This window comes from Osmerus mordax, chromosome 3 (genome assembly GCF_038355195.1).
Source record: "Osmerus mordax isolate fOsmMor3 chromosome 3, fOsmMor3.pri, whole genome shotgun sequence".
NCBI lineage: Eukaryota > Metazoa > Chordata > Actinopteri > Osmeriformes > Osmeridae > Osmerus > Osmerus mordax.
The window spans coordinates 17,821,709-17,963,364 of NC_090052.1; the positions used below are offsets into that span (position 1 = coordinate 17,821,709).

The following is a 141,656-nucleotide window of genomic DNA, read 5'->3' on the forward strand; positions in this document are numbered from 1 at the left end:
GGTGAAGTGCCTTGCCCAAGGACACAACGTCAGTTTGCATGACCGGGAATCGAACTGGCAACCTTCGGATTACTAGCCCGATTCCCTCACCGCTCAGCCACCTGACTCTGAGTTATGTGGCTAATAACCTAAACAAGAAACTGTAGCTTAAAAAGTGGCTTATCTTCTGTGGAAGGCAAAGAAACACTTTCTCTTTTTGTTGACACATGAAACAGCTTAGCAACCAAAAGCCAGTATCTTTGATATAAATATTTTCGTACAAAATATAACGTGATTTGAATATGCAGTTGAAATGATGGTTTTGTGTTTGTCACGTAGGTCTGGCACAGTGGTTGAAGGTTTAGTGAAATAAGTTGTTATGGAACTCAGGGTGTCTTTCAGACTGAATAGGTACATTTCAAAAGGTCGATTCCAGATATTCGCACATCAGAAGTTCTGATCTTAACATGATCTTGTCAAGGCATTTATGACGCACCACAGAGACCAAGACAAATTTCCCTGAGCGGGACAATAAAGTTCATCGTATCGTATGATCTATTTCGTGCTGTAACTTTCAAACTTTTGTCTGTTTGTCTGACTGATTTTCTTGCCATCTGTCCGATGATTGTCAGTCTATCTGACTTTGGTTCGTCTGTCTGTTTCTCCATGTTTTGTCTGTCGAACTGCTTATCTGTCCATCAGTCTGACCTCTGTTTGTTTCTCTCCACAGGTCTGTTCACCCTGTCTGGGGTGAGTGTGTATATCAGCTACTGCCAGCAGGCTCTGGCAGAACTCCAGCAGGTGTTGGGTCCTGAGGAGCTGTCTTTAGTGGATGTGTCCTTTGGCTGGTCTCTTGCCATGGCCTGGCTCTCCTACAGCCTAGAGGTGACCACTGGCCTGCTGCTCATACTAGCTGCCAGGATAGCCCAGCTGCAGGGACATCATGATTCTGGCATCGCCATCGCCATGGTATAGCTAGAGAGAAAGAGAGAGAGAGCTTAAGAGAGAGGGAGAGAGATAGAAAAGGAGGGAGAGAAAGAAAGAAAGACAATAAGAGAGAAAGAAACTCCCAAAGCTGGAGATTGTGGCTAAACTTTGAACCAGATCATGTCTACCGGACCAGTCAACGACCAAAGCAGATCAGTCTAGGACAGTCAAGGGAGTTAACAGACCAGACCACATCATTCCGTGCCAGACCAGACCTGCAGACCACACCAGACCAGCAAACCAGACCAGACCATATCAACCTCGACTCATCCCACTTCAATGCAGTAGGCTAAGTAAAATGAACTATGAATACTAATCATCTCTCTCTTTAGCTGCTGTGACACTCTAACCTAGCAGATTCATGTTCTTCAGTTTATGTCATAAATATGTAGGTGTATGTAGCTTCCACAAAAGGTGGAAGACAGAACCAACACTGGGATTTGTTATGGCTAGAGAAACCAAGTTAATTAAGCATTGATTACCAAACGGTAATTTATTTATGCTGTGGCTATTAGTAGTGAGCAGTGATTAAAAGATTTATGGATGGCTAATTATGGCCATGACTTCTGCCCTATAGCCTGGCTGTGTTTTTTAGACTCTAATTTGTGGCTAGCTTACAGTATGTAATTTGTTGATTGTGTTGATGGCTTTTGCCGCACTTTATAATGCATTGTAAGTGTCTCGTAGGCGCAAAGGCTTTCAATGTGAAGTAGCCACATGTTTTCAATGTAAAAGGTTAACAGTCAAATCACTGTTGAGTGGCATACGGTACGAGTGTTTGTAATTGAATTTGTGAAAAAGCATGTGATTATAATTGGGATTGTATCGGATTGAAAAAAACATACCGGTGCAGAGACTGTTTTGAGTATTTTATTGCGAAATACCGTGATTCATATCTGTATTCTTTGTTGTCACCTCTCTTACACCTGTCAGTGTTCCAGTAATATTAAAGCACCCAGAAGAGAGCTGAATAGATTCTGTGCTTGTGTCCGCTGCAGGGCCTGCTCCATTGACCAGTATGTGACAGCACAGTTGCAGCACAGCTGCCACCAAACACTGGGCTCATGTAGGTGACAACTGTACGCCTTTCTTCACTCCTGTTGCGTTTCAGTCGTGTGCATGAATTTAGAGTTGATGGCAGACTACCTACCTTTGACATCAAACAGTATGTTTATAGTGTGCGGCACAGCATTGCCCCAGTAATCCTTTGTTGTGTCGATGTGTTTGTTTGAGTGGTGAATCCACTCCGTGTGAGATCAGAGCAAGGCAAAAGTGGTAGCTAGAGTGCCTGGGTGATTTTTCAAATTCAAAGCCCAAATTGATAGTGCACACGGATTGACTCAAAACGGCTCCATGCGATGAGAGGTGCATTTACAGTACGTTCATAAGTTGTTCAAATGAAGGGATGTGGTTTTGATCTGGAGATTGATCATCCTTTTTCGGACCTCTGTTAGACTACCTCTACCTTGACGCTGAACATCTAAATGTTAGAATTTTGATAAAGCAAAAGTTTGATCTATATGTATCCTTGTGATTATAACCTTTACTGGTTCGCCTGTAAAATGACTGGAAAAAGCTTTGGTTGTTCATTTGAGCAAATTAGTTTCTCAATTCCCTCACTGACTCCTTCATGGAGATGTAAGGTAAACATGCCACATAAGCTACTGGCACTGATTATGAGCATGTGAACTACAAACATACTTGAAATATGCAGCATTGGCTATGTCTCCAATTACAGTAAATTCAGTTTTATATTAAAAATACAAAACGGATGATAGACTGTAGGGCACAAGGTGTGTCACACAGGCTACATGTGAACAGATTGTCCATTTACATGTTTCTATATGCCCTCCAGCTATCTATGACCGCACCCTGAGACAAAGTACAGAACGTCTACACACCAGTTTCCGTAATTATATGGATAACTAAACCCACATAAACTCCTGGCCCGTTTTCTATAGATAGACTTGATACTAATACAGTAAGTATACTGTATATACTGTAGATATAAACTCCTTAAAATGCAGAACATTATGACATCTCCTGGAGGACAGTGCATTCTACTCATGGAGCTGTGCACCTTTTAACATTAGTTTTTCTTTGTGGCATCATAACCAGACAGTAAGGTGAGTTATGTGGGTGAGCCATATGCTCTGTCCAGTCAGCTTGCCGTTTGGCCTGCTTCCCCCTGTCCATGGAAGCAGGTGTCAGACTGGATGATAAGCTGGCAATGGATGACCAGGGCATAGCAGTGGGCACCGGCAATTCTGAAGGTATACTGCAGATTAGGGCTGCCAAAATCACATAAAACTTTTATAGAGAGTAATATTTCAGCCCTCTCTAACTGCATATTAAGACCTGGGCTTGTGGCAAGACATTGCTCTCCTTCGGCTGTGCCCTTGCAGGCATTTTGGCAGCCTGTTGTAATTTAGATTTACATCTTCCTCTCGAAGAGGGTTTCTTTGTAAAACTTTGGGCAGTGCAATGAAAATCCAAATTAGAAACGTTCATTTGATATGAAAGTGACATTTTGTAAATGTCTTTATCCAATAATATGATCCAATTTGGTACAATATAATTCCAGACTTGTTTGAGAGCTTTCACCACCTGAAAAACAAATCAATCACTGCTGCCTCAACCAATTTGGCCTACATACAGTAAAAACAATTGAGCTCACAAACGATACAATAAAAACTGGGTTCCAGTTTTAATTAGGATTGTCATAGCAAGCAGAAATAACCTCTGTGTAAGGATGATGAACTCGGATAATCAAACGTCATCAAAACGGCTGAACGGTTAACCAGACCCCCAGGTGTGCCTGCAGGCGGCTCATCCTTCACAGATACCACACGCCCCCGTATAGTCTGTCACCTTGTACACCTTAGAATGCTCTCACTGCCTGGTTCTTGGGTGTGGAATTTGGACTCCAGTCAATACAGTAGGCCTTCTTACTGTAACAAGTCACATCACAAAATGATCGCATACTGCTTAAGAATGTTTTAGCAATGTTTTGTCATGATTCTATGTACAATGCTACTTCTTAATTTGATCAGTTTCATTTCATGGGATTTTTGTTTGCAATCCAGAAAAGAGTACAGTTTTTCACAATTGTTAAAACACATTTCTCAAAACTGTAAACACAAAACCAAAACTTCAAACTAAATTTCCAAAACCTCTGACTCTTCTGGCAAAATCAAACAATGCATAAACACAGCAAATCAATATATAAAAACTATGGAGCAATCATTAGACACAACACAAAAACATGGGGAACACAGCATCCAAGGCATGTAGTTACATGTAAAGACAAATTTGTTTATGTATACACAGTAAATGCAAAGAAAATATTACAGTAACCATCACAACTTAGTACTGTCGACAAAGAACAAAGAAAAAACGGGGTTACGTAAAACCCTCTGGTGTGCTGGATCCAGCCTTGAAAACACTCCACACCTACAGTATGTCACCACTGGCCAATTCCATTGCCTGTAAGAGATTTACCCTGGTGTATGGGTTTTGGTCATAGACCTTCCACCGCCACACAGAGAAAAACTCTTCAATTAGGTTGAGAAAAGGGCTGTATGGTGGAAGGAAAACATTCACAGTAAAAAATGCTGGTTGATGTTGAACTATTCTCATATGGGGACACCACGGTGAAAGCTGACACTGTCCCAAACCACCATTAGAAACCATTAGAGTCATTGTGTTTTACAGATGACAACTGCGTTGTAGTTGTGTTTACTGTTTGCCGCCTGTGTTTACCATTTTGCAGCACAAGTGCATCACAATGAAAAATGTTTTTAGGGGAATGAGAATGTGGTTAGAGTTGTGCCAAAAATGTCTTACTTGACAAATAGGTCCAGGCCACTGAACATTTGATTAAAAGAATGGCGTTTAATGATTGTGAAAAACTGAACATTTATTCTCACCAGTGTTTTTGAATCGATTTTCAGCACACTGCACAATGTCTGACACACATATGCCTTTACTCCTATGCAGACCATGCATTGCTTTTCTTTCGGTCTCCTGGGTCTTTCTGTGTGGAATGTCTTTGTTTTCCCCCTTTCTCACGTAGTTTTCCTCAGCAAAGCACCCAATATGTGGGAGTCAGGTGGCTGAGCGGTTAGGGAATTGGGCTAGTAATCCGAAGGTTGTCAGTTCGATTCCCGGTCATGCAAACTGAAGTTGTGTCCTTGGGCAAGGCACTTCACCCTACTTGCCTCGGGGGTATGTCCCTGTACTTACTGTAAATCGCTCTGGATAAGAGCGTCTGCTAAATGACTAAATGTAAATGTAAATATAAAACCATCCAGAACGGATCGCTATCCGGCCCTGTTCCTGGCCAGAACATAATGAGTACTTAGCCTTGGCCCTCGGGCACCATTGATGTGGCTGCACACTGCTCCTGGCTGCCCTGGGAGGATGGACCACAGGATGGGATTAACACAAACATCTCCGGTGGATGCTCCGGCATGCATGTATGCCTTCCGTTAATCCCTGCGTGTGTGTGTGTGTGTGTGTGTCACGACTTGGAAGATTAATAAAGGTTTCTTCTTCTTTCCCACAACACTCATCTGATCGAATGCAATCCAGTCCGATGAATCATGAACTTGATGAGGACAAAGTGTGTTTCTAACGTCAACGCAAAATACATAGAGGTTATCATGGCCCAGCAAAAGCCCAGCAAATGCTAAGATATATCATGTCAAATAAATGGCTTCAGTGAGTTCTCACCTGTCTGATCTTCTGATAGCAGAGGTGTATCGCTGTCTATTCCCTGTGTATTCTCTGTTCTCTTGCTCTCCACTCCTGCCCAGACCCAGCCTCCTTATTTAAGCGAGTCCGTTTTATTTTCAGTGTGCCAGGACACTTCAGCAGACCATGTGGGTTCATTCGAATTCAGGGGCTCCAAGGTTCGTGAAAGTCACGTCTCAAGATGTGCAAATCTCATACCGTGAGGGGCTCATTTCACGGTGGGATTAGAAGATGTTCTTTTTATCCTTGAAGAGTTAATGACTGAGGACAGTGGTGGAGTGAGTCCCAGGCATGTGATGGTTGTTTTTTTTAAATCCATTTAAATCTCTTTTGTTTTTCTTCTTTCCTTGATTCAAGCCTTGAATTATCTATAGTACCGTAATAAAGAGCAATGGACACATGTACCATACATACACTTTAATGCTCACACCTGGTCGTCTCGTTTTAACTCCCTATTTGTTCATCTCATCATGAGAGTCAGATGGCTGAGCGGTTAGGAAATCGGGCTATTAATCAGAAGGTTGCCGGTTCGATTCCCGGCTATGCAAAAAGACACTGTGTCCTTGGGCAAGGCACTTCACCCGACTTGCTTCGGGGGGAATGTCCCTGTACTTACTCTAAGTCGCTCTGGATAAGAGCGTCTGCTAAATGTAAACAGATTTTGTAGACAGAATCTAATTTTTTGTGGTCAGTGCTTATCTCTGTAGAGCAGCAATGTGTGTGCAGTTTTCTTTAGCTCATTGTTTCAACCTAATTACTTCATTAAACCAATACACCTCACTTCATTTGATTGGCATTGGTTAATGTGGCTGAAAATGATTGCAAGTGGAAGCCAAAGAGATTGAATCCCATTGTTCTGGTGGGCCAATGGCCTTAATCCCCTTGTTCTCAATGGACTCTACTCACCAGATGTGTCATGCTTCGGGGGAAGGTGAGATGATCTAATAATAAAAACAACAATAACAACAATAATGGTTCAAGACACCACCTGAGCTTATCCTGTTTGAAATGCAGTTACACTGTCATAAAAGCCGATGACACTGTCTGTGGGGTCAATGGTATTATGGGGATATGGCATGTAATGAGTTGTGGGTTAAATCAAAGGTAATAATTGCAAAACCACAATGTCGTCTGTCTCTCAAGTGGAACTCATGCTGGGAGTGATGAAGTGCCACAATATCGTGCCCTCAACTTCATCCTTTTCCACATGACCTACTTTCTGGAATCCCCCCCCCTGTTCTCCATCTTAGTGAGTCCACAATAATGGATTGCATTGGAAATATAGTTTAGGAATAGGAAATTATTTCATGGTTTTATGTCAAGCACATTCCCAAGATGCAGATGTCCTGTATTTTGAAATGATGGAATATGTTTCTTCTGAGTATAGGACAGTCTGGGTTGTATCTTCTACTCCACTAGATGTCAGTGTTTCATCATATTATTTTGCTGCCCAAAAAAAAATATATATATATATATATATAAAAAGTCGGAGAGGGTTTATATGTCTTTATATTTGCAAGGCTGTTCATAATTTGGACTGAAGGTTTCTTTCATTTTTACATTCCTTTCACATTCTCCGCTCTCAGTCTTCAAAGTAACACACGGCTGGCTGCTCTCATGCAGTGAGATGTATTTCATTATATCGCATCTACTGCCGTTTACTTTATGACCTCTGTCTAGGGGTTGTCTGAGGCTTTGCCTTCACAGCTGGTGGCTGGTTTCCAGTAAGAGCTGGCAGGGTGTGTCCACATTCCAGTCACTGCATTGTCCCAATACCCTCCCTCTCCTTCCCATGGCTTCTCTGTTGGCAAACAACCCCTTCCATGGTTGCACATGCTGAATAGTTGCTATTGTATAAGGACTGAAAATGCTTCCAGCGTATTAATGGTACATGCAAATGTCTGCTTTGACAAAGAATGTGATGCATATTCATCAGTGCCATTCCACTAGCCGATTCAGATCCCTCGGGGTTCTTTGTTTAGACTGACTGTACTACACCATAGTTAATATGCCAAGTTGCAGTGACCTTAGTTGTTCAATGGCATTGCATGCTCTTTAACTTCCAAACAAATGCATGTATTACTGTGTTCACCATCCAGCGGCTTTACAGTTAGAATGACCCCACTAAACTCTCCCTGCTCTAGATTGACTTATTGACAAATGTGGGAATAATCCGACCCATTGGCAAAGGTGCAAATTCCCACTGTTGAAAACAACAACAGCTCACCTGGGACTGTCATGTGACAAAATAATCCTAACCTTCCTGTCTCTGACCCCCACACACATATCTATGCCAAAAATGTAAACAAAGCTTGAGTTTCCTGTCTAAGGTTGTGAAGCCAGAGTAGGCTAGGCATCCAGTATTCACATAGAAAAGCAGTGGGTGTGGTCTCTATTCAAACAAGCTTAGGCTTCCCCGCACTGTCTCTGTCCTATCCCAGCGAGGTGTAGTATGAGCCATCTTCCTCTGGAAATAGCCACAGTCTGGCTCCTCCCATCCAACTTCAGCCAGGCTGGGCCTGAACGTGCTGTAAACTCTGCTCTCCCAGGACTGGACAAAGGGGGGTGTCTGTCCTGCTGTTCCAGCCAGCCAGCCATCTCTCTCTCTTTCTGTCTCTCTCTCTCTCTCTGACTCCCCCTTCATTCTCTTCCCCCCCTCACTTTCTCTCTCTCTCCAACTCTCTCGCTCTTTTGACTTTTTGCATCTCCTCTCTCCCATCACTCTTTCTGATGGTCCTCTCTCACTGCTCCTTCTTTTCAGGACCATTCGCAGACCTAGCGTGGGCAGAAGATGACTGAAGGAGTGTGAGGCAGCTCGCACGTATGGATCCGCACTACAGGTGTGAACCTGAGGCCAGCTTTAGTGATCTCAGAAAAAAGATCCTACCAGGTCTCCTGGGGAGGCAAACTGTCAGGCCCTCGCCAGCTCTCCACTGGTGTCCCACAGGGCTCCGTCCTTGGACCCCTCCTCTTCTCTCTGTACACCACCTCACTTGGACCAATCATCACCTCCCATGGCTTCTCCTACCACTGCTACACTGACGACACGCAGCTGTACCTGTCGTTCCCCCCGACTGATCCGGGGATCTCAGCTAGGATTGAGGCCTGCCTCACAGACATCTCCGACTGGATGACCGAGCACCACCTCCAGCTGAACCTTGCCAAAACATAACTTCTCATCATCCCGGCTAAACCCTCCATCTCCCACGATCTCTCAATCACCCTGGGATCTGCGACGGTGACCCCTTCATCCTCTGCCAGGAACCTTGGGGTTACCATGGACGACGAGCTCTCCCTCACGGCCCACATTGCTGCGGTCTCCCGGTCGTGTAGATTCACCCTCTACAACATCCGGAAGATCAGGAGATACCTGTCTGAGCACTCCACCCAGCTGCTAGTCCAAGCACTTGTCCTCTCCAAGTTGGACTATTGCAACTCGCTGCTCGCTGGTGTCCCAGCATGTGCAACCCGCCCTCTTCAGAGGATTCAGAACGCAGCGGCCTGCCTGGTCTACAATCTACCCAGATGCTCCCATGTTACCCCGCTCCTCATGTTGTTTAATTGTAACTTGTTTAACTACATGCTCTTATGGTTCTTCCCTTTGGAACTTACTTTGGTTGTTCACAATGTGTGCTTCGTGTTTTGGCTACTCGCAATGTTTTTGTGGCTATCTTGTTGTCATGATCAGTGACCTATGCACTTTGTAAAGCTCTCTCTTGGAAGTCGCTTTGGATCAAAGCGTCTGCTAAATGAATAAATGTAAATGTAAAATGACGAGTCACGAAAGAGAGACTGAAACAAGTTATCTGATGAAGGCTTGTTGGTTCCATCCATCAGTAATTCACGTTTTCATTCACAAAAGCCTGGTGTCACAGTGACTTTGCTTTACTCGTGCAGTAGTATTCTCTCAGGTTAATGATCCGCTACTTCCTGGACAATTCTCATCCATTGTACGTGGTAGTACCGGTCAGAGGGGCTGTTCCGGTATTTTCTCAGCAAACACAAATCATGTATGAGTCAAGTTACAAGGAAAGAGTAAGTACAGTTGAGGAGAAGTCACTTGATTAGTTCCAGGTAAATGGAAGACATTTAAACTGTCCTAACAGAAACACAAACGTGTTTACACATGAACGTAGTGAGCTCTCCCCTGAACATTCCATTATTCTCCTTTTGTTTATCCATCATCTATTTGTAGCATTTGTAATTGTTAGAGATAACAATCTGAGACATGCATGTCTGCATGGACATGCGTCACACCTGAGTGTGCCTGCCAAAATAATTACACCTACCTTCTATGTTCCTGTCTGTGACGACTGTCTAATGCCTGAGGGTTTCCAAGCAAGAATAAGCTCCCTCAAGATAAGGGGAAGCCCAACATTAAAATGAGAGCCTTATGGGATATGTTCCAGGAAGAGGAACATCTTATTGTAGGTGTGTTACTACCTTTACTACCTGGTGCAATCTCTACTTCTGTTACTATCTATAACCCTGTAGGTTGAGGAAGATCCCGTAAGGCCGGAGACGCTTGGTGTTTGTCCCCGGCTTGGGAAACCCAATTCAATTCTGGTTAGATGTTCAGGGAGATAATTGACTCGTTAACATCTGACTCCAATTTTAGAAATGTGCACAAGTGCGTTACCTGTAACCTTGAACGCTAAACAGTTAATGACATGAAACTCTGGCGTAGGTAAAAATCGTCTGCTTGATCAGAGCATCGACCCTAAAGTATGCGTGTTCACTAATCAGTCGTTTATCATTACTATAATATGGATTTTAACTTTAGTAGACCTAGTACTTTAGTAGACCTAGTATGTAAACCGATCACTCAGAGGCTCCGGTATATTCCTTCGGAGCGTGGAGATCCACCGTAAGTGACTCAGAGGCCTTAAGTTAAAACCTACTTCAAAAGTCTATGTTTATAATCAGTATTAGCCGCATCAACCAGACTAGATCAAAGTTTTCACCGCCGTAGCGTGATAGATACGTTTCAAGGAGAACAAGTAACTTCAAATGCACAATAATAGTTTATTATCTAAATAGTAAGATAATCAATACAATGATAATGAAATATCATCAAATACAAAACATAACTTCAGAGCAATGGTTAACAAAGGTATTCACAATGAAGACTAGGCGCCTAATGCACCGGAGCTGTAGCGTAAACAGAACTCAAAGTTAGTGGTAAAAACTTCTTCCTATATACACCCAAACCTGACTAAAATGGGGACACCGGTCATATGACTGAAAAGTTGTCTAACGCATACAAATTCAAGTTGGATCATTAATCAAGGCTGCAGTAGACCAAGTAGTGCCCTTGCAAGACAATGTTGGTCTGCTGCAAGCACAAACTCTGTAAACCTTGTAAATGTACATGTTACAGCAATACAATTATTTCTAGAATGTAATACATAAAATAAGAAACAAAATAATATCAAACATGACATTAAAAACAGTTTCGAACAATATTTACAAGAACACAACTTTTAATGATAATTTCAGAGTCTTCCTCGGTCCACCTTCCTCTTCAACTGTTGAGACCACCTTTCCAGAGGTGTGTCATTAAGGTGTGATTGTCATTTTAGCATTCATGCAAATCAACGATGTCCCAGATGAGTGTCTGGGTGACCAGTGAGAAAAAGGGGCTGCCAAAACAGCCCTACAACCCTATCAATGGACTGGCATTGAACAGCACTACGATTAGCTTTTTTATGTGTGTATTTACATATACATTTAGTCATTTAGCATATGCTCTTATCCAGAGCGACTTACAATAAGTACAGGGACATTCTCCCCGAGGCCAGCAGGGTGAAGTGCCTTGCCCAAGGAGACAACGTCATTTCGCACTGCCAGGAATCGAACCGACAACCTTCTGATTAAAAGCCCGACTCCCTAACCGCTCAGCCATCTGACCTCCTTATTATTTACGTTTGAGTATTTGTGCGTTAGCTGGAGAGAGAAAGACAGAGACAGGGCGAGAGTAGAGAGAGATAGAGGATGTGTGTGTCATTTCAGGAGGTGATTAAAGATGAGGCCTCGTCTGTTGCCTGTTGTTATCTGATCCACTCCCTCCTGCCTGAAGAGACGCTGGCATTACCTCAGACCGGAGGAGCTCGAGTTTCTCACTGTGGCCACAGGACAAATGGGCCCTGGCCGTCCACAAGAGGACAGCTCCTGTCTTTTATCTCTTCTCCGCTCTTCCCCTCCCCTCTCCTCACCTCTCCTCTCCTCCTCTCCCTTCTCCTCACCTCACCTCTCCTCTCCTCCTCTCCCTTCTCCTCTCCTCTCCTCCCTTCTCCTCTACTCTCCTCACCTCTTCTCTCTTCTCCTCTCCTCACCTCTCTTCCCCTCTTCCTCTCCTCACCTCTCTTCTCTTCCCCTCTCCTCCCCTCCACTCTCCTCCCCTCTACTCTCCTCGCCTCTCCTCTCTTCCCCTCTCATCCCCTCCAAGTGATGACAGGTGCAGTGGTCAGGTGATGGTAATGTTCACCATATATAATGGTACCCTCTTTCTGTTGCCCATGCACATTTACAGTAATGCAAGGTATATTGAACTGGGGTTGTTGATTTTTTTACATCTTTGAAATCAATGTTTACGTAAAGTGTGATTACTGATGATCCCTGCAGGACAGAGTGTAGCTGGGTGGCCCATTCAGTAATACAGTAAAACACTCATGGGAGTCCACACAGTTATGTACAGACTGCAGTATATGTTGATCATTCACACATTTTTTTGTGCATGCTCATCTCATATACTTAAATGATGTATTGAATTATAGATGGCTAGCATGGCTAGCATGGCTGCTGAAAATGTGATTTGAATGTTCCTGGAACTTGTTTGATTTGAATGAACATTTGGCTGTCTGTACCTGTCTGCTCTGCAGATGTGATGTGTTTGTGTGTGTGTGTGCACGTGAGTGTGTGTGTGTGTAGCAGTGACTCATGGCAGGCAGTGCTTGGCGTCATCAACGGTCTGGTCTGGTTGAGGTCGGCAGCTGTGATCGCTGGTGTTTCCCTCCAATCCACACTACTGACCATGAGAAGCAGCCGTCCTGCTGTGTCTGTTTGCTGAGCAAATAAAAACATTTTCCAGGCACTTCATGACATGTCACCTGGTTGCCATAGTAGCAGTTTGGTTAGCCTTTCCTGTAAAGGTTGAAATAACACATTCAGGTCCTGGCATGCACATGCACAATTCCGTAATCTCTCTGTATCTCCCTTGCTGTGTATGGCTCTCTGTCTCTCTCTCTATATCTAGCTGTTTATCTCTCTTTGTCTTGCTGTCTCTCTTGCTGTCTCTCTTGCTGTCTCTCTCTCTCTCTTTCTCTCTCAAGAGGCTCAGAGCATACCGCCCTACCTGAATTAGAATCATATCATCAGTGTTTTACTGTAGGCCCGATCTCTCCTTTTGTTCTTTTGAATTTTATATTGTTCTGGTCTTTATCTAACCATAAAATGTTTTAACAACACTGAAAAGAACAAGCTTTGGTTGGTATGGTTTCTCTTATCATAGTTCGACTCCTTCGCCTATCTCCTTCCTGTGAGGCTGTGCTGCTTTTCTGAGGAAGAGAATCAAACTATCAGGAAGTTTACACAGTTCCAATACATTCCCTGGTTCCATGGAATTAGAGTTTGGTCCATAACAAGGGCTCTTGTGAACCAAGGCTAGAGCATTAGAATTAATACTTTGTTAAGTGTTAAACATTTGAGCTGCTGGAGAAACGTTTCTAAACTGTTTATCTATTGAGTTATAACTTTGAGTTCAGCTACATTTACATTTAGCAGACGGTCTTATCCAGAGCGACTTACAGTAAGTACAGGGACATTCCCCCGAGGCAAGTAGGGTGAAGTGCCTTGCCCAAGGACACAACGTCATCTGGCACGAATCGAACTGGCAACCTTCTGATTACAAGCCCGCTTCCCTAACCTCTCAGCCACCTGACTCCCTACAGCTAGCTGTGTAGAACAAGAAACAAATTCCCAGCATTTAACTTTTTGGACAAACATTGTTTCAGAGAAGTCCTTTATATGATGCGCATTTAGAGGAAAGTCATTTGGTTATCTTAAACAGTGTGCTAATCCTTCCGTGATTTCCAGGAAACGAATGAAAACTGTTTGCACTGCTTACCTGAAGCTACAGGGCTTAAGGGCTTTGAAGAGGTTTCACTCTCAAATCCCACAACCTGTAGTCTGCTTGTAATCTCAAATATTTTTCACAGTCTTTTGTAGGGGTGGGGGAAAAAATTGATTCACATTTGAATTCGATTTTTTTGTAATGACATGTATTTTATTTTTTTTAAGAATTATTATTATTTTGATTACAAATCGCAAAAAATCGTGAATCGATTTTTAATCGATTTGTGACCCCAAGAATCGATTTAATCGAATCGTGAGGTCCCAAAATATTCCCACCCCTCCTTTTTTGCTATCTTTCTCTTATTTTTTGTGCACAATTTACAGTATTACCATCATTAGGTACCCCACTGGATTGCATCTCCTACACTCCTTACCACAGAGAACTACCACAGAGAATTATCTACCAGACCAGTTCAATGTGTTCTGCACAAGGTTTGAAGCACCGCGTGGGTTCCCCCCCCTCCATCCCCGCCGCCTCCCCTCCCCCTGCCACCACCTCACCTGCTCCACTGGTCATCACTGAGTTTGAGGTTCGGAGGCTCTTAAAAGGTCAGAACACCAGGAAAGCGTGTGGGCCGGACATGGTGTCACCTGCTACCCTCGAGCACTGTGCCAGCGAGCTGGCTCCAGTGTTATACGGACATTTTTAACCAGTCTCTTAATTTATGCCGTGTTCCTGTATGCTTCAAATCTGCTGTCATCATTCCAGTGCCGAAAAATCCAAAGGTCACCTGCTTGAATGACTACAGACCGGTCGCCCTCACCTCTGTAGTCATGAAAGTATTTGAACGCTTGGTCCTCTCCTATCTCAAAGCATCCACCGACCACCTCATGGACCTCCTCCAATGTGCATACAGACCTAACCGCTCAGTAGACGATGCAATCAACATAGCCCTTCACAATATTCTACAACACCTGGACAATCAGAACACCTTTGCAAGGGTCCTGTTTGTGGATTATTCTGCCTTTAACACCATCATTCCCGACCTCCTCCATTGCAAACTGACCCATCTGAACATCCATCCCCCCACCTGCTTATGGATTACAGATGTTCTCACCAACAGGAGACAGTATGTAAGGCTGGGCCCGCATCTGTCACAGCCCGCACAGTTAACACCAGTGCTTCCCAGGGCTGTGTGCTGTCCCCCCTGCTCTTCTCCCTGTACACCAACGACTGCTCCTCTGGTGACCCGTCTGTCAAGACCATCAAGTATGCAGACGACTCCACCGTGATAGGTCTCATCAGCAACGGCAACGAGTCTGCCTACCGGAGGGAGGTCGGTCATCTAGAGTCCTTGTGTGCAGTCAGCAACCTAGAGCTCAACGTCAACAAGACAATGGAGGTGATTGTGGAGTTTCGTAAAAAGGTTCCGAAACGTCCTCCACTTGTCATCAACAACTCATCTGTCACTGTTGTAGAGCATTTCAAGTTCCTAGGCACAACCATCACCAACACACAAAAATGGGACAAGAACATCACTCAATTAGTGAAGAAAAGGTCAGCAGCGCCTGTTTTTCCTCCGGCAGCTGAGAGGACTACAGGTCAGCCCCCCCATCATGGTGCAGTTTTACAGGGCTGTCATTGAGAGTGTGCTTACATCCTCTCACTCGGTCTGGTATGACTGCCTCTGCCCGCTCTAAGGCCAGGCTCCAAAGGGTCGTACGGCCAGCAGAGCGCATCATCGGCTGCCCCCTTCCCTCCATCAAGGACCTTCACAGCTCCAGATTCCTCAGGAAAGCAATGAAGATCACGGCAGACCCCTCACATCCTGCCAACTGTCTCTTTAACCGTCTCCCCCCTGGACGGCGATACAGGGCCATCGTGACCAAAACATCACGTCATCTCAACAGTTTTTTCCAAAATAACTCTTACACATGAACTTGATGGCACTTTATTTAACTTTATTTAACATTACTATTGTTGCACTACCTCCATTCTTATGTTTGCTCATACTGGTACTATTTGTCCTTGTATTGTTTTTCTGTTTTGTCTTGTTGTTCTATTTGTGATGTTATAGCCTGCATGGAGAATACCAAATCAAATTCCTAGTATCTGTATACATGGCGAAATAAAGTTGAATTGAATTAATTTATTGCCTCAACCCTGACAACTGCATACATGGTAGTGTTGTGTATCTGTTGATATCAGTGTCTAAAATTCAGCTGTATGATGTTCTTCCTCATTGGGTTTGACAAGACCAGGGACACTATGATCCTCATGCAATGCTATTCTACTGCCATGTGATCGGTCAGTGTGGAACAATACATTTCTTGTATCAACCAGTCAAATCCTGGAAGAGCATCAGACTCATATTCTCACACTCAACATCACGCGTTCTAGTTTTCCTGCGGTGGTCCTCACCCGGTTGGGTTTTCACAGTGCAGAAATGGATTTGTGTTTTCCGACTGACTACGGTATCTTAGTCTGAAACTCAGTTTCACTAAACCGTTTGTGGTGAAGTGTGAGAGTTTAGAGGAAATTGGTTGTCTGGCAGCTGTGAGCTTTGGTATCATCCCCACAGTTAGAGCACAGGGGTCTCACCAATGTCACTTCCTAGTACTGCTGCGGAAAGAGGGGGGCGGGGGGGGAGGGGCGGCGTAGTGAGGGTTTCTTTTCTCGGATAGAGCGAAAGGGGGAGGGGGCGGGGGAGGGGGATGGGGCGGGAGCGGGGGGGGGGGGGGTGAGTGATGCTCACATTCTGATTATGACTGGAATCTTTCCTTGACTTACTTAGTTACTCTTTTTCTGAATGCTCCTTAAAAGCAACCAGAACATTTAGACTCTGAAAACACAGTCCTTTTAATTCCCTGAAATTGAGACCTGCAGATAAACACATTTCTTTATTATATAGCCTATGCTGATCATGTGCCCAAATACGGTGCTGTAAGCTATCTACAGTCAGCTATGTGAGCTATGTACCGTGCTTGAATCATCATGAAAGTGAACCATCTGTATGACTATGCATCCCAGTTATGGGAAATGGGGAAGGGTTTCTGAGATCCTCACAGCTGACAAGTGTTGCCACAATGGGCTGTGTAGTATCAGAGCTGTGTCAATATCCTGTCTCAGAACACCCTTCCTATGTGAGAAAGAAATGTAAAACGCTAGATAAAAAGGCTACAGAGACACAGGCAGATAACAGGTCATTGAGACACCTGCTTCTGTTTCACAGATAATGAGGAGGCTGTTTGAGTGGTAGAGGACGGGCGTGTGACGGAGAACGGCAGAGAGGGGAACCAGGGGAGGGCTGGGGCTTGCCTTTTGCTCGAGGTAGGTTGTAACCAACACCTGAAGGGTTTCCTGACACACACCACATGATGAGTCACACTTCTCAGAGACCACAATCGATTCCTCGAATTGTTGCTCAGACAGTAACCCCTCCCTCTCCCTTCTCTCTTTGTTCTCTCATTCATAAAGCAGCACTGGCTCATTCCAAATTGAGTGATGCATACTCTCATAGTACTGTATAATACACACAGACAGCTCAAAGTCCCATTCATAAGCAGACAGTTACTCTTCTTTTGATCCATGACGAGACCATTTGTGAGAAACGATACAGTGTTGTGTTGGCCTCATTTGTCACATAAACCATGATTCATATACGTTAGAATATTGACAAAATGTATAACTTATGGTTGAAAGAGTTTCAAATGTTGATCTTATTTTAGCCAGGCAAAATTCTTTAGAAGTGAGAATTTTGTTAGAATGCTTTGACTCTTACATGGCTTACAAAAGACTCATTTCAGTGCAAAAACTTACACCACTTCACGCCTCTTACCCGCAGTTACTTAATTTGACAAGAAATGTGCTTGTGAGAAGATCCCTATTACACAATGCCTGTGTTCCAGTTAGCTGGAACCACAAAATGTCTGACTAAACTTGAAATTGTACTTCTGTCCCATTCTCTATTCTTTAAAACATGTACTAGTGGTCGCTTCGAGGATGCACACCCACGCGCACACACCCACGTGCGCACACACACACACAGACTTACAGACCCCCCCCCCACACACACACACACACACAAAAACACGCACACAGACACACATACCCACAGACACACACAGATAAGCCCACATACACCCAAACTGACCCCCTCCCCCCACCTGCCATCTCTTCCGGCTGGCACTATAGCACCATTGGACAACAGTTTTCAACAACATATGTTCAGAGGAGGTTTTGGAGGATACCACATTACAGGTCATCTACTACCAAACTGCTATGTCCTGGTCTGGAGTACTTTTCACATCCTATTTCATAACATTCCTGGAAATACACTCTACTATTCCTGGAACTTTACCAACCATAGCAAAATTGAGCAATGTGTTTGTGACATCTGAACTAACTGAATTGAGCAAACTTTTTTTAGTGAGTTAGAAGAGGCTTTATGACCCATAATGACTTCAAAGGCAGTTGTAACCTTTATTAAACATCTTCATGTATATACTGTAGGTGCAATGATATATATTCCATTAGATTTAGAATTCCTAGTCGTCAGGGATTGGACACAGTGTTCTGTTACAGTAAATTGATATCCCAGTTTGACTGCATGTTCTATTGGCATTTCCCAACAGAGAGTATGTGATCAGAGGAAAAGGAGAGGAATGGGAATGATGATCCATAGCTTGAACTGGAATACTGTCAGCTTGTAGGTTAGTCAAGGGGGCTTGTCAGAGAAACAGATGTCCTTGTTAAAATATTGAACATGTTTACATAAGTGAGCAAACTCACCATTTACAGTCAAGTCAGTGATCCTGATAAGATGATTCAGCATCCTAATAGTCATGTTCGTGGATTGCTTCTCTCAATGTGAACAAATGTCTCAGACCCATTGGTCTTTCATGCAGCAAGGGGATACGAATCTCATTCAAGGCAAGGGGATACGAATCTCATTCAAGGCAAGGGGATACGAATCTCATTCAAGGCAAGGGGATACGAATCTCATTCAAGGCAAGGGGATACGAATCTCATTCAAGGCAAGGGGATACGAATCTCATTCAAGGCAAGGGGATACGAAGCAAGGGGATACGAATGTCCTTTTACACTTTTACATTTGAAATTTGATTCAAATGTGTCTTGACATGATTTTAATGGTGTAAAATGACATGAGGAAAAGTACAATGTAGAGCAAAAGACAGGGGGGCGAGAGAGGTGCGAAAGAAAGAGAGAGAGAGGAACGACAGTGACAGAAAGGAGTAGGAGAGCGAGAGAAAGGCACGGGTTCCATCTTAAATGCCCTCATCTGAATTTCATTTGACTCTACAGTACATGAGTCAGCTCAGTTAACCCGTGCGGGGCTGTGGATCTTGTCCTCCACTGACCAGTGAGCTCATCTCTGTGAACTGGAACCATGCTCAGTCACAGAAACAGAGACACCACTCAACAACGACAGTAACACAAGAACTATTCGAAAGAATTTCACAATGACCCTTTGCGTTTTCTTGTATTTGGTTGCCAAGCCCAAGCACTGGCCAGACAACATTTCCACAGTATCATTAGCTTTGCACCCAATGCCGTAATTCAGTGGACTGTGTATACCAGCCTGGTCAAATGTTCCATGGCCATGGAAAACTATGCGCAATGAAGGTCATTTCCTTTGTTTTGTTAAATAAAGTTGTTTTCAGTATGGGGGGTCGTTTGTAACCTTGTCTAAAATGTTGGGGAAAAAACATCCCTTTAATGCAATGAGCTGAAATGTGTTTAGTTACAGACAGCATACCTTATATAATCCACCTCTGCAATTACTGTTGTAATGTTTTCCATCAACATTCCCGGAACTTAGAAGCCTTGCCTCTATTCTCAACAAAAGTTTGTTTACAGAAGTTTACACCACAGTCACAATGGTGTTCCCATGGTCCCATATACATTTCAGGAGTAATGTTATAATAATCCTATTCCTCACATGGAATGAGACATGTTTTTTTAACCGGATAAAATAACATTGCATGCAGAGTCGAAGGAAAGCAATAATGTGTGACTTCAAAGTAGGCTTCCAATATAGCAACTAAAAGTTGACAGTGTTCCTTCCAAATAAAACGGCTGAGAAGGCTTGGTCTCACAATCAAAACAGAGGGAAACTGCATGATCCAAACAAATATATATTTGACCATTTCATCTGAAAGAATGTTGCCTTTCCCCGTAGCTCTGCTGTCTTTGCCAGTAAAAGCATGTTGCTCTGTGCTTGGGGTGACATATGAAGTTTTTTGTGGTGTGTGATATGAGATTTGTTGTGACATGGGGAGCTAGTGAATGCTTCAATGTATTTGTCAGCCTGTGTGTGTAGGTGCTCTCCCAGGACAGTGGGGGCAGAACATGTACAGTATCAGATCGTTTCCTGCCACCTCTAGTTTCCATGGACACGGCATGGGCTGTTTTTGGAGCTTGCTCAGTGCGGTTTCCTGTAACGCGGGTGTTCTGGGTGCTGTCTGGGCAGGTATCCATGGCAGCAGTTTGTTTTTACGAGGAAGGTTGCCAACTTCCGCTGGACATTACAGCTCTTAGAAGAAACTGGCCCAGTATAGGTTAAATACCCAGACCCTGGGCCTTACAGGAAAATATCTCCTATAGTCAGCTCCCATTTTGATTTATACCTTACACTAAAGGGAAGGACAATATGCTCATGTCTGAAGAAAATTGCTGTCTGATAACTTAAACATTATTAATGGGAAATTCATAGTTCAATTAGACTCCCCCCAGGCCCAAATAATAGACAATGATAGTGAAGTCTGTTTCATTAGGAAAAAAACTTGTGCTGTTCTTGGCATCCACAACTCCCATTATTCTTGTCAGGTGAGGTTTTACAGTTCCACTTAAATACAAGACCTTCCCAGAATACTGCACAGGCAACACAGAGCACAATCACCCTGGATAACCTAGAACATGGAGAAGTGCTCTTATGGGTTCTCATTATGCAGTAAATGGAAAGAAACACATATTACATTTCTCCAGATATATTCCAGATCTCCCAATGATAGATGATACACAATGAAAAAAACGATACACTTTCGATAGTTTAACACGCATTAGCTTGTCTGTTTGCAACTTTCTGAAAACATGAATAATCATACCATTTCATAGCAACTCAAATAACTGAGATAGCTCGAAAGTGTCCGTACATATCAGTGCATGTACAGAAGGGTAAATCTAGAATGATGAATGTTCTTGGCTTCGCTTCCTATACACTGCAGTCGGACTAGCTGGTGCCTGTGGTGAGTTCTTCTGGTAATGTGGTATAGTCATTCAAGGACAGTCTATTGAGGGGGAGGGGAAGGTTGGACTGGTGGGGGGTTGCTGCTGCTGACACACCAGTGCAGCATTCCACACCTGAAGAGAGAGAGAGAGAGTGAGGACACTAAGGTTTACAGTAAAACCTTCCTCTTGCCAGGGGCATCTTTGCTCATCCTGTGACCTCTACTTCAGGAAGTTTCTGATCTGTTCGCGGCGCGGAAATCTCTGGTTTCGGTCTTTTGGCCTGTTATCACACAATTTCCATCAAATGTGTTTCACACATATAAATACATATGCAAGCTTGCCCACATTCACTCACACACAAGCACACACACACACTGTCTTGGGGAATTCTGAACAATTAATTGAAAACACAGTTGTCCTAAAGATTGGATTTCTGAGGGTTTCCAGAAAAGCTGCTGCTAGCAGTTTACAGGACTTTTGTACTGAGTCTGTCAGTCATTGTTGTGCAAGTTTTGTTGTCAGATATGTTCTGACAGAGTTGGGCTCCCAAGCCAATGTTTGGCCACAAAGCTTCTTCTCTGTAATCTCTTAACATTTCAAACAGAACATCCAGCTCCCCTTTGATTGTCAAGAACTAAGTGTGCTCAGATGTTATCTGAGCTGCAGTGTGCTTGGAAACCAAATGTCACTGCTGAAACAGCAGGTTATATGTTTAGACACACAACATCTCATAATCCCCCTCTGTAGGGTTTGTCCACATAGGCTTTCCATGGCATGCATTTAATGTAACTCTTGGCATACTTCCTAGGAACTGTGCTATTAGTGTGTCTGACATTCAGATGTACTTTAACTGATTTGGTTGGCAAGGGGATTTACTAACAATTTTGCTTCCAATTTTAATACATTGACAACATTTATAACTAGATCACTAACTAGATAATCGACTCATAGTTAGTGCATGTTTAACCCGACCAGACTCAAGAGGGATCCAAGTGCAGAGGGCTTTAATGTTGAAACAGGGTAGTCCAGGAACAGGCAGAGAATGGTACACAGGCTGAAATGGCAATAGAGGTAATCCAAAATCATAATCCAAATTCAAGCAATAGGTCATAATAGCAGCTAATGGGGTAAAGTAGAGTACCCAATAATTGTAGTCAGAAGGCTGGCAAATGGTCAAAAATACAGAACAGACAAGACTGTGGCTCAAGGCTCAGACAAACTTTAAGAAAGAGTGGGACTTCACAAAGAAACTAGGGAACACAGGGGTTTAAATAACAAACAAAAAAGGGTCAAACAAGCAACAGGTGAAACCAATTGACTCAAAACTCAGGGGAGGCAGAGCGCGGCGTCCTTGCAGGCTGTTCCGAGTGCTTAGGCGTGACAGTATGTAAATGCTTCTTGATAGGTCCATATGTCATCTAATGAAAAACTAATGTACTAATGTATCTCTTCTAACAAGGTTTCAAGATATTGTTGTGACTTTACATCGAATTAGAGTAAGGAGCTTAAAATAAACAACCCACTGATGATACAATTAGCATTTTGGACAAATGACATCTGCAGGTGTGCTAGGATTCTTAAACACAATGTGAGAACATTAAATGAGGATGTGGTTAGTCCTGTCTCCGTCAAATTAAGCTCTACAAAAGTACATACTGTGATGTGTACTAAATATGCTTGGTGATTGCCACAGCACATCCAATTGAAGCTAAAAATCCTCTCCATTAATCTAATTTACAAATGACTTCTGAGGACATTTCTGATTAACTGGAACTGCAGGAACCTCCACCAGTGATTGGCCAGCTGTAACTTGTTGTGATGACACCATTTATCTGCTAAGTGAAAATATTCTGGGTGATTTCTCGGCCTAGTTGTCTACATTTAGTCTATTTTTATAAATTAAGCATGGCAGAATCATGTGGTGTAGTATTAAAGAGCTTTAGAAAATATTGTCACAATACACATTAGCCAACCGCGGTGTGGCTTTCACTGCGCTGTAAGGACTACTGTACTAAAACACTTCATGACGTGATATTTGCTTGCTGATGTAAGAGATATTTTTCACACCCTCCAAATGTGAGACGTTCTTTTCATTGTACAAAGCATTTTCCTTAAGTCAGTGTCTTGCTTGTCCTGCGACCTCACAGTGATACTGTTGAAACAATGACATGGTAGTGACATCAAGTGTTTACTGCCATCCATGAGAGTTGCTAAACAGTTTTTTGACAAATCTATACAAATCTATCTCCATCTCCATTGAATCAGAATCTGAATCCGAATGGGTTTTATTCGCCATGAAAGTTTGCAAAGACAAGGAATTTGCTTTGGCAGGAAGGTGCAAACATTAAACATATAGGAAACTAAAATTTAAATATGAGGACTAACTATACTAAGGGTACATAACTAGCAATATTAAGTGGAATTAGAATTAAAATAAACTATACAATAAAATATAAAATAAAATATAAGTTGCACTAATTTACAATATAAAAATACAAAAAATACAAATATTACAAAAAATACTAATGGTACAAGATTGTGTAGTGCAGTGCAAAAAGCAGTGTGTTTTAAGGACATTGCCATCTCTATAAACCTACACACAGATTATATGTGTCTTTACAGCTAACAATCTACACACACCTTTGATTGTAAATGACTTAGATAGAGCTACAGTAACAATACTCCAAACAAAGTGGACAATGACAAGACGGGAGAACCACAAGTGGAACTTGGTCAATTCCATGCCTCCAGACTGCCCGCTGTGACCACTGCTCTGAGAAACTTAAAGCACCTACTGCCAGGAAACTGGAGAACATGACGTGTACCCATGCAATTTAAATAGAGGGTACTCTCAAGGAGAGGGTCAGGTTTTGTCTTTCAGACGGGGACCAGAACCAGAACTGTGAAGTCACCATAACAACAACAACAACAACACAGGGGACTTTCTCAGAAGGTGGAGAATGGAAAGCGCTAGCACACAATCCCACAACCAGATGGGCCTCCATGCTGACTCTCAAACTCAGGCCTACACACTCTGGGCTAGCTACACAGTGCACAACCATACAGCAGACAGCTTGCTTTAGCAAAATCTGAGGGAGTGGCGATGAATGCCATTGTGATTGAATCATGTTTGGATGTGAGCAAGATGTACATCATGTGCTGGGACTACAGGAAGACTCCATTATGACAACATTGTTCTCTGAGATAGTACTCCCCTCCAGCTACGGGTGATGACGTAACACCACACAAACAAAGTTGTGGAACTGTTGTCAGGAATTTGTTATGCAGCAGGGACAAATCTTTCCTTTAGGGTGTCACAGCATGCTATGTTAAAGGTTCCCCAAACATGAATGTTGTCAGAGACTAATGGTGGCTCATTACTTTTTTTAAAGCAAAGCAAACATTGAGAGAATGCCAGTGTCCAACAAACTACCTGCAGTTAAGGTGCAAAAAAAGCCATCTCTATTTGAGCTGTCTTATGAACAAGAAAGAGTAAAACAAATTGTCTGTTTCAATAATACACACACACACACACCACTACCCTACTCCACTCCACCCCCCACCCCCATTCACATTAATACATACACACACAAGCACACACAAACATACAGGCACACACATACATACACACAAACATTGCATTCAGGGGAATCCTGCCAGGCAGCCTAGGCAGGATTCCCTGTGTGACCTGCTTTCCTGAAGTCAACCCACCAGACAGTTGTTGCATGACAACAACAGACTCTAGAGACTGTCATTGTTAGGAAGGCAGGCATGTGCTTTCATGCCGACGGCTGTTCCTGGACAAGGCCTGCCAGTATGGAGTCAGTGATTTGATCTGGGTCACAGAGGTGCTGTGATGTCATAGCGCTTTCTTATTACAGCTCTGTACATACATGCATCAATCTACTGATCCTAGACGTCAATATGGAAGCCATGTTGATTTTTCATCGCCATGGAAACACACTACAACAGATTACACAGAAGTGTTTAATTTAACCCCTAGTACCAAACCTCAACATGGAAATTTACACAAAAGGGTCAATACAGTATAGTACAGTACAGTGTAGTATAGTACAGTACAGTACAGTATAGTACAGTATAGTACAGTATAGTATAGTAGTATACCATAGTACAGTATAGTACAGTACAGTACAGTATAGTATATTATAGTACAGTATAGTACAGTATAGTAGTATACTATAGTACAGTATAGTACAGTACAGTATAGTATAGTATAGCATAGTATAGTCGTGTAGAGTATCACTTTATTGATCCCAGAGGGGAAATTCCACTGTGTCAGCTGCAACACCTGGCACATCAGGAACAAAAGAAAAAAAATTGTGGCCTAATAAAAAAATGGCCTAAACACCTGTGAGAATAGCAGGATATATAGGAAGTATATATCTTATGTCCTCTAACTATCAGTCATGAAACTTGTGGAGTTACATAAGTAGACATCACGTTCAATGGCACAGCAACAAAAGTACTTTGAAAGTCATTTGCTTGGCTGGAAGTGGGGCGGGGCTGGATCTTCTTATGGGCTCTCACATCTCTGATCTCCAAGGTATGGTCGAAGCAATCATGTAGCCGTGACTCCACTCCTAACTGTGGTAGGTCTGCATTCCCCTTCCCTTTGTGCACCCCTGTGGCAGACTGGAGGAGGGATTTTTGTTGAGTCACACAAATCGTTTTTATTTCTTTGTGTGTGCCTTCATCTGCCCCCACACAACTCCTCCTACAACTGTATGACTGGTTTCCCTAGACTAGACATGTTCATACACCTTCACCTTTTTTCAACCACAGAAAATGTGAAAAGGAGGCAAAGGGAAATCACAGGTAGTTGTTTACGCAAGTGAAAATAAATCCCCAAAGAAAAGAGGGGTGAGCTGTACATGGATCAGCCATTACATTATGACCACTGACAGGTGAAGCCGATCGGTGTAATGGGAAAATGTGTCCAAACTTTTGACTGGTATCGTTTATGTACACAACAGCAGGTCAGGTCAGTTGAGGAGTGCTGGGGATAGCAAGGAGAGTCTGAGTAGTACACCAGAGTGTGTGGAGAGTAATCTGAGTGGGCCTGGAGCTAACAGCAAACGGTGACTCACCCCCTGTCGGACATGTGGCATGTGAACCTCATTGACTGGACCGCACCATGGCAACCAGCAGTTGTGGAATTGTAAACAGAGCGAAGGGCTAAATAGGACGACTTACGAAATAGAGTTTCGCAGTCTCCCCACCATGCGAGCCAGCGTTCCAGCTGTCCTCTGAGTTTATATTGACACACTGTGGAGGGGGGTCTTGTGACTAGCGGGAAGTGCTGAAACGTTGAAGTACTGATCCGAAATCTTTACTTCACCCCACGTAAATCCCTCCGGGATTTTAAACATTCATCTTCAGTTTAAACCACAAAGTGACATAGGATTTAGACTTTGTTTTGGGTTAAACAGAAGGAGAGTCACGAAAGCAGATGGTATTTATGAAGGCCGTTTACATAGAAAACCAAGGTCTGTATTTTAACTGTGTTTAAAAAGAAAAATGATATGCTTCCACTCTTAACCAAATGTCTGGTTTTGACTAACTGCTTCGGTGTAAAATAGCTGAGAAAGCAAATGTTTTCCATGGTAAAGCTGTTCCATAGAACCTTTATGTTCCACTCAAATTTATCTTTGCCCTTTTGGTTAGCTTCTCTGTTCTTATGTATGCTTCAGCGATAACAAATATTATCACTTTTCACAATCTTTCTCAACAATTGATTGGCCCAGCAGTGCCATAAAATAAACAGTAAAAGTCACTTCCTCAGAAAACCAGCACAAAGAAGGACACGCTTTCTCACTCTCTTGTTACCGTAGAAACACAGAACACATTGTGGGCGGGGAGTTACAGAGAGCGTGTTATAGTTTTATGACAGAGTGGTAGAGACAGCTTTCAGTGTTCTGCTCAGTTCTCTGGAATCATGTGACCCAGCCCTTTACGGACGAATTTCTCAGAAACCCTGGAGTTCACATGTAGAAATGCACAAGTGCATTGCTAACAGCTTGGGACAATGAGGCCAGATCAGCGACTCCCATCCCATTACACAAACAGCATTTTGAGTATGTGTATAAACTGCTATACGTTCACTGCTTTAACAGTGTTATGTATGACATTGTGTTTTATGATATGTTGAACTTTGCCATGCATTTCCCATTGTAGACAACGCCACCTATAACATAGGACTAACATTTATTATTTTGTATGAAATTATGATATGAGCACGGTATATTACTTTGTACAAAGATATAGCAGAATTACAGTATCAGTACCTATATTGTGAAATAGTTTTACTGCTGACACTTCCATATCTTCTCGTGAGCCAAGGTGCCTGTAGTTTTACTTTGGTCAGGAACTTAACTGAACTTTGTCTCCCCCCTTTGCCTACCGTCTTCCCTCTGAGTACCTTTCACCAAACCCAAGCTAGCTTTCTTTTCATATGGATGTCTGGATTTGTGTCTTGAGATGTTGGGACGTCTCTACAACTTTCTGTGGAATAGGACATGAATGCACCCATAGAACACAACACCCTGCCCTCTAACCTCCTTCATGAGAACAAAGACTGCCTTTTTATGCATTACTCAAATGCACTGATGTTTTACATTGGAAGGACCGCTATCCTCTTTTACCTGAATGGTTTATAACACTGTTATCAGCTCATTCCAAAGAAACCCTCTCATTCTGCTTAGTTCACAGGCCTATCTTGGTCTTATGTAAATCCCCTGGGAGAATGTCAAGTCTAAGTTCTCCTGGTCAGTTCTATTGTCTAAGATAATCAATAAAGAACAGAGGGAGCAGGGCAAGTACTACTCACAGTGAACATTTACAATGGTAATGGTCATCCAAGTCCTGAATATATTCTGTCATATTTCAGTAAGTTGTGAAAGCATTTCAGAAAGCTCATACATGATTTAAATGGATGTTCAAAATGGAGGATTATTTTCTGTCCATGTTTCTGTATCTGTACCACATTATGTAAGTGTAGTAACTCTGCTCTACAACATGATACATAACACGTGCAAAGACTTGTAGGAAGACATTGTTCAGACTGCTGGTTCTATGTAGAAGACTGGGTGTGGTGTTAGGTTAACAGTAAACAGGCATTTGTTTAGTCTCTAGAGCCCTGTAGGCTGGGTGTAGGAGTGAATTGCATCTCTACAGATTCTCTAACTCGCTACACTTCTCAAGGACAAAGTTTTGCTGAGGTGTCAGTGTGTCAAGTGCTTACCTTAGATCAAAACTGATAAGCCGAAGAACTTGCAGATGCAAGGAGCATCCGTGTACTGCAGGGTTGCATCAACCTCAAACCCTGTCTGCTCAGATACTTAGGCTAGGATTCTTTAAAATATTTTTAGAAAACAAAGGTCAAATTGATCATAACCATATCAGTGCATTATGTCGTGTGGTATGCTACTTGGACCCCCCAGATGTCTTCTCTTCTGACTTAATTTGGAGAACAATAGCATTATCTAGGTCTGTGATGAAACTTGTGAAAGTCTGTACTAATTTACCTTAGAAGGAAAAACCACAGACGTGACTCACTCGCTCTTCTCTAAAATATCTCCCCAGGGTATGAATGTTCGTCTGCCAGTTCTGCTGTATTTAGTTAAAATCTAAGGAAGTACTTCCCTGGTATTTCTATTGATACCGTCTTATCTATGTTACCATGAAACAGATGACAGTGACCGGCTTTTGAGTTAGGTTCAGGGTTAGTAAAAAGATTATGTGTAGACATGTGAACGTTAAATAAATGTTTGATGAGAATTACTACTGTTAAATGATATAAATAAACATGTAAACTTGTCCATGCATGTATGATGTGTAAGTCCCCCAAAACAAAGTCACTCATCAAGAAAATCCTTTATAGAAAAATAGTGCACTTTATTATAAATTATTGAAATGTTTATATAAATATGTGCAAAGTTGTTTCGGTCTGCATGCTTCTGCTATACCTATATCTTCAAATGTCTTCAAGCATCTACAGCCAAATACTTGGCTGGTAACTGTGGTATCTTTATAAAAGACAAGATTATTATTTTCACCACTTAATTTTCATTCATGTAAACATTGTCTTGTTTAAGAAAGAGATAAGAATAAGAAGTATCTTGGGTCCTCTCTTTCCGACAGGCTAAAATGTTTTTGTTTTTTTAAATAGCTAGCAATAGACTCCTGGCTGTGCAATAACTACCACCACTTTTATGTGGGTACATTTTTTCTGTGTCAGTTGGATGCTTAGACAAACAGCTGACAAATCGTTGTATCGCCATACCATTTACATTGAAACATAGATCTAGTTTCCCATCTGGTTGGTTATTTTTCAGTTATTTTAGAAGGTCAGGAGGTTTGACCTTGTCTATTGTCAATAAACTTATAAACATACAATTGCTATAATGTTCTTTCCAAGTTTCTTTGTTTGGAAGTTAATGTCTCTTGAGTCTCCTTTGTCTTTTGTAAGTTTCCTCTTGTGTTCTTTGCACTTATGCAAAATTCAGAAAAAACATTCATCCTTTTGATCCATTCCTGACAAATATTTACTGGTGTGATGACATTGAAGATGAATGTCCATGGAACAACCTTGTAAGTTCCTGGTGACTGACCAATTGCTGGCCAGAGCACACAGAATTTCAGAAAGCCAGCCTCTTTCAACCGTCATGTGTAAAACTTCCCAGGTTTGTCTTATCCATGACTAATGTCAATTTCCTAGCCAAAGCCATGACCAGTCTTGGTGCAATGAATGAGTAGTTAGCCAAGGCTGGTGTGTGGCTGTTGACTCCATAGCTCAATGGTTAGCAGCAGTGAGGAGATGTGTGGCAAGAGAGGCCAGGGTGCCATCTACTCCAAACCTGCCAGGAGCCCTTTAGCTGAACACACAGGATCCAATAGCAGCAGATCCCTCTTTGTCTGTCCTCTGGGGACTGGTTTTTCCCTGTGCCCACTGACACCACAGCCTTTAGTAATTGACTGAAAAGTCGAACACTTGTCTTTAGGCAGCGTGCTTCTGCCGCGCTTCTCCCGGCCAGCTCTCTTTCCTGGCGCTGTGAGGTCATAACGCCAGTGAAGGCCACATCTCCTCGGGACTTGGATCTCTTGGTACACCGTAACAGAACTGCTGCGTACGTCCGTGACAACCACAGACAACGTGCCCAGAGCCTCTAGATGGGAGCGTCATAGTCCTGGAGGAACTCCTTGAGAGGATGAGGGAGTTGGTCTCTTTTTGTGGAGATGTCCAGGTGTCCATTGACTGTTTTCCTGCACAGGTGCTGCAGGGTGGACATGCTGGTAGAAAGGGGCTTCAGCAGCTCCAGAGGGATTTTCTCCCCTCCAGAGTAGATGTAGTAGGAGCTCCCTCCTCGAGTGTTCCCCCCACATGAGGCACCTTTGCTGGGGGGCATGTAGTGATGGACCAGCTTGAGGATGCAGTCAAAGTGGGGGACAGCCAGCATACTTTTAGGGTCTGTCTGCAGGAAAAACGTGGCCGAATCGCACTGGATGCGCAAATTCTTGGTGCCCGACGCCGTCTTGACACTGAGGGTGAAGAAATGGCGGTTGTCAGAGCTGTCCCTGATGAGGAAGCTGCCGGTGGCCTCGGAGGCCAGCATGGCGTTGGCCTCCTTGCCACTGATGGAGCCCCAGTAGAATCCACTCTCCTGGAGTTTGTGCAAGTTGGTGAGCACCAGCTGGTACTGCAGCTTGGAGCTGAAGGTCTTGTAACGGTGGGGCAGCCTCATGTTGGTGTCGAACGGGCTGCTGCTCATGACGGAGTCAAACTTGCTGTAGGTTACCATGGCGCTGCGTCCGCACTCTGGACTGCCTGGTGAGCACTAGGCACCACGCAGACGACAGAAGTGGAGAGGGCCTGTCAAAGAACAGCTTGTGACTCCCACAGCAAGGGAAGTTGGAAGTCAACTTGTTGTAGGTCCGTGTTAAGGGATGAAACTCCTGGGAAAGAGAAAAGAATCAATGTTAGAGATCAGTGAGTGGATCAATGTGGAATGAATTGGATGCTGGGTGAAATGATAATATATCAGCAGCTTGGCTTTGTGTAGAGAAAGTGAATGGACTTTTTTAATAGACTATCAGATTATATCAATCGAATTACAGCAACGCATAAACGTTCTGGGTAACTTTATTTATAGAGAAACTAGATAGAGAGTAATGTGATATTCTTCGACCCACGATGCTCTTGGGCAAAGATTATGTCTTAGTTATTTCAAATATTGTTGCCTACATCAAAGGCAAACAGGGTTTCTATTGTTAGGCTGCTTTGTGAATGTAAGCAAGCGCCCTGATGTTTTTTCTGTGTTTAACTTTTCTAAATCTTTTAAACCAAACAACTTTCTTCAAACTTACTTCAGATGTTATAAATGTCACTGTAGTAAGGTTCCGTTAACTGGCGTAAAGATGCTGATAATATTTGAATGTCAGAGCTGATTAGGCTATGCACGGCGGACGTTGTTAAAAATCCATTTACCATAAACTTTTTCCGTGTACTTAAGCTCGGTAACAGCGGTCAGTTCCAGTAAAGCAGCGTAATTCTTGAACCATTGCACAATTTTACCCCGGCCAGTCATAATAAACGGAAACACTTACTACTATCTATTTTTTTTGTTGCCGTTTAGGCTTTTTAATTCAGTTCACCATAACATAGTTTAAGCAAATAATACTTCAGTTCAGTTTTTACCTTATCTGTATCGGCTCTATTCAGCTTTGAACTCGAAATAGTTTGTTCGGTATCTTCAGAGCAGGGTTGAAAAAGTTAGTCGATCTTGTCTCTTGTAGTGTAACAATGATCTACAAATTGTATCCTTTTCTAATTCACTTCAATTAATATAGGTTGGTCCTTTATCCACAGACGGTGGGTTCTCTCTGAACCGTTTGCCTGTTAGTGATCATCTTGCGTGTGAGGCAGGCGCTCATAATGTGTCGGGGCTGACGAGGCTCCTCCTCCTCTTCCAGTAAGGCGCTCTTGGCAGATTGTCAGTAAGAATAGTTTTTTTTAAAGGATTCCTGGTATTCACTGAGGCCATCCCCTCCCCCTCGCTATTCCTTCAAAATGAAGTTATGAAGTTCCAAGCGGTAAGTCTTCCTGATTTGCAATTTCGAGGCAACGTGTGTACACAGACTCCTTACTGTTCAAACGTGTAATGTTTCAATGTATGATACATCAATACATTAATACATCATTCTATTTCATTATTCAATTCACATTTTGTGTTTTCTTTATCTCATTATAAGTTTTATAGCAATGTACCAAAACATAATGGATTAGATAATTATTTAAAAGTTGTGGGGTTATAGAGTTGGCATAGTAACATATGGTTGGTACAGACGGTCTCAGGATATAAAGTAGGCTGCTAAACCTGTGCCTCAGTGGAGCGTTGCAACAGACATGAAAGCCTGCAGTGCCTTTATGTTAATCATCCCAAGGGATGGCACCAGTGCTTGGCTGAACCTGTGTGAATGGACACTTAAGAACATGAATTACAATTCTGAACCATTTGGAACTGTAGTCATTTAGAAGACTAGTGTTCTTCTAAATGTCAAAAATAGACAATTTAACATTACAGCTGTTGTCCTGAAGATCAGTGTCACGAGGATGGCTATTTACATTTAGACAACATTTCCATATCTTATTACCTGGTATCTTTTATGTGTGTACTGTAAGAGTAATCGAAACATGAGGCCCATCCTGTTCATACAGAAAGTGTGACTTGGGCAGTGCTCATGCTTTCCCCAGAACTCACTGCATGAACAACACTGCTCTGACTTCATCCTGGGAGGCATGGGCACATCATAAAGGCTTCCAGTCACACCAGGCCTTCTCTTCTGACAACCCTTCCTTTAACCCCCCCCCCACTCCGTCCAGCTGCCCCCTCATCCCCATGAGGACTCTTGTGGTCAGCCAGAGCCCGGCCGATAGGTTGGGCATTGGCGTACATCAGTGTGTCAAATTCCGTCCCTAAGTTGGCGTTTCGCGTCCTTTTAAACATCCCTATGAGGGCGTGTGGAGTGCGTGCAACAGTGTTGACGCCAGACCCAAGTTCCCTAATGAAGTTTGGAAAGGGCCAGCTGTGTCCAAGTGAGTCAAGTGCCCTCGTGTGAATCAGACCCCCACTGGCGGAGGGGGAAAGGAAGTACGGAGATAAACTCAGCGAGGTATCCGTTGTTTCTAGAAAACCCGTCTGTGTCATGGTTGTAAGACCAGCAGCTTACTGTAATACTTCATAGCCTCCCGGGGGAAACCATGGAAATAAAGAGAGAGGAAGGGCTGGGGAGCTGTCGGCATCAGGACATGTTCAAGTCTCCTGTGAAACAATACAAAAAAGGAACATCCTCTCTGAAATGACCAGCAGCCCCAGGCCCCCAAGAGTATACACGCTTAAAAATACATCTTTTTGGTTCATTACAAAATGACCAGTGAGCGGGGGCCACGTTTTAAGTGCAAGAGCTGCAGTTACCAGCAGGATGCCGGATGACGTACACAAGTATTTAACCATGATCGGACGTCAACATTTAAACATTACAGGCAGCGTGTATTTAACCCGAGGTCATCTATCAGAGGGGGAGGGGGGGGGGGGAGGGGGTTGGTTACATGTGCTTGCAAGCTAACCCACCCGTTGCTAAGAGAAACTCCCAAACTGCACTGCTGTTTTAAAGCCCATTGCTTTTGGCAGGCTATGTAAAGTACAGAGTGAGATCCCTTGGCTAGATGATGGATATATTTGGCTCATAGTCTCTCTCTCTCATGAACAACTAGTTGAACACACACACACAGCTGACCGCTTGTTTGATGTTCCATGTTGTTTATATATGAGTCAATTATGATTTGGGAGTCATATTTCTAAGCATTGTTTTGGACTGCATGAAGAACATGCAGCATCTGACCGCTTCGTGGAGCGTCTTAAAGTAAACGTCTTCTTGTAGAGAGAACGTAAAGATAAATGTTTTTCCAAAACTATTAGGTGGTTCAAAGCACTTTATTTTTGTCCAAAGTAGCTGATTCATATGGCGCCAAAGCTGAGAGGAAGGTTCCAGTAAATCCATTTGTTGTTTGAAGAAGAGCAAGATTTTCTGTGTTGAGAAGAGAAGTGGGAAAGGAGAATGTTGTTAGAAAAGTATATATTTTCTGACTTTTCTGAAAGGTTGCTTTAATTAGTTTATCCACAGTATGGTCTTGTCCCAAAAAGGGACAAAAAAGGGATCACTATGCATTATGTTCTGTACTGTATAGCTGGATAAACAGTAAACTCAGGATTCAGTAAAACAACGTTTAACAACACTGTTAAGGAAAAAACTGCCCATTCTCACCTATGTAGTTTTTTTGCCCGGTGATATCATCTCGGTCGATGACTCTTTATGCCATTTGACCTCCTTTAATTTACGCCACACTGACATTAGACAAACCTGCACTGTATTATGTACTGCATAAGGTGACACAGACTAGTCACCATGAAGTAACATTACTACTATATTATTGCAGTTGATTGGAAAGCCACAAAGGTATGAGAGTAGATAACAACACAGTTATGTCACTGTCACCATATTACACAGGTTGTTATCAGAGAGGTTCCTGGCACTAGAGATATCGTATCGGTTATGTAACACAAGTCCCATTCAGAGAACATCACCTGCTTTAGTTCTTACATGAAAAAATAAAAAAGTTGATGTTTTATTATAGAGGAAGTATCTGCATAATTCTCAGAACTGATTCCGCGATTCCAGTAAAATATGTAAAAGCCATATTTTGCCCAATTGTAGAAGTCATGCCTAACCCTTCCCCATTATGACTTTAATCAGAAACTTCCTGGTCTGTTTGTTACACAAGAATGTGTGTTTGTTTTTCCTGTACTCTGAAAGGTTCTTTGACACTGTCTCACATTTTACAAATGTGTTGTGCTTGGGCATAACCTAAAAGACAAAAGGGTGATTGTGACTTCTCAGTTGTGGCCTCACGGCTCTGAAATAACCTTCCCCTCCACAATAGGTCCTCGCCCACTACTGGTTTTAAATCATATATAACGACCCACTTGTTCTCCCCACCTTTGTTGTCCTGTCTGTGTCTGAGTCCTTGTGATAAATACTGGTTAATTGTGGTGCCTTGTTTTACCTTGGCTAATTGTACAACACTTTGGCTAACACTGATTGTTTGTAATTGTGTGTCGATATAAATTTGACTTAACAATAGCAAAATCGAGTAAAACGAGCGACTATGAGCAAAAGTATCATACAATCCAAAGGTGATATACAGCACAAGTGATTTATAATTCTTTGATATTTCTTTTTTTCTTTCATTTCTTTTCTTCCTGGAAATACCCTTCCACTTTTCTTTTGAATTCTGGCTCTCTCAAGGAAACATACTTTAAAAACATTCAATCACAGCCCTGGCAGAACAAATGAAAATTCCATGAATTATGGCCCCTGTGATAAAATACTATATATATATATATATATATATATATATATATAATAGAGGGTGGACTGGAATTGGAGCCATGAACCTTTTTCGAGTGTTATACTATTGTTACTAAGGGTTCTATGCAGTTTATGTAGAGTTATGTAGAGTGTAACATAAAATTCCCTGCATGGAGATAATGAGAATCTGACATTATAGTAAAAAGAGAAGTGGGGCTTTTTAGTTCAAACCTCGTTATTCTAATGAATCGCTACAATACACACAACTATCATGACAAACGTGTTTCCACTTTTAATCTAGAGAGGAAACCTAAATTATTTTGATAGAAAAGTCCCCTAGTAGAGCCAAATAGCTTCCTCCAACAGATGGTTCTCCCCTCATATCTAGAGAATGGATTGTTGGCACTAGATGGTCCCACAATATGTTGACTGATAGCCGGTCATATTGGTGCATGAAGACAAATGCATTAACTAAGCATTCCTTCCTCTGGGCTCACATGATCTCTCCTGCTTCTGGCCTTAAGCATCATCCCAGCTGGGATGGAACAGTCCAGATTAGCAGTCTCGAAAGACAGTGAGAGAGTCATCATCTCATGTAAATCATCTCATGTCATCTCATGTCAATCAAAACTAAGGTTTTCTGGAAGGTTAATCCAATTTTTATGATCGCTTATCACATTGTTATTTGCCCTCTTTTTCACCTTGGACATACATACTGTATATTTAACTTCAAAAAAATAAAATAATGTCATTTGGACCATGTCAAGAGAGCATGTGTTACAGTGACTTATTTACTCAGTTATTCTGATTATGTTTCTGGAATTGTTGGGTGTCGGCCTGGTATTTTGGTGCCAATGTGTGGTAGGCATTCTACCAAGGGCAGGGCAGAGTCCAGCCCTTTGATTGGAATACATTTCCAGTAAAGTCATTATATTGCATGGTTTGTTTAAAGTATGAAATACTGGTAACGCCACCAATACAAATAGTAGGCCTATTGATGTTTGTTAAAGTAAGAAGAAATACAAACAAACATTGAAGTACTAGTTCAAGTGTTGGGAAACGTCTCATGGCCTGTGGGCGTTTCCTGGCATGACCTCAGGTGAGCTGGTGAAGGGGAACAGAGAACAAACAGGTACAGAGAGAGATATTGTGATGATGTGTAAGGCCACAGGATCCTGGGATTCAGTTACAGAGAGGAAAACACAGTGTTTCGCACAACACTGTAAAGTTCTCCATTGGCTATTAGGAGACCAGATGGAGAAATGCCCATCAAATGACTAGATCTGGGAATTCATATTGTTTGTTTCCTAATTACTTTTAGCTGAATTGACTTCAGGGGAAGGCTCATTTTGACGTGAAGTGTGACATTGTGAAAAAGGGTAATGGAAAGTTTCACTTGCATGTTGTTATATTATGGATCATTCACGTCACGCTTTTAAGGAAGTAATTTGAGCTAAAAATACAATGCAACTAACGTCATGAGACTAAGCAGTGTCTCGTATTTTCCCCCACAAAGTTACTGCTTTAAAATGTCTTTTTCTGAAATGTAATCAATTCATGTTCAGGATTTAAAAAGAGGGTTAGTCTAGGTTTGTGGTCATTGGAATGTACTTTTTGAGACTTTTGTATAAAATTGAAACTTTGTACAAGCTCCTGAAACAGATTTGAGATATCATGGGATTATATCAGAACCCAATGATATGAGGAATAGGTATTATGCTTTGACACCTATTCCAGCTCTGTAGTGCAAGGCTGGGTGTCGCTTTGCCCCCACCTCTCATATGCTCAAAGCTGGAGTTGCTGGACGGAGTCTCTACATGATGGATCTCACACCTCATTGTGTAACTTCCTGTCGCATTGCATTGTCATATGTTGATAAGTCTGCGTCAATATGTGGTCTGATTGGTTGTTTGGGTTGTTTGGCCAATATTAAACCCCCTGCAGTTGCAACGCTAGACTTCAAACAACATGTGCGGAACAGTAAACACTCCACGGATCAAAAGTGGCCCGTCTTCCCCTATGGAGAAGAACAAGTGAGATCATCGCCAGCAACTCTTGTGCCAGCAACAAAGTGTTTTTTGTCTCATGTTGGGTAAATAAAAAAAGGAGTGCAGTTATCCAGTCAGGTTTTTTTTACTGTATTCAGATTATGATCAACTGCAGCATCAGGTGTACTGATTGGATCATTGGAGCAGTTAACAGGGTTCATATGATCCGGTCCACCTCGTTCGGGCTGCTGCAGACGCCACCATCCGTTTTGCAGTATTGAACGTAAGGAGATGGAGGAGCCAATGACATAATCCAAATTCAAAATGGACTTCGATTCCCACAAATCCCAGGAATAGCCAGCTGATGTCATCAGGCAGAGGGTAAATAATATGTCTGCACTATTATAGAAAAAGGTTGCTCAGCTGAGACACTCTGCCAGTTAGCTGAACAGGCTTTGGGTAGACACATACTCACACACTTGCACAGGGCACACACACATGCACATGCATGCACACACACACACACACACACAGACACACACACAGGGCAGTAGTAACCTGATCCTGAGTGGTGCCAGTAAGCGGTGTCTGACATTTCCGGATGGATCTAGTGTGCACGTGCGAGGTTCACACCGGCACGGTATACAGTGCTCCCTGGGCCATCTCAAGCAAACAAGCTGGCGGAAACATACGAGTAAAATCTATTCTTCATAAGTCTCAAAGTATTGCACAGAAGTATTTGCCTACAGGGCTTCCTCTACCTCATATTTCTGAATAGATGAATCAGCCAGGGTCAGTACTTCCAAGGAAATCTTTCATCTGTTTCTGGTGTACCTAGTCTGAATACTCCCCATGAATCATTCATTCTGTGTAAATGGTTTATGGGGAACAAAAGTCCCACTTGGGTTCTAGCATTAACACATACATTGGGGCTGTGGTGCTGCTGCAACTTGGTTGTGGGTGTGTGCATGCATGTGTGTGTGTATGCACAATTTTCTCTGCATAGGAATGACACCCCATCCTGGTACTGGTAAATGTTTTCCTCCACTACTTGCCAGGTATCTTCTTATGGTCCTTAATCCAAGGGAGGCATGCACAATCAACATTCCTCCTCGGTCCTATCATTCTCAAACAGTGGTTTCTGAGAACAGTGGCACAGAGTGACGCAAAAGAGAAGACCTTTCTCGTGGCCTTATCTGACAGCTTGCCTTTTATCTCCTGAAGCATCCACAAGATACGCTCCGATCATCTGACAACCTTCTGGGATCTGGTTCTGAGTCAGCCAATCGGAGGGAGGGTCTGAAGCCCTCCCCTATCAAAAGCATTTCCTCCAGTCCCGCTTCTTACTGGGCACTCCCTGTAGACAGGAAATTCTCCTGGAATCCTTCCAAGATATGGCCCCTATTCCTTCTTTTCCCGGTTCCAGCCCTCCTAGAAGCACAGTACAGACTGTTCCAATCCCAGCACCTACGTGCATAAACAAACTGCCTGCTCTCCAGCAAATCCCCTGAATCCCCGGGGTCTCTTGTTCCCAACTGTTGCAAGAAGGTTTAAGTCCTGTCATGCACTCTTTTGAATGTTTAACTTACTCTTCTAGGTGATTGGGTGACAGTAGTTGGTATTGGCTAGAATAGGCTAGGTTATATTCTCATTGTAGATTGACGATAAACCTTAAACTGTCAGCCAAAAATGCTAATTAGTTGGGTCATGGGCATTCAAATCAAAGAATGATTCCCAGAATGAGAGTCACCCACTTCAGTGACTCTGCAGAATATTCCACATGACTATGAGCTCTCTGGGACAACTGTGACCTCATTGTTCTTTTCATAAAGGCTTTCAACAGAACCTTTCAGAGGTTGCTCTGCTGCTCTAGACTTTCCGTCAAAATATTTTTTACTTGGAATAATAAATTCCTGGTACTACAAGGTCCAGACAAAGATGCGTCTGTCTGTGCATTCTTCATGAATGGAACAAAGAGATTAATTATGAGGTGTTCACACAGTAAAGGTGTCATTCTCCCTGGTGACTGGCCAAGAGGAGATCTGATACCTCGATATCCTTATATGATCCAGGTTAGTGTGTTCGAGTGTCAAATGGTGGGTCCATTATCTGCAAAAAGAAGTCAATTATAATAATATATTCATTTAGCAAATGCTTTTATCCAAAATTACATGCAGGTCTCTCTGCTACGATAAAGTGGGGTTAGAAACACACATCATAAAACAGTTTCATGCAAAATGATAGTTTCAATGTGCCGACCTAGACTGCGTGTATGACATTTCAAAACCAGTGTGTCGAATCTACATTTACATTTATGCATTTAGCAGACGCTTTTATACCAAGCGACTTCCAAGAGAGAGCTTTACAAAAGAGCATAGGTCACTGATCATAACAACGAGATAGCCCCAAACATTGCGAGCAGCCAAAACATAAAGCATACATTGTGGAAAACCAAATAAGTGCCAAAGGGAAGAACCATAAGAGCATGCAGTTAAACAAGTTACAATTGAACAACATGAAACTCCACACAAGAGTGCAAGAGTGTACCTGTAGAAAAAACAATCAACAGTAAAATATTTCACAGCGAGTACAAGAATTTGAAACCGTTTCAACTAACCAACAAGAGCAACAAGTCTCTCAATACGAGTCATTGTGATCCTGGAGGAAACTGACATCAGGTCTAGCCAAGCATTCCTAAGTGCCTTTGTACTCCCGGAACAAGTGCGTCTTGAGCCTTTTCTTGAAGGTGGGGAGACAGTCAGTGTCCCTGATGGAGGTGGGGAGTTGATTCCACCATTGGGGGGCCAGACAGGAGAAGCGCTCTTGAGCGGTGGGACCACCAGACGGTTGTCAGAAGAAGACCGTAGGTGGCGGGGGGGGGGGGGGGGGGGGGGGTGTAAGGCTGGAGGAGAGACTTGATGTAGTCGGGTGCAGTCCCGCTCACCGCTCGGAAGGTCAGTACCAGGGTCTTGAATCTGATACGGGCCGTGATAGGAAGCCAGTGGAGGGAGATGAGGAGCGGGGTTACATGGGAGCGTCTGTGTAGATTGAAGATCAGACGGGCCGCCGCGTTCGGAATCCTCTGGAGAGGGGCGGGTTGCGCATGCTGGGAGACCGGCGAGCAGCGAGTTGCAGTAGTCCAACTTTGAGAGGACAAGTGCTTGAACTAGCAGCTGGGTGGAATGCTCAGACAGGTATCTCCTGATCTTCCGGATGTTGTAGAGGGTGATGGAGGTTTTGGCCGGGATGATGAGGAGTTCTGTTTTGGCGAGGTTCAGCTGGAGGTGGTGCTCGGTCATCCAGGCGGAGATGTCTGTGAGGCAGGCCTTGATCCTAGCTGAGATCCCCGGATCAGTCGGGGGGAATGACAGGTACAGCTGCGTGTCGTCAGCATAGCAGTGAATCTAATCAGCAAATGCAATGTGCTGTAGCTACTTGTATCACATTCTGATAATCTTGGCCACGTACTTATGTCAATCAGTCCTTCGTCGAAACGAGTGATAAGAAAAGTGTTATAGGAAATCCCATTTCAAATTACATTTGCGCTAGTCATTAAAAACACATGAATCCTATAATAATAATAAGTTTCCCTGAACTGAAGTGAGTTTGCCTTTGATTTAAATATAAAATCTTCGTTTTGATTTGTGAGTCGACTGCACATTTACCGATGGTGTGCAGAGTTTGTAAATGTTCAATTCAAATGAAATAGAAGTACTGGGAAGAGGGGAGAGTCAAGGTTAAAGCCTTGCTTGTCTCAACCACTCTTTGTGGCCTCAATAGCTCTGAGTGTGTGCTAGTGTTATTATCATGAACTCTCTTTCTCAGAAATCCGGCCCAGGAGTGAATTCCAGGAGTAAGGCAGAATCTCTGAAAGTCCACTATTCCTGGAGGAATGTGAACAGGATTCACAGAGATAAATTAAAACACAAACCAGCTGTTAATACACAAGCTACAGTTCGACATTGTGTGTGTATCTGTGTCTGTTTGGTTCTTTGTTTCTCAGTATCTCAGCCCGCTCAATACATTGCTTTGATGCTACATATTACCACGATAGAGAGCCTGTCATCTTACTGTAACTTAGCTGACGTGTCAGTGAGCTGGGGGCTCCAGTCAGTCTGTGTGGCAGGCTTGTTTCATCAACAGGATTAAAGGAACACCACAGTGACTGGTGTTCCTGGATGTCAGAGAGTTGTTGGGTCTGTGGTCCGCTCTGACTTTGTTCCAGAACACTGATGATCTCGAAAAGGTTACAGCCCTTCACTGAGAAAATACAAATCTTCAATGGTATTTTTGCAGACTATGTGTAGGTTACGAGAAACTGTGATACTATGTGTGTGTGCGTTTCTGTGCATGCTTTTGTCTGGGTGCCTGTGGAGGCGGGCGTAAATACAGTGAGTCTCCTGTTGGCAGAGGTTTCTCCATGCCAGTGGAGGTCAGACCCAAGCACGGTGGGGTGCGCCCCTCTCCCGCCGCGGTGGGCCTGCAGGCAGGGGGAGGCCGCTGCACTTCTGGGAAACGGCCTGGCCTTAATTGGAGGACTTCGAATGTCACATGGATCCACTTAGAGGAGGAGATGGAAGATCCTGCAGGCTCACAGAGACATGCAGCGTGGCTAGTCTCTCCCTCTCTCTCTCCCTCATCAGCACAAACCACAATGCAGTCCTTTAAACACACACACACAGCATGTTGAATGCATCTGGGCTGGAATGTGATGACACAGTGTGGTGTGTGTCCAGTAGACAGACTATGGTATGGAGTCCTTGGGTGCCGTTTTCAAGAGGGGCATTACATGGGTCTTGTGATCCCAAACGGACAAGCAGGCAGGCTATAATATGGTTACGGTCTGTAGATCTCTTGCCTACTTCTCATTGTGTTCACTCCCAGACTACATCTAGACTCATTGCTCAGTACTTATTGCAAGTCAATTTAGATAAGTGTCCTATTAAATGATTAAAATGCAATGAGAAATCCCTGAGAAATGGTGGACATGCTGCATATCTGCACATTCTCTGTTTTCCACAATACTAGGAAGCAGGGAAGAGGGGAGGAAACACAGCATGCAATCACAAAAACAAAGAATTCCCTCAAGTTTTAGTCCAACACCCCTCCCTCCCTAGTCTCTCTCTCTCTCTCTCTGGCATCAGTCCTCCCTTTCCCGCATCTGTTAAGGTCACCTCCCTATGCAAGGCATAAGGCGGCCAAATGTCCTCATCACATTGTTTTACAATGTGAATAGACCAACGTTTCAGTTGAACTGTGTCAAGATTATTACGGAAACTCCTTTTTAAAAAAGCATTTCCTGGGTGCCTGTTTGAGTCCAGTACTATGAAATCAGATAAACAGATAAGACCCGGAAGTCACTGTTGGCTCCTTTTATACATCTGAGAAACACATCCTCAACTTCTTGTTAAAGGTTTTGTTTCCTTCAATTGAAATATAACTTTGTTGAAAGTGTTGTAGTTCTTGAAAAGCAAGTGATAAATTGCTTAACTTACAGTATACAGTACACCTTTAACAACAGTTTTTAGAAATTGAATCTAAAAACTATGCATTCATTTTCCATCATAATGTGTATTTCTGAAATGATACACACATCACAATTAGTTCACTGTTCTTTTCAGCATCTTCCCCTTCATTGAGTACATCTGTATTGATTATTTTTCCAGGCAACATTTAATGTGATACATGTTCAATTGTACATATTGATATTTCTCAGTCAGTTAGTGTAAGGACTTGGGAATGTTTGCCTGTAGGGAACAGATGTAGAAAAGTCATGAAAATATTGGATTTTATGTTTCTCAGTAACTGTTTGCAGTTCACTCATCAAGTGACTAAAGAAGCCCCCAGGTGGATTTGATACATGTTCCGGTGTGTTCCGGTGTGTTCATCCTGGAAGTGCCTCTCTGCCCTGCTCTGGCCTACAACAAGGTCAGTAAGTTCATGTCTAATAACGTGGCTCTTAGCCTGAGAATTTTCTTGTTCTACCTGCTTCTTTGTCTTTGTTTTTATAACTGCCAACTGGTTACTGATCTAGTGACAGTGTGCTCTCGTCCAGTGCCAGAACAGGATAGCACTGCCATCTGCTGGAGATGTCAAGAATGACTCCACAGCTGAGAAATGACACAATGGAAAACGAGTCGTAAGACATTGTTTTAAGACGTTACCTAAACTGGAAAGCAGACAATTGTTTTAACAATTTTTATTCACTTCCTTTTAGCTTGATTACATGGCAATGATAGAAACCTCATATAAATCAAATACTACTTAATGACTAAAGAAAAAGGAAAATAGCACTCGGCTAATACTGCTAGATCAACTCAAAATGACATATATAAAAATTTAGACAAATACCCACTATACATTTAAGTATATACAACCTTGATAAATAAACCAATACTGTCTAGAATTATGATTGTTTTCCAATTCATCCTGCATTGTTACTCTGCGGCATCAGTGCACTGCGAGGGGCAAGGAACTAAACCAGAAGAAAACAAGCTATGACCAATAGCAGACAGGCACTGATGACATCACAGAGGAAATGGCTTTGTGCACTAACAAAACTGTGGTAAACTTTGCATCATATAGCAAATTTTCACTCACAATAAAAGAAAAAAAATCTGATTGATGTTTACCAAAAGACATGACAAACATCTTTTACTGCTCACTGGATTGAAACCTCAGCGCATGACTACAGCATTTCAGTGGTACTAAAGATCTCTGTATAGTATGTTCCTGATATAATAAGCAGTGTTGTATAATTTCACATGTAAGCACAATGTTGTTGAGAGAAAATTGACATTCTGTGATTTTTAACATCTACTTGAACAGTTTTAAAGCATCTACAACAATTACATTGTTGTCTGACTTATGAGACTCATCTAAACTCACCGTCCACTTTATTAGGTAACCCTGTTCAACTGCAAGTTAACGCAAATATCTAATCAGCTGATCGCGTGGCAGCAACTCAATGCATTTGTGCATGTAGAGACATGGTCAAGAAATCTTCTGAAGTTCAACCCAAGCATCAAAACGTGGAAAAAAAGGTGTTTTAAGCGACTTTAAACATGTCCTGGTTTTGGCACCAGACTGGCTGGTTGGAATTTGAAAACAAAACCATCTCTAGGGGTTGCAGAGAACGGTTTGAAAAAGTGAAAATATCCAGCGACCAGCAGTTCTCTGGGTGTAAAGGCCTTGTTGATGGCAGAGGTCAGAGGAGAATGGCCGGACTGGTTTGAGCTGACAGAAAGGCAACAGTAACTCAAATAACCACTCGTTACAACCGAGGCGTGCAGAAGAGCCTCTCTTAACGCACAACACGTCGAACCTTGAAGCAGATGGGCTCTAGCAGCAGCAGACCAAACCGGGTGCCACTCCTGTCAGCAAAGAACAGGAAACTGAGGCTACAAGTCGCACAGGCTCGCCAACATTGCACGATAGAAGATTGGAGGAAAATAAAAAAAGCTGCTTGGTCTAATGAGTCTTGATTTCTGCTGCGACATTCGGATGGTTGGGTCTGAATGTTCATTTGGCATAAACAACATTAATCATGGATCCATCCTGCCTTGCATTGATGGCTGCTGATGGTGTTGTAACGGTGTGAGGGATAAGATATGTCAAACGGTCTATCCGGGTTGAGTATCAAACAGGATTGCGTGGAGAGGTGATGAAGACGCGGTCCTACGCGGTTACTAGGTTGAAAGCAGCTTGACTGGGAAAGACCATCTGTCGGTGAGTTCGTTACCAGCAGCTTGATAGGTCACATATCATAAAGTGAGCCACGGCGGACTGGGAACATCATAAACTGCATCTCTTCTTCACGGATCCTTGAATGGTCTTGTGGGTACAGGGTGAGGGGGATAGTGAGAGGCAGAGAGAGTAGATGAGGACTATAGCTGGGGTTCTAGACTCCCTAACCACTAGGTAAGCTTCTGGGAGAAGCCCTGCCGTGACTGAATCTTACCAGTCCGGGAGACACCTGTACCCAGAATGAACTTCCAGGCTAGCCAGGAAATGAACACAGTCCTACTTGTCTTACTATAAGACCCTATCCAAACAGAACAACCGAGTGACATTTACGCTCTTGTGCATTTATTCAACCACTCTCTAAATCCAAACCTTGAAAGTCTTCCTTTCAACTAAGGTTAAGCATTATCAGCCTGTTACATTTCAGAAACAAGACAAGGGTACTGAGTGAAGGTTCGGACTGGAACTCCCATCTTTCCTGATACAGAACATCGTAACAATCTCCTGAGAGGCAACTTTGAAATATTTTAGTTGTTTTTTTTTCACCACTTTTCTACAAAATCACAAACAAAGTTGGCAAATTAAACCTCTATTTCCCCTCAGTTTTCTCAAAAGGTCCTTAAAGAGCAAAACGAAAAGTGGAGGACTGAGAGGACAAACAGTAAAAGCTGGAAAAATAGACACATATTACCCAAAAAACGAAAGTACACAAGAAAAGCTCAGTTTTCTTTCCTAAAGCTAGTAAGATTATTTTGGTTGGGATGACACACTGTCAGACCTGCTGAGTTTAGATGGTGTATATGTAGCTATACGAGTGTGTGTGTATGCATGTGTGTATGTGCATGTTTGTGTTGCCGGTAAAGCATGAGAAAAGGGTCTCTGAGAGGGTTGGGGCTCACGCAGGAAGGGGTCGAGTGTGAACACTCAGACAGCGAGGAGGAGGGTTAGGGTTTGGACCCTGGTTCTACGTTGAGATTCAGCATGCTGTCTGTACTATAGCCTGTATAGTGTCCCAAAGCAAGAGCAAGACATCCCTGGGAGCCTCTGCGGTGATGAGGGGGGTGGGGCTGAGGGGGAGACCCCAGAGGAGCCAGGCTGGTGGGCGTCCTCCCCCCCGGCCCCTATCTGTCAAGTGCAAGATGGGAGTGGTGTTTATCTCTAGTGCCTCTTCATGGATGAGACCTTCTTTTTCCTGGCAGCCAGCATATCATAGAAGGGATCCCTGCTGATGGCCGCTCTGCGGGAGGAAGGGGAGAAGAAGAGAGGGAAATAATCAGAGGAAGAAACGAAAGAGCAAGGAGCCGAGTCCTTAGCCATCCAGCTCTCTTTTCCAAAAGAACAGCACGAGATGCCGTTGACACCAACAGGTACATTCACCTCGACTCGACACGACAACGCAAACACATCGAGTCACATGGGTCCAAACGCGGCCCGCCTGAGCGACTCACTTGATGCTGTTCATCCAGTCATCCTTCTCCTCCAGGGTGGGCGCCGAGATGCGGTAGACGCTGTGGTTGCCCTCGACAACCCGCCCATCGGCCTCGGTCTTGCAGGCTTTGATCACCTGGTCCTTGTTGTCTGGGATGAAGAGCTCAAAGCAGTTCTACGGGGAAAGCAAACGAGGTCTGGAATGTAAACGTGGCGCGCGGCGTCTGTGTGTGTGTGTGTGTATCGTGTGAGCTGTCCACCAGAGGGGGCTGTTCTTACAGGCTTCTTGTCCTCCACCTCCCTGATGCTCAAGTTCTCCAGAGGAATGATGCCTCGGGGCTCTTTGTCCTGCAGAGAGACGTTGTGCACGCATGTAGAGGAGAACGAGAGGACGGGTTAGCGAAACCTGTTCAGATCCCCGAAGTGGGGCACACCTTCGGGAAGAAACACAGCCACTCGTTCCAAGACCTCAGGCCCCGTACTCACGGTGGTGTACTCAAAGTAGTAGAGGCAGTTGTCCGTGAGAATGAACCAGCGTCTCTTCCAGGTCTTGACGCGTCCCCCTGTGTGGGGCAGAGACCCTGCGTTAGAGGCGGGGCGGGGGAGGGGGAAGGGGTGGGGGGGGGGAGGGGGGGGGGCGCTGAGCAGCGGAGGGCGGAGCAGCAGACAGGCAGACAGATGCGTGGGGCGGACGGACAGACAAATGAGACGGCTCTAACAGTCTCCGCATACATCCCCATAATACCCCCCCCCCCGGGCCAGCACCAGCGTCACCGTTGCAGCTAGACGACTACCTGGCCAGACTCATGTCATGGATATGAGCAGAAACTCCCAGACACTAAGACCCTCACTGTTGCTTGCGATGTCTACTGGAACCAAATGGATCCACACAGGCCTCTGTCGCTGTGTTCGTTCCAGTGGGCTTATGTAAGAGCCCTGCCAGGACTCAGTGGAGCGATCTTATGGAGCCTCTTCAGACAGAGCTCTATCTGTACACTGGGTCTGAAACCAAAGAGCCCCACATCTCCTGACTGCAGCCTAACAGCTTCCCACAGCCAGACAGCAGAGAAGGGTTGAGATGGCAATAAGCGAGACCATTCAAATACATCCCAGGTCTTGTACTGACGACCACAAAAACAGAGTCCATTGCTATTTCATCTTTTAAATGACCGGTATCTTGGAGCGTCATGAATGATTAGGAAACGTGGCATGGCAGTGCCTCGTGGCTGAAGCCCTAGCCTCTTAAACACTCTGCAGGGGCCCTCTGGTTAACCCGGTGCTCAGCCATCTGTCGATGACCTCTGACCCCGCCCTCACCCCTACTTCCTGCCTGTGGAAACCTGATCCCAGCTGCAGACGAAAGCTCACGCCGGGGGGAGAGGGGTGCTTTGGGCTAAGCTTTTCAGCTCCGCAGTATGGGAATCTTCCACTGGTATGACTGGTCAGCTCCAGTCCTGCCCTAGGACTACTCAGATGACCGACATTACAAACGATATGAAGCCAAATCTAGCCCCCCCGCTAACAACCCTGCCAACAACCCTCTGAGCTACTGTCCAAGCAGATCCTTGGTGACGAACGTGTTCATGTAAAGTGTCTGGAGATGCCATGCCTGGGAAGTGCTGCCAAGATAGCTACGCAGTTGACGAGTTAGACCACCACCCATGTTAGTACAAGCAGCCCTTCACCCCATCGAATACGGAAGACACAGAGAACAGTAAAGTGACCGAACTGTGAATGTTCAAGTCTTTAAAATCACAGCAAACACAGCACACAGGCACTGGATATCATATAACAGGGATTCTACTGTATATGATAGGACCAATCAATCAATAGGAGTCATGATGGGTTTGTCAAGCTCTCCTCCAGTCCTAGTCTACGCATTGGATTGTACATTGGTAGGCAGCATCACACATTCTATTCTAGAGATTTCCGGGAAGGAAGACACCAAACACAGAGTGGAAGACCAGAGGGCCACAGAGCGAGAGTTGAGAGGAGATTGAGTTGGAGACAGAGCGATGATCACGTCCGATTGCGGTCACTAACGGAGATGAGACGACACCTTGGCCGCCCCCTGCTGGACCCCCGCCCCAAAACGTCCAGGGTAATTGAGGTTGCCTAGGGAGACTTTGGAGAGGGGGTGGCAAGGGTGCTAGTCTGCAGTGGAGGGTTGGACAGATTACCCATGCAGGGGGCCCAGGGGGTGGGGGTGGCAGGTAGGAGACTGTGGAGGTGGAAGGGGGAAAAGGGACTCCTTATACAATGCTTTTGTCCAATCAGCTCTTCAATGAGTCTACTTCATCGACGTGGATCGTTACATCCATCACGTTGATGAGTAGAACTTCTCTGGACCTCTCAGGTCTTCCTTGGTCAAATCAGACCCCAATAATCACCCAATCCAACATGACAATTCTGCAGTCCTCCACTCCCTCTCTCCTGCACGGGCCCACCTCACTCTCCTCCACCCCGCCCGGCCAAGGCCACAGCCACATCCCCACCCCCCCGCCTCGAACCCCCACCATACATTCATTACCAGCATGACAGAGAGAGAGCAGAGCTAGAGCTATTTGGCAAAGGTGCAGTGTTCCCTTTCCATCCAATCAGAGAAGAGGTTTACACATCAGCGAACCAAGTCGGTCAGTTTAGGTTACTTCTTGTCATGGGTTTCTTCACATTCAAATATGTATACATACGTATAATATAATACCAAATACCTTGCTCGAAATGTTTTGGTTTCAACGAAGAATTAAACCCACGTTATTCGTATTTCACCCGATTTTGTGCTCTTCGTGTAGAAAAAGGATCACTGCAGCTCCCAAAACAACAAAGACTAGATAGGTTGATCACCACAGCATACAGAGATACATTCAAACCGGTCACTAGGGTGGTCACAAAGCAGCAAACTCGACCACCGTGTCCCAGACCGGGTGACCCAGGCAAGCACCCAGAACTCGGCCGACACGCACAGATACAGAGCAGCACGTGGACAAGCCACCAGTTCAATGGAAGACCCGACAAACAGACAAACGAAACATCCAAAACGTGTAAAAATGTGATTCAGGACAATGGAGCGACAAACCCTCGACCGAAACGATAAACCACAAACGAAAACCGTAAAAGGCGTACAGTACAACAGAAATCATTGAGGAAGAACGAAAGCATGGCGGACCACCAAAGCACCGGAGAGCTGCGAGATGGACTAGGTTTGGGAAGAGCAGGTGTACATACCTCCTGAGGAAAGACAACAGCCAAAATCAGGGGAACAAACAAACGAGGAAGGAAAGAAAACAAAATCAAATTAAAATAATTGAAAAAAAAAAAGAAAATCATAGCACCACATCCTGCTAATCTGGTTACGGGAAGAGTTCAATGCACTGCTTTACAATTCTGGCCTTGAACACACATTTGTAGTCCCACGTGTAATATAAAGTCATTGAAAAGGTGGAGAACTGGCATTTGGTCAGAGTCAGTCCTGTTTCGCCATCAATGTTGCTTCTTCTCTTTCAAGCGGTTATGACTAGTCAGGTGGCTGAGCGGTTAGGGAATCGGGCTAGTAATCTGAAGGTTGCCAGTTCGATTCCCGGCCGTGCCAAATGACGTTGTGTCCTTGGGCAAGGCACTTCACCCTACTTGCCTCGGAGTATCCAGAGCGACTTACTGTAAGTCGCTCTGGATACGAGCGTCTGCTAAATGACTAAATGTAAATGTAATGACTACAAAAAACAGTTCTCTTCATGACCACTAGAGGGGGATTCTGAACCGTCAACACAGAGGAGGGTACAGGACATGTGTTCAAACTAGGCCACTGATCATAAAGCAGTACACTAGAGAGCAGCTCCTCTGGGGGTCTGCTACATCCAATCATTTACCTCTCACCACAATTATCTCTCTTGGTTATCAGAGTGGCAAGTCTGGCCTCTCTGGAGAATGATTAGCGCCTCCTTTCACTGGGTTCATTAGTTGTACAGATTCACACTGATTTCAGTGGCAGTTCAGACCATCGTGATTTGTTTCATCATCAAAAGTCATTGTGAATCTATACAAAGAGAGAAAAGGACCCCGGTGAAGAGGGGGGGTGTTAAGAAGAGGAGACAGTAAGTCTGGGGTTCTGTCTGTCAGGGGCCAGACGGCCGACCGCAGGCAGAACTATGAGACACTCTGAAAGACTCTTGAAGTTAGGAGGAAAAACAAAAGAGCTCTGATGTTGTGTGATTGATCCCGTGTGTTCGTCTGGGGGTCGCAGGGTGTGCTGGTATGACCATCTGTGCGTGTGTGTGTATATTAACGTCAGTCTGACGGTGTGAGTGCGTGCCAGAGTGTGAATCAGGGAGTATATGAATGTGCCCAGTGTTGAATTATTAAGGTGCTCCCCATGTGGTCGTCTGAGCTCAAGGCCACATCTATAATGTAGAAGACAAGAGGATGCTCTTCATGGGCGCCACGTCCAGATACACATGCACACACCACGTGGTGGTGTTACCAGAGATCCCATTGGTCAGTGCAGATGTTTCTTTTTAATCCTGGATGAATCCAACATTCAATTATGTGATTAACATGCATACTCAGACAGTCATCAATTGGCACAGCAACACTGGTGAGGACACAGTCCTATGTAACCCTGGTGAAGAGACAGTCCTATGTAACCCTGGTGAAGACACAGTCCTATGTAACCCTGGTGAAGACACAGTCCTATGTAACCCTGGTGAAGACACAGTCCTATATAACCCTGGTGAAGACACAGTCCTATGTAACCCTGGTGAAGACACAGTCCTATGTAACCCTGGTGAAGACACAGTCCTATGTAACCCTGGTGAAGACACAGTCCTATGTAACCCTGGTGAAGACACAGTCCTATATAACCCTGGTGAAGACACAGTCCTATATAACATTGGTGAGCAAAACAGTCATCTATAACCCTGATGAGGACGGTCCTATAGTCTTATTTAATCCTGGTGAAGACCCAGTCCTGTAGGCCTCTGCATGTCCCAGCATGCATCTGTGCTGCTGGTCGCACTCACCCAGCTTCAGAAGCCAGCCCTCTCTATCCGGGTTGAAGAAGGTGTGTGTGAGGTCGTTCCCGTCGTCTTCTGGGATTTTGAACGGTTCGTTCTTGATGCTGTCGTACAGGTTCTGCGCGGAGGAGAGGAGAACAAGGGGAGGGTGAGGACAAAAGGAAGTAAAGAGACGCGGGCCCTCTAGAGAGCAGGGCTGAAGAGGGGAGGATGCAGAGAGGGGGGGGGGGCTGCGTGGACGAGTCAATGGTTCGAGTGGGAGGGAAACGAAGGGGGCGGAGGAAGAGGGAGGAAAAGAAAGAGAGGAAGAAAGCTATGGAGTCCGAGAGAAACAGGGGAATGGAGAGCGCGAGTAGGGGGAGAGAGAGAGCGAGACAAGAAGAGAGAAAGAGATACAGGGAACAACAAAAGGAGGGGTGGAGGGGGGTGGGAACGAAAAAAGGGAGAGAGAGAGAGAGAGAGAGAGAGAGAGAGAGAGAGAGAGAGAGAGAGAGAGAGAGAGAGAGAGAGAGAGAGAGAGAGAGAGAGAGAGAGAGAGCGAGAGAGAGAGAGAGAGCGCAAGACAAAACGAGCGGTGGTTTGGGCCAGAGTCTGGACAGAGAGGCCTGCTGATGAGGCCCGGAGCGCAGCGCGGCAGCAGGTACCCTGAGCAGGTCTTCGGGCAGGTCTCCTCCGTCGTTGATGCCTCTGTTCATGGAGATGAAGCGCTCCACCGGGGGCTTGTCCTTCACGTTGGGGTTGTGCAGGCTGGTGTTCAGCATGATGATGGCAAACGACAGGATGTAACAGGTGTCTGGAACACACACACAGATAAACGTGAAGAGGATTCACACTTACACCCCAACAGAGATTAGAGCCTAGCCTGGAAAAACATGAGTCAATAGTGTGGTGTTTGAACTGCAGAATATCCCCCTGTATTTAATGCAGTGTTTAAATATGAATGTAAATGAGCAGAGGGCTGCACTTTGGGGACTGTAGTCAGTTTGAGAGAGAGATAAGCCTTGTTAGCGAGGCGTGTGAGAGGAGAGTGGGAGTGAGTGAAAGGTTGTGTGGGGGTGGTTTAGCGATTGCATGTGTGCCTTTATGTGTGAATGTGTGTGTGGGTATACATGTTTGTGTGTGTGTGTGTGTGTGTATAAAGACAATGTGGTCAGAGCCCAGATGACACAGCAGCACTTTATCTGAACAGTTTGGTTGAGGAGAAAGCAGCCAGTGCATTATTCATGAATCCATCTGCATCTATGATACAGCCAGCCATCATGTCCCTGTCGGAATCCCAGACACCCTTCCAGAAAACACTTCCCCCTGTCTGCTCAGCCACATAGTGAGAACAGAACCACTTGAACATCTCTTCTGATTTTGGCAGCAAACAGAGAAAAGTGGTCAAAAAGAACCTCAGGAATTGGTAGCTCCTTCTTTCAGAAGATAGCGAAGTAGCTTTTATTTATTTAACGGGGCATTTAGTTCATGTACTTCAAAGGGGCTGAATTTGGAATCGATCAAGATAACCGTTAAACTGTGCCAGGCGGGTAAATGAAAGCTGTGCTGGTCATGTGTTGTTACGGAACACCAGGCGTGTACCGCTAAGGTGTGCCGGGTGTGCGGGTGACCAGTTGACCAGGTGCGTGTTCGTACCCGTGGACTGGAAGACCCCGGGGTTGCACTGGCAGTAGCGCTGAGCGAAGGCCTCCATCATGCGGTCGATCTTCTGAGCCTCACCTGGCAACCGGAAGCTCCAAAGGAACTGTCTGTGAGGGGGCGAACACACACAGTCAGCAACGTAGACACGGAAACGCGCAGAGAGACACGGAAAGACAGACACACAGAGAAGGTACAGCAGAAACACATGGAGACTGTGGGTCTCTAACGGAGGACGCTGTAAAGTGATGATGAGTAGCTATACTGCCGTCACATTGAGGTTAATATAGGACAAATCTATATCAGGATGAGGTTAATATATACGGCTCAGCTCTCAGGGAACATGCCATACCCACTGAAACTGGATAGCCAACAGGGAACAAGGCTTTTCTAAGGTGAGGCAGAGTGTGTTTGTGTGTGTGTGTGTGTGTGTGTGTGTTTGTGTGTGTGTGTGTGTGTGTGTGTGTGTGTGTGGCAGAGTTTATGAGAGGCCTGATTGTGTGTGCCTACTGAGATCTCTTACCTGAGGGCCTGAACCAGGTTGAGGTCTGTGAACTCGTGAAGCTCCACAAAGGCGTGCAGGACCTCGAGATTGAAGTCGTCTCTTTACGAGGCAAAATGAAGGAGATTAGAATTCCCATTTCTAATATAATCTGATGTCACACATCTGTCACTATTAATACGCATCCAGTTCACACCAGCTGAGGGCGGTCCAAGACGAGCACTTCACTTATCGCTCATTGCCTAAAGTATATCATGACATCATCCCTGACATCTGGGCCCTTTCCTGTCAGTGATACTCCCAAGGGATTGTGGGATGCCTCTGAGGGGGTCTATCTGACAGGGTCAAATCCAATCCCACCCCCTCTCAGTGGTTTTGCCACCGAGCAGCTTTCAGGGCGTGCAGACAGATAGCCCCAACGCCAGTGGAATCAGACACAGGTCCTGATACCAATCAGAGGGAGCATCCATAATGGGGCCTGTGCTCCCCTTCCTGGACAGGCCGTGGTGACCACGCCCAGGCTGTAAGGCAATGCTCCCTCGTGGTGTCGGCGCTGGGCAGAGCCTGGGTGTTGGCTGCCTCGTGTGGTCAGTGGAGAAGATGGTATCTCTTCAACCGAAACACCCTGAGCCTCAAGCCAGCCTCCATGACCACAGTACATTCCAGAATTATTGGATGCGTAACCATATTATTCACGGCTGAGAAGGAAAATCCAAAACAGATGGGCTACGTGAATGTATCTAGAAGGATCTCTGAGGTAGGAAGGCCACAATGTGGTTTTCATGAACAATGTTAGGATCAAGGGTGTGACTAACTTGGAGAAAATGGGTCACTACAGAAACTATGGGATCTGGAAAGTGTATTCGAACAGCAGATGTGAAAGAAAAAAAAAAACTGTTGACACATACACGGGCAGCAAGACAAACACACACACACACCTCTCCCCAAGGTAGTCGCCGATGGCGGTCTTGTTAAGCCCCTCCCCCTTGTAAAGGAACTGGGCGATGTCATCGCTGGTGTTCTTCAGTAGGTCATTCTCAATCAGGAACTGGATCCCCTGAGAGGACAGAGCAGCATGGTCACTTCCTCATAGTGACACGCAGACACGCCCTCCTCAACAGAAATCAGGTACAACCCAACGCTCACCTTCTTCGGGTCCATGTTAAATTTCTTACGGCCCATGGCCACCTGTTTGTTCCTCTGCATATTTTTCCTGCAACACAACAATGAAAATGTCCTCGTCAAATGTGTCACAGTTAGAACATCCCTTAATTTGAGTCTTAATAAGAGTCTATGTAGTGAGTATGTATGATTGTGCGAAAGTTGCATCCTTGTCCGAAGAAAAGGGATGGAATAAAGCATAGTCGTCTGGCCGATAAGCACCAATCCTCCATATTATTTATCATGGTCCAATAGCTTAAGTTAACAAGATTTAAGGCCAGTCTCCAGTATTAACTCACTTCATTTCCTGGAAGTATAATATTCCTTAACATTTATCATCTGTTAGGCCGTGGGTATAGCTCCCATGGGCCTCCGATGACAGCTCTATGATAAACACCGTGCACATGGGAAACTCTCATTTCTCAGGCCTCGCGTGATTCAGGGGGTCAAGCGTGTGTCCTCGGTCTTCCTTGTCGCCACGACTACGCCGTCTTCGTGGCCAGCCAGGGGTCGCCGCGTCTTCCCGTCCGCCCACTCTTTCCTGAAACCCTCGAGCTTTTGTTTGTGGAGCTCCACATCACCCAGACCACAGATGGTTCCCAACCAAACTGCACGCTCAGACCGTGGGTCTGGTGAGCGTCTACGGTGCCCACTAAATGTCTGGGAGAAAACTCTGATCATTCCAGGTCAAAGTGAGAGTGCCTGTGGAATAGGCCCCAGGTCGTGCTGGAATGAATCTCTACCCCACTTGAGTACTCCCATCTTCTACTCCAGACCCCTCACTCCCTAGGGACTGTCCATTGTCTGCTCTACCCAGAACCCCTTGCATTATTCACACGGCCCCCATCAAGGGGGAGTGAACGATAAAACATTTAAAGCGCCCTAAAAGCTGAACCAATTTAAGGAGAGTGTCGGGGTGGGGGCGGGGCACCTGAACATGCAGCATTAATATTTCACCGGGGTAATTTGCTAAGTTAATAGAAGACAAACAAGCCGTCAATCTAGATGGCCAGAGATCGAGGCTAGCTGATATCCTGCTGGTCTTACCTCTCCTCAGTGGAGCCCAGGTTCTCAATCTCACTGGTCACTTCGGCTATCTCATTCTTCAGCCGCTGTAAGACAGACAGAACCGGAGGGAGGGTTAGGATCAGAGAGATTGGGAGGAATGTGGACTGGTTGATGCTTCAGGAAGGGGATTGTTCCCCCATAACATGAGAGGAACGATGGGATAACAATCAGTCTGTTTCACTGAAGGGGAGAGGGAGACAGTGGGAGACAGAGGGAGAAAGGGAGGGAAGCCTGAGTGTGTGTGTGTGTGTGTGTGTGTGTGTGTGTGTGTGTGTGTGTGTGTGTGTGTGTGTGTGTGTGTGTGTGTGTGTAGGTGTGTGTGTGTGTGTGTGTGTGTAGGTGTTTACAGTGTGCACGCATAAATGTGTGTTTGCTGGTGAACCTATCCAACATTCCCTCTCAGCCAGCTGGCTTTGTATCACACACATGACAAACACATCAGAATTAATAGCTGGGACAAAAAGGACAGAAGCACTCCTCAGACTATTGACAAACGCAGCACTGGCGTCACACCACAGGGGGAAAGCTCCGGAGAACCTTCAACTCTCTAGACCGGCAAACAGTCTCTCCTTCCGGCCTTCTGTTGTCCTAACCAAGCCCAACACTAACCAATCAGATCTAATATCGCAGGATGTGTATGTGCAGCAGGCCTCCCCACTCTACAAGGACTTGATTTCCTAAATGCGTTAAGAGAAGAACATTGGGGAATGACCTCAGTACAAATGGACGAGAGAGGGTAAAACAGGATTATATTTGATGATGAAGAGTGTTAGAGGCTGGCTCAGACTGTTCCACCAGACGTTTCCAGGGCACGGAAGGGGCAGACAGGGCTTCCTGGGTGAAACACGGCTACCTCATCTTGATTAAGGAGAGGGGGCCAGAAACACATTAACTAGCTCTGCACGGCACAAACACACGCCACGCGATACACAGACAAAGTACCTACACGAGGGACACTGACGCATGCGCGTCTGTTTATCTTCTCGCTTCTCCGCAGGTGGTGTGTACATCACGTATACGTCGCCACTTGGTAGAGGAAGAACCAAAACAGGAAGTTGTGTGTTTTCAAGGCCTACGCAATCACAACACATTCCTCAGATAGTTGGCTCCGTAAACAAAGGCTGTGCTTGTGCAGGAGGGACCTTGACACACAGGGCCACTGGAGTGTGTGTGTGTGTGTGTGTGTATGTGTGTGTGTATGGGGGTGGGGGAATAGAGTGGGGGGGGGGGGTAAAGTAGGAGGTTAGTCCTAGCTTATAAATGGAGGGTGTCATGTCAAGCCCAGTGTGTCAGTGGGCCAGAGGAATTTAGATCACCATGGGGACATTTAGAAAGCCAATTAGGTACAGCCCCAGTGAGAATGGGAGCCCTGCCCTGATGGAAGCAGGTGGTTTGGGATGTGCTCTAAGGTCAGGGCAGAGGTAGTAGGTAAAGTACAGGCCACAGAGAACATTTGACTTATTTTGCAATAGGGAAATCTAACCTCTCAGATTTGACTCCTGGCTCACTCAGTGATGGGGACACTGCTCAACTCCCAACATCATTTTTGTTACAACAGGAGACAAATGAAACAATGTTCCATGTTTGAATGTTTTCATCCTATCCTGTACTGTACTGTTCTGTAACTCAGTAATCAACCTGGCAGCGAATGTCCTTTCCCCATGGGTGTAGAGTATGTGCAAAAGTAAAAGCATGCTTTTACACAAATGACCACATCGGTAAATATAAACTGTTTTACTAGAGTAGAAGTGGATTAGCTCGGAAATGCCAGACATTCCACACCAGCTGAAATATTTGGAGGAAGTTTGAGTCTTCTTGGAGACGAGGCATCTGGACGCAGGCGGTGCAAACACGGGCGCCGACGTCAATATTTAACCACACGGCAGAAGAGGCGTGGACGGCAAGGAGGTTGGCCAAGCATCTGGACCTTCTGGGGCCACAGGGAAGGAAGGGAGGCCCTCCACCCTTACTCCTCCAAATCCCTTCTCCACCACTCACCCCTAGCCACCCAGCCCCCTAAACCTCCTCTTAGCCACCCCTAAAACCTCAGCCCTAGAGAAGTTTCTAAAATCATGTTGAACCAAAACACACACACACCGTATTACCTGAATGTCCTCCATCAACTCCTGCTTGCGCCGGCGGATGTTCTCCAACTCCTGCTGCTCCTCCGGAGTGAGATCGTCTGGGACTGAGGAGCAGAGAGACAGTCAGTCAGGACAGACAGTTAGGACTGACACTTAGTAGTGAAACGTTAGGACAGCAGTTTGGTCAGGGCTGAACCGAAATGCGGCCTTATATTCCTACATTGCCACACGATTTTCCCCCTCAGGCAGCAAACCCACGCTGAGGAAGACGTCCATCCGATCGTTTCACTACAAAAAGGTTATCGAATGCCCGAGGCGAGGGCTGTGAAACTAAGTGATGGAGAGAAAGCAGAGAGGGATTGAGGAAGAGGGTTTTGTTTTCGCAAGGCGGAATCAATAATATGGAGAAACACTAGCGAGGGGAGCGATGGAGGAGGACAAGGAGGAGGCTTCTTGCATACCTTACACGAGAAGCCAGCTAGGGGAGAGAGCAGCACTGCCAAAGCCTTGATAAGTAGCAGCTGGTGCGAGGCAACGGGAGAAGGACTGGGGCCCGAGCAGCCAACCAGCAGTTTGTTCTGTGTTTACAAACACTCTTAGTGTCAATCATGTCCACATCACAGCTGGAGAAGCAACAGCCATTCCTCGGCTCTGGGGCCCAACAGACAACACTACAGAGTACTGCACCTCGTGCCAAACTGACAACACTATATACTAAAAAGTCCTGCTCCTTGTTGCCCCACGCTGACAATCCTACACACTAGATTCCTACTCCTTTGCTACAAGGCCATCTCCGCTCTAGTCCTGCTAGGTTTCAGATACAAAACACATTATTATCCACAGAGTTGGAACACTGTTTCAAGCTTTATCTTAACTTTCACGAGTTAAGATAAAGCATGACACGAGGCCTTTTTGACATGACTATCTAGTCTTTATACCTGCAACACTCAGGAAGAACTCCACCTATCAGGATGAGACAATGAAGTGATGATGTCATCAGCTTTCTTCACATCGACCTCTAAACTGGTTCAACCAACAGGTTTTTTGATGGTGTGTTTCTACAGAAGGAGCACGGTGTACTCTCGGGGTTATAATAAGCTGTGTGTGAGAGTGTGAGCGTGCATGTGTGTGTGTGCGTGTCTATAGGTGTGCTTGTGTGTGAGAGTGAAACCAAAGGCCATTCAGCAGTGCTGAGTATAAGAGCCAGGCCAGCACTAGCATGGCAGATCTTAAAAGAGTTGTCTATCTGTCACTGCCTTTGGTATTGTTAGATCCCCAGGGCCAAGGACAGAGGGAGGAGCATAGTGTCCTGAATGATGGCCTGTGCTGCATCACTGTATGGAAGTGTGTGTGTGTGTGTGTGTGTGTGTGCGTGTGTGTGCGTGTGTACGCATGTGACTTCAGCACGCGCACCACTCCAAGCAAAGTGTCACCAGAAGTTTAAAAACAGCAAACGTCTTATTGACCAAAAATATGTCCCAGCATTTTAGACGGGAAGCCACAAGCAGAAAATACTAGGTACATTACTCAGTCCATTATACCCCAAAACCATTTCTCTCTCTCCCAACAGATAGACTCAAGGGTGACTTCCCCAGTAGCAGTGTGACCAGAACCCTCGGTGACCTCTCCCTCCCCCTCTCGTTCCCTTCTTCCTAACCCCACCAGTGGGTCAAGGGTCAGGGGTCAGGCATGCTGGCTGACCCATTAGGGCACCACAGAGCCTAGCCTTTTAAAGAGGTGGAGGCCAGTGGAGGGCTGACCCCGACACATCATCCAGGAACACTTATCCATTATTACTACTCATTCCACCAAACACTCGGAGCCTAAAAAAAAACCTAACCAGCATTAGCACTCCTGCCTCCTCCATCACCCCCCCCCCCTCCCCCCACCCACACATTTCCTCTCTTTCCCTGAGGGACAAATCCACTCACTCGATCATTTCAGGATGACACATTGGCTCTGTGCATAATCCTGCTATAAAATGCAGAGGTAACCTGCTCGACAGACAGATTAGATTCCCTCAGCTCCGATTGGCCACTCTATCCCTGCAGTGAACGCTCTGGGTAAGTGGTTACAAATGGCCGTTTACAAATATGTAAAGATCCTGCCACACAACACAGGCTTACAGTGGTCTGCAAGTCAACCATGAGAATGATCACAGGTATATAAGATACACACACGACCTTGCTCTGCGAGTTCTGAGCATTTTCATACAGCTTCATTTTTCATGAGGCTTTCCCGGGGGTCCCCCTCACAGAATATAGGAAATGCAAAGGCTGAAACGATGTGATTTGAGAACGTGTCATTTATCATTCAGCGGAAGTCCTACAGAAAACAAATAACGAAGTAACACTGCATAATTAAAACAAGGTATCTAAATAATAAAAATGCATGCCAGCCCAAACACCTCAGGGGGACACGAACCTTGCCCTCCTAGAATTCATCTAGATGTCTGGTAAACTAGAGAGAGTAATAGACAAAGAGGATCTCAAACAAGGACCAGGGAGTGGGCCTGGGCTGTGGAGGCAGGGCTGGGGAGGCAGGGCTGTAGAGGCAGGGCTGGGGAGGCAGGGCTGTAGAGGCAGGGAATATAGAATGGGATGGCCTTCCTTAAGTGACCCTTGTGGTTTGCCACACACCAACAACCACTCACAATCTTGCCAACATCTCCTGATAACCATGGAAACTGTGCACTCTTTGATCTATTTCTTACCTGTCTAGGTGGAAAGTGGTTGTGGTGGGGGGGGGGGGGGGTGACAGGCTCTGGTACTGAGTTGGACTCACAAAGAGTCTGGCCTGGGTTTATCAATTCAGCTCCCATAACAGCAAGAATCTTTACATAGTATATAGTCGAGTGCACAAACGCACACACACACACACAAGAACAAGAAGTGCTGATAAACCTGAGAACCCAACAGGGTACATTTCATGCAGTCTTAAATGTATTGGCTTTGTCTCACATCGATTGAACAAGTTAATGTCACGGAGAGTTCACCCAGAACGATGTGTGCTGAACAGCACACACACACACACGGGCGCCAGGTTTGTGGAGCTGCACATACGTGACGGAGGACGCGGTACGGGACTACATACAGGAAGCGTCGCGAGACACGACACAGGACTCAGATCCCTCGTCCTGAAACAGGGAAGTCATACCGGGGTGGAGGACACAGAAGATCCACAGCCCTCCTGGGCTGGCCTGCTAGCATGGCTAACCGCAGGCCCCCGGGGATGGAGACAGACAATGTGACAGGCCAAGCTTCAGGCTCGTGTCCCAGGAATCCTCTAGCATGACAGGCCAAGGAAGAGACCAGACACACGCACGCCCCACCCAGGCCTGGCCGCTTGCTCGAGGCTTCTGCTTCCAATCCGACAATGAACCGCGTGAGGGTGGGAGCGTCCCGGCTGTGCCAGCTTATAATGGCAGAGAGCTACCAAGCGGGTGTCATTTCCCAGAATCCCGTTCATCAGGCGGGGGAGGGGGGGGGGGGAGCCCATCCACTTAGCTAATTGCTGAGGAGGGCATGTCTGGATACTGCTATCCTACAACGCTGATTAGGGTTGGCTGTCATTCATCAAACCCTTCTGCTTGTCGGGCACAGAGCTGATGCACGATTCTGTCTACAGCTATGGATAAAGTGAGAGAGAGGAGGAGAGAAGGACAGAGAAAAAGAGAGTGACAGGAGGAAAGAGGGGAAAATAAAGAGATGCAGTCAAAGAGATTCCAACTATTATGAAACTTTACATTGTGGAGAAGATGGAAACAGAGGTATGAGAAAGTGGGAAAAATGCTCGACATATTCATAAAAGAACAAGTAGGAACATCTCACATTTAGCATGAGCTGTATTACTCATTTCCTAGCTATTCTGTAACTAACAAGTTGTCCCGTCCGAACCCTGACAGTCCTCAGCCCTGTCAACCAATGGACGGGCAGACTCGGTTCAGCAGGAGCCAATCACAGAAGCCTGACAGCCATCGGGCCACGGTGAGTGTGTGAAGTGATTTCCGTGGGCTGCAAGACAAACCCAGAACACCCACGTTCTCTCTCCTCTTGGCTTCGCATCGCCCGGAAAGCAGGTCATTCAGGGGAAACAGGCACACAAAGACACACTCATCTTTTTAGTACACACACACACACACACGCACACACGCCCCAGGCTCCCACAGTCTACCCCCTGCTATGTTTGGCGTTGTCAGCACTCCACAACTGTTGTTCATCAGTAGTTCCAATAATACAACAGTAATACTATCTAACACACAGTATAGCCCTTCAAACTCGGGTATATTTTCAATCCAAATACAGAACATGTACACATGAGAATCTGCGGGGGCCCGACAGGAAGTCATGAGGTAAACACTCCAAAGGCGTGAGAGAGGAGAGGCAGACACGCCGAGGACGCCAGGAGAACATAGAACAGTATCAAATCAAATACAGAATATAAAAAAGGTTCTTTTCGAGACGACTGAAACGCCTGGAACGTTCTAATCTGGGGTTTGACCTGCTATGCTCATTTTTACAGAGCACGATTTAACCCCAATTGATAAGTGACCTATTTGAGCATGTATTTTCCAATACAGTTACTGTAAGTGCCCCCAGACACGCTTTCTCGCAGAGTGCAGGCCACATTTGAGCTTCTTGTCTTCTTGTCTGGGTGCTTTTGTAAACAATTTTCTCTGTGGCTGAGATGAGGGGAAATAAAGGACAGGATTTTTTGCATACCGCAGAATTCCACAACTTTCCAGAACGGGTGGAACTCAAGTCCAAAATCTGGTAGAAAGCGCACAGCATGTACCCGTAACTATGGTAATCGGAGCTGAAACCCAGTTGTAATGTTACTGACCAGGGCAACTGCACCTGCAGAGGCCCCAAGTACCCCTTACACACGGACGGGTAATTTGGGACTGAGGAGGGGGAGGGGGGTGCTGACTAGGGAGATGCCATTAATACCACCACCCTCCCAACATGTGCAATGCCCTCGAAGACGCAGCCTGATTGCCATCTTGGCAGTAGAGGCAGACAAACTCATTTCTATTCATATCACTGGAGAAATCACTGGAAACCCGGAAATGAGGATCCCCAGCGCCCAGAGGTTGGTGCCCCGCACATGTGACCCACTTCACAGCTCCTCTCACCAGGACCGCAACGTGACGGCCAAAATAATCCAGGACCCTCTCTCCTGTCAACCTAGCGTCCCTGGAGTGCTATGGGATCACAGCATCGGAGAGTAACACACCCACAAACAAACAAACACAAGTGTTCAGTGTTAGTGTCGGTGTGTTCAGTCCTGAGCAACATTACTCATGAACGAGTGAAGAGAAGTCCAGTTCAAAGCCAAGCGCCCCCAGTGTGTAATCCCCCGGTTTGCTGGAACAGCATTAAGTAGATGGAAACGCTAGTGAATATGAATGTTGACTCCGGTAGACTGCGTCTGCTGACTGAGGGAATATGTAGAACCAGGGAAGTGAAAACATTCACTCAGCAATCTGTTTATTAAAAGGGTGCGTGTGTGTGTGTTTGTCTGCATTTTGATGAAGATCAAGTCAAATGGCTGATAGAACTAGACCGGTACGCAACCACTGGTTGCTATAATTAGTAGGTGTGTGTGTGTGTGTGTGTGAGAGACTCGGGACTTAGTTCCCAGCGAGATGTTTTGTTCTCCTTATCTGTGTCATGGAACCAGACGCCATCTGGTTCCTTCACGGTATTCCATCAGACCTGCTCACCCTCCTCCTCTCCTGCTCCAGCCTCCATCCTTTCCTCCCTCACCCTACACTATCTCACCATTTGATCCTTTTGTCTTCCAGACCAGTCTTATCTCCCAAATGTAACCACGAGCACCAGCCCCCACCACCCTCCCTTCCTACCATCCCCCTAACCTCACAGGGAGAGCATCCAGCACCCCCTCCCTCCCGCCCCCCTCGCCTCAGCTTCCACCCCTGGCCCCAGCTCCAGTGCCCTCCCTGGGGACGGCTCCCTATAGAGCCCAGCATCGATCTCCCGCCTGGACCAATCTGCCTTAGCATGCTCAAGAAGGACCAGTGGTCTTTGCACTGAGATATAATGCATTTAACAATGCGAACGCACACACATAAGCACGGGCACGGGCACGGGCACACACACACACACCGAGAACCGTTCCATTAGACCGCGTCCGAGTGTCTATGGTCTATTAGCAGTTGCCTGAACTGTCTGCCTGGACAACAAAGGAGGTCTAGGAAGCTTGTGATCTGAGGGAAGTGTATTAGGACTGGGATTCTTAGGGGGTCCCCACCCCCCTTCCTGGCTAAAGACAGGACTTGACAGCCTTTGACAGAGCATAGCAGGGCTTGTGAAGGAATGCCATTCAGCAATATGGGCACTGCCCCAAATGGACTGCCCACCTCTGGACCACAGACCCTGACACACATTGACTTGGTCACACACACCCTGCCTCACTCAACAATCAGAATCCGGACACAATCAGGGCAAACCAGGAGAGGGCATGGAGGAGGTAGAGGCCAGTTATGGAGGGGGCAGAGCAAGAGGCAGAACAGGCTCTGTGTTTGGCTGGGGAGGCGTGGGATGAAGAATGGCAGGAGAACACAGAGACAGTTGGAAGGCCAGTGGGATGATCACAGCTCTGCTTTGTGTTTGGAGAGCACACACACACACGGACACTCAGGACACACACACACACAGTGAACATTCCTTTACTAGGCCAAGAGGCCAGCACAGCGTCTCCTGACTGTAGGTCTCCCTCAGTCATGTCTCCCGTGTGCGTCTCCCTACTGGGTTTGTATTCCTGAGGTGGACGTCCTCACGACCTTGTTCTCTCCCTCAGAGCTGATGCATAATCACCTCGAAATCCAAAGAAACCAGAGCAACCTGACGTCCATTTCATTTTCCAAATGAACCTGACCCAGTTTCTTACCCAGACCAAGGATAGGTCACAAAATACAGCTCGACCCCCCGACCTCCCCCCCCCCCCCCCCCACCACCACCACCACACACACACCTCTGGTCAGTGACATCTGACCCAGCCATTGACCCGGTGAACCAGCCATGTCATGCTGTGTGCTCCTCAGTGTAGCTGCGTGGCTGACTGACACCGCAGACAGGTCTAAGCAGCAGCATGATGGTTCTACCCTCGCAGCGCAACACCCTGGCTGCTATCCTACAGCCTGTGGCTCATCAGTTTGTATTTACACAGCTTTGAACAGGTCCTGATCTGCTACTATTTGGCTAAAACGTAATACTCTTGTATAGGTTCACTTGCTAAAACAATGCAAGCAGTCTATAGACTTACATGTCAACACACACACAAACAGGGACATGCAATCAGTTCCAGCTTCCCAATTGTAAACTGGGAACCATTACAAGCTGGTGTCAATGTAACTCACCTTAGGCCAACAGTGCACAGACACATGTCTTATTAAAGTATGTCTAGCCAACGTTTATCAATAAGCAAAGGATCAGACTAACCTGAAACCGAAATCCTGGAAACTACCAGCTCTATGCCTTTCAGGAACGCTCCTCTTCCTCCTCCTCTCCTCCCCCTCTTCTCCTCCCTTTAAATCACTTTTTTTCCAGAGATGAAGGATGTCATAGTCCTTGCTTCTGTCAGCTATTCCAGGAAAATACTAGTAAGCCAGATGTCCACATGGTAGGTGGAGAGAGAGAGAGAGAGAGAGAGAGAGAGAGAGAGAGAGAGAGAGAGAGAGAGAGAGAGAGAGACACAGAGGCTTTGCCTAACCCACTACAAAAGACACTTAGTCTCCACAGCCTGCTCTAACACTCTCCGCCACAGTCCATCTGGAGAGATCCCTTACTCACTGCCCCTCTCTCTCCCTAGCTCTCCCTCTCTCCTTTCCTGTCGCCATCATTAACTTGGAGGCTCCCCCCAGTGGCCGTTCTCCATCCTGCCTCCTCTTCTCCCACTCGCACGCTCAAACACACACATGCACTGTTTCAGAGGGGGGTTTCTGTATGAAGCGCAAACTAACTCCGTAGGCAACTGGAGGGTACTCCAACTGTCATCTATGCTGTTAATAAAGCGGTGGTGGCGAAGAAAGATTGTTTCCGGCAGATGTATTTCAAACGAACCTGGAGACTTCTGAATGATTTGTCTGACATCGGCCATGAGGCCATGTTCCAGAAGCCTGAAGATGACGGGAACTTGTGTCGAGTCAGAGTCTTTATCATCACTCTGAGTCATACACTTTAAATGGGCCTTACCTCAACACCCAAACACTGGAGGAGTCACATTCCAAGCTCACCTTAGAAACAAGACCTGGCACACAGATAGGGAAGGGAATGTGAATCGGGGCCCAGGCTGAAATGTAGGTCGTTAATGACTGCCAAAGCTTCTCTCCTTTAAATCCCCTTCTAAAATGATATGGGTATAAAAACGACGTTTCCCTGGAGACCGTACTTTCCTCTACAGGAGAAACAGAGTGGCAGCTGTGAGACCTCGCCTCGCATATCATCCTGCGGATACCGTCTGGGACTCCTGGAGGGCCAAAGACTGGAGAATGTCACCACCAGAAGCTATCAACCATTAACACCACCACGTTCACGTAACACTGTTGACTGTCCGTGCTCAGACTACGTCCTCTTCATCACGCTACGTAACCAGCTCAGTGCATGGTCACCTAAGATGTGGCCTCGTTGTCTAGTCAGTCTAGTGGGTGATGTGACATGCAAGACAATGCGATTCCTACGTACGAGTGCTCACCCTGATCATAAAAAAGGTGCGCACGGATGCGTACGACCAATCGGCGCACGGATATTTCAAACCGTCTGGAAAAGAGGCCGTAGATTGGAGACACACAAGTTTGGAGAGCACCCGCTCTCCTTGTGCGGACAGGTCTGTAACAATACACTGTAGTGAGCGTATTGTAAGACAGCAGTCTGGTGCAAGCTGTGGGGGTCTGAGTAGCAATGCTGCCCTGTGATACAGCTCACACCAAGGATGTAGCCCGGGTGGGAACCAGAGTTGTAGCCCCGTACAGGAGAGCCAGAGTAGACAGTGCCTCTGGGCTAAACACACACATGCTCAGCTCTGTAGAGCTAACATCCGGACTCAGGCTCAAGTCAGTCTCTGATGACAGATTGAATCATTTCAGGTCCGTTACAGTCATGCAAATATCTGTCCGCGTCCATATAGTTGTGTTTTATCTCCCTTTCTGTCCTGCCTCTCACTCGATGGATGTTCAGCAGAGTCTTCCTCCACACAGGGGAGTGGACCTGGCTGCTATTCGTGATTCACACTGTCAACATCATGACTGGCTGTGACCGTACTTACACACGGTCTGTTCTCTTTGCCTGTGCTCCCTGTCTCTCACTCACACACACACACACGATGAAGCAATCACAAAAGACTACCAATACAACAGAGCTGGCAGACAGGAAACACAATGTGTGTATTCTCTTACGTGTTCCCTTCACTATGAGGCCACTAACCAGGCCCTCTCCAGCTGCAACCTCCATGCACACTCTTGAGATTAGAATCAATAACTTATTAAATCAAAATGTATTTGTATAGCCCTTTTTACAAGCAATGTCACAGAGGGCTTCACATACATAGAACTGCCCCTCAACCAACCTAAACACTCAAGGAAGACAAGGAAAAACTCCCAGAAAACTCACTAGCGGGAGAAAAAATGGAAGAAACCTTGGGAGGAGCTATTCAGTGAGGGATCCCCTCCTCCAGAGACGGTTAAAGAGAGGTGCAGAACACAGGCTTAACATAATCATACAACAGGGAAGTGTCAATGGGTGTTGAAACACCAAACATCAACCACGGTGATACAAGGGCTTACAAATATTATGCCATGCAGCAAGAAGACATCCTGTCAAGCTGAATGTCTTCGACTTCCTGTTTTGCGCACCGCTTTTTCTGTTATCTGTAGGTTTTAAGGGGAAGAGAGTGCTGTCCCCACCCATTCTGCGGGCAGTGGCACAGCTGCACGCCCAAGCCCAACCAGTCCTTTACCGTGAAACAAGAGTGGCAGAGGCCATGTCACACAGTCTCTTAGTAGACACACAATACCGCTCAGAACCCTGGCTGGGGGTCACGGAATCACCGTGACCCCCGGAGCCAACTCCCGACGGCTTCACCAATGAGCCTGCATCAATGAATTGTTTAACTCTCGGACAATGTTTCTATGGTAGCTGAACTTTCTCCTCCTCCCTTTCACAGCAACACACTAATACAACAGAGATGCACAAGCACACATAAATACCCTTCAAATAGCTTCTAAAGCAAATGAAGGAAATAACATTGTAGGTATCCTAACATGGATAGAAACTCGAGCCTTTCCCTTATCTTAAAAAAAACCGAAGGGCAAACAAATCATGCGCATACCACGCCTTTCAAACAAAGTTAGGATAGGTAATAACACTGGAGCTTGTTGCTACCTGCACTGTTATTATTATTTTTTTAAGAAAGAAAAAAGAAAAAGAAAAAACGGTTGGGGAAAAAGAAGGGCAGAGAAAGGTTTGGGACAATAAGGAGAGCAATAGGAATGGAGGAAGTTCGAAGACAGGGACAAAAGGTTGGTTCAATTGGTGTTGCACGTGTCCATGTGACTGTCTGTCAAACAGAATGGGGCCAGTAAGGGGGGAAACCTTATCAGCTCTGGGCCCAGACATCGGCCTGCATCCCTGCTCATGCTGCTTCGAGTCTCTCTCTCCCCCTCTTTCTCTCTCTGATTAAACTGGGTGACCTATTTATATAATTTGAATATGATAAGAGAACTTTGTTGGACTCGTTTTGGATATCAGCCAAGGCAGAGCTCGGCCTGTGAGATGACAGACATCCTGTCTGTGCTGCTCCCATGTGCAAAAGCAGAACAAGAATTAGTAATGGAGTGGAAGGAGAGAAGAACATGTGACTGTGGAGAGATGATAATCAACACACCACCAGGGCAGGGAAGCCAAATCGCATTGTTCTAGAAGGCCTATTAGCTCTCTCAAGCTCTGGTCATTAGGTCTCCATTAGTGGCAGCAACATGTCATCCAGACCACCCACTTCTACTTTGCAGAGACTAATGGAGCTTGGCGAGAGAACGTTGACTGTAGTTCTGTCCTTTTCCATGTGCCAGGGGGGTAGAAGGCCCGGTCATGACCGCTGATGTAGGGGTTCTCACACAGAGCCAGCAGGTCATAACAGGATCAATCAGTCAGAAGTTCACTGTTCACAAGGGTTCATTGTAACATGATTAACCGTGATGCAACCTAACGGAGCTGGCTTAAGCTTCCCTGAAAAGGTGAATAATACTATCAATATGGTTGACATCAAGAATATAGAAAAACAAGAATAATAGGGATCTGCAGATTCCAATGGACATCAAGGTGAAACAGGGCCATGGGGACTGGGGAGGTTTGCATATTGATATTGTTCTACTGAAATGTCTAATTGAAGATGAGATAGTCAGAAGGAACTCCAAATGTCCCAAACCAAATTGTGGACCTGCTCTCACACCTGTTGCTGAAGCTATCCAAGTTGTGGATAATTCACTGAACTGAAAACTGAGCTTTGTTGCAGATGATTGACTATAACCTACTGTAATAATCTAATGTCCAAGCAAACATTACACACCTAAAGTGTAGAATAACCTACAAATAAATGATTAGCCTACTTCCAAATTCAGAAACACTCCTTGGTCACTCTTAGCAGTATGTTCGTCAGCTAATTATGTAAACAAGGCGAAACCAAGTCAGTTCATGCATACGCAGGGCCACTAACTTCAAGCTACACACCTTTACGCCGCGCGCTCAACTAAAAGCCCATACAGAAATTACAAAACATTGACAAATCACGTGATTTTTATATAATGTAAATTTGTGGTTAATCTGCAACAATGCATCAAAACAGTTGTTTCAATTTCTTACCGACTCCGTCTTCCGACTTCAAAACCATTCTTTCGAATCTTGAGTATTCCCCAAAGAATTAAATACTGCGCTCCGAAGTTTTATCTTGAACTATAACTTGTAGTTCAATATTAACATATGAATCAACTTTTACTTTTAGACACTGGAATGACGACCGTAGTCTACCGGATAATACGAAGGAAGCGAGCTCAAGGGAGTGGTTTCGAGGACTTCAAGCAGCCAATCTTTTCAGCAGTGAGCAAGTCGGTGAAGCAAATGGGCTGGCCAGATGACGCCCGTTTCCCGTGCGTAACGATTCCGCCCTGTTGTACAGGGCCGCGCTGCGTTGGGCTCAGTTTCACAACCACGCACACAAGTACACCCACGCACGGGCACATTCACACACAGAGACATACATACACAAACACAAGCACACACACTCTGTTGTTACGGAGGAAAGCCGCAGAGTTGGGTGGGGGCAGGGAAAGAGATTGACAGAAACACACTGGCTTCTTGACCACACTGCTAATCTTTGCAACATTACTTAAGCACTAGTGATGGGCATTCCGGCTCTTTTTCGTGAGCCGGCTCGTATGGCTCAGCTCACAAAAAAGAGCCGGCTCTTTTGGCTCCCGAACGGCTCTTTAAAAAATACATGTTTTAACTATGAATTTGACTATGATGGGTGTGAAAACTATTTGAATTAAATTATGAAATGAAATCATACTCGATCGTAACCACATATCTTTAAAAATGCATTGATTTGTCATGGCTCTCCTCCGAGTTTTGACTACTCTCTGACTGTGTGTGAGTTGGCTCGGCCCTCCCTCATGCAGGATTGACAGGAACAGAATGTGAGGATGATCTTGTGCGCCTTTAAGCCTACAAGTATTTTTTTGTTGTTCTTTGAATTAGTCAATTATTTTAAATACAATTAAAATTCATTATTTCATAATCATTTAGTTTTTATACGCTGTATTAATCTATTAAAAATAGAGTCGGCTCTTCAGATATGCGAGCCAGCTCCCGACGTTCACCTTCAAGAGCCGGATCGTTCGCGAACGACCCATCACTATTAAGCACTCCGGTTTCCTTAAACACATCGGTTTAGATGACAGAGAGTGATTTATACACCAAAATAATGTTATGTGAAAATACAACTCAAACATCCACATACATAGGTTAAACATCTGAAATATTCTGTTTCCAGGAGCTTTGAGGAAGAAAAAAAAACTTAACTTCTCTTCCTCACTAAACTGAAAATATTGATTGAGGTGGTGGATAGAGAGAGAGAAGGTTCAAAGTTCACACTCATAGCAACTGACCACAAGAGCAATAAGCTACTCCACCTAAGTGGTCCTGCCATGGCTTGCAAAACCGCCTCTGTTAATCTCAACAGCTAGTTTAAGGAGAAGCAAGGTGCTATTATCCCTGTTTGCCTGCTGTATAGGTCCATCTGCTTGGAGATTTCACCTGGCATTCTGTTTGTTAAATGGGCTGTGACCGACAGGGAATCAACCCTGCACTGTTAGTTGTTCTATTGTACAGTGCTGAGGATGTGTAGCACACCTGCATCACTGTACAGCAGAGCCTGTCCCTGCTTGTACAGAGATAGGACAGGGGGAAGAGGAATGCTGTCTGTGCAGTTCTGGGAAGACTGTGTGCGTCCTTGTGGGTGTGTATGTATCTCTATCTCTCTCTGTTATCTGAAGAGCGTCTTCGGATGGGAGAGCATAGGGTTGGAAGAACTCCTTTTTCTTCGAATGGCCTCTCTACTTCTTACGAGGATTGATAGAAACAAGAACCTTTCGTTGAGGAATTATCACTGAATGCCCCAGTTGTACTGCCCAAATTCAAGAAGGACAATGTTCTCAGTGTAGACCAGCTTGCCAGCTCACACAAAGATGTATTCATTGTCTGCGATTCATCCCCCAAGCGCTGTTGTAAATACGTGCATAAACTCAAAGACAAGCCATATGTGAAGAGTCCTGACCTTATTCTTATAAGAAGGCATTAAGATATTGAGCACTTAAACAGTAAATGCGCTGTACTCAGACAGATCCACATCTCGATTTACATCACAAACACAAAGCGAATGATCTGCCAATGGGACATTTCATGATCATGTACCGTAAATGTCACACTCTTTGATGAAGTGTAAGAAGAGTTGTGTCTTTGTATGTTGAATCATGCCTAAATGCACTGCATTAAATCAGCCATGCAAATTCAGGAAACAAACAAAAGACTCCTTGTTTTGTGAAATATCTTCTTGACTGCATGCAATCTTTGTTCTGTATACAAACTTAAATTATGTCTAATCTGTATGGTGATATACCCTCATCTACAGTAGGTGTTGCACTGTTCACTTGAGATGTCGCCACACTAATTTGGGGAGTCAGATGGCTGAGCGGTGAGGGAGTCGGGTTAGTAATCAGAAGGTTGCTAGTTCGATTCCTGGCTATGCCAACCAAAATGACGTTGTGTCCTTGGGCAAGGCGCTTCACCCTACTTGCCTCGGGGGAATGTCCCTGTACTTACTGAAGTCGCTCTGGATAAGAGTGTCTGCTAAATGACTAAATGTAAATGTAATGTAATATCACCGTGTGTGAAACTGATGCTCATGGAGACATACATCAAGCCAAGCCAACTCAGACAAGATTCAACTTTCACATTTTTAGGGTGAGTTTGTTTTCATAACAGCACAGACACCGGCTCTGCTATTTGTGGAATGTTATGTTTCCTAGCATTGTTCCTCAAGGCCATGTTCGCTCCTGCTGCACCATGGGATAGGTCGGGAGGGCTAGGGTTATGCCGATGACGTCTGAAGAATTTTGAGGCACATATTGTTTCGGTACAGCAGTGTTCACTACAGACGGGGCAGGACTTACAGAGAAAACTGAATCTCGTTAAAAACACACACTTTAAAACATACTCATATACAGTGTCAATTCAGGAAGTCCCTGCTCTGCCTTGTCTGATACAAACAGTAACACACAGCCATGTCCCATTGTGAAAGAGCTTAGGCTGATTGACCTGGCTCTGAGGCCAGCAGATTATGGGCTTAAAGGGAGCAAAAGGACTGATCCAGCATGAAGAGCATTGTTCTCACGTTATAGGGGCGTTAGCCAGGCCTCTTGACACAACAGTCCAGCTCCCACACCTCTTCTGAGCATGGCGACATATTGGTCACTGACAAACTCGGCACTGAACAGCATGGAATCATACTGTGACAGTTGTGAAATTGTCAGACAGAAATGGATGAAACAAAAAGCTACTTTTCGAAATGTTCGACTGGATCTTGGATTGTAAACTACTGAACATGGCCCCTCAGGAAACAGAACGTGCATGTCTCGAACCAGCAGATTATACATGGTAGTGAAGTGACATCTGCAGGTGACGTGCATGTACTACAGGTCCCAAGCCTTCACAAACGGTATCAATACAATTTGAATATGGTTCTCTAAGGTAGAGTCATAAGTCTTGCCAGATAAACAATAATGGGGATGAGCACATAATGATTCATGAAGGTAGGGGGAGGATAATGATCTATTTACATAATGGCCTTGTATGTATTTATTTCCCAAATGTACCTCATTCACTCAGCTACAACTGGGCTATCTTTTAGCTGGTCGTCTGTGAGGCTCGAGTTCTGGTACTAGAAATACACAGATATTAACCTTGAATGTACCCTCAGGCAACTCAGAGAAGGAGGAAAGAGTCTGAGGAGTACAGAAAGAAAAAGAGGGAGAGCAGAGAGAGAGAGAGAGAGAGAGAGAGAGAGAGAGAGAGAGAGAGAGAGAGATGCGAAGTCAAGCATGTACCAGTGTAGCTCTCCCATACATTTACCCTTCTAGACTGACTGCAAACTGCAACGACATGTCTGATTACACAATGCAGTCGTGCCATTTAAGATCCAAGGTGACGACGGGCATTCACAGGCTCTCCTTAAACTGAGCATTCAAAGCAAAAGCAGCTGTAATTTTCCTTGCAGACTAGGTGAACGCCTGCGTAATTGCTCCATTACTAACATGACTCATAATAGAACTACATTTGACCGTCAAATGATGAAATGTGTTTGTGTATGGGTGTGAGAGAAGGTGACAGAGACACAGAGTGAGACAGAGAACAACAGAAAATAAGAGAGCACGAGAAAGAGAGAGAGAGAGAGAGAGAGAGAGAGAGAATAAAACAGGAGACAGACAAATAGTAGCTCAGGTTTAGTCGTGCTGAAGCCTGAGGACGGATTCACTGATTATCCAACCATGTCTCTGGCAATGAGGGGTAGTTGGGTTTAGTCAGCTAGCTCAACCATGATATACAACCCAGCCCAATATTGTGCTCATTAGGAACCTAGACTTGTGGGGCTGTGTGGTACTCAAGCACACATGCAAAGAAACTCATGCACACAATATGCATAAATATGAGAGAGAGAGAGAGAGAGAGAGAGAGAGAGAGAGAGAGAGAGAGAGAGAGAGAGAGAGAGAGAGAGAGAGAGAGAGAGAGAGAGAGAGAGGCGAGGGAGATAGAGAAAGAGGGCAACAGAATGCAGGGTACTAGGCAGTCAAAAGCTCCAGTGTGTCCATGACCTCGCTGATCAAAGCCCTGAATAGGGAGCGTGAAATGCAGGCACCTCCTGACTAAGCAGTTCTGCTGAAGCCCAGCTTGGGTTCGGGTCACTCATTGACATTCCCCTACCCCGGGCTATGACCACTGGTGCTTCAGTTAGTACTGCTATTGCTGCTGAGGCTTCCATCACAGCCTTGAAGCTTCCTTGTACACACATCACACAACGGTGCAGTCTTTTTTGTCGGTCTCCACCTCTCTCATCCCTCCAGACATCATTGCTCCACCCGCTCTGTGGATGACATAGATCCATGGGGATTTCTCTGGAAGTCACGACATAGGCTAATGTATACAGTACATGGTCTAGTCCGCTCTCTCAATACCTGTACTGGGAAAGTAGTTATTTCTCATCTCTATACTATCTCTGTACTTACCCCATTGGCTGCAAGTATTATAACACTGTCTATGTGCACACTATTTCATGATAGCAGAAGCCGTGATAAAAGTTGCCTGCTATTTCATACCTCATAAATAAAAATGAAGCATTTGGAGAAAAGGGAGCTCCACCAAACAGACATCTTGGCTTTGAAGACCTGGGCTTTGTGGAATCCATGTGCTGCTGTTTGGATTCCCTCATCCCTGTCCCTTTTATGGGGCTGGCAGACACGTTCTGTCTGACAGCCTCAGAAATCTCTCTCTCAGTCTGTTTGTCTGTCTGTCTGTCTACCACAACAGAGTCCCTCAGTCTTCCATAGGTATGGCAGCACAGCATCTGAGACTTCACACCAGATCATTTCTTTGTGCAACGATAAACAGAGGGTATGTGAAATATGCCAACCTATATTTGACTTTGTTGCAGTCTGCAACAAAAAAAGTTTGGATTGCTAATAGCAACATTCAACCATCCACAGATACCACACCTGCTCAAGTTTCCATCGTCTCAAGCCCACCCCCCCCACCCCCCAAATCAGTAGATAGGATTATCCTTCCTCTCAAGCTACTTCCTGGTACAGTCATTTACAATGAGCTGATTTAGCAAGTAGGCCAAGTATATGCTGCTATAAGCTGCTGACATAGAAGGTTCTGTATTCCCAGAACTGGAGGTAATAGCCACCCCTGTCTGCCCAGCTGTCTCTGGCTCCATGCTCAGTGGAACCCACAGGAGACATGGTAGTCCGACGCCAACGCGCCGGGCAGCTATTAGGCCCTCACACCTGCCTCGGAGCACCACAAGCGGCCTCCAATTACCCTGATATGAAACTGCTCGTTATCATTAAACCCCTCTTTTAAACTTTGGTTTGGATCCAGTGGTAGACTTGTCAGTTGTGGACTGAATGAGTCACATCCCTCCTGTTAGAAACATCTAGAGTTTCAGTTGTAACTGAAAGAGGTTTGACGTCTGTGCTGTGCCGTCTGTGGACTGTGTATGTTCTCCAGGCCAAGAAACAGATCCATTTAAATGAGTTATTATATAAATCCAGAAAGGGGGGAAATTATGAATCATGTCTCAAAGGAAGACCAGTACCTGGACCTCACAGATATAAATAAATAACCTCGCTAATGAATACTTAACAATGCATCCTTCCTCTGTTGGACATCTACTGTGTGGTGCTGCAGCTGACTTCATACATCTGGGGTGAGTAGTCGGTGGTGATATAATTAGAGATTCCTGTCCACCCATTGCATGAGTCATCCTATCCAATAATCACTCATTTAACCCCCCCTCCTCCCCCCCCCCCACACACACACACACACACACACAACACACATGTGCACACACGGTCAGTCACCAGCTCTGGTGCTGACAGCTCAATTCATGCAGAGTGGATGCTTCCCCAGCAGGTGATGTGAAGGCAGAGTCCATGGTTCTGCTTCCTGGCAGGTCTGAAGCCTGTCTACTTTGCTCTCCCAAACCTTCCGTCACCACAGGCCCAGCCTCGGCCGACTCAATCCCCAGTACGGCACAACCACGTCATCAGGACACGTCACTGTGGGGAGTCAGGTGGCTGAGTGGTTATGGAATCGGCCTAGTAATCAGAAGGTTGCTGGTTCGATTCCGGCCGTGCGAATGACGTTGTGTCCTTGGGCAAGGCACTTCACCCTACTTGCTTCGGGGGGGAATGTCCCTGTACTTACTGTAAGTCGCTCTGGATAAGAGCGTCTGCTAAATGTCTAACTGTAACAACAGGGACCTCAACACTGCTCGCACAGCACATAGCATTTCCAGTTGAGACTTCTACTTTCTCTTTTCCTAAATCGTTTCTCGCCTTAACACAGCACACTGCTGCTGACTCAAGTGTGGAAGTTCCTGACCATCACCCTGACAGCACGACCGCACGCAGACAGCTAACAGGAAACTCAGAGGCCACAGTCCTGGCACTGAAACAACACACCACAAACAACAACAACAACAACTGCTAGCTAACAGTCCCAAATTATTATGCTCAACAGCACGCGTTCCCTACGGCACTCTCTCCCCATGTGGCAGGAAAAGAAAATCACCTGCTTCTTAGTCACTCACAGTAATAAATGATGAGGTTCTCATATGTGTCTGTGTCGGTAAATGAAGGCAGTGTCTAATGTTAACAGGGTATGGATGATATAACTCCCTGATATCTAGGTTCCGAGGCAGGGCCTGTCTTTCCTAACGTCTACTGTGTGCTTGTCCTCTTAACCTGTAATTACAGTTGGAAGTTAAGCTAATCTGGGTTCAGGAGATGATCCAGGGTAAACATTGCCTTGCCCTTTGTTGACTGGGAAGCAGCACTTCATTCGAGGGAAGAATGAGCTGTCTGGCATACAAGGGTGTCTTCCTGATGAAATGTCACAGCTGGGTTAGGGTTCACTGGGGTTAGAGTAAATGACATTGTTGGTGTACAAATGCACTGCTGAGTAGTCGCTGCAGACAGTGTCTTAGAATGAAGCCATGGAAAGTCTGAACCAACCTCTATGAGACCTACACTCGCAAAGCTAACAAGGATGATGTGGGTTCTGTGGATATGGTGAAACAGAGGTGTGTGTGTATGGGTGTGTGTGTGTGTATGGAGGGGGGGGGGGGGATCTACTCAGTAATAGCATTAGCAGGAATCACTCCATTCCCACTCTGAATTGAGTCGAGGAGTTATGGCTTAATCCAGCCCTGATTAGTTAGTCAGATCAAACAAGCTCTCCCTATATCTGTGGGTGTTGTTACTGTGCAGACCACGTGTTACTGGATAAACCACACACACATATACACACAACTTTTGGCTACCATACAATGTTTTTTTTTTCTTCCTGAGAGTGGCCTAAAGCCTAATATGTAGCAGAATGTATGAGGAACAGTTAAAACATACATTATCCGCAAACAGGATTCTCAACACAGAACCGATGTACCGGTAGATGATAACCCAATATGTCTAAATTACCCATTACAGATGATTAATATCCACAACTAGGTCAACATGAGTTCTACAAGCCTACAGCATGTTTTATACTTTTAGTAGGAACTCTTATATTTCTCCACATTTCTTTTTGCACAGAGCCCAAGTACGCCACCAGAGCAGCCCCACAGACTGTCTGACAACAGCCACAGAGTAGGTTACCTTTGTCACTTGTCCTTACCTGTAGGTGGGGCCATCACAGTGGGGCACAGAAACGCCTGGAAACTGGACACACAAAGGTCACTGACGGTTCCCATAGCTCCACTTTCAGAGGATCTGTGTGTTAGTGTGATTTAGAATGTGTGTGTGTGTGGGATTGTGCGCGTGTCCTCTGTCTCTGTGGTTCAGGATAGGTGTAGAGAGGAGGTCCAGGCTCCCTGTGTGCGGTGTGTGTGTGTGTGTGTGAGATGCTCCACTCCTTGTACAGTATGTCTCAGCCTGCCCGTCCATCCATGGAAGAATTCCTCATCTGGACCTGGTGTGTGTCACACTGTTAAAGTAGTCCGCTCCTCTCCCCCCTTCTCTCTCCTCTCTCTCTTAGATCTTGGTCTTCTTCTTCACTGTATGGAAGTCTCCACTGCTTTCTCCTTCCCCTTTTTGCGCTCTCTCTCGACTTCTCCTCTCACTCTGTTTGTGCTTCCCTCTTTTTCGTTGATGTCCTCCACCCCCTCCCCTCTCTCTCTCTCTCTCTCTCTCTCTCTCGCTCTCTTGTTACTTTGCACAGTAACTCTGCGAGATATTCTTAGACCTAACAGATTGCACTCAACCATTTTCTCAGGCTGTGTGCATGAGAACAGATTAGCACACCTTAGAGGCAAATTAGTTTCCCATTTGCCTCCTCATTCAACACACACACACACACTCTCACAGAGGCACACACGCAATATCATGATTGTTAGCAGTGCAACCGAGCGTCTAAACCGCATACTGTCTTTAACATTGTTTTGAATGTATTCATGCAGACAAAAGCTATTAAAAACAATACAAATTCAAATGATATCAAAAAACAAAAAGAGTGAAGTGCTTGAGTATTCATATGTGGGCATTTGCAGTGAGAACCTAACGCAACAACATGACACATTGTTCAATAGCAGTGCGAGTTCTGTCCGCCCTCTCTTCATCCTCTAGTTTATCGTCTGAAGCCTTGTGTATGTACAAATCAAGATTTCATTGTTGCTTGGCAACAAGTTACAGAAATGAGTTATTCCCGAATGGGAGTCAGTGAAGCATTTGTTTTGATTATGTTATTCTCTTTCACCCTTACAGTTATTCACAAATCAATATTGGATTTAATTTTCATTTCCCCCCAGAAATGAAATCCAAAGCATCACAAACACCATGAGAATGGACTCTATTCACCTGTCACCGTGGACCTGTCCAGCTGTCAGTCACACGGCCTGCCAAGATTGCTCATTAACAACGATATCTATCCCTCTGTGTCTGTCATTCTGCACCGGTCTCTTCTCATCGGCTTATGAGACAGAGCCCTCAGAGCAGTGAAAGCTCCGTGACTGAGCAAAGCGACAATTAGTGAGGAGGACCAGGGGGCACAGCTGGGATAGAGAGGGTGGGGAGGAGGGCGGTGTGGTGGCAGCTCCGAGCCCAGAGCTCCAACCCCGGCCCCGTGTCAAGAGAGGTGAGCCGGGGACAGAAGAGACACGAGCTGAAGGGTCAGACTGTTATCTAAGACCCCCCCCCCCCCCCCCCCCCCCCGTCAGCTGCAGCTGTATGTCATCCAGAGGAACAAGACTGTCACAGGACAAACTGTGACACACAGCATGGGCCAGTCAGCACAAATGTAGCTTCTGCTTTGGTTTGGTTTCCTTTCGGGAAAAAAAAAAAAAGACAAGAAATTGCCTCCTCAGCTGTGTTCTGTGGTGGCTCTTTGCAGAAGAACAAGCTTTCCTGACAGAAACTTCCTGTCGCCACCTGCAAGGGAGCATGGGACTGAAAACTGGTGGGCGGAGGGCTTGGATGCTACAGTCAAAGGGGAAAAATCATCGGTTGTCGGCTCTGTGTGTGTGTGTGTGTGTGTGTTAGCCGTCTAGTAATGGGCATGTGTCACTCTCTACAAAGTATATATGTGTGTCCTAATGAAGCTAATGAAGCCAAATTGCTTCGGTTAATGATGATGAATACAACCTCATTAAGTCTGAAATAGACCCCACGAGTGATTGTAGTAAGCAATGCCCATACCACTATTAAACTCAAATACTCTCACACCCCGTATCAACCCACAGCAGCCATTTATACCCACCAGTCACAATGATTAATTGAGGAAAAGGAAGCCTAAAGCTGGTGCATTGTTTGAGCTCATTCTTACACTGCTGCTGATCTTTAACATATACATTCATACTGCAGACAGAACACTGGTACATATACAGTACACACACATACTACAGCAGTCCGCTCATCCACACACGCACGCACACACACACACACACACGCGCAAACAGACACATGCTTAAGTATGCAACATTTTGAAGGTTTCAGAGAGGAACAGAACTGTGCTTCTCGGAAGCATGGCCTTGAAGCCAGATCGAAAACAGCTGAGCGATACAGATCTTCTCGTGCATCAAATGTCATACCACACAACTCTCACTGACTGAGCTGTCCCAAACAATCAGCATCTTTTGTTATCAAGCCTATAAGTCATTTATCTTGACTGATGAAGCGTTCTATAAAGTTACCTTTCTCGCTTCTGCTGTACTGAAAGTCATTCCTGTTCATTGTGATACAACTCTGCCACCCGGTGGATGTTAAAGGTAAGACGTCAGCTTGAAATCAATTGAACTCTGTAGTGTTGACACAACATGTTGAGAATCTGTGTTACTTCCTCAATTAGTGTCCCTCAATGTGCAGATCAATCTGTGGGTGACACAAAAACAAGCCTTGAAAGATCCATAGGTAATACATTTCAATACAGCAAACTCGTTCCAGGCTAGTCTGAAAACAAACACACAACAACTGAATGGAGAGTGATGTTATCTGGATGCTGTCAGAGATTCCTCAACCAGCCAGAGATCCTTGTTAGCTGCACAGAACAGTGTTGGCGGAACTCCCACACAGCCACAGCGGCCTGATGTAGCACCCCCTCCATCCTGACTAACAGCCACCAACACCAAGCAGGAGAGGGTAGCTGGATGATAGGGGGCAGTGATGTTCAGGCTGAATGCTTACAGTGGGTACTGACGCATCCGGTTTCATACGGACGCACCCATGCGATCCTTTCACATCCGCTCAGAAGAAAAGCATCTTGTTTTCATCTCGTACTCATTTGCATGTTTTTTTTTTCTTTTTTTTACCACAGGATGTGGCTAGATGCTGTACAGGGATTTGGCACGTGGTTGCTTCTATGATTTCAGTCTCAGCGTTTCTGGTGTGAGGGCAGAGGGACTAATACAGAGCTGCCAACAAAGACCTATCTTATCAAAGGAGTCCAAGGCCCGGTAGGCAAGATAGTAACCTAACAACAACAAAGAACCACCCACGTCCACCCCTGTCTTTTTTGCAAATAAGGGAAAGATTGCAGATCTGTCTATTGACAGTATGAGAAGAAAAAATAATCTGTATATCTAACTGCCATAACCGCAGCGACCACATGCACCTGCTATCACACCTGAGAAAAACAGCATGTGTACAAACCAGGCCGCTGTCATTGTACTTCCTCCTCCATGTGCACAGAATCATAAACGAAGCAATAAAAACCTAAAGCACAGAGGTAGCACAATTCCATACAAAGAATAGATCTGTTGATGCTCTACAGCGCTCTGTCATTATGTAATTCAAGCCAAGTAACCACACCCAACACAACCTCTGTTTGCTTCGAGAGCTCTGGCTGGACTGGCTGAGAGTATCGACCACAACAACATTAGAGCAGAGTGAGAAAGTAGAGATGAAGGTTTTAATAGGATAGTATCTCTAACTCTCCTGGTTCTCTCTCCTTTCCTCTCTCCCACTAGGGACACCCACAATATCTCGACAATTGAAGAATACCATTGTCCTTACAAGGTTTCAGCTATACTGAATAGTCACTTACCCTCAAATGACTCAAAAGTCACTGTTTGTGTTGTGAGCGTCACTGAATGAGTGTGTCATGAACATGCTGACTATATTACTATGTCGTCCTCAATCTTACTCTTGACATGCAACCATATGCTATATTATAGGCATGATAAAGCTATGAAAGTGATTCCAAACTCAAAACAGACTCAAAGTGTGAAAATATGACTGCAGACAACAGTGATCTTGTGTATAAGTGTGAAAGTACAGAAAGTGACATCATTTCACCAGCACCAGGCCTCACCATTTGAATAGAGCTTCAGATGATATCTTCCAAGGAGGCCATTGCTGCATGGTCTATTTTGAGATGCATTAAGCACTCAGCCAGCTAACAGATAAATAATTTAGATGAAACCTCCATCATAATCAGGAGCCGTTGGGCCAAGGCTGTGGCATGACATCATGAAGGATGACCATGAAGCCCACATGATGTCATTTAGCCTATCTATCAGTCATTTCTCTAATGATATTTGTTCTCATTATGGTCCTGTTTACAGTATCTGTTGCCTGCATATCCTGTCTATAATATGTTATTCAAAGTCTCAGATAAGACCAATAATTTTTTTTTTTTTATACAATAAACAAACTTAAAATATATATTTTTCAGTAAAGTGAATATGTTTCATTAGTCGATACCAAGTAATGGATATGTCACCGATCATTCAGTTTATTCAGAGAATATTTCATATATAATCACGCCGTTGATACAGCGTGACTGTCCATAATTGTGTGTATTTTTCTATCCCAAGATTTCCACAAGAGCTATTCTATAGCCTACCTGCTGATCAGGTAAGAAGACCAGACAACTTCCGCCAATATTAAAAACGGACAAATCACTATTGTCAAAGCGTTAGAGAACCAACGTTCCGTGAGAACCAACGCTTTGACAATTCTTATTAAATCGTTAATGTATAGCAACAAACCGCCACACGGCTGATTGTAGGCCTAATAAGGTACCAAACTATGTTGAATCTCGTTATCGTAAACCACCCACCGTAATTCTCTCCATCCATCCCGACGTCGCTGCAGGCTTAGCCTAGTGTGGTGGGTTTTCCTCTGCGAAGTACCTGCCTGCACCCAATGTGTTTCTTCCACCCACGCTTGTCCGGAGTCCGCCTGGTCGTAGTACAACCTCAGAGGTATCTCACTTTCTTTATTGCACGTCAAGTTTGGGCATTTTACGTGAAATCGTTAGTTGATAGGATACAGCAGTAGGTTAGAGATGCGTCTGTCCATCCCTTCCTGATCTTCCAGACGGCAAACATAGCCCCGCCTTTCAGAGGTGATGTCACGAGGCTTAACTTTATTTTCTGTGAACTTGTTTGACACGAGTCACTAACCTTTGTTCCCTTCCACAATGTATAGGGGTTCGCCATTTACAAAACTGGAACCATCTGTACTTATTAAGACGTAGGCTACAATGTGAAAAAGACACCGCCACCATGTATGTTCACAAAAGTCACAACTTTATTGCACTGGTATAATCACGTTATGTATTTGCAAGAGTCCTCTCCATTATGAAATGTCTCCTTGGTCAGAAAAAGAGGTGCAAAATTGAAACATCGATGCAAACGTTTTGGGTCATTCATTCACACAGCTATTATGTTCTCCTGCGTATGTTTCCTTGAGAATTGAACAATATAATTCACAGTCAACATGAACACTTTCTATGGAACTAGAATCGTTTGATACCATATTCCTGTACTGTATGACACTACAGTAACATAGTTAAGGTCTCACAGAAAAAACTAACAGCATGTCTTGCATACACACACATGAACAAACATCTGCAGATAGGTTTTCTAGTTTACAATTTACCAATCCTTAAATACAACCAATTGTCTGTGAATATTAGCACATTAAAGATTTGTGAGGTTTTCTTTAAATTAATATATTCATAACATATCCTATGCTTTTTAAAGCCAATTCAAGGCAACATCTCTAGAATGAAAGTAACAAGAAGGTGACTGTACAGCAATGACAGGGGACACAGGAAGCACAAGGTGGACTGTACAATCTTCTACATTGGCAAAGCATCTTGTATAATTACTAGAATATCTACATACAGCATGTGTGCCCAGATAAATGGAAGAAGATCCCTTGTTTGTTTCCCCCTGACACACTGGTATAAAACCTACAGGGTAAAAATGGACATGGTATGAATCTGGGTCCGGGGAAGAGTGGTGGTCAGATATGGGAGGGGTCAGGTTTGGACAGAGAGGTGGCAGAGTTCTTGAATGACCGCGTTCCTGAGGCACACCCCAGTTCCAGGTGACCAGTTGGACTGTCAAAAGTATTGCATAGAGTTCAGATTAGGGGGAAAACGATCCAGCAATAGCATAGAACACCCACAATCGAAAACAATGTGTTGACAGAGGGCAATGGAACCTGTTTTATTTGAGTGAAACACAAAAGTAACTGTTAAGGCCAGTAATTCATAAAGAAACATGCCCAACAATGAACAATAATGTATTGACTATACATTAATAATGTGCTTTAAATAATGACACATACAGTGATGTGATATGGTACAGGATTAGAGTTCAGGTGACAGATGAGAAGCAGCAGACATCAATAGGTAGCTGCACTGAGAACATGCCGGTATCAAAAGATCAAAGATGACATTTTACATAGACTCAAACTGTTCACCCCAACCCTCTCACCTGCACTTAAAGGTAGGTCACTGACTTAAACCGTTTCAGCAGACACAAAAGCAAATGGATAAGCAAGCAAATGAAGCAGTGATATGTCCAATTGAGTTTAAACAGCAGCCGCCAAAATGGATCCTGAATAAATACCAGGAAGCATTGTAGCTAAATAAAATACAAACAAAAAAAGGCATAACAACTAAAATATTAGAATCAAACCTAAAATAAAATGTGTCAATGGTTTGTAAAAAAAAAAAAAAAAAGGATAAAACTGGTTAGACAGCTCTGGGCCCTTTCTTGATTGGGAGATACACATTTTAGAAGCAGGGTGGTTTGGATTAATGTCAGTATGGTAAAACAGGTCCTTACAAACAAAAAGGCCAGATGTGAATATCAACAGGTCTCCATGAATGTCTGCACATACGTCCCATTAACCTCTACGCATGATCAACAAGAAACCAGGGGCATAAGCTGGCATCATTATAGGGGGGTTTTAAGTTCGACTGAACAGCAGCTTAGTGCAGTCTTCTACAAGGTAGGTGAAGGTTATATAATCGTATTTAATCTCTGACACAAATATGCTTTACGCAGCACAACAAATTGATACAAGGGAAATTTCCAGGAGGTACTAGGTAGAGTTCTAGAGGTTTTCCAGTACTGTTTCCTGTATTACTTATTATTAAAATTGGGGTTAAATAGTAAGAAGCTGTATTAAGGGCAGTCTATGGATTCGGCTTTGTATCGTTATTGCCATTTACTGTGTTATTCTCCAATAATGTGTCGGTGACCTTAATGTTGGTGGAGATGACCACATCTCATGTTCATGAGTTAGTCCTTCTCACTAACATATCTCCTTTCCCCTTCCCCCCCCGGTTACATATCATTTTCCCTCGGGGGGGTGGGGTGGGGGGGGTGGGAATCAGCTAAAACACAATTTTATCAAACGGTGCCGTCATGTGACCGATGCGGTTGGAACGCATCAACGGCGGAACCCAAAGCAGCTCCTCTTCCCCCCCGGAGTGACGGACCACATGCTCTTCCTGTCCTGGATCATCTGGAAGCTGTTGCCACTCCTCCACTTCTCTCTTTTATACTTCTTCATCTTCTTCACCTGTTCATCCGTTCCAAGCACACAATGAGGTTAACAACAAGGGTTGGAATAGTGATAGACGGATGTGGGAATATACTTTGAAAAGGGTTGCGCTACATGTTGCTTGCCGGCGGGGACAATACAGACGAGGGCTTGCGATGCTACTTTAATGACATTGGTTTCCTCAAAATACCAAATCGTGGCGATAAGAACGACCCGCTCACCTTTCCACTGTCAAAATCCTCGTCCCACTCATCGATCACCGTGTCATATTTGGCATTGCGGGCATCCTCTATGGCATCCCTACTAATGGCAGAGGACTCTCCTTCCCAGCTGAGGACTAGACACACACACACACACACACACACACACATCAGGTCTGGAAAACTCCACAGGCGACGGCTACCAATCCTTCAGTTATTCGACGGCATTTGGCAGAACCAAGAGGTCAACTTCAAAAGCGCAGGCACGGTCAGCGTTTCGTCTCGCGCGGTCCTGCGCGAGCCCAGACCCCCGCCCCATGTTCTCACCTTGGGCTCCGTAGGCCTTGTCTGCAGAGTTCTTCAGGAGCTCCTCCACCACGCTGCTGCTCTTGTTGCCGTCCCAGGCCAGGGGGGCGGGGCGGGGCGCGCCCTTGCTCCCCTCCTGCTCGTCCGCAGGGCCCTGGGATCGCCTGTAGCCCTCCTTCACCTGGCTGTCCCACACCACCACTGCAGCTGGACCAAGAGGGGAGAGAGTTAGCACCGCACGGCAACACCCGCTCAGAGGGCAGGAGAAACAGATGTACTAATATCCATAATCAGGACATTTGTCAAATGTTGTTCAAGGATATTATTCGGGGAGAGGGGTGAGACGGCAGGTTTCACGTTGGCATGGCAACAGGAGAGCATCCTATTCCCTGCAGCCTGAGTAGGTTTGAGGCGAGCGTGCGTGTGTGTGTTCTAGCACCAACCTGTCCCGGCTCTGCTGCTCTTGGCAGTCTGCACGACCTTCTCTGCAGGAGAGGTCTGTGCAGCCTGGGGCTCCGTGCTGGGGTGGTCCGCTGGGCGCCTGCTCTCCTCCCACAGGCTCGGCTCCTCTTTTAGCCTCCGCTTCTTCTTCTTCTTTCTCTTTGGCTCCACGGACACTCTGGCGTCGTGCTCCGCGACTGCGTGCTTTCTCCCTGCAATGCTGGGAGTACATTGGTAACATTTAGAATCAGGTTTGTCGAGTTCACAAAATAAGACAAATAAAATACACGCACACGACCCAAGTCAATCTACTGAAGACTTAACAAATCAGCATTTTTGATGTTATGATTCATGACGCAGGATTTCCTCTGACCTTCCTGGAACTAGACATGCTGATGCGGTGTCCTCTGGTCGATTCTTTTTCCTTTTCTTCTTCTTCCTCTTCAAACCCAACGTGGCATCAGACCCCTGCGCTCCCTGAGGCTGCAGAGGGACCGGCAGGGCCTTCTCAGGGGGCGCTGGGGCCAGAGCGTCCACAGGCTGGGCCTGCGGCTGGGCCTGCGGCTGGGCCCGCTCCGGGCCTGGAAGGTTGAGGCTCCAGGCCCCGCCCTGACACCAGTCCTCTTCCTGGGTTAGGGGTTCCAGATGGGACTGCACACACTCCCTCTTGTTCGAGGATCCGTCTCCACTCTCCTCCTCCTCCCTCCGTCTCTTTTTCTTCCTTTTCTTCCTCTTCTTCTCGCTGGCGGGTTCTACCTGCAGGGGTTCAGGGGCGCTGGCTGGGGCGCTGGCTGGCTCTTCCTCCATCTCGGAACGCCGGCGTTTCTTCCTCTTCTTCTTTTTCGGCGGAGGGGAGGAGGTGTCGCCGGCGTGCCCTGGGGGGCTTCTCAGGCCTGGCTCTGGGAGGCTGGCTCTGGGGGGCTTTGGAGACAGGCAGGGAAGCCCGTTGGTTTTGGGAGAGGAGTTGGAGTTTGGTTTTTGCATGGTGGAGACGGGGGACTGTTTCTCTGGACTCTGGTGTTTGAGTGGGAGGCCTGAGTGGGTGTGGGCTGTGGGTGGAGACTGCAGTTTGGATGAATGGAATGGGCCAGCCCTGGGAGGAGGAGGAGGAGGAACAGGCGGACAGCATTCAGGAAAACCGCATGCAGCCAGACAGTGCAGCACTCGCGTCCACTAATCTCATGTTGTATCTGGGCTGTGGGTGGAGAGTTTTGTCGCTCGTGTGTGTGTGCGTGTGTTTCACAGCGGGTGTGGCTGCACTCGTAAGATTTTTGTGGAGTGTGTTTCTCTGTGTTGTCCTACCTGGGGGTTTGGGTGGGTGAGGCGGAGGTGAGAGTGTGAAGTTGAGCTGGGTGCGTGGGGTCACTTGGTAGCTGGCGTGGCGGAGCGTCAGTGCTGCTCTGAGTCCGGCTGCGACTGGCCTGCAGTTATCGACATAAATAAAAACTTGGTGGTCTAAAAAAAATTGCCATGGTCATGACAAAAAGGAGGGGGGGGGGGGTCAAATAAGGAGGAAAATCATTGAAAGACGGAAGGGAGAAAAATGATGGGAGGAGAACAAAAAGAGGAGAGGTTATGACAGAGAAGTATTAGAAATGGTTAGAAGAAAAGAACTGAAACTGAAAGCCAAAACAAAAAGAAGACAAAGAAATTCTAAAAAGACGGCCAGTGCGAGTTAAGGAGTACAGGGACAATGGCGGATTGTCTGAGCACCCACAGCTGACAAAAGCAGATCCAAACTACAACTGCATGTACCCTACTGCTTTCTGGAGGCATGTTTTGTAAGCGCGTTTACAACTAAGGGACCAGGGTGAAGGACAGGCAGCAGGCAACAAACACATGACGAGAGGAGAAGCGCAGACCCACAACCCCACTGGCCGGCTCACCTTCTTGGCAGACAGAGCCAGTTTCTTGGCGGGTGGGGGGGACGTGGTGCTGGTGGCTTCTGATGTGATGTTGTTAAGGGCCGGGGGTTTTAGCTTGACAGTCTTCTGCTCCTCTGTGCCCAGCCGGTCTGCACTCTTGGCCGGGGAGGCCATGCCGTTGGAACCGGTCCTGGGAGCGGTGGAGGTCTCTCCGACCGGAGCACTTTTAGGACCAATTGAATCCTGACAAGAATAACAAGCTTATTGTTCTATTCGGAGAATAAACCCACATCAAATACTTTGTATTCTGTGTTTTGGGTGTGAGTTTGGGTGTGTGTGTGTGTGTGACTGTATGCAAGTCTGTAAGTATATGTTTGTGTGTGTGTGTGTGTGTGTGTGTGTGTGTACCTTGGAGTCAGAGGTTTCCGCTGAGGACGAGTCTGACAGGGACTTGAGTGAGGTAGATGCTGCCATGCCCCTGCCCTCGTTCCCACTGTGCCTCCCTCCGTCAGACCTCGCCACGCCGTTGGAGATGGCAGGGGTGCTGCAGCGGGACTGCGCCTGGCTCTGGGCCTGGCTAAGGGCGAAGGGCTTCTTCAGCTTTTTGAAGGGCTCCTCGATCATGGTGGGACCCCCCGGTACTTTGGGGGGGCCGTAAGCAGGAGATGTACCGTTGGACAGCTTGGGCTGCTGGATGCTGACACCATTCCTAGATATAGGAACACCCAAACCCCCGTCCATGGACTGGATTTTGCGCAGCTGGGCCGGTTCCATCTTCTATGGTGGTAAAAAAAAATACATCAGAAGATTAGATTATTATGTTCCAAAGGCACTCAGAAAAATGGATGGATGTTCCTGCCATCACGTCCCATACCTTGGTGACCTGTGGGGAGGAGAGGGGCCCATTCAGGTTGGTCTTTCTCAGCTGCTCTGATGACATGCTGTTCTTCCCAGAATGCATTATTCCCTGCTTTGTGATTTGCCCATCCACATTCTTCTTGGTGTCACCGAGCCTAAGAGACAGAGAGGTTGGGGGTCAGTAAGTTCCCAATGATAGATGGGAGTTGAATAACCAGACTGTGTCCACAGTGACGAGATCTTACCTCAGGTAGAAGAGGACATAAGCCTGTTGGTTAAGTACTACTTTGATGTTGCTAGAATGGACCATGGAGTCATTCATCTGGTACCATTGCCCATTACTAGCCTACAAGAGCAAAGACAACAAAGGCCTTTCAGCAAAACAATGGGACATTAATAAAGAAAGAGAGCATTGCAGAAGTAGCAGCCTTTAGAACTTCCAACAACAACAATCTCAAGGAGTGCCTCAATCCATCCCTTACCTTGACATAACAGTAGTAGTGGCCGGCGTGGCAGCTGTACCCAGAATGCACCAGGACGGCGTAGAGGCCGTACATGACGGGGTCCCCGGAGCTCTGAGACATGTAGGGCCGGATGTTCAGGAACTCGGGGTAGCCCACGTCCTTGGTAATCTTCCCTCCACTGAAGTTAGCGAACCTCTTGAGAGAGACGGTCAGCACATTGGATGTCCGGTGGACCGTGAACCGCTTTGTTGCCGGCACCTTCTTCTTACACCTTACGGGGGGGGCGAGGGACGAGTGAATGTGAATTAAAATCAGAAGCCTGTTATGTCATTTGTTTGCACTGTCACAATGGATGTGTTGGATCTGCGTTACGTACTTGGCACACATGTAAGCATTCTCTCCACTCAGAACATCAGGCTTGACAAACAGTTCAAGAGCTCGCACGATGTTTGCTGCTTGCTGAAAAAGACAGACAGATCACCAATCAACACACGCAATCAAAGCTAACAGACTTGAGCCAACTGTACGACTACGGGAGGACTCAAAGAAGTTACCCGAATCTCGACAGCAATGTCCAGGTAAGGGTCGTAGGTGTCTGACACACTTTTGCAAATGGAACACTTGACTGAAAGAGAGAGTAAGGGGGGAAATTATGGTCCTAACTGATTTTTTTGTTGTTGGTATCATTCAAAATTGCGTGTATTGCAGTGAATAGTGGGTGATGTACCTCGTGACCTGAGATAACCTCCAAAGATCTGGTGGACCAAGGTGGTGGCCTGTGTCTGCCTGTCTAACCTGCAGACAGAGGGGAAAAAAATAGAGGACGACAGGAGAACTCAGTCCTTATGTAACCACACAAGACACGCGACCTCAGATCCACTTCTGACGGCTCCCAAACCCACATTCATGTGAATCCGGGCAAGCTTACTTGGGGTAACCGTTCAGACAGGCTTTCTGCATGGCATCGATGGTGTAGCGCAAGAACTCGTGGGCATCCTCCTGGCTCCCGAATCGAAAATGTCTGGCGATTTCTGCAGGAACACACAACAGCACTGTGGTTACCTTGGATGTCTCTTAACACCTGACACTGATACAATACTTAACCTGATAACCTAATAATTAACTCATCACAATTACCTACATACCTACTCCTCCCCCCCCCAACCCAACCCCCACCCTCCTGAGAGCAAGGAGGAAGACAAAGGTATACGTATGACCTGCTTACAGCGGCTCCTACCACCACATAATGAGAGGGGGTGGTGGGCACTGAACAAGAGACTAAATGCATACAGAAATCAAGACAGATTGTGTATATATATATATATATATACACATAGTCAGCAGAGTGGAATGTTAGTCTTACTGCATCTATGGTTTTGTGCTAATGCTGCTACTCCCTGTCCCCTCCGCAGTCACAAGGAGACTGAGAGGGCAACGGAGGGAGGCGGGAAAGGGGGAGGCGAACCCAAGAGGGGGGAGAGGGTATTGCAGTCATACATTAGGGAAAAGAGAGTTAGGGAGAATGGGGGGGGGGGGGGGGGACAAGGCCGTGATAGGGGCGTGGGAGCGGTGTGTCGGACTCAGGGTGAGCTCACAGCAGCAGCGGGCCCTGCAGCTCCTCTGAGGCTCTGCTGCAGTCACTGGCTACCCTGACAGCTCAGTACGTCATCACTGGAGGCTCTCCGCTAGTCACCTCTGTTGGGAGCCTATTGTGGCTGATGTGGCCGTCAGGACTACTAATAATCGTTCTTATCTTCATGCTGACGATAACAACTTAAACTGTATTTTTGATTTGCACCATGGCCTGTTTTATAATAAAACACCCCAAATGAAATGGGCTCTACGATCTGCTGTAGTGGAGACGTTCTTACTCTTCAGGTCTCTGATGAAGGAGACAGGCTTGATGGCGTTGCCCGTGTTGGCAAAGGCTTGGATGATGTGGTTCTGCATTACACACATCATACAGAAACCTGACTGGTGGCCTGTAACACACAGGAATCATTGAGCATTGGATAAGTTGGACAATCACTGAAGGGTCACAACTCAAACAGTAAATCTGAGGAAGGCAGAACTCACTTGGCACCGGTATTCAACTGCTGCCAGTGGAATTATTGATAGCTATACTTTGTGTAAATCTCAATGCGGGACAAATTAGTTAGCCTGTCAACATAAGTACTCTCTCTCTCTCTCTCTCTCTCGCACTCTCTACTCACAGGCACGGCTGTGCTCCTTAGAGAGAAGGTAGTTGGCCAGGGGAGGCGTATAGGTGAGACACTGCACCGTAGAGTTGAGGAAGCAGGTGTTGCCCAGGTTGTGGAGGCCGGCTCCCACTCTGTAAACACGCTCCCATCTCATCGACAGCCTGTTCCCAGGAAACAGCATCTTCTGAGGGGCCGGGATCCCGTCACCCTGGCCTCCAATCACATTCTCAGACACTGTCAAAGGAAGTTCAAGTTCATTTTGCAGTTTATCATGCTCTTCATGCGTTTCCTGACCTAAATCCCACATGGCTCGAATTTCTACATAATCATTCATCTGTACATACAAGAACGCCTAAACCCATACACGCCAGCCTACTGATTATTTGTTGTAAACATTTGAGCAAGGTAAAGGCACCGTACCTTGCCGCTTGATCTGGGCAGGTTCTAGGGCCCTGTGTCCTGAAGCGCCCTCAATCCTGGGATTGAGGATCACATACTTGGTCTTGAGGCTGTCCAGCTGGTAAGAGAAGCCCTTGCTGGCAGGCTCAAACTCGATCTTCTGCAGAAGAACCTTCTTGGCAGAAGAGGCCAGCAGTTTGTTGAGGTCGCCCTCATCGCTGGAGTCCTTCCGTCCAGGTTTCAGGGCCTCCTTGAGTTTGTCCACTATCGGCATAGTTGGTGCATCACTGTGGATCAGACAGAAAACATCCACTTCATTTGCCATTTGTCAGACCTTGTTGATTTAAACACATTTTTTAATTATCCGTTTGTGTGGACCCCAGACTAAAATTCTCCTGAAATAACCCTTTATCTACAATGAAGAAATAAAAGTTGAGGTTATTTGTGTTTTGTATAACAGTTTACTGTACATGTTCTGTCCACTGTAGCTAGTAGTAAATTTTCTGTCACCAAGTCCCGAACTGGCAAACTGCATGCGCCCAGACCCAGTGCTGTGAAGACATGGAGCTGACCATATTTACATTTAGTCATTTAGCAGACGCTCTTATCCAGAGCGACTTACAGTAAGTACAGGGACATACCCCCGAGGCAAGTAGGGTGAAGTGCCTTGCCCAAGGACACAACGTCAGTTGGCATGACCGGGAATCGAACTGGCAACCTTCGGATTACTAGCCCGATTCCCTCACCGCTCAGCCACCTGACTCCCCGTATCACAGGAACACTAAGTGCAATTGAGGAGCCAGGTTGGGGACTTGGCACCTGTCCCTGCAGTTATGCAACAGAGACAAGCAGGCACAATGTGTGTGAGTGGGAGTGTGTGTGAGAGCTCAAGAAGGAGGGAGGGAGGGGCAGTGGGCACAGCTGTTGTATCTGCCAGATCAGACTCATGTTCTTTGCCTAGAGCAATCAATCTCATCATCGCCACTCTTCTGTATCCACGGCCACCACACATGAACTTCCTGTCATACTGGTTAATGTACTCAAATCCCTCCCTCATGCCTCACTCTAATCATTCAGTTGTGGGCCCAGCAATTGGCTTCAGATCTACAACAGTAGAAAATAGAAGAGAAAAGACTATGGGCTACTAAACTCCTGTACAAGGATGGTTTGGAAACAAGAGGGTGGTTATACTGTACTGTCCCTTTAACAGTAGGCCCCTCAACAAAAGTGCGGCGTCTGTGCAGATAACAGGGTTCACGTTTCCACAACCACCGCTGCTTGTGTCAGCCATTTGGCCTGTGAATGACAACTGAGGTGTCATTTCCGATGTGTGTGGTAGCCTGCTGGCAGACTGGGTTCAATGAAAAACGATGACCGTGTAGTGACAAACATCATTCCATGTCTGCCTCAGTCTCAGTTCACTAAATTCATTGCATATAGCCAAATCCAATAAAATTGTTTGAATCAGTGCTCTCCAACTTCATGTTATATTTGCTACTTCCTTTCTTGTACTCTATCAATAGTGGTAACATAGACCTATAGTCTGAGTGAAATACAATTTTCTCAGAAAGGCAGACATTGTCCACAAATGTAGGTTCATAACATGCATTAGGCTAAGCATATTGACTAAAGCCTTTAAAAAGGTATCGAAAAAGCTCCAAAGCGCCGAAGAACTGAAAACCACATACATACAGGCCACATTAACAATTTATACTCCCAAAATGACCACCAGGGCAAGAGGGAGAGCATCAGAGCCTCACTTGTGAGAATGGACAGTGACGTAGTAAGGTGGGAGGGAGGGCTGCACATGCATCGCATACACAACAAGGGCACACTAACCTTCATGTGGCGATGCTGATACAATTAAGAATGACATAGCTCACAGGGAAGTGGCACAGCTGACTGCAGTGACGCAATAGGATGACCACATGTGTAGTTTACACACAAGCCCGAACCAAAGAGGGGCCTGTACTATTGACTAATTTTAACCTATTAAGTATTGACTCGGACTATTTAACATGAATATTTATGAAAACCTTTAATACCCTTTTTTTCCATGAATGGGATTGTTTACAAGGATCTAATAATAAATCAAATTAATCCAATAAATACACACAATCTAACATGGACAATGATGCATTAAAATTGGGCAATTTACCAAGCCACATACTTAAACAGGTCTACTCAGGGATGTTTAACAAAACGGTATATATCAATCACTGCCTAATAATACATGATGAAACATGTAGTTCATACTTTCATACCATCAACCACTCCTTCTCATTTAACAAACATTATACTGTAAATGAACCACCACATAAGTGACAGTACACTAATGTGTTGCAAGACTGAAGCATCTCATTCATGTATTAAACTGCAAATGTTTAATAGAACCCATCCATGCCTAGGGGTACAAGTGCATTTGGTTGTGTACATATCGCTAGTTATATAAAACAAACACCATCATTGGGAAGCGATGTAACAAAGTAACACCCACAGTTAACAGGAATATAGGAACAAAGTAAGCTTTTTGTTGATTTGGCTAGTTGTCCACACTCCACAACTCGCGGATCTAGCCATCCATCTCAAAGGCTATGACTAATGAATGGTACACCACACTAAATCTAGTTAAATGGTTAGTATGTACCTTATAGCTAAGCGGGTTTTACGTAAATGGACACTTGACAAAAATGTGACTGCTCAAAGACTTTGCAAAAACTGTATTACCAAAAAACGTTGTAATACAACTATATATTCATTATTTGATAGCTACGCATACAGCTAGCCTAGCTACCTTACGTTAGCTGATAATAACACTGCCGTGAACCATGTCCCATGCTCCGGCCTGGGATGTGATTAAGGTAGGTAGCTAGTTATTGCAGCATAGCCATAGACACCCCTACTACTAGCTAGGATCGTAGCAGCTAGCTAGCAGTAGTGTGTTTACAAGCTCGTCAAAAGGCTACGTTGCTAACGTTAGTCTATTCCCAATAAAGTACTGCTCTTCACTTTGGCTGTATTGTTTGACAATAGCTTAACGGTGACCTGGTAGACAGATTGCTAGTGTTAAACGTTTTGTAAATGTCAACACGTTGCAAACTAGATAGACAACCAGGTAAGTGCATGTACCCACTCCCCACGCGGCAGCTATGAGTGCAATGTGAGTCACGGGAGGTTAGCTCGCGAGTCGCCAACAACATGCGGGCTAGTGGTGGCAGTGACAGTGGGTTTTGGTTCGCAAACTGGTAGCTAATAATAAGTGCTGTATGTGGTACATTATAAAATGACATTAGCTTCAAACAACAAGATTATATGTGCTTTTTATAATAGTTAGCTCAATAAGAAAAATAGCTAGCTATTTACATTATTAGCATACTGTTCCGAAAGCTAATTTTGTAGCCACTTTACTAACGTGGCAAAAGCGCCGTCTTGATGTGCTGCAATGAGGTTAGCGAGCTAGTTAGCTAGCGAAATAGATTGTAGATAGCTAACAAACCTAAATTTGCCGCACTTAAATTACATTATTAATACAAAGGGACATTTTGTCCATTAAATTGCCAATCGTGATATATATTCTTACTCACCGAAACTCACCTTTAGTTCAAACATACGAAACAATTTACTGGTAGGCGATATCGCTCTGCTCAGCTACAGTTCCGTCATTTTGTTACATTCTTTCGCCCATGCTGCATTATGAGAAGGGGCATGAGCAAAAGTGAAGGACAGAATTGTGAAGCCAATCAGATGCCGAGCCAATAGTACACAATTCATTCTCTCACGTGCACAGCCAATAGGTGTCAAATCCTGCGCACTGCTGAAGAAGCAAATATCGTTCAGGAGACCATTAGAACATTTTGGATTACATTGTGATACTGTATCCAATGCTGGTCTATCAAGTCTTCAACTCATTATGTAAGTCTTACAAGTAAGACTTACATAATATAATGTGGACATTACCTCTCGTATTGCCACCACATGCCTTTGATTCATTTTATTGCAGCCAAAATGATAAACGTTTTTGTTTTACTCATATGTGCCTCCATTTACCATTTAGTAAAATGATCTTCTTTCTTTAAATAATTGCACACATTCCTTAGAAAACAGAAATCGGTGTCTATGCACTGTCCCCATGGACTGACCATAATGCAGGGCGGTCCTACAGTGTTGGTGCAATCGCCCATGTACTCCAAAGGATGGCGCGCTTGCTTTATGTCTTTTGGTGGGAAAAGCACGTTTTAGGCAGTGATTAATGCTGTATTTCTGATACCGTTGGCTGGCTATATAAGACCACTGTTACCACAAAAATCAAGGAATGAAGGAGTAAAGGAATGTGGAAGCTATCATGTTGCACATGCAAACGTAAACACAGGCAGAATTTTCTTCCAACACTTTTATTTACTTGAATTTTTTTGTTGCAATTCTCTTAAAATAACATACAATTTTAATTGATTCAAAAAAAAAAACGTATTCATGCTAAAAAATATGTCTTATCTTTACACAAGTCCCATATGAATCCTGCACGGGACGTCTCCCATTCTCATGTACCTCACAAATTCAAGATAGATTACAGACACAAGAATACAGAATCGATGCCATTAAAATATAGTTCTGTTGAGGCTTAACAGTGTCCCCAGATGCTATTTGGGTAAAATGTATTTTAGCTTCTTTTTTATATTTTGGAATAATTAGAATATCTGTTAAACAGTAAAGGAATAAACCTGATAATGTGCTGGCCAACTGTAGTCTGTCAAGTACAATTTTGGAAGGTGATTATACATACATTACATATAATATATGTAAAGGTCAAGGGAGTGAAAAATGGAACATCCCATAAGTCCTTTATTTGATAACGCACTAACAATGTCTTTCTTCATAATTAAAACAATGCAATTTGTAAAATGGTCAAATGAAACTTCCACCTTCCTTAAATAAAACATTCTTTCAACAATTGTAAAGAGACAGCAATAAACAACTAACACAAATGACTAGCATCACAGATGAAGTAATATAAAAAAGTAAAAAATAAAACTGGAGGATTCAATCCCCTTAATATAATGAAACACTAAAATGCCTATGACAAAAACATAGCACTGAGTTGACCTAGACAATCAGGCTTGCCATGTCAGTTAACAGACCATGTAAGGGTTTTGTTCATTATTATAATAAAGTAGATAGACCAGTAAATATAATAAATGAAGAGATTAAGCCGATATAGTGACTACAACGGTGTCATCCGTGTGGCCTTCTTTGTGATACCACACTGCTTTAATACATTTTCATCCCAATGAAGCAATAACAATGTTATAAGTCCTTAAGCAAAAGTTTTAATCTTTTAGTGTATTTCTGTTGGCATTAAAACAAATCTGTACCACTAGTGAAAAACAAATAAACTTAACTTCAAGATAGAAGTATATTTTTTTAAATATAAATTCATATCTGAGCACAACAACATGGAACAACACCGCTATTGAATTTTGAACACTTTGGATCAGGTAGCTAGCAATGAATAAATGGCACATGAGACCTGTAAAAGTAAATTAGATGTGTATTAGTAATTTTATTTGACTTGTACAATAATAAGTATTTAAGATATCTTGGGGTTGTTGTGGTCAGAAAGTGCTGTTTTCATGTAATTGTCGCCTTAATACATATATTTTTTATCTCCTGGTTTAACTAGTAAATTCACCCTGTGACATCCCAACTGGGCCAATCTATACAAATTGAATGACCTTGTTATGAACCGCAATGTTATGGTTTCATCAAACATTTATTTTTTTTGGGGGGGGGGGGGATTTTTAAAAGACAGCCCTATCCAGTCACATTGTGAGTGAGGATGCAATTGTGGAACTAGGGTTCCTCGATGTCCATGAACTCCTTCTTGGGAGGTGCAGATCCTCTGTACCAGGCACAGGAACCATCACTCCTCTTGATGCAGGAAAAGTGTTTGGCCTGTGGTCCGCTGATGCTCTTCTCAATCACCCAGTCTGTCCACAGACACTCCTCCGGGGCGCTGATCATACAGGGGATGGAGGTGCACCGTGTGATCTGTGGAATCAAGCATTCACAGTCAATAATCAGACCAGATTGTAGTACGTTAGTCCCGTTTATGATACGTCATGTTTGACATCTTTCCTAGTAAATTAGCCAATATTTGCTAATACACCTATGTTGTGCTATTCATTTGTGGTAAGGGTATTCTGGGACATGAAGTCATGAAATAATAACCGTTCTACCCCGTACTGTACCTTGCAGTCACAGCCCATCTCATAGCGCTGAGTCAAGCTCTTCTTCTGTGTGGCACTTAAGGCCTCCCAAGATTCGATGAAGTCACACAGAGTCACATGCATTGTCCCATCAGTCTCAAGCTTGCCTGCGGGTGTAGAATAGTACAGAATATGACATAAAAACATACAGACAATAGGCGCACTGTTCAAAGATAATTAGCCATTTCTGGCAAGTATGAGTGCAAGTACAATGAAATTCTTTAAAATAATAGCACAATAATTTCTGTGGGAGTGTTACAGTCAAGTGCATATAGGTGTTAGTTTGTGTCACACCTGTGAAAAGGTACTCCTTTTTTCCATTGGTCTCCAGAGTCACCCCACACATGGCTGAGGAGGGGGATGTGAAGATTGCGTCAATGTCCCGGTTAGGTCCTTTGAACATCTACCCAATCATACAAAGGAGAGAAAGATGAGGTTATCTCAAACATAAATACGCCATACTGAATGATACATTGAGATGTTGGTAGAGGAAATAGGATTAAAATACCTTGATCTGTTTGATGTCATACTTGATCCGTTTGATAGGGTTGCCATAGATATCATTGCCAGAGTCAACCTCGTTGCCAGCAATCACTTTTGCCCTGATCACTAGAAAGTGGCAGAAGACACGAGATTTCAGTTAATTATACAGTGCATTATGCTGGGATAGTAGTGGACATTTAAGAACATTAATTTACAAATGAAGCACAAAGAAAATGTTAATCGTTCACACAATGAATGTTTAAATCATCTCTGCTCTACCATTATTATTGGAAATCAGAAAAGAGGGTAAAAAGCCAGAAAAAGAGCAAAGAAAAAGATAAATAATGGTCCACGGCCCCTTTTATACCCAACCATCAACTGTGAGAAACAAACTGACCACATATTGATCCTAATTAGCACACATTGCTACCAACACAATAGGTCACAATGAAGTGTGAAGCAAAACCGACTCCAGTAACTCAAGTCTTCAGCATGAACAGGTGGGGGCAGAGTTTATCCAAGCCTATACACTGAATTATGGGATCCCAGTCAATCTGCACCCTTCCAGGTCTTACCAGACAGACCACAGTAATGACCAGACTCAGCACACTGTACAGTAATATTTGCGCTACTGTTCTAAACAGATGACTAAGTGATTTAGCATATTTTCTTACTTGGTGTAAGCATAGCTTAAACTTCATTTAATCTTGACTGTGTTGTGTTTTTGCATGCCTGGTTTTGCTATGGTGCCCTTGGTTTGCAAAATTCACAGGTGCCAAGAAGACCCAGGCACATGAGTGTTTCATCAGCTGCAATCAAAGAGAGGAATGCAGCCTGCCTGCTCCCAGGCTCCTGGGCCGACACGGGAGGAAGCCAGTCAGCACTTTAAAAAACTGAACTAGCCCTAACCCTAGCCCCCAGGCCCCTCCGCCTGCCTGTCTGTCTGCCTGCCTGTCTGTCTAGGTGAAGGTGCTGACATGCACAACAACCCCCCCAACCCCAAACACACACTCCTACCACCATCAATTTGTGATTCAGTCAAGTTCATGAAATGGCAAGCTTTGGTTGATGTGGATGAAACGGTGGAAAAATAAGTTAGTGCAAACCAGATGCGCTCTGCTCTGTAGTTCCATACCAAGTACTCAACAGAAGTTAGTCTGTTATTGTTCAAACATCAGTGATGTAGTCTGCCACAGCAGTACCAGGGTGTTTACTGGCAGCACAGGAAAGGGCGGTAACAAAAGAGGAAGTGACATACTACAAAGTTTGATGAAGTTCATCCTGATGTTTTCGAAGGGTTGAATTTAGCTGTGAAGTGATACAAGGGACAGGGATAATGTCAAACAGATGTCTAGTTTCAGTTGGGTCTCATGGTGGCAGTTGTGGCCAGCCTGGGAGCTGCTACCTTACCAAATAAGATCCTGCTTTGGAGGCATTTTTTTTTATTTTGACCAAGGTATGAAGCTGGGAGCCATATGTGCCCTGATTCCGTTGCAATACAGGCTTAGAGAACATCTCCTTTTAAGGGTTTAAAGAGTCAACCATTACAAGAAGCAAAAGAAAGGGAAGGACAAAAAAGGGAAAAAAAAGACTGTACCAAGAGTTGGGATTGGTGAGAGTGATGGATTTATTTGAGATATCAGCATGCAAGGAAGCAAACATAGATAGTGACATGCATAACAATCACAATGCAGTGGTAGAATTATCATCATCGTTTCAAATGGAGAGATGGAGAGGATGGGCCTGCATAGCAATATTATACACCAGCACAGTAGCAAGAAACAGATACAGAGTAAACGAAAGAGAGGGAGAAATGGAGGGGGATAGAGAGAGAGAGAGAAACTGAGGGAGAATGAGAGAATTACAAGCAGGATTCAGTTCATAGCCAGGAAAAAGCACTAAACTCTGCTCTATCCAGACTTGCATGCTTTTCCGTGTGCATCAGAGTTGCTCTTAGAGGGCAGCCATACAGACCTATACAGACTCCTCACATACTCCCAGACAGGAGGACAGAGCTCCTTTTCTCTGGGCCACACACACCGGACGCCAAAGGTGCCCTGGCGATACCACATTGCACTCAGTAATCCCTTACAATAATCAAGCAACACACACACACTCAAGAACAAAAACACACCTTTCTCTCCTTTCTGCCACCACAAAGTGCTGGAGTTACTGCTATGGGTGGCACAAGTTTCAAAGAAAAAATAAATGTAAAAAGTCCTTCAGTTGCAGTGGCAATGGTGGGAATCTCTTCCTTGACTGCGCAGTATAACCTTAAGTAAGAAGCAAGCTCAGATATCTACCCTGCTATTGTAAGTAGGTCAGGTGAAACTATCCACATGCAGAGCCAGAGAGATGGACTGGTTCCTCTCTTGCTGCTTTGCCTGCTGCAGGAGACTGTCAGACATCACCTTGAAAATGAGGGATACGATAGTAACTGCAACCTTGGTACAGTCATTGCTCTGCACTAACAAGTTAGGGACCAACCACAGTAAGACTGACATTGTCAAGATGATCGTTCTTACAATTCCTTCAAAGAAGGCTAGGATTCTCCTCACCGTCATTCTTACATACTCATACCAACGTAATAAAGCCATAATATTTTAAATGAGCTTCAGCTCCCTGTGTGACTGCACTGCTTCCAGTAGCCATCAATCACATTACTCAGGGTGGAGCCAGTGGAACAGTAGAGCTGCTATTGTAAGCCTCACAGCCATGATGGCTCTGATAGGCCCCAGGGGGCCTGTTGAGGCAGTGTGGGGTTGACACAGTTCATCAGGGTAATTGGATCTCTGATGAGAAGTGTGGTACACACTCGCTCTTCATCACAACACCGGTCTTGGGCCCTAACAGTAGGTGAGGAACAACACCAGCTAGCATTATATGTTTACAATAAAATCATAATAGCTAATGTACTGTAATATTGATACGGTAAAGTCAATCTGAAAATCTATCTGAAAAAGAATCAAGGATACATTCTAATTGCTTATGAAAATATGTGACCTGTAGATCTTTCCATTTTGTGGTCCCTGAAAAGCTGCATGCATTTACAGTAAAAATCCTTCCAACATTTTTTCCAGTTTTCATGTTTAACCTTTGGGGACCAGTAAAGGACTCTTCCTATAACTCTCCCAGGCTAGGATGTCATTGAGGCATTCAAAAGGCAGCTCAACTGTGAAGAGGTGAAGCTGACTAATACGCGTGTGCATGTGACCCCTATGTTAACCTCCAAATACCAGTTGAACCTGTGGTACTGGACCCCACATCCGGTGGCAAAAATAAAAACTTTTCGGAAAACATGTTTTATGGATATGATTTGAAGACTGTTAGAAGTGTTAGAACTGTCGGAAGATTAGTTTTATAAAGGCAGAATTTACCGGAAGACTGGAACAAGACTAGGACTTGTCTGAGAACTGGATGTACTTTCTAATTATCCAACCCCAAAAACATTTACATATGTTGACTACATTTTGACTTGTAGTATAGACATGAGAAAAATAATAGGCACAGGTACACATGCATGACATGTACTTGTAGTGGACCCAGAATACAGGGGATCAACCTAAGTCATTCACTGACATTCACCCTCTCGGCAGACAGATAGTGTGGCCAACAAGGGAGGAAATATTTCATCCATTACCCATCACCAAAGGTTTGCATAGATAATTGAATAAACTCAATAAAATCAATAAGTCATGTCTGTGAAATTGTGATAAAGTGACAACCTAGCTACGAAAGACTTCATCTTCAATCGTTGTCATTAAATAAGACAATTTCTGTTCTAATGAATTTCTGAACTCAATGTTAGGCATTAGTCTACAGGCTAGACAAGGACAGACATGAAAGACTAGAAATGTAATGTCTTCCAGACAATTTATCTCTGCAATAGATAAACAACAACCAAGTGACAGATCAGGGGAACCAATGTTAAATCTGGCACAGAGTTAATCTGGGTCAAAGAAGGATGATCTGGTTTGAATGTTTCATCTATTTACACAGCTTGAAAGGGCTGGACTTGGTCAGCCTTTCCAAATTTCAAATGGCTAACGTTCCTTTTCCAAAACCCTTCAGTACACACCCATCCAACTCAGCACGATGATGCAAACAGCATGATGAGCATAACATCTGACATTCCGGAGCTTCAGGCAAAAGCCATTTGGAATCATTTGAAATCATGAGGATATAGTCTAATGATTGAATACCTATTTGCATGCTCCATTCTCATTACTGATATCTCATAATTATTTGTATTTCCTCATTCTCATGACTCTGTTATACTTTGCCCCCATATTTCCACACTTTCCCAAACAGAGATATTAGGAAACAGGTTCAAAGAGGGTCATCTTGGTCACCTGGCATCATATCTCTTTGTTTGGGTTGGCAGACAAGAGGAAATGGCACCTCATCTTAAATCAAATTAAATCTCTGGATTTACAATAATTACATTTGTCCAATATAATAATTTAAGCAGTCAGTATGGGTTAACCTGATCATGGAACATAACTTGTGAAGAAAACAGTTAGGCCCTCAGGTTCCAACAGTGATTTTAAATATTTCTAATGGCTATCAGATTACCAAGATGGGTTTTTAAAAGCTGCACTTTGTGCCAGGAACTCTCATTTGGAACTTGCAGAAACTCTTAAGTCAAAATGGTAGGTCATGCACTCAATTTCCTCTACACTTAACAGACATGTCCAAAATCTAAGGTTTACTCAATTCAGAGATCGGATCTGTGAGAGTTGTATGGTTATGAAATACATACTAAACTCTGTGAATGGAATTTAGTTCAATACATTGCAGAATTTAGAAGAACATATTTTAAAATGTCTAATTATTTTGCTTTAATCTTAGAAACAAGACAATATTTTTCTTCATCTCCTGTGCCATGGAAACATATGGCAGAGCAAAACTTCAGAATAAGTAAACTGCTGTATACATACATACCACAGTCTACTCACAAGGGGAAAAAAAGACAGTCAGCAAAATCCTATTTGAACAAGCCAGTCCCTGTTAAGATTCTTGTTGGCATTATATGAGAAGCCAAGCAACAAGCAGTGTTCTGTAGCAGGTCAAATTGTGGTAAATATCCACACGGTCATTAAAAATCAAATATCAGTATGAGGAATTACATTTTTAGGGAGGGGTTATGGACAATAGCTTATATTTTGAACAGTATACACTATTTTACATTATGGCAAGCCCACTATATACTGTACAGCATTCTGTTAATAAACCATACTACGTATGTATAAAGTGCGTCGGTCGTTTATTACTTGCGTTTGCCACAGGGGCATTTAGTTTGATTGAGTAATGGGAATACAAAATGTATTTATTTTTCACACACTGAAGCAGCAGGGTATACTCTGTGGGCCTCTCTACAGGTGGTGAAGTTGCATTTGAGTAGGCCTTCTTACCTGCACGTCAAAACGGAGTCACCTGGTGTCACTTTTTAAATGAACTATCTCCAATACATTTAAGGCTAGTCAATACAGTTACGACTTCAGAGAGATAGTTTGTGCACTGTTTTCACACGTGACGGAGACTGATGTGGGGAATTAAACGAGTCGAACAATAAATAAAACAATTACGTTGACTTACCGACGTCTGCATTGCAAAAAGCCTGTTGAGGATGAGCAGGGGAGCAACTGCAAGCCTCTGCTATTTCTTCGACCCGCCAAAGGAATAGGAGGGCTAGAGTAATATAACAACTGCTAACTGTCCAGGTCATTCTTTAAAGTGTTATTATTCAGTAGGCTGTATACAAAATGAATTCAGTTTTCAACACACTACAGCTAGCTAAAGAAAAATAGAATCACGATCTCTTCGGGGGTTTCAAAGAATCGTAAAGTCTACCTTGCGTGTAAACAACAAAAAAGGTCCACTTGTTAAAATAAAATAGACGTAATACATCAGTACGTGTCAATTTCCACTCAAGACTGCGCCTACTCAGTTTGCCTGCCTCCTGGAAATCTGTTTCCTCTATCGTCGAGAGCAGTCTCTTTTTATTACTGCCTGTCTGAGCTCCTCCCCCAGAGAAGACTCGGTGAGCTCTCAGAACTAAAATGTTTAACTAGCCCACGCAATAACATTTCATGAATAAGACGCATACATTTGACGCATCAATAAGTCGCACCATCCCTTATGGCCTAAATGGACATCACATTTACAGGATATCCATTTTTTCACACACCGTTGTGACATCTACTTACATTGGCATTTTATTTGCAAATAGCAGTGTTTTAGATACAAATCCTAAGGCTACTATACCTCACAAACAGATACCTTGGTGTCTTGACTATTTTATACAGATTTCATGTTTGTAATTAATGTTCTACCAGTGAACTGACAAGCCAGGGAAACCCATATCTCTGTAAAATACCTTTGCAGTCCTTTCCTAGTGTAGCATGGGCAGGCAAAAACACACAGTAGCTAATAAGAAAACGAAGACACCGCAACACATGGAAAAAGAGAGAGACATAGGGAGAGTGAGAATGAGGGAAAGCGAGGGGGACTAAGGGAAAAGGGGTGACATCATCCCATTAAGTTAATAGATTCAATCTGTTAGCAATTCTTGTAGTGTAAGTTGCCCAAGCTCTCCTCCCTTGAGTTCGACCGCCATACTGAAAGAAACATTATGCTATAGTCAACTTCTTTTGGGCATTTATCATCTGCTACTAATGCAGTGGATAGTTCTTTTGTTGGAAACTTCACCACAGCAACATCTATTCAGTAAGCTGAGAGTTAGGGTTTGTGGCCTCCAGTGTTATTTCTGGCCAAGAGGATGAGATCCCTGAGAGTGCATAGTGAAGGCTGACATAGTGAGGGGACAAAGCAGAGTGAATTGTATCTGCTGTGGTCGCCTTGCTTCACATCTCTGACATCATCTTTGGCCGCAGTCTGTAGGTCCACTGGGTTCTCCAGTAAATATTTTCTCTCTTTTCCACAGTTTAGCATTTTGCTGGGTTTCTTTTCCACAGGTCAGTTTTTACATACATCTATATCTGAGTGGTTAAAGACCCGGGAGTAGCGGAGGGTAGAGAGGAGATAGCTCATCCAAGCCAGGTCTGAAGTTGTCTCATGCCTCATACCTAAACATCTAACCCATTCTCTTTGGTAATGGTATTGTCGGAAAGGGAAAACGGCCTTTCCTCAACAGCATGATTCATTCCACCTCTGGCTGAATGTCTTTGCAGTGATTAACTTCAAATGTCATTGAATGTTTCATTTTTGGTTGGCTTCCCAGGAACTTCCTCTGAGAGCATGGGCGTAGAATATCCCAGAAGTTTCTCTCAGAGGATAGCGTTCATCTAATATGAGTAGTGTGGGACTGTATCCGTAAGGAGTAAATGAAGACAACATGAAAGAAAGTGGCGCGTCAAAGATCAAATGAGTCTGAAAGTGCTTTGTCTCTGTTCTACTGTGTGCCCAAAGCCAACGGGGAACAGCACACTCCTCTATTTCTTGGCAGTCGAAACAGCCGACTTCCTCTCGGTTGTGATGCTGACTGGGGTAGTAGGCTCCATCTCCACCTCTCTCCCTCTGGGATTCCAGCGCTTTGATACAGCAGAGGAGTTGACATGTTCACAATTGATAAAAAAGAAAAAAATCAATGACGGACAATCATTTGGGATTCCTACAGAGGCCTGTTAGGTCAAGGAATACACAACAAACGAACAAACCAAAAACATACGGCGTGAGATGTAACCAGGCCTCTTTATTGATCTATGTATCTGTTCATCTTCAGGTTTTCATTTGAACAATAAGGGTAGACTGGATTGATCAAATAAGACACATGGTAAACACCCAGAGGGGCTTGGGAATGGTCAGACCTCCACAGCCCAAATTATAGACTGTCCAGGACAAGAATACTCTCTGAATAGAATACGTCCGGTAAGACGGAAAATGAGGGTCTCATTGTGGGTACTGGTGGGTGTGGTGGCAGTGACCCACATCCTCTCGCTCCAACCATCCTTTATACATTAGAGGGGATTGCCATGGTGACCCGAGTGACCACCACCCTGCCCTTCATCTCGGATCCCCACGAGCCTCTCCCTACCTTCCTCCTCCAACGCACTCTTTCCATTTGAGCCGGACACATCCCACTGGACAGTTCCCATGATCTTTCAATGATCAGCTAAGCTTGTTGGTTGATGGCTTGTTATTTAATGCACATGCCGTGACTGTGATATAAAAAGGGGGATGCATACAAAACTTCAAAATGTTTGTGTGTGGGTGTGGGGTGAGGGGGGGGCTGACCTCCTACCCTCTCACCCGCTGTCCTCTGTTGCTACACACTAGGTCTGAGTTTCCAGCTTGGGTGTGATGAGGAGATCAGGAACATTTGTGGTGGTGTAATGCCGTCAGAGGCCTTGGTCAAGTGGTCCACTGTCCAAGGTGTGGCTGGGATACAACAGCATGAGTCACCATCGGTCTGATGATTGTCTGCAGTGCATCCTCAATCCAAGAAAACAGACACGGTTATATTGTAAACAATACGCAGCCTCCATTTCACAATGCTTATTCACCAAAGGGGAACTTTTCCTTTTACAAATTGCCTCATTGTGGCATGCTATTACAACACCCACATGTATTTAGTTCAACCAGGATATGACTGGGAAAAACAGTTATATATTGTTCCAGTCAGTACTTAACCTTCACAATGGACATCAAGAGTATGATATTGCGTAAGTGGACATGCTTTACACGGGGAACACAGTTTGTCATCACTGAAACTTACATCACGAAATGTCAAAGATTCGTGTACATCTGACCTCCTGAAACACAACATAACCCAGGGGCAATGCAGTTGGGTAAATTTCAACCCAGAGACACTTACAGTATTTTACGTCATTTAGCAGAAGCTCTTATCCAGAGCATATTTTGCAAGATACTTTTCATAGCGAAACAGGACCTTATCTGATGTGGAGCTTATGAACTTGTGAAATATCACAAAATACCTTTCTTTCTTGAATGCAAACTGCCATCTCTTAAGAGGTCATCTCTTCCAATTACATCTTATCAGTTTATTTGCTCAATGATCCACTATCATATATTTTATTGCCATAGCTACAGTGTGTATCAGGGTAAGTACAGGGAATGTCCCTGTACTGTGCTCTGGATAAGAGCGTTTGCTAAATGACTAAATGTGTATCACGTTTCAGTGTAAACACTTCACACTTCACCCCCAGACACGACCCACCTCTGATTCACTTTCCTTTTTACACTTGGTGATGAGTAGCCTGCCCTGGTATGCTTGCTTACGTGTTCCAAACTCATCTTGACTGGAAGATTATATCATTCAGCGATAGGAGGACATTAGTCTTTTTAATGAGTTCCATCTCTGTAGACAGACAAAAGTGATAGTGACATGGTCTGAAAGTGTGGTCTTCAATTGAAATGATGTCTGAATCGGTAATGTCTGTACTGAATGAATCTGTGGTATTATATACTGTATATGTACACGTACAGTATTCTCTGGTAGCAGAAAGGACATGTGACAGATGTTCTGTCACAGTAGAGAATGACCAGCTACTGACTGAGGATATCAGTCCCCTGCCGAGATTCCACTCCAATAAAACAATCATTTATTTGTATCAGAAGGCGTCAGAGAATTCAGGGGGAGAGAGCATGGCCTAGTCGTTTGTTCACAAAGGACCTACTTAGTTACTACATTGTTGTCTATTTTATTTTGATGTGGTGTTTAAGGTTCTTTAGGGACTCCCTCTAGTGGCTTCTGTGAACGTGGAAGAAGAGGTCACATGATGAGGGAAAATAAACTTTGTAGCAAAAATAGATCCACATTTCAGTGTATTTCAAATACTTTTATTCAGATTAATTTCATATGAATGCTGATGACAGAAAATAAACATTTAGATTTTTTTCCTGCAACAAATCAAAGTGTAATAGTATATAAAAATGTAAATCACATACTATATGCTAAAATACCTATGTTCTACTACTAAAAGAACCACTGTCCCAAAACAATCAATAAATGGGTGATTAATTGGTGACAGATTTGATTGGTGGCAAACTGAGAACTCAGAGGGCTGAGTGCTTTCTGATTAGAAGTACTCAGGTCTCACTACAAAGCGGTAGGCATACTGGTCATCAGGGCAGGGGTAGGCTAATGACTGGCTGCTACTATTATTGGGCACCAAGGTCAGGTAGTCCTTGAAGTATTGGACATGAGACACATACTTTTCCTTACACAGCATCAGCAGCCTGTTACTGTAGCGAATGGTGCTTTGGTTTATGGTATTTTGGGTGGACAGTTTCGCTGCGGGAAGAGACTCACAACTTGAACATTGTTGACGATTCAGATAGACCTCTGCAGTCCAGCTGTTCTTGTTGTCCTGAAAGACAAGGCTACTGTGGACAGGAGTGCTGAATGATTTAACTCTGTTCGGATAGTATTCTTCATCTTGGAAATAACCTCCACGATGATACACCCGTCTCCTGTATGCCCCGTCTTTGGTATTGTTGAGGGTGAGGCTCCATGGTTCAGCTGTGTAGATCCTGGGTTGGTAGTCAAACTCCTCCCCCTTGAAGTCCGCATGCTTCTTCAGCCTGCCAAAGAGCAAGACGTTAAGCTCGAACCCCTTCAGCACGCCGTCGCTGTACAGCTTCTCATGGCTCTTGTACAGCTGAGAGGTGAACTGCAAGTCGTAGAGCTTCTCAGCAGGGATCATAGGAAAGCGGATTTGACCCAGCAGGGCATTCTGGTTCTCCAGATCGACAGAGTTTTTCCTTTCTGAGATCCAGCTCTCCAGGGCCTGCAGGAGGAAAGCCGGAGAGATGAAGACCCAAAGCCCAATATCAACATACGTTTCATCAGCGATATATGATGGAAATCTGTCGTAGGAAGAGAAATGTTTGGTGGGGACTAATGTACCTGATGAAGCTAGTGACATATGTCTGACAGGACTGGCTCACTTCAATGGTGAATTTTCGGGCTCGAAGGGTAACATTGAACTGCGGGAAGAGGAAGAGGACCAGCCTGTGCATGCAGATGTTCCTCTCCTCCACCTCTAAGGACCCATTATCCAGTCTGTTCCCAGTAGGACTCCGGACCAGGATGTCCACGTCACACCCCTCCCCAGAATCAAACAGCTGCCCCAGATCCTCAGACAGGCCATGGCGATGGTCCAGCCGATGGACTGTGCTGCTCATATTGCTACCTAGTACACCAGGAGGAGAACAGGAGATGAAGAAGCCACAGGAGAAGACAGAGATATAAAGTATCATAATCCAGGACTTTTGTCAAAATGTTTCTGGCTCATTATGCATGTGATGTTTCTCCTGTTGTAATTTTATGGTTTGTTTATTTCCACAAGGGGGCGCTCTTGGTTCATTTTTGTAGTATGTGGCGCTCTTGGTTCAAAATAATTGAAGCCAAGAAATCAATAGGGGAATGTGTACCACTGAAGTTCAATGAGCTTACTAAAGATCTTAAACACTGCTTTGCTGTGTTGGTTGTTTTCATAACTTTACAGGACTTGGTTGAATTCAGATGTTGATAAGCTCTCTCACAGAAACGTGATGTTTCAGATGCATGATGAAGCGTACCTGTCTCACAAACGACCCCAGCATTTTCCTTGTGGGAGCAGTCTGTTAACGCCCAATCTTTGAAGGTACAACTGGATAAGGATTTTTCTGTTCCTTTGCAGTCCATATCATCCAGCCAGATGGATCCAGAACCTTTCACATCAAATAAGACAATAAAGTAAGGAAAGACAATAAACAACGTTCACATGTAATAAATTGGATCCGGTACTGCATCAGTTACTGTATTGTGTCACCTGCATACATTCTTTTTCTGCATTCCCTGTTACCTGCGTCAAATTGTTTTTTACATGTGTACGACCCCATAAATTAATCATGTCCATGCACAGCCCTGTGTATCTTTGTATTTTTAACCCGTTTTATCACTAGTACTTAGTACTTTCTTAACTTACCTGCTGTAACACTGCAATTTCCGCTGAGGGATGAATAAATACCTACCTACCAATACGGCATCCAAGCCAAAACATCTCTCTACTGACCTATGGTGGCTGAACAGTGTAAGTAGCGTAGGGGAGATGCTTGTGGATGACTAACCCTCTCCGTAGGTTCCTCCAGAGACTGCAGCTTCAGCAGCAGGGAACTGCAGCTGCCGACACACCACCTGGGCCTCTGCCAGGTCCCAGCCATCGTCACACACCGTTCCCCATTTGCCGTTGTGGTAAACCTCCACTCGGCCCTCCGAGAGCACTCGCCCCCCCCACCAGCCTCACGTCGCCCTCCAGGGGAGTCCCGCCCGAGCCTCTCGCTGAACACAGGGAGAATAATAATAATACATTTTATTTGTATTGCATTGAAGAAGGTGGGGCCCAGCACAGAGCCCTGAGGGACTCCGCCGGTTTTTTTTCCAGTCAGACCGGCAGAACCAGTCATACCAAGCTCCCTATGACAGGGAGCATTGTTCTGAACAAACAACTCAATTCCATCTGTTTGCATTCTATTAGAAAATAGTCATGACACATTTATACAGTGACATTCATATAATAATGATGTGTGCCATAGGCTGACTTACTGAATAGGCTTCCTCTCAGTGAGACAGAGTCTAGTCCAGAGACATGAAGCAGCAACAGCAAAAGGCACCAAGGGAATGTGATTACACAAGTCTGCATGTCTGTCACTGTATGTGGGCCGCTGACACAGACAATCGAGGAAAAGGGAAATGAAAGTTATTTTTTTCACTTCCCTTTAACTGTGAAGGACATTTAGTCGAGTGTTAGATTATTAATTTTTAATTCTAACCATTTTTAACTTCTTTAAACACTAGAAAATAATGATACATACACACAACCCATCAGATAGATTGAAGAGTCACACAATACATTCATTTTTGCAAAAATGCATACAAGCAATAAGCCAATAGTTGGCTAAATGTTGTGCAAAATGCATACTGATGTGTACAGTAATATAAAATACTTTCTACTTGTAGGACCTTCTAAAAAAAAACACATAATAGAAGATAATTTCATTGAGATATTATTAAAATATCTTACCTCTTGATAGCTGTTTGTACAGTAGCAGTCGTCTCTATTCAGAAACTGAGACAAAATCACTGCGGGTTTGTGCAATGGTTAAGATGGCTGTTCAGTTTAGACTCAGTTTAGTTTCTTACAAAATTGCACAATGAGGGCCAGTTGCACAATGAAGCTACAACTTGTTTGAGGTGGGAGGGCAATGTTTATTGTGCATTAACTAGGATCCAATCCCAACAAATGAAAGACTCACCGAGGACAGGTAACAACTTTTACTTAAAAAACAACCAGACATATTTTGTTATTGTGAGGGAAGAGTTATTGTGTATCTATGAGATCTCTCTCTCTATGAGAACTCTTTCAAACATGGTTCTTTTCATTTAAGTTTTGCCTTCACTATTTCACAAAGCATACAGAAACTTACTGGAGTATATGATTTGATGCAATAAAAAGAGAAAAAACAGTGCCATTGTACCAAGAGAAACCCATCCCAACTTCATGTAAACACACAGTATGTTCATGTTGTAATTTGTAGTTTTCTTCAATCACAGTCTCAGATTAATCCATAGTCTTTTGTACATTCATTAGAGTCTGCAGTACTATTGAGGGAGATGGACAGATGGCCAGGGGGAAGGATGGACCTCCCTTCCCTAGGTGGCTTCCTCCGTGCTCCCATTCACTGATCAACACTGGTCTTTACACCCAAAACAGACCAACTTGATGGCAGCCAGGGGTCTGAAGGATAGGACTCGGAAAGGACTTTTTCCGGCAGACCGTCGGGGCACTGTGAACCCCCTATCTTCCAAATAACAACCATGTTAAATTCAGTCACACTCCGGGGCAACATGTGGTGTGGGGCAGTCAGAATCAGCCTGTGGAGCGTTGGGTTGATGTCACTAACATGCCAGCAGCATGTCACTTTAACATTGAGTGACTGGATTGGACCTATATGAACTCCACCCCCTCGTACTTCACGTCCCCTATCTTAGTCTCAGGCATGAGGATGCGGCCGTCCAGTGTGAAGGCCATGATGTAGGTGGCGATCTTGCCGGCGTCCTCCTCCGACTTGAGGGCCAGGACGATCTGGTCGTCCATGTCGGGGACAAACTTGAAGGAGGAGAAACCGTGGGTGGGGTTCAGCGGGCCCACGCGGCTCACCGTGATGTCCTCGAAGTCGGGCGAGCAGCTGAGGACCAGGTTGGCGCCACGGTGCTCGTCCTCCGTCTCGTCGTAGCGCTGCTCGCTGGCTCGGCGGGGGAGGAAAAACCAGCGCTGCAGGTTGTCACTCCACGCAGCGGACTCGTGGATCAGGTAGCCTGGGGAGGAGGAGTCGGGGGGGGGGGGGGGGGGGTAAATCATTCCCATATGCAGACCATACTATGTATCTGGGGTCAGATGGCTGAGCGGTTAGGGAGTCAGGCTATTAATCAAAAAGGTTGTTGGTTCGATTCCCGGCCGTGAGAAATGACGTGTCCTTGGGCAAGGCACTTCACCCTACTTGCCTCGGGAAGAATGCCCCTGTACTTACTGTAAGTCGCTCTGGATAAGAGCGTCTGCTAAATGACTAAATGTAAATGTATCTTGGCATGTGGCCAGCTACTACCCAACCCTGGCCTCAGCTCTTACCTGGGGGTTTGATCCCTGCGGCAGACTTCAGCAGGTTGTACATGGGAACCCAGTTCTGGTGCTGAATGTCACCATGAGGCCCCACCACCTTCACCCACTCTGGGTTATTGTTGACGAACTCCCCTGACGTGGTCGTCCACTCTTTCCCCAGACCTCCCACGTACAGATGCTCTTCCTTCACGGCTAGCCACTCTGCCTTGAACCCTGACAGTGACAAGACAGTGGAGTTAAGTGTCAATACGCAGATCAGGTTACTGTACTTAGGAATGACGTGCTGGACCTGATGTTAGTTTCCTCCAGGAACACAATGATTCTTATTGAGGGACTTGTTGCTCTTGTTGGTTAGTTCTAACTGATTTAACTTCTTGTACTCGCTGTGAATTATATTATTGTTGCTTGCTTTCCTACAGGTACACTGTTTCACTTTTGAGGTTCATGTCGCTTAATTGTAACTTGTTTGACTACATGCTCCTATGTTTCTTCCCATTGGCACTTATTTTCATTTCACAAAGTATGCTTCATGTTTTGGCTGCCCACAAAGTTTTGGGGCTATCTCGTTGTTTATGATCATTGACCAATGCACTTTTGTAAAGCTCTCTCTTGGAAGTCGCTTTGGATAAAAGCATCTGCTAAATGAATACCTAGAATGGAAATGTTAGCAGATCATATGAGGAAAGAGATCTTCTCGTGATTCGTTCATTTCCATACTTGAGTTTCACTGACCTTTGGCGACAGAGCCATCGCCGTCGGGCAGGATGACCCAGGGCACAGCGTTGTCCCCATCAATGTGGTACACCACTCCCGTACGGTCATCCACAGTGTACAGCTTCCCGTTGAACACCACCAGCTCCGACAGCTCCATCGCCCTGCCCTTCTCCGCTAGGTGGCTCTCCAGCACCACCCTGTCCTGGTCCCACTCCACCGTCACCCGGTCCCCGCTCGGGGACACCAGCAGGTGGCCCCTCCGCATGTAGCTGAACCACGTCAGCTTCTTCTCGCTGCGAGAGTCTGTGTCCAGGTCGGCGATGACGGCGATGCGGTAGCGCGTGCCCTGCGCCGTGCGCTCGGGCGCGCTGAGGGGATAGGTGTCGTTGTAGCTGTCGGCGTTGACGCCGGTGCGGCTGCTCCTCCAGCCCCGAGGGCTGCTATACTGGGGGGAGCCCAGCTGCATGTAGAGGAGGAGGGCCACAGACAGGGCTGCTCCCACCACGACAATGGGCCTCCACTTGATGCGGAAACGAGGGTCTGTGCTGCTCGTCATGGAGGCCAACATGGGGAGTCCTCCCACAGAGATACGCAGAGGGGTTAGAAGATCATTCGGATCCACATGGGAGTAGCCTGGAGGCACAGGCATGGGAGAGGGTGAAGGACCTGAGAAGTTAGAGGAAGAGAGGGAGAAAATAGAAAGTGAGTGAGAGTTGGGCGTGGCGGTGTCTGTCCGCCTTGGAAGACTTGGTTTAAAGAGAGATTTGCATGAACGTTAACTATGTTCTTCCTAACTCCTGTTCTATGATGAAATATACACTACACTTTTTTTGTCTAGATTTTAGTCCACATCTTAAGGTATGCAATCATTCCAGATTCCAAATGTATACAAGGATTCAAATAACAGTTTGACCAGGAAAGCCACATACTGTGAGCCTATTGTTATCACTATGACTACAGGTTTGAAATATAAACTTTGAAATATAAAGTGCATTACAAATAAAATTATTATTATTATTAAAGAAAGGATTGTCTGTAGTTAGACTATTGTCTGTCTTGATTTCAAGCCATTTCCAAGAAACCTTTTTTGCTACATCTAATATTACACTACTTAACAACCTGAATCAGAATCAGAATGGGTTTTATTCGCCATGAAAGTTTGCACAGACAAGGAATTTGCTTTGGCAGGAAGGTGCAAACAGAATCAGCCAAAGGCTCTGTTAAAAAGGTGGGTTTTTAGGCCACGTTTAAAAGCATTTTACAGGTCTTTAGGGAAGCTAAATGTCAAATCAGTGTACAAGAACTTAGCTGTCAAAAATGTGGTCATCTGATATTTAAAACGGACCCTAGTAGGAAGTTAAAATGAGATCACCTTACATGTTCATCCTAAAGACGTCTGTTCTTTAGAATCTCCTCTGGACAGAGCAGTGGATCACTAAATCCTGGAGAGGACAAGTTTGCCTTAGCAGTTCCGGCTCAACGGTTAGAGATTAAATAGTGGTGTGTCAAGCTAGGTAGGTGAACCAACAGGTGTTCAAGGGAGTGCCATGTCTACGTGGAGTATGGGAGGAGCCCAGTTGGCCCCTGGAGTGACAGCCATGTAAAACCAGAAATGTGATGGACCACATAACCTACGTTAAATCCACTCTCTGGAGTTCCACTTATTTTGGTACAGTACAGTGACCTACATTTAGGTGTTTTTTGTTTAGTACTGTCTAAACATAAAAATACTAGGGTACTCGGTGAATTGATGAACAGTTATCAAGGCTCTCAACTAAACTTCCATGAGCTCTCCATGTAGTCTAGTTCCAGAAATGTCACATTCTCCAACCTGATTTTTTTTTCCGCAGCAGTACCCCACCCACTGAAAGACTCTTTCATAGAAGGGCCCCTAGCCAAACACAACTCCAGAATGTCACCATTAGGGCTACTCTAGAAGACACAGCAGCTGGTTCCAAATAGACTTTGACTGACAGTTTAGCCTACTAAAGCACAAGTAGCAGTCTATAGTCCAAGCACCTAAGCACATGCAGCATCTAAGTATTAAGCTTTTCCTTAGACAAGTTCCAGTCCACCAACATAAGATCATTTGTTCCACTTCACTCTGTAAAAAAAAAACAACTGATGATCCCCATGCATGTTCTAGGATTAATTGTGACTGAAAGCAAAGTTCTGTTTCTTATTTTGGCCTACCCTTCCGTCTCCTCCTGCCAGAACGCTGGGCGACTGTCATCTTTCAATCACGGACAGAAACAGTTAAGACACACTTCCTATACAGCCCCTGTTCTTTAAAGCACTGAGCTGGGAACTCTTCACTTGAAAGTGTGACTTGACTGTGGCTTTTCTAAGTGTAATCATGACACAGGGCAATACCCTAACAACGGTGAACTTTATGTAGACTTAGAGGATTATAATTGATTAACCACAAGTCCGAAAGGGCAAACCTTTCAATTTAGTCAGCATTGCAGGCTTTGTTCACAAGACCTTAATAGGCTAGTTAAGTTACTGTTGTGCGGGGTTGGAACAATCAGTGACACCATTGTCTATTTTTTGTGGCATGCACAGAAGTAAACAGTCTAAAATCAACAAGTATCAGTTAACAAACCTTATCACACAGTACAGCAATATGTGTTCACGCTATGACCAGTCCAAACCCAGGCATGGACAGCCTTCTGAGGGTGTGACTGTGATGCAAGGAGAATGCCAGGGACTGTTCAGAAGAGAAGTACAGTTGAACAATATTATAAAAGGTGAAGATGTAGTAGACACCAACTACAAAGGGGTTCCTGAGGCCAGATTGCTGACAAGTACATTTTGATCTTCTGGGGAAAATTCCACAAAAAGGTGGGCTTCAAAGCCTTTGGAAGTGCTATTTAAGCAGAAAGCAGGCAGGTGACACCACAATGTAATACACTGAATGAAAATGTAAATGCAATATGCAACGCATGATGGTCCCTCGTTGCCTGAGCTGAAATAGAAAAATGCCATACATACACACAACAACACATATCCCTTTTAGGTGAATACAAAGAGTAGGGACTAATACCTCAATTTCAATTGACTGATTTACTTATATGAAATCTGAACAAAAAATGTTTAAATTGTTGCAAGTTGTATTTTGACTTTTAATCAATAAATCTAAAAATGATGACGTGGTCCGGGGTTCTGACAGCTGATGATGCATGAGAACAGCCAAGTTCCTGGTTGTAATGAATTAAATGCTTATAGCTAGCTAATAGCTATGGTTTTGTTTACTCTTCCTTTGAGTATATAGCTAGCATTGTGCCAGCCATTTATTGCAGTTATAGTTACGAAGCAAAAGTCCCTTCATATGTTCATTTTAGTTGTTTTTGTGAAAAAAAGTAGGCTAATGAAATGGTTCTGTTGCTCCTAGCTACACTGTAAACTGTAGCCTTTAGGTCCATGGATGGTAGCGCACTGCAGATTACACCAAGCATGCATTCTCAAAGATTAGTAGACGGTCCAACGTCAACAATACTCACTACTTTAGATTTCCCAAATAGTCAAGTAATATGATTGGAGTTGACATAGTTGCTTGGGTATGGCTCTCTGCTTGTAACAACTATTGATTTACTAGCTAGCTACTCCCTCACAGCGTCAGTCCACTCAATTCCCATGTACTGTCGCCTTCTGATTACGTCACAAATCGTCTTCCCAAGTAGTGTGCGTGTCTTCTGAGTGCATACAGAACCACATTGCCAACATATACCTTTGTGTATGAGTTAATCGGACACATTGTAAATCATGTCTTTAAGGGTAGACAATGAAATCAAGAAAAAGGTAAGGCTGTTTACATCATTACTAGCTCGCTATCTAGTAATAACTTTCTTGTACGCCAGAGTTGAGAAATGATGATGCTTGCAAGGCCTGAATGCATGGTCAGTGAGCTAGCTAGCTAGCTAACTAGCTAACAGTTCTAGCCGGTAATGTTAACCCGTGGTCTGGCTTGACAGAGGGTTGCGCTATATCTGGTAGTGAATACGAAATAAAAGTTATCTTGCCAATTTGTTTCTTAAAACACCCACACATAACACAATTGTCTGATGCAAGTGCGCCAATGTTTTGTAGCTATGCCATTAGCTAGCCAGTGTGGCAATGGAAGTGAGAGACATTAGCTACAAACAAACTTGCTGGTCATATCTTAACTCAAATTACCTCCATCTCACAGGTCGATACTTTCAGAGAACGGATCACGGGTGAGGTGAGTAAAATGATGGACTCGTCAAGCATCGTGCAGCTATTCAACACGTGGAAGTCTCGAAAAATCACCTGACCTGGCGGCTACTGCATACTAACGTGTGTGCCAATGCTATCCGTTTTATTTTGTAACTCAGGCTGAAGACTTGGTTGCCAACTTCTTCCCAAAGAAGTTGTTGGAACTTGATGGTTTTTTGAAGGTAATATAATGGATTTGTAGCTATCACAGTGAGCAAACACAACACAGTCTGTTACATTACATTTGTTGAATGTCATGAACATGACCTTTGATAGGCTGAAGATGCCGTATATTTACAAACGTAGCTCTTGGTTTCAAGGAGCCCGTATTTAATGTAGCAGACCTGAGAGACATCCATTCAGAGATCAACTTCAAAGTGCCAGACCCAGTGGTCATCACCAACAGCCACGATGGACTGGATCTGGTGGGTGTAATTTAGATCTGATCTGTCTGAATCTGATCATTGGAGACCACGGTTTCAAAACGAGAAATCAACTTTCATTTTATGTCAACAGCAACATGCCAAGAAGCGGAAACTAGAAGACGGAGCAGCAGACGAGAACTGCCAAGGTGAACTCCCTGGAGCCTGTCTGAAAATGTTGACTTGGCAGCAGTGGCTAGTGGTGGATGTTAAACTGATCACTTCTGTCCTTTGTCTGGTTCTGTGTGGTGGTTAGGGGGTACCAAGGTCTTTGTCATGCCTGAGGGAATGATGAAAAGCAATGGTCAGCTGGTCGACCTGATAGAACGAGTCAAACCAGAGATCAGAACGCTGATTGAAAAATGCAACACAGTAAGTCCAACACACACACACACACACACAACATCAAATATGACATGTTATTTCCTGTCCATTTCTTTTCCTCTGATTCCTCTGATGTCACTTAGGTCAAAATGTGGGTCCAGCTGTTGATTCCCAGAATAGAGGATGGGAATAACTTTGGCGTGTCTATCCAGGTAATCACCTTTCCAGCAATGTTTCTGTTGGATAGATGGGCCCGTTCTCCGTACGTCGCTTATTACATCCGAGATCGAATAACACATCCAAGATGACATCATCTTGCTAATCATGATCTGGCTAATTCAGTTCTTCGAACACCCATGTTGTTTATAATTAGTATAGCTGGATTGAGTTATGCGTTGGTTTAAAAGGGGCTATGTATCGATAGTAGAAACCTTGATCAGCAACACTGCTATTGGCTGCTCACATAAGTATATGGCTGCTCACCATGGCCAAAAAGAGCGCCCCGTTTATTCCGCAACAGAGCCAACAGAGCAACAGCTTGCTCGAAGGTTACTCCGAATTTGAAGATTTAATCAGAACGCCAGGGAACACCTCAAAGTCTGCAAAATCCAAGAAAGAGGGCTGGTTAAAAAGTAGCAGACCAAATTAAATGTATAGTGGTGACCACGTTAGATGATTTATCGCTTATTACAGTAAGCTAGGCCCATGTTTTTTTTAATTTTCATACTTTTTTATCATCTTTAATGTCAATGTGGTTTAAACAAATGTATGATGTAAATGACACCCTCACAAAAAAAACAGAAAAAAGGCTATCTCAAAAAGTATAGGCTAGTAGCATATCGCACTGTGCTTAAGGATCTATTTATCACGCAATGAGCAATTAATTCGGTTTCATGTTAAATTCTGCTAATTATTCTTGCACCTTCCGCAACAGGTTGTTGTCGTAAAAATGGACAAGACATGTCTGTTACAGACTTCCTGTCTCACCTCTGCTTATATAGTCGCAATCAAATCTTGTTTACAGAAAATAAGCCTGCTCCCGAGCAGGTTTAAGCTAAAGGACTTGTTGCTATGACAGCAAGTTCAGAATGAGCTTTGAAGAACCGAACAATCCAAGATAATGACAAATCGTCATCAATCAAATCCAGCTAACTGAGTTAGCGACGTACGGAGAACGGGCCACAGTTTCGTGTCTTAATGTTTTAATACAGACTCCCGGTTACATATAACAACTTTAAACTGAACATCTATACTATAATGCAAGTAATCTCTTCTTTATGGATCAAATGATGAATAGACAATATTTAAAGTGGATACTTCATTACATTTTGTTAGATGAATTCATGTGTTTACTGATGCAAAAACTCTGCCTGCACATTGCAAATGTGCACAAACTCCAATTAAACTAACACCAAATCAACTAACGGACATTATAATCACCAGCTGCATCATGGTATGTCTCACCGACATCTTAATCACAGACTGCATCATGGGCACTGTGCACTAGTGATTCTAATGCTGCAGATGACATGCTTTGTATTTCCCACACTAGAGGGCAGAACTGTTCTGATGCCCGATTACTGATTACTTGTTAGGATAGTGCCTGTAATAATGGGTCCTTGTGTACTGTGTCTCTATAGGAAGAGACTGTTGCAGAGCTCAGAACTGTTGAAGGGGAGGCTGCTTCTTACCTGGACCAAATATCCAGGTACTTAAAGAGTGACTGGTTAAGTGTGTTGAATCTTTACCACTTAACTGTTGTAGCTGAACCTTCTTCCGTTGTGTCTACCTGCACCCATCAGTGTTTCCCCTACAGTAGGTAGACCTGTTTTATAGGAAAGGTTACCTTAAATGCCTTATTTTGTGATCTGACGCTATATATATATTTTTTTATTTTTACAAAAAATAATACATAATATAATGCCCCCCTAATATAATGGTAGGGGAAACACTGCCCATGCATTGGTTTGCCATTTTTTCTTATTCCAAAAAGTTGCCAGTCCTTTCCAGAAGATATGTGATTGTTTTTTTTCACAGATATTACATCACCAGAGCAAAGCTTGTCTCCAAAATTGCAAAGTACCCTCATGTGGTAAGAGTTAATTTTATTGATATCCTTTTCACACTGAGAACCAGGGTTTTTTACCTGCAGTGTTTGAAGTGGGTTCAACCAGAGTCGAACTCATTCACACTAAACGGTATGGAAATGACCTTGAGCACTTGTTTAGTCACCAAGGCTATGGGGGTAATGGACTCTTTGACCTGCTCAACATTCCTGATCAGTCTGGGGATGCAAAGGTGTAAAAAGCACTTAGTTTTTTTGTTGTTGTCCCAGAGCCTAGTTGCTCTTTTAATCATTGACCACCCCCCACCACAGGAGGACTATAGACGCACAGTTTCAGAGATTGATGAGAAGGAGTACATCAGCCTGAAGATCATTGTGTCAGAGCTGAGGAACCAATATGTGAGTGTTCTCTACATAAATTACATTGACAGTATCAGACATTTTAGTGTATTTCGAGGACCTCACACCATCAATCTATCTAGCTGTACGTTCCTTCCTGCAGACTCACATACTTTATGCTCACAGGTGACTTTACACGACATGATCCTGAAGAACATCGAGAAAATCAAGAAGCCGCGAAGCTGCAACTCTGAGGCCCTGTACTAACTTTCCCTTGCCCAGACGGCCACATTGACTAGAACTGGGACTTGTTCTTCTCAAGCTGGACTATCATCCCTCATCCACAATAAAGTGGACTATCATCCCTCATCCACAATAAAGTGGACTATCATTCCTCACACACATTAAACTGCCATGCAGCAGGACAGTTGACTTCCCTGGGCACAGACAGGCCCTACATCCCCATCCCATCCCCTGCACACTTGACATGATTTGTAATACCCTCCCCCCTATCTATATGGTTTAAAAAGTAAGTACGGCATTGGTATCAGAGCTCCAGACTAATTCCACTCGTTGCCTCTTTATGAGGGAGTGCACAAGTGCTTTAGCAGATGGGATGAAAAGATAAGCCTCAAGTCTAGCTGATCAAGTTCGCCATTTCAGAATTGTCTGGTGGCCCTACTCTGAGAGTAGGGCTACTCTACGACCCTCTACAGAAATTTTCTTAAATCCATGTGTTTTTTTCCAATGGCCTGTAAGAGTGGTCGCATAAGGTGAATTATTATCCACCAACCAAGAAGAATTGAACTGCAAACATGACTCCCTACAAGATGTGTGGGTGTCAGATACGGTGGTTTCGGTTCTTGTTGTCTGTCCTCTTTACACAGGTATTTTATTTGTGTTTGTCACAAGTACTTTTATGTCATTGGTTTTAGGCATCTGAAATGCTCCAAGGTCAAGTGTGTGTGTGTGTTTTTTAGTTTTGACCGATTGTGTTGTGCTATCTTTTGGATGTAATGGGGGGGGCACCAGACAAAGACAACTGATATTTCATATCAGATGGTGCAGTGTTGAAGTCTTATCTCCATCTACCAATTTTTGATTTAAGGATAAATATTTTACTTAATAAAAGTATTCTTTTGAGAATGTGTTTTTTGTATATTTCTTTCATAAGCGGTCTCTATCATTTGGCAACAGTTCTATTCTAGTTATAAATACAGTATATTGCTCCAGAGCAAGTGAAAACAACAACAAGGCTTTCTAGAACATGCCTTGTAAAATAAGCAACTTGTAATTAAGAGCTGTTCAAATCTATATTTACTGAACCAAGATTAGGAAGATAAACAAACACAGTAGAGTTCAACCTGTACCTTGCTGGATACAGTACAACTCATATGACTGTTAGGAAGTTCTCTAGCCCTCCAGAATAACAAGCCCCCACCCTTGTAATTCACAAAATCCCCAGTGTCGAGGGAGGGAGGGAGGAGATTCCAATTAAATCTCTAATAATGCCAGGAATCTGTGTCTGTGTGCATTCTTTAGAATGGGATTTTAGGGCAGCGAGTTTTCCACGATTATCTCGAAGAACAGGTGCAGAAGCACATCACAAACCTCTCCAATAATACTCTCAATCTGCATCTTATTGATTGCATTCAGGAGGTCAAAGGGAGATAGGCTTTCTTCAAAAGTGGCACTATACACTGCCTTCAGATGTTTCCATTTGTTTTTAAATTCTGATGCAAGATCTTTGGTTTATTTGGTTGTATTATTTGTTCTTTGGTGTATTATTATTATTATACGTATTAAACAAGTCATATGGCTCATTTATTGATTGGGAATATGTAAACGATGTCCACATTATGTCCAGAAAACTAAAATGTCTCATTAGTCCAGGCAAAGTAACTCAGTAACTCAAAGGAAAAAAATTGCCCCATTGGGGTGTAATGTTGCCTGGCCTTATTGGCACACATCTCGGATTGATGAGAATTTAACATATTTCCTCAACTAGGATTTCTTAGGACTTTTAGTATGTTGTTCTGAACACCTCAAAGAAATGATCTAAGCTGCAAAAAAATATTTTACTATTAGTCTGTTGTAAAACGCTACTTTGCCTGGACTACATAGTAGGAGAGCATCTGTGATGCATGCTTTTTCTATTGGAGTCATTAGCGGTGGAACCCCATGTGAGCACGGGGAGAACATGCAAATCACAGGAACTGAGCCAGGGGCGATTCTAGGATCAGACCTTTAGGGTGGCTCAGCCCCCAATGAGAATGTGACATCAGCGCCATGAAATTAACTACCTACTTCTTCTGTCCTCTTCTTAAAGGTGCATGGCAACACTGGATATGAAACCTGTTTAAAGCCCTTTGAACCTGTAAGTGTTTGTCATCTGTCACTAACAGACACGTTTGCAAACTCTTACTTTAGAGCACTAAAACTTATTTAAGATAATAATAATTCATAGGCAGAGTGGGGAGAGGTTTACAGACTCATCTTGCATCATCTAGTAGAAACAATTTTAATACAATATTAAAAATTATGTCTATTGGATAATTGTAAGTATGCTTTACATTAAGTGATGCTTTTGACTTTTTAAAGTAGTTCAACACAGGTAATCCTGTTTGTTTAATTGTTTTTTGTGATGTATGCTATACAAAAAAAATATTTATGGTTAAAAGAACATGACATTGTTTACAAGAGCTCAGATTCTACATAGATCTAGCATCTTAATTTTCCTCTCAAAATGCACCAGATTCATGCGTTTAACTTTCAAATTTAATACAGTTTCTGAGCTGGCCCCCTGAGGGTCGGGCGTTCACCGTATCCTTCTCACCTTTTTACCCCTGACCTGTTTGCATGCCTGTTATTAGCACTTTTGCAAGGCACTATATTCATGTCACATTCTCATTGGGGGCTGAGCACCCCTAAAGGTCTGATCCTAGAATCGCCCCTGTGTTAGCAGTCAATGAAATTCAGGTTACAGCGTGTGCAAACCAAATTCTGTAAGTTTCAAGAGGGAGTTCTGGTTCAATAAGACCAAGTGGTGGGTGGAGCTCTTAATTCGTCGTTGGTTCACGTAAAAGCTATACGCGCCTATGTTCATTCCCAAATATTGCATCTCCTAGATCGTCTTATGCGTAATGGTCGCTCAGAGGATGAATTCATTGCTGAAATGGACAGCGATACTCATTTGCCTATCTTCCTTTATCCTAAACATCGTGCTAATGTGCCTTAATTCAAATAAGGTACCAAAATGCACTTCGAAGCCGCTTCATCCTTTGAGGGGCCAGCACAACCCACGTAGCGCCGTCTTTGCCGACTTGTCTGCAAATGAATATCTCCAAGTGCGCGACTACATGCTTAATCTGAAAAACGTGGACATTTCGAATCGTAATATTACCGATCCCTCCAAAAACTTCTTGTTTTTAATTGATCTCTCTTTGCCGAAGAAAATGGATGCCCTGCGCTACCTAGATAGTAACGGGCCCAAACCAGTAAGGGAGGCGACCGTCGTGGTGTTCCACGGCAGCCAGGGAAACATCAAGGAGTACGTGGTGGGACCTCTTCCACATCCGAAATACCACCACGATGTCACCATGAAGAAGTACAAAACCGAGTTGCCTATCAACGCGCGAACAGTCACAATTGGGGAGTATGTCGTTCTTTTTAAGTTTCTCGACAAGGAGGTATTTTCGAAACTTGGTAAAATCATGAAAGAAAGTTTTGATGTCAGCAAAGAAAAGAACTTGAATGCTTTTGAGGGAATGCCCAGAGGTGTCCAGTCGGGCGACAGACACACGTGGATATCTTTTTTCAGGGATTTGAGCGGGATGTACATACACCCCGTAGGATTCGAAGTCTTGGTCAACCACAACAGCACAGACTCATCCAATTGGAAAGTTGAGAAGGTGCTTTACAACGGAATATATTTCAACAGTGTGGAGGACCTGAAAAAACAATACGAGTCAGGGAATGTAGCTAAAATAGTCTTTAAATCTATTCCGAATTATGCATCGTTGAAACTCAAAAGTAAACCAACAGGATTGAGCCCACAGCAATATTACGCACAAGGCAAACGCTTTAGTGTCCATGATAATCATGTCATATACCTCGACTGGAGTTTTGCGTTTGGGTTAAGTTCACTTACCGGTATGAGAGTTTTTGACGTCAATTTCAAGGGGGAGAGAATAGTTTATGAACTAAGCGTACAGGAGGCAATGTCGGTGTATGGTTCTGTCACACCAGGGATGATTCTGACAAAGTTTCTTGATTCCAGCATCGGAATAGGGCGCTTTGCCCACGAACTCGTCCGAGGAATAGATTGTCCATATGAGGCAGCATACATTGACACCTACCGATACATCGACATCGGTACCCCCCAGCGATTTAGGAATTCTATATGCGTTTTTGAGCATAACACCGGCCGTCCTCTTAGGAGGCATTTTTCTGACTTTTTTCATAATGATTATGGTGGACTAGTTAACAGCGCCTTGGTGTTTAGGACAATCACAGCCATAGGCAACTATGACTACATATGGGACTTCATCTTTTACCAAAGTGGTTCAATTGAGGCCAAGGTGCACGCCACGGGATACATCTCTTCATCTTTCAAAGTGGACGGCAGTTTAAAATACGGCCACCAGGTGGCGGAAAATACAATTGGAAACATCCATACCCATTTCATCAATTTCAAAGTTGACTTGGACATATTAGGTGTGTGTGAAAATGAAGTTTATAGATGCAGTTGTTTGTCATGACATTTGTTTAAGTGAGCTACAGAGCTGACAGTAACAGACCATTGCAAGCACCAGTATCTCTTGGTTGCTATCCGTCAAGTTGACGTGTTTCATTAAGATGAATATGACCTCCATTGTAAGTCCCATACTACTGATGTGACAGTGTTTACACTTAGGTGTAGTTTCACCATCGGAAAAAAAACAAGCCAGAGCATTATACTTTAAAGTTACAGTTCACAAAGCATTGCTTATTGATGTTGAGTTCAGTCCTTCGTTTGCATGCTCCACAGGTGTTAAAAATGTGTTCCAGACCAAGGACATGAAGTATGTGAAGGTGCCACTGCCCTGGAAGCCAGAGCGCTCTGCCATGGTTCCACAGCTGGTGGAGAAGCAACTGAAGACGGAGCAGGAGGCTGCACTCCGCCACGACACCAAGACGCCACGTTACCTCCACATCGCCAGCAATCGCACCAACCGATGGGGCCACCAGCGTTCATACCGCATCCAGGTGGTCACCTTCGCTGGGGAACCCCTTCCAGAGGCAGAACCAGAGGAGAAGTCCATGTCTTGGGCTAGGTGAGGACTCTCTCCCCTTTGGATGTCTGAGGTGTTCAATTGGGATCTCGGTTTATAGGGGTTGATGGTGGAACCCATGAGCGGGATGGTTATTGCTCAGTGGTGAAGAGGTAAAGAGGTTGAAGGTTCAAATCCCATCTGTATATTGCCTTGGATGAAGGCAGCTGCTAAATAAATAAATGACATTACATATAAGTCTGTCCTCCAGTCTGGGGTAGAAACCCTTTCCCTGACCATGGCTTCTCTTTCTCTTCTTTTGTTTATTATGTTGTACTACAGGTATAAAGTGGCCATTACCAAGCACAAGGACTCAGAGCAGACGAGTAGCAGTCTGTACAATCAGAACAACATCTGGACTCCAGCAGTCGACTTCAGCAAGTACATTGAGGACAATGAGAGTATCGAAAATGAGGTGTGAAATTCATCATGAAGGCCTGTGAAAAGAATCTGTATGGCAAGTTCATTGATTTGGTGAAAGTAAGATTGCAAAAAGTGTTTTCCTGTCCTCCAGGACCTGGTTGCCTGGGTAACCGCTGGCTTCCTTCACATCCCTCACGCTGAGGACATCCCTAACACAGTTACCGTGGGGAACGGGGGCGGGGTCATCCTGAGGCCTCACAACTATTTCGATGAGGACCCATCCATCCACTCTCAGGATGGGGTGTACATCGCACCTGGCTCAGAGGAGAGCTGTGACAGCAACAAGATGGCCTGCTTGGCTGAGGACACCTGCAGCCCTGCCCTCGAACCCTTCACCTACCATGGCTTTGAGGGAACAATGAAGTTTGAGGACTGACACTCTAAATCTGCTGGGTACACTTGTTTAGCTTGATCTCACATAGAGATCTTGGGTAGTAACAGACATCCTTCCTCTGCACTTATTAACATTGTTATGAACACCACATGCATACATGTACTTATGCATTAACATAGAGACGATTTATCTCCCACATTTTATTACCTCTAGTCATCCTTATAACCACTGCCTACACTTTTTAATTTTTCTTTATTGCGCTGAATTTTACTAATTTTAACATTGTTATGAACACCACATGCATACATGTACTGATGCATAAACATAGAGATGATTTATCTCCCACATTTTATTAACTCCAGTAATCCTTATAACCACTGCCGACACTTTTTAATATATATTCTTTTACATAATAACATTATTTGTTGGTTGCCTGTGTATAGATGCACAATGTTTTTTGTATTTGAACAGCTGATGGTGTATGAGTCCAAGACAAATTTTCATCAGAACAATAAAATCTATCACAAGTGTGTGATTGATATAGGACACCTCATTTTAGATTGTACATAGTTCTTTTTAACTTCACAAATAGCATACAGAAGTATTTATGTAAGAGTGTTTATAAAATAAAGGCAGTTGTTTGTTAAAATGGTCCAGAAAACAGAATTTATTGTTTCTTTTACAGGTTTTTTTAGGACCTATGTTTTCTAAAGGAAGTCAGAAACAGAATTCAGATGAGAGAGGACCAGTGAACTCCTCACCCCAACCCCTGACCTGCCAAACTAAATGCACAAAAGGAACTGACTGGGGAATAGGTTTTTCATCTGTTTGTGTAGTTAGTGCAAACGTTTCTGTAAAGAATTCAGGATAAATGGCTTCTCTAACCCCCCACCCCTTCTCTCTGTGTCAGTCAGAGGCCATGTGTTGAGTACATTTAAGAGACATCAGACATTTGAGGAGGAGGCATTCTGGAAATTCAGAGACAATTCCGGGAGAAAAGAGGTTTCCGAGTAACAGTCAGTTAGATGGATTTTTCCTGCTCAGTAGTTCTCTGTGAGCTGAGGAGCTGCATTCTCTTGAGTACCAGTCACACGTTGTGAACGTGTATTATAATCCAGTAAAGCTTTTCTGAAGAGATTCAAAACCCACTTTGGGAAACAAGACAGAAAGAAGAAACACTCAAGAAAATAAACACAGGAACTGCATTCCGGATTCTTTAAAATATGACCTGTGACCCTTCAACCACATTCCCTCCAGTAGATCGGAGAAAACAGCATCTGCGTTTGTTTTATGGATAGTTCCCAAAACAGGTTTACCCCAGATGCAAAAAATTACTGAAATCCTCAAATGCTGGATCAGTTTTGTTTGTCTCTCCCTAAGGGTTAACATTCGGATTTGTGGAAATAAAGCTGAACTAAGTTCAGGTCACCATAGAACCTTTAAAAGGGAATTGAAATAACAATTAAAAAAATCACAAGGCCATTTAAGCTTGAATACAAAACAGTTGACACCATTAGTGTCAACACAGCAAGCTGCTCTGTTGTAACTTGGATAAGTGATCCAAACTAGAGCCAAATACCTCAAGGCCTCAAGGGGATAAACAGCCAAGACAAGACTTGGCTCTGACTGGGAGAGAGTGCAACCAGAGAGCCTCCATGTTGGTTGTGTCTAGAAAGAATCCCACCATAATAACAACGCTATATATCTCTGTGATAGCATTGGCAAGCTGCCAGGACAGACTTCAAGAGTGGCTTGCAGGTCACACGCTACAACTGACCCTGGTTTGTCTGTTCTCAGGACCAAAACACAGTGTGGTAAAGGAAAAATCCTGCCTCCCAATTATCCAAACAAGTCGATGGACTTCAGTGGATTATGCTAGAATATCTAGAAATTTGACCAGGGTCTAGAGGTTACATAGGGTAATATAAACTGTGGTGCATAATTTGTTTTGCTGTGTGTTAACAGACAAGGAGATAAACACAGAATGTAACACTGGCCTATTTGGATAGGCTCTAGTAAAGAGTCTATAGATGTTCAACATCAGTAGACTCACACGATGATTACTTCTACTCCCACTCATAGCATTGCAGATTCCTCTTGTAACCTCTTGCCCTGACCCCACTTACACAGCCTTAAAACCAAGCTAACACCCATCAAGCAAGGGTGTTAGTTTAGTCAAAGTCAGAGTCAAAGTATATTTCCAATCTCTCTTAAAGGTGCTATGCTAGATGACATTGCACAGTTCCATCCTAGTTTACAAGTAGCCTAATAAGGAAGGCATTCAGAGCAGGTATATAAACAACGGCAGTTGTTGTGTGTCTGTGCGTGTGTAGGAGAGAGAGACATTGTCCATCGGGTCCAATTTGTTTCTCAACAGGCTGTCAGACTCTGGGTGGAACAATCAGATGCATTTGCATGAGTGTGTGTAGTGTGTACGTGCTTGCATGCTTGCATATGTGCGTGTGATGATTTATAAGTCTGGGATGTCTACAATCATTAACTAATGGCTATGATCCCTTTTTTGGAACACACACATACACACAGAGACACACGCGACCTGCACCATCTGAACATTCAATATTTGGATAAGTGTGTGTTTTCTCTCTGTTTTATCAGTGGGCTTTGCAAGAACAGATGGTGGGGTGGGGCCAGTGTGCAGAGGGGATGTCCTCCATGCTTAAGACAGACAGGATGCGAGAGATCTTAATGTAGGGTATGTTATGACACTATTAAGAATGGTTATAGAACTTGTATTATTATTATTCATATTATTATTATATTAACTAGGAGAGAATAATATATGAACATGTTCACATCCCTAAATACCCCTGCACAACCCACTCATAACCAGCTCCCCTGATCTCTTTATAAGGACAGCAGAATATATGTTACTTTCTTGGGTGGGAAGATGGGGAAAGTTGTGTTGTGTGTGTGCGTGTAAAGGAAAGAGGTGGGGTGGGGGGATGGGACATAGTCACGTAGACACAATAGTTATTTTTAGCCCCCAGGACAAGATCACGGTTTGTGGAGCAAACAGAAAATCGGCTGGTTTTATCCAGGCGAGGCCACAGCCAAATAACGTGTCACCGTGGAAACTTACACCACTCGCTCCAGGTGTCACAGGGGTGCACTCGGCCAGACGTAAACACGATGCACCCCTTAGGAGCCCCTCCCATCTCTCTCTCTTCCCCTGCTCTACTTCTTTTCCCCACCTCCCGGCCTACCCCGCCACAAACCAGAGCTAGCGAGTTCTCACGGATGCTAGGTTCAGTCTCAGTTCAGCTTGTTCCTGTATAGATGAAAACAGGAGGTGCACGTGTCCGAGGTGTGGAACTTCCATGCCGACCCTTTTTCTTTGCTTACAGAAGGTAGTGGTCAACCAGCAGTGAGAAGAGGTCTGGAGGTCAACCATGCTGGAACAAAATGGAACAATTCCCTGTTGCTATTGAAAACTTAGAATAACATAACGGTTAACATCATAGCCATTCCAGGGGCTGGTCCTAATTAATCTTCCAGAGCTGCTCTTTTTTCTAAATACACTTATTTAGTAGAATTACTTTCATGGATCCATCCAATAGTAGTTAGTTGGCTAGTTAGTTAGTTAGTAGTTGGTTAGTAGTCCAAAGAGCTAAGTAAAATGTAATGGTGTTGAGTTAAATAAGCACTTGCTACTTTGTGCTTAACCAATTTTATTTATTTTAAATTACTTAACACTGTAGTTGAATGAAACCACAAAAAACTTTTCAAGTAAAATCAAGTTAATTTTTTACTGTGTACTTTGAATAGAGAGTGAATTTATTTTACATTGAGATCGGGGATGACATGTAGTTCCACTAAAACAATGATTGACAGCATCTGACAAATCAGATGTGTCTGGGGGAAAAAAGTTAACTGTTGCGCTGCAGGCAGAATTTCATACATTTTTATTTAAGTACAGTTTCATAAGCACAAAAAAATCTGTGTTTCTTTGAAACAGGCTGAAATGTGTTTTCATGTTCCATGATGACCCATTGTTTCTATAAATAATAACTAAATATTAACCTTGGTCTATGGGGGAAAACAAGGGGCAAGTGAAAAATAACCTCATTATCAGTTGGACCTGTCATCCCTCACACCTCTTATCTGGGTCTCACATATATAGCTCTCAGTACCCAGACAGAAAAACTGAGATTTAATGAACTGCTGGGAAGTGATGGCTGACAGAAGAGCTCTTGGAAATGGCATAGGTGACACCTTATGGTGTGTGAGACTCAATGGAAATGGAAGTTCATGGTAATGATAGTAAAAGAGTGTGTGCATGCGCATGTGTGCATGCGTGTGTGCACTGCACTGTACAAGGGCACGTACTCACCCACTTGCTGCAGTCATGATGTAATGTTTACCCCCTTCTCTCTCTCCTCCCCACTCCAGTTTAGCAACTGGGCTTGGTGAAGTGGCCAAGTGGTCCTTCTGGGTATAAAAAGGGACCAAGGTAACAGAGCAGCAGCACATTCTACAGCCAACCAGACATTAGTAGAGAAGCTGCACTTGTCTTTCTCATCGACGACTTTGGTTATCTAAGGGTATCGTAGTTTTAGCACAGAGTACTGAATCGTAGATGCCAGTGGAGTACGTTTTTGAAAATATTATATATTTGGAATTCTGGTTGTAATAGTGAACTAGTAAAGGAGACATGGATGTAGTCCATGGTTATGGCATCAGTGCCACCCAGTATCTCCAGGTCCATTACAAGGACACACAAGACTGGTTCCTCCTGGTCTCCATGGCAGCTGACCTGCGGAACACCTTCTTTGTGTTCTTTCCTGTCTGGTTCCATCTATGGGAGCCTGTGGGGGTCAAACTGGTCTGGGTGGCAGTAGTGGGAGACTGGCTTAATATGATCTTCAAATGGTGAGTGATCACAGACTCTGATGCTTTAACTAATGAGCATTACAATGTTGAAAGGATGATGATGGTGATGATGATGATATCGCTGTGACACTGGTTGATGTTTAACCTTATACTTCTTCCTCAGGATCCTCTTTGGAGAGCGACCTTACTGGTGGATACAGGAGACTGGTTACTATGGTAACTCATCTGTGCCATATATTGAACAGTTTCCCATGACCTGTGAGACTGGTCCAGGTGAGTCTGAACTGGCTCCTATGTTAACAAAAACAAACTGCTGAGTGATTTGTTTGATGATGCCAAGTGTTAATCCCATTGTCTCCACTAGCGAAAACATATTATATTTTAGAGACTGTATACTTATGAAGTATAAGTACACTCTTTTTCTACTTTGGCCCTTTGGAATAAGATAAGATATACCTTTATTTGTCCTACAATGGGGACATTTGGGCATTACAGCAGCAAAGTGGACAGAAAAGTATATATATAGAAAGAAATAATAACATCTGTACAAGATATAATAATAATAATAATAATAACAATGTAATTAAACTATAAGTCTTATTTATTAAAATTGTGAAATGTAATCAAATCCAAAGCAGTTCACAAGGAAAACTGACAATTGACAGTTCATTTTCTTCTTACAGGAAGTCCTTCAGGTCATGCCATGGGGGCTGCAGGGGTGTACTATGCAATGATCTCATCGCTTCTTGCAATTCTGCTAAGAAATTATGGAAACCACATCAAAAGCTGGTGAGATGCAAAATCAAGAGATTGCAATGTAGCGAGAAAGAGATAGAGGAAGAGTGTGAGGGAATGAGGAGATTGAGAGAGAAAGCAAGAGAGAGAGAGAAAGATAAAGAGAGAGAGAGAGAGAGAGAGAGAGAGAGAGAAAGTGAGAGGCAGAAGGAGAGATAAAGGAGAGAATGCCGACCCAAATACCTTTGTCTCTCCTCAGGTGTGTCCGTGGGCCCCTGTGGATGGTGTTTTGGTGTGTCCAAGTGTGTGTGTGTGTCTCCAGGGTTTTCATAGCTGCCCACTTTCCACACCAGGTCATTGCTGGAGTTTTCATTGGTAAGTATATATCTACATATCTACAAGCTGTTGCGGTTTACTGACCCAAACACGCATGCAAAACTGTGAAACTGTCCCCAGGCATCATCGTAGCCGAGGCCTTCAATCACATCCAGTGGATCTACGGAGCATCTCTGAGACACTACATCTACACCACACTCCTTCTGCTCTCTTTTGCATTGGGACTCTATCTGCTCCTGAGGGGGGCGGGTGTGGACCTGCTCTGGACACTGGACAAGGCCCAGAATTGGTGCCTCAACCCTGAATGGGTTCACATGGACACCACGCCCTTCGCCAGCCTCTTCCGCAACACTGGCACCTTGTTTGGCCTCGGCCTGGGACTGCACTTACCCGTCTGTGTAGAAACCAAGAGAACAAAGGGTGGTGCCACCTACAAACTTGGCTGTTTAAGTGCCACACTGGTGTTGCTACATCTGCTCGATTATTTCCGGCCCCCTGCACATAGCGTGTTGTTCTATCTGCTGTCTTTCTGTAAGAGTGCCACTGTACCCCTGGCTACTGTGGGGATTGTACCCTACTGTGTAGCAGGGGTGTTGGGTCAAAACCAAAAGAAACAGTTATGAATCACATAGACATAGACTGAGGCCTAGAAAGACCCTCTGATAGTGAAGGTAGCTCCAAGGACCGCCATTTGGTTGAAGTGTGCCATTTTCTTTTGCAACAACAGTTGTGGAGTGACTGAAGTCCACTGACTGCATGAAAGTAAAATCCCTGATCAGCCCTGTCTTCCCTTTGACTTGGACAAACTGTTGTATGTGCGAGACGAAAAGAGCCCAGAGAAGAGCAAGAAAGAGAAACAGCGTTAACCTCAGTTCAAAGACTTGGATGAGTAGTAAACGAGGACGAGTGCCTTGGTGAAACATGAGGTAGGCAGAAGTTGCAGAGCTACGGTAAGGACAAACCCCACTTGAGTAGAAATTGAAGTTGAAAAGGGTACTACCTTTCACAGTGGGCATTGACAAGCTCTGCTACTGAGCAACAGTAGGCCAGCATTTTAATGGACTCACCTTTGAGTTAGTGGTCTAATAACTACGTGACAGAGTGAACACAATGCATTAAGGTTGATGAGGAACAATCTCACTTTTTTTTTCTTTTTTTACTGTAAATTGAACTTTTATGCAGATAACACAATTGTGATTTAAAAGAACTACTTAGTGACCCAGGTCATACACCAAGCTGACAATTACTGCATGCACTGTAAGAATGTGAGTTAACTCTATCTGTTGAGGATCACAAAACTTGCACATTTTCATTCACTAAGCTGTCCTCCAGGAACTACCCCTCTAAATCAGAACACTTTTACAACCGAGAAATGAGACCGGGTTATTCTAAATGTTTCTCTGTGTTTTTGTTGAATTTATTATTCGCTTAATTTATTTCTGTGTATTGCTTTTTTGTGTAATAATATTAATGTAATTAGTCTACAACATGGTTATAGGTATGCAGGTTCTGAGATGTACTTCTTTCTGTGAGAATTGGTGAGGCTTTTGTGGAATAAATAGAAGGGCTTTTTGACCATCTGAAATGAAATCATAAATTACACATCACATATACTGTACGCACATATTCATCACAGTCAACTGATATATTTACAGTGAACATACAACCACGACAGGAAAAAAGTACATCCCATTTCAAACCTATATGCATGATCCAATACTGGCATCTAGTGGTCAAATTGTAACGTGTGGTTGGGGGCTTGGTTTAATTGTGGCTGTATATTTTCATCTTACATTTTGTATAATTTTTCTTACAAAATGAGAGACTCAGATATCAATAAATATATATTAATACAAAGTATCTTTACTTTGGTATACAATTGTGCACTGTTGTGTGCTAATACTATCCTGAGGGGGGCGGGGTTTTCAGAATGCAGTCAGTAGCTAACGTTTACAAACGTTTGTCTTTTTGAACACAACCCGGAAGTGCAGACAAGGAAAGATTGTTGCGCATAGTTGGCCCCTTCGGAACGATTTTTTAAGCTAATTTATTAAATACGCATTTCTCTACTGTGTATATTTTCACTGCTACTATCGGTGGGATACAATCTTGTAAAAGAAACTCCTGCTGAAGGGAGACATGCCTCGGAGAAAGGTAAGTAATGTCAGCTAGCTGGCTGGCTACTGTACTGGTAATTACGTCAAAATTATTATTGCTAGCTACATAGGGGGCATAACGTTGGATAAATAGTAGACTAGAAATAAATTAGATCAAACGATCTTGCCTTTAGTCCAATGCATTGGCCACCGACTATGCAAATCTGTTCAGCTTAAATGCAGTGCAATGCAATGAATGTGCAAACTTTGCAATTTAATGTTTACTTGCATGATAACCATTTCAGTTGGGCGTTTCTTGCTCTTGATGCAATGAAGCATCTTTGCAGTGAGTGTTTAAAACAAGCTAGCATAATGTTTTGGCGTGAATGGTTGTTCTTAACTGGTTGCCTTTATCTACATTTGTTTGGAGATCTTTATATGCATGCACTGGGCAGCAGCATTTGCACGAGCTAAATGACAGCTAGCTAGCCAGGCAAGGATGGAACAGTTTGTTCCTTTGCGAGGAGGAGGAGCAGTTTCCAAAATGATATGATTGGATTGAACCAGAACCAACGTTGTGCCCGTTGGTTGAATATTTGGACGTCCTACGTCCTTCATTTACGATTGGTTTAGGGTGTGCTCAAGCGCATAAGCATTTTTGCATGTTGTATAACTTTTTTTTTAATAAACAATCGTGGGGTTCCTTGTTTATTTTGGTAGTGTGGGTAAATAATATGGAAGTGGTAGCGGAGCACCGTTGAACAATTTAAAATGCAACGAGCATCCCCATTAAAATAGCAATACACACGAATTCGTTAAAAGTAAGTTAACCTACTTTTTGTAAGTATTCATTGAAAGAGGTCCCTGTCTAGTTTTGTCGTGCTTTAATAACAAGAATCTGTTTTCAGTCAAGAATGATACTTTTAGACTATTTTGAGACCAGAGTAGGCTCCTGTAGTGTTTAAATCTGTCCTTTTCAAACATGGTATTTGTACTGTTTGATTATATCATCTTGGCCATATAGTGAACTCCGTCACATTTTTGGTGAGTTGATATCCGGTGCAGTAACCATGGGATAATCTTTGATCCTATAGTTGTAGTGTGTGCTATTTTAAATTACGCAATTTGTATGAAATGTTATTATTTTAATATGGATACATTGCATGTTGTAAACAGTTCATGAATGCACTTCTACTTTGCATAATGTCTTCCTCGTGTCCATCTTTGTGTTGTGTTCTAAGAGGAACGCTGGGAGCAGTTCCGATGGAACGGAAGATTCGGACTTTTCTGCGGATCTCGAGCACACGGACAGTTCCGAGAACGACGCTCACAGGCGGAGGAACACGCGCCTCACCCGAGCTTCGTTGCGACTCAGTCAAAGCTCACAAGGTATTGTCTTTTTAAGGAATCAAACAGAATAATGTCGTAGATGCTATGATCTCTGGTTAAGTCACCGAACCATATCTGACTATAATGGTCATGAGCCAGTGTAGGCCCCATTGCTTTTCTATCCTGCTTAGATAAAGGCTACCAAAGCAGATAAAAGCAGTGATTCCTACACTCAAGTCCAATTTGAGATCAGAAAAAAAAAAAAAAGATAAAAACTTCTGTATTATATTCAAATGTTCTGTCCATTGACAGTATATAGAAAAGGTAGGGGGTTAAATCTTTTTCTTTAGACAATAGCCATTGTCTGTGTGCAGTAGACATTCATAAACTGTGAATAGGAACAGACTGAGCCATCCCCCATGACCCTTTAATATGTCTCACTAATGCAGTTCCATAAGAGAGTGACATTGTTTAGGGGATGCATTCAGTTGTGGCAGCAATAAATTATGTTTTTTGGGTGCCTTTTGTTTCTTAGAGAACAGAATGTAACAACATTCTACATTGTGTTATCAGTTCATTTATAGTATACTGTGGCAGAGGGTTCAGGGAGCATTGAGTCTTCAATCAACAGAGCTGTCAATAAGAACCTATCATAAATCATTTAGGACCCTTGGGGGGAGGGGAAGGGGTAGGGCTGCCTGAAGACTCCTGTTTAAAAATGTGTTTTTAGATTCCAGCCCTGCCCAGCGAAGCCCACCAACAACCTTGGGTCCAGAGGAGGTGGTGGTCTTTTCTGCCCGCAGAGTGACCCGTAGCCAGCAAGGGGCATCGGTCGCGCCCAAGAAATACCCCCTGCGCCAGAATCGCTCCTCTGGGTCGGACACGGAGCTGCCTGGGGATCTGACAGAGAGGGGTAGGAGGCTGGAGGGAGGAGGGAGGAGGAGGGTGGAAAGAGGCTGCATGGTCCCTCTGCTGTCAGTTATCTGCATATGCACCATGTTGCCTATCCTGACGCTCTTTTGAATTACTGTAACCATTGCTGGTGGGGTTTGTATTGTACAGTGGTTTGTTAACGTAGTCTCTCCTCATTGGCTCCACAGACCAGAAGCAGGGTGTGGACCAGGACGAGTCTCCACCCCGTACGCCCACAGGCAACGCCCCCTCGTCTGAGTCGGACATCGACATTTCCAGCCCCAACGTCTCTAACGACGAGAACCTGGCGAAGGAGCTGTCACTCAAAGACTCTGGTAGCGACCTCTCCCATAGGCCCAAGCGGCGGCGCTTTCACGAGAGCTACAATTTCAACATGAAGTGTCCCACACCAGGATGCAACTCCCTGGGTATGGGATCGGAACCATCGTCCACCCACAATTCTACATTGCCAATACACGCCTAGTCATTTGTCTGTCTTGACTCTTCTTCTCTTGCTCCGTCTCTCAGGCCATTTGACAGGGAAACACGAGAGACATTTCTCCATCTCTGGCTGCCCTCTGTACCATAACCTCTCTGCCGACGAATGTAAGGTAAAGACACACACTTCAGGGTCCAGAGGGAGCAGCAAAGGGATCGATTGGTTGAAGTTGTTGTGTGTTTCGGTAAACGGCATGTATCTTACCAGGTGAGGGCTACTTCTCGTGACAAACAGGGGGAGGAGAGGACTCTGTCACACAGACAGGATGAGAATAGACACTCCACACGCCACCAGGTACAGATCAAAGCCAATGTAAATCATCCTTTTCTAGTGGCACCCACTCTTCAGCATGAACCAAATACGACTTGGGTCAGTCATTCAGACAGCCATAGCATAAATGGTGACGATGTATTTCCGCTTTCCGTGCTCAAGGCTCCGACCGATCGCCAGCTGAGGTACAAGGAGAAGGTGACGGAGCTGAGGAAGAAGAGGAACTCTGGCCCTCTCAAGGAGCAGAAGGAGAAGTACCTGGTGAGTGAGTGGAGGGACCTTGTGACCCCAACTCGGGAGGGAAACCTTGGACCAAAGAGTCTTTGTAGTTCAGTCAAGATAATCACGTATTAGATTTGAGCATTTATTGATACCATGACATGGACATAGGTTTAATTTTGGCGGAGTGGATAATCTAAGGGAACATAATCCCCCTGACGGATAGAACATACAGACAGCAAGGGGGAGAAGGGGATGGTGGAGGGCGGCAGAAGCACTGATCCTACACAACCGGGGTGAGTGTGTGCGTATCCGCGCGGCCTTTCGAGGCCGTCTTATCGGACGTGGCCCAATGGGCTCGCGCTGGCTAACACACGTGTGTTAGTGAGCGGTTGACGCGCGCCGCCCGATTGCCCTGCCTGAACTAGCTTCGCTCATGTAGTACATTTACATTGCACTGCAGTCTTGGAAGAGGTTGTATTGGAGGTACAATCTGTCCTCTTCTCCGCTGTTGCCAGGACCACCGTCAGATCCATGGAAGCCAGCGTGAGCCCCTCTTGGAGAACATCACTAGTGATTACGACCTGGAGCTCTTTCGAAAAGCCCAGGCACGTGCTTCGGATGATCTTGTAAGAGAGAAAACTCATCACCTTTCCTCCCACCTTCTCCTCCTCCTGCTCCCTGTCCCTCCGCCTCAGTCTTTTCTGACTGTATGGACTCCATATGTATGGACAGCCAAAGGGGACACCCAGACGCCTCTCTCTCAGCACTCTCACGGTGGGGCAGTGCATTCTGGGTAAACTGGCCAGCCACCAAAGGTGCTGCTAGCCAGTGAGGAGTTTATTGGAAATGTATGTCCCCCATAGTGTTCAAGCATTCAAACAAACTGTTCAATTGAAGTCTATTTTAAGGAACTTGAGTTCTCATTTGGGTGGTAATTCATTGTCCCCGCACTCTCTCCTTCCTCTCCATTCACCCTTTCAGACTTCAGTTGTGTCTCGTCATCCTTTTTCTCACAATTTTCAGTTTTTAGATGGGCTTTCTCTATCCTTCCTACACAAATTCCAAAACAAACACACTCATGGATATGGGAAATTTAGCTTTCGAACCCCCCTCCCATGTAACTTTTGGTCATTCCTTTCTCTTTTCCTTCTCGTCCAAATCCCCCCTCCACTGTGTCTCTCTTGTCCGCCCACCCCTCCCTACCCCACCTGTTCTGGTCTCGTGCAGGAGAAGCTGCGTCTGCAGGGTCAGGTGGCGGAGGGCAGCAACATGATCAAGACCATAGTCTTTGGTCGCTACGAGCTGGACACCTGGTACCACTCGCCCTACCCAGAGGAGTACGCCCGCCTGGGCCGCCTCTACATGTGTGAGTTCTGCCTCAAGTACATGAAGAGCCAGACCATCCTGCGCAGACACATGGTAAGACAAATCACTGTTGTCAACTTGGTGTTTCCTTTTGTGTTTCGAATGCTTTTTGTGTGTTCCTCGGAGACGGCTACATTAAAATTACACTTGTCTGTAGTGCCATTTTGATGGGAGCAGTGTATACATCCTCTAGTCTGCTCTTGTCTAGGCCAAGTGTGTATGGAAACATCCTCCCGGAGATGAGATCTACCGCAAGAACAACATCTCTGTCTTCGAGGTTGACGGAAAGAAGAACAAGGTGAGAGAGTGCCCTCACTTCCTGGGTCCTCTCAAACCACTCTGTTAGAACTGTGCACTTATTGTCCTTGATTACTTACTCTGCACATGTTCATTAAGAGCACCTAACTTTGGGCAAAAGTTCCTGCTAAATGATCGGTTAACTGTTCAACGTTAACCGAACAACACATAGGTCTCCTATCTCATCAGCTCAGGCATGAGCCACTGTTGACTTCGAAAATCAAACTAGTTTTGTATAACAAAACTACTGTTCTGATTGACCTGACCGTTATCTTTCCAGATCTACTGCCAAAACCTGTGTCTTCTGGCCAAACTGTTCCTGGACCACAAGACTCTGTACTATGACGTCGAGCCGTTTCTCTTCTATGTGATGACAGAGGCCGACAACACTGGGTGTCACCTGGTTGGATACTTCTCTAAGGTGAGGACGGGCCTTTCATGTGAAACCATTGTTTTCAGGCATAGGAAAAATCCCATTCCAAAGAGACAGAAATGGCGGTATGAATTGAATTCTGTCTTTGCCATGCAGGAGAAGAACTCGTTCCTGAACTACAACGTGTCTTGTATCCTCACCATGCCTCAGTATATGCGACAAGGCTATGGCAAGATGCTCATCGACTTCAGTGAGTACCGGCTGAAGAGTAACACTGCTCAGATGCTGGGTCATGGTAGTGTGTCTTATCTTGTTATTGTAG

At 44.5% G+C, this 141,656-nt stretch overlaps 11 protein-coding genes across 22 annotated transcripts in view; 5 read left to right on the forward strand and 6 right to left on the reverse strand.

Moving 5' to 3' along the window:
• LOC136941125 (transmembrane protein 235) overlaps positions 1-954 on the forward strand; it is a 5,109-nt gene extending 4,155 nt beyond the window's left edge. The window contains exon 4 of the mRNA XM_067233538.1: positions 710-954. Coding sequence (XP_067089639.1) covers positions 710-954 — 245 coding nt within the window. The remainder of the gene's footprint in view (positions 1-709) is intronic.
• Positions 955-29,558: 28,604 nt separating this feature from the next.
• LOC136941118 (suppressor of cytokine signaling 3-like) lies at positions 29,559-31,955 on the reverse strand. The gene is made up of 2 exons (XM_067233529.1): positions 31,761-31,955; positions 29,559-31,018 (listed from the first exon to the last, which is right to left on the reverse strand). Exon 2 carries the CDS (start codon positions 30,862-30,864, stop codon positions 30,232-30,234), a length of 633 nt encoding a protein of 210 aa, XP_067089630.1. The 5' UTR covers positions 30,865-31,018; positions 31,761-31,955; the 3' UTR covers positions 29,559-30,231.
• An 11,708-nt stretch (positions 31,956-43,663) lies between these two features.
• cyth1a (cytohesin 1a) lies at positions 43,664-83,146 on the reverse strand. Of its 4 annotated transcripts, none has more exons than XM_067233848.1 (13): positions 83,009-83,146; positions 58,134-58,216; positions 56,008-56,072; positions 54,946-55,012; positions 54,738-54,856; positions 53,821-53,901; positions 53,295-53,407; positions 52,304-52,452; positions 51,665-51,777; positions 47,137-47,215; positions 46,930-46,998; positions 46,671-46,825; positions 43,664-46,459 (listed from the first exon to the last, which is right to left on the reverse strand). In XM_067233848.1, exons 1-13 carry the CDS (start codon positions 83,025-83,027, stop codon positions 46,381-46,383), a joined length of 1,191 nt encoding a protein of 396 aa, XP_067089949.1. In that variant the 5' UTR covers positions 83,028-83,146; the 3' UTR covers positions 43,664-46,380. The 4 variants fall into 4 exon arrangements, with proteins under 4 accessions (XP_067089949.1, XP_067089946.1, XP_067089948.1 ...); XM_067233845.1 differs by lacking the exon at positions 83,009-83,146 and adding an exon at positions 78,134-78,395 and having other exon boundaries at positions 47,137-47,213; positions 51,666-51,777; XM_067233847.1 differs by lacking the exon at positions 83,009-83,146 and adding an exon at positions 69,989-70,172.
• A 313-nt stretch (positions 83,147-83,459) lies between these two features.
• On the reverse strand, positions 83,460-96,170 carry usp36 (ubiquitin specific peptidase 36). Of its 2 annotated transcripts, none has more exons than XM_067233053.1 (19): positions 96,084-96,170; positions 92,511-92,776; positions 92,103-92,324; positions 91,761-91,871; positions 90,818-90,920; positions 90,617-90,684; positions 90,444-90,514; positions 90,266-90,348; positions 89,908-90,160; positions 89,671-89,771; positions 89,442-89,580; positions 88,976-89,344; positions 88,589-88,810; positions 88,005-88,123; positions 87,076-87,795; positions 86,705-86,922; positions 86,283-86,468; positions 85,977-86,092; positions 83,460-85,773 (listed from the first exon to the last, which is right to left on the reverse strand). In XM_067233053.1, the coding sequence occupies exons 2-19, from the start codon at positions 92,761-92,763 to the stop codon at positions 85,642-85,644; spliced, it is 3,486 nt and encodes a 1,161-aa protein (XP_067089154.1). In that variant the 5' UTR covers positions 92,764-92,776; positions 96,084-96,170; the 3' UTR covers positions 83,460-85,641. The 2 variants fall into 2 exon arrangements, with proteins under 2 accessions (XP_067089154.1, XP_067089155.1); XM_067233054.1 differs by having other exon boundaries at positions 96,074-96,137.
• Positions 96,171-98,217: 2,047 nt separating this feature from the next.
• On the reverse strand, positions 98,218-105,216 carry LOC136941146 (metalloproteinase inhibitor 2-like). Its single transcript, XM_067233568.1, has 5 exons — positions 104,834-105,216; positions 99,261-99,361; positions 99,047-99,155; positions 98,735-98,859; positions 98,218-98,534 (listed from the first exon to the last, which is right to left on the reverse strand). The coding sequence occupies exons 1-5, from the start codon at positions 104,961-104,963 to the stop codon at positions 98,337-98,339; spliced, it is 663 nt and encodes a 220-aa protein (XP_067089669.1). The 5' UTR covers positions 104,964-105,216; the 3' UTR covers positions 98,218-98,336.
• A 3,855-nt stretch (positions 105,217-109,071) lies between these two features.
• Positions 109,072-111,903, reverse strand: LOC136940543 (galectin-3-binding protein A-like). The gene is given in 6 exon segments (XM_067232731.1): positions 109,072-110,036; positions 110,119-110,412; positions 110,801-110,932; positions 111,332-111,482; positions 111,484-111,542; positions 111,807-111,903. Coding segments are annotated over 6 exon segments (1,473 nt in total). The 3' UTR covers positions 109,072-109,296.
• Positions 111,904-112,445: 542 nt separating this feature from the next.
• Positions 112,446-118,203, reverse strand: cant1a (calcium activated nucleotidase 1a). 3 transcript variants are annotated; one of them, XM_067232590.1, is made up of 4 exons: positions 118,098-118,203; positions 114,613-115,260; positions 113,890-114,093; positions 112,446-113,579 (listed from the first exon to the last, which is right to left on the reverse strand). In XM_067232590.1, exons 2-4 carry the CDS (start codon positions 115,241-115,243, stop codon positions 113,209-113,211), a joined length of 1,206 nt encoding a protein of 401 aa, XP_067088691.1. In that variant the 5' UTR covers positions 115,244-115,260; positions 118,098-118,203; the 3' UTR covers positions 112,446-113,208. The 3 variants fall into 3 exon arrangements, with proteins under 3 accessions (XP_067088691.1, XP_067088689.1, XP_067088690.1); XM_067232588.1 differs by lacking the exon at positions 118,098-118,203 and adding an exon at positions 115,972-116,455; XM_067232589.1 differs by lacking the exon at positions 118,098-118,203 and adding an exon at positions 115,967-116,093.
• Positions 118,204-118,258: 55 nt separating this feature from the next.
• Positions 118,259-123,126, forward strand: LOC136940442 (proteasome activator complex subunit 3-like). The gene is made up of 11 exons (XM_067232591.1): positions 118,259-118,395; positions 118,784-118,816; positions 118,950-119,012; positions 119,151-119,255; positions 119,347-119,401; positions 119,509-119,624; positions 119,720-119,788; positions 121,217-121,284; positions 121,614-121,668; positions 121,954-122,040; positions 122,167-123,126. Exons 1-11 carry the CDS (start codon positions 118,360-118,362, stop codon positions 122,245-122,247), a joined length of 768 nt encoding a protein of 255 aa, XP_067088692.1. The 5' UTR covers positions 118,259-118,359; the 3' UTR covers positions 122,248-123,126.
• A 1,997-nt stretch (positions 123,127-125,123) lies between these two features.
• Positions 125,124-128,600, forward strand: aoc2 (amine oxidase copper containing 2). The gene is made up of 4 exons (XM_067232964.1): positions 125,124-126,696; positions 127,010-127,295; positions 127,575-127,707; positions 127,807-128,600. Exons 1-4 carry the CDS (start codon positions 125,124-125,126, stop codon positions 128,089-128,091), a joined length of 2,277 nt encoding a protein of 758 aa, XP_067089065.1. The 3' UTR covers positions 128,092-128,600.
• Positions 128,601-132,721: 4,121 nt separating this feature from the next.
• On the forward strand, positions 132,722-134,594 carry LOC136940696 (glucose-6-phosphatase catalytic subunit 1-like). 2 transcript variants are annotated; one of them, XM_067232954.1, is made up of 5 exons: positions 132,722-132,939; positions 133,064-133,173; positions 133,584-133,689; positions 133,895-134,010; positions 134,092-134,594. In XM_067232954.1, exons 1-5 carry the CDS (start codon positions 132,722-132,724, stop codon positions 134,592-134,594), a joined length of 1,053 nt encoding a protein of 350 aa, XP_067089055.1. The 2 variants fall into 2 exon arrangements, with proteins under 2 accessions (XP_067089055.1, XP_067089056.1); XM_067232955.1 differs by having other exon boundaries at positions 133,584-133,656; positions 133,862-134,010.
• Positions 134,595-135,962: 1,368 nt separating this feature from the next.
• The window catches only part of LOC136940902 (histone acetyltransferase KAT7), a 9,326-nt gene continuing 3,632 nt past the window's right edge, over positions 135,963-141,656 (forward strand). The window contains exons 1-13 of one of the 5 annotated variants that reach the window (XM_067233240.1): positions 136,773-136,888; positions 137,092-137,111; positions 137,309-137,456; positions 138,127-138,309; positions 138,497-138,736; positions 138,837-138,919; positions 139,015-139,101; positions 139,240-139,338; positions 139,815-139,925; positions 140,527-140,718; positions 140,873-140,962; positions 141,242-141,382; positions 141,491-141,584. In XM_067233240.1, the coding sequence (XP_067089341.1) occupies position 136,888; positions 137,092-137,111; positions 137,309-137,456; positions 138,127-138,309; positions 138,497-138,736; positions 138,837-138,919; positions 139,015-139,101; positions 139,240-139,338; positions 139,815-139,925; positions 140,527-140,718; positions 140,873-140,962; positions 141,242-141,382; positions 141,491-141,584 (1,489 nt within the window). In that variant the 5' untranslated portion in view covers positions 136,773-136,887. Of the gene's footprint in view, positions 136,126-136,772; positions 136,889-137,091; positions 137,112-137,308; positions 137,457-138,126; positions 138,310-138,496; positions 138,737-138,836; positions 138,920-139,014; positions 139,102-139,239; positions 139,339-139,814; positions 139,926-140,526; positions 140,719-140,872; positions 140,963-141,241; positions 141,383-141,490; positions 141,585-141,656 lie in introns of those variants that run through there. The other 4 variants (XM_067233242.1, XM_067233243.1, XM_067233241.1 and 1 more) reach the window with 4 other exon arrangements.

Bases quoted from the DNA above. Each gene is read 5' to 3' on its own strand.
- aoc2 (XM_067232964.1), top strand. From the start codon at position 125,124: ATGGTCGCTCAGAGGATGAATTCATTGCTGAAATGGACAGCGATACTC. The intron at 126,697-127,009 runs GTGTGTGTGAAA...CATGCTCCACAG, and splicing joins AGTTGACTTGGACATATTAG to GTGTTAAAAATGTGTTCCAG. The intron at 127,708-127,806 runs GTGTGAAATTCA...CCTGTCCTCCAG, and splicing joins ATGAGAGTATCGAAAATGAG to GACCTGGTTGCCTGGGTAAC.
- LOC136940442 (XM_067232591.1), top strand. From the start codon at position 118,360: ATGTCTTTAAGGGTAGACAATGAAATCAAGAAAAAG. The intron at 119,256-119,346 runs GTGGGTGTAATT...TTATGTCAACAG, and splicing joins GCCACGATGGACTGGATCTG to CAACATGCCAAGAAGCGGAA. The intron at 121,285-121,613 runs GTACTTAAAGAG...TTTTTTTCACAG, and splicing joins TACCTGGACCAAATATCCAG to ATATTACATCACCAGAGCAA.
- cant1a (XM_067232590.1), bottom strand. From the start codon at position 115,243: ATGCCTGTGCCTCCAGGCTACTCCCATGTGGATCCGAATGATCTTCTA. The intron at 114,094-114,612 runs GTCAGTGAAACT...TGTCACTGTCAG, and splicing joins CGATGGCTCTGTCGCCAAAG to GGTTCAAGGCAGAGTGGCTA. The intron at 113,580-113,889 runs GTAAGAGCTGAG...CCTCCTCCCCAG, and splicing joins CGCAGGGATCAAACCCCCAG to GCTACCTGATCCACGAGTCC.
- LOC136941146 (XM_067233568.1), bottom strand. From the start codon at position 104,963: ATGACCTGGACAGTTAGCAGTTGTTATATTACTCTAGCCCTCCTATTC. The intron at 99,362-104,833 runs GTAAGTCAACGT...GCCACTTTCTAG, and splicing joins TTTTTGCAATGCAGACGTCG to TGATCAGGGCAAAAGTGATT. The intron at 99,156-99,260 runs GTATTTTAATCC...ATGATTGGGTAG, and splicing joins ATGACATCAAACAGATCAAG to ATGTTCAAAGGACCTAACCG.
- usp36 (XM_067233053.1), bottom strand. From the start codon at position 92,763: ATGCCGATAGTGGACAAACTCAAGGAGGCCCTGAAACCTGGACGGAAG. The intron at 90,161-90,265 runs GTACGTAACGCA...CCCCCCCGTAAG, and splicing joins AATGCTTACATGTGTGCCAA to GTGTAAGAAGAAGGTGCCGG. The intron at 88,124-88,588 runs GTGAGCCGGCCA...CGATAACTGCAG, and splicing joins TGGCTCTGTCTGCCAAGAAG to GCCAGTCGCAGCCGGACTCA.
- LOC136940696 (XM_067232954.1), top strand. From the start codon at position 132,722: ATGGATGTAGTCCATGGTTATGGCATCAGTGCCACCCAGTATCTCCAG. The intron at 132,940-133,063 runs GTGAGTGATCAC...CTTCTTCCTCAG, and splicing joins CTTAATATGATCTTCAAATG to GATCCTCTTTGGAGAGCGAC. The intron at 133,690-133,894 runs GTGAGATGCAAA...GTCTCTCCTCAG, and splicing joins GGAAACCACATCAAAAGCTG to GTGTGTCCGTGGGCCCCTGT.
- LOC136941118 (XM_067233529.1), bottom strand. From the start codon at position 30,864: ATGGTAACCTACAGCAAGTTTGACTCCGTCATGAGCAGCAGCCCGTTC.
- cyth1a (XM_067233845.1), bottom strand. From the start codon at position 78,209: ATGGGAACCGTCAGTGACCTTTGTGTGTCCAGTTTCCAGGCGTTTCTG. The intron at 54,857-54,945 runs GTGAGCGTTGGG...CTGTCCTCTCAG, and splicing joins TTAACATGGACCCGAAGAAG to GGGATCCAGTTCCTGATTGA. The intron at 46,460-46,670 runs GTGAGTCGCTCA...TTCCTCCCGCAG, and splicing joins GACTGGATGAACAGCATCAA to AGCGGCCATCAGCAGGGATC.